The sequence below is a fragment of the Ammospiza nelsoni genome, chromosome 1 (assembly GCF_027579445.1).
Source record: "Ammospiza nelsoni isolate bAmmNel1 chromosome 1, bAmmNel1.pri, whole genome shotgun sequence".
NCBI classification, from domain to species: Eukaryota; Metazoa; Chordata; class Aves; order Passeriformes; family Passerellidae; genus Ammospiza; species Ammospiza nelsoni.
In genome coordinates, this window is record NC_080633.1 from 30,434,044 (window position 1) to 30,578,222 (window position 144,179).

The 144,179-nt window shown below is 37.5% G+C and overlaps 1 protein-coding gene and 1 long non-coding RNA gene across 2 annotated transcripts; one reads left to right on the forward strand and one right to left on the reverse strand.

Moving 5' to 3' along the window:
- Nucleotides 1-10,196: 10,196 nt before the first annotated feature.
- LOC132085119 (uncharacterized) lies at nt 10,197-11,042 on the reverse strand. Its single transcript, XR_009420162.1, has 2 exons — nt 10,862-11,042; nt 10,197-10,695 (listed from the first exon to the last, which is right to left on the reverse strand). It is a non-coding gene; the product is annotated as an uncharacterized LOC132085119 (long non-coding RNA).
- Nucleotides 11,043-11,445: 403 nt separating this feature from the next.
- On the forward strand, nt 11,446-73,118 carry AHR (aryl hydrocarbon receptor). The gene is made up of 11 exons (XM_059494085.1): nt 11,446-11,654; nt 19,263-19,450; nt 49,937-50,052; nt 53,500-53,589; nt 55,401-55,524; nt 59,677-59,807; nt 60,659-60,861; nt 62,278-62,387; nt 64,564-64,705; nt 65,479-66,748; nt 70,000-73,118. The coding sequence occupies exons 1-11, from the start codon at nt 11,599-11,601 to the stop codon at nt 70,153-70,155; spliced, it is 2,586 nt and encodes an 861-aa protein (XP_059350068.1). The 5' UTR covers nt 11,446-11,598; the 3' UTR covers nt 70,156-73,118.
- Nucleotides 73,119-144,179: the final 71,061 nt, after the last annotated feature.

Genomic DNA, 144,179 nt, shown 5'->3' on the forward strand with positions numbered 1-144,179 from the left:
GAGTTGTTTCCATCTGTGTGCGTCCGTACATCTGTTAAGCTAAATAGATTGAAGGGATTGCAAAATACTATCAGACAAACCACTGATTTCTCTGTTTTTTATAGATGGAAATGACCTAGCTACTCAAAGTAATGTTTTATTTCATAAAGAAAACAGAGGTGATATAAAAATATGGAGTACTTTCCAAAGTTTATTCTTATTCTATGTCATCCTTATCAAGTATTTCAGAAAACACATTTTATGTCTGCTGTTTGGATACATGCAAATATATTGTGTGAAAGAACCTCAAATAAATAAATATTTCAAATGTTACCAATACTAGATGTTCTTACACCATGTGAATACCAAAAATTTCCATGAAAGGCCTAGTCTTAACAATATTAACTCAACAGCAAAAAGGATATAATAATATTTCCTTTCTTTCCCCCATGACACATTGTGGTTTAAACCAGAAGTGGTTATTAATATATGTAAAATTCTGCTCTGGGTTTGCAATAGCTTGGTGTAAGAAATTATTATCAGAAGGTGGTTCTAGCCACCACAAGCCTAAACAATCCAGAACATCATCTTCAGGTTTAATGCCATTCTGTGTGAGTTATGTAAGGGAAGCAACTAAGCAACTATTTAGCTGCTTGTGGATAGAATGCACATAGGTGTTAAAGGGACAAACTCAGCCTTGTCAGAGCATCAATTACCACAACAGGAGTAAAATGACACAAATATACCTGAAATTCTTGTTATTTTCATTTTTATAAATGCAGTTCAAGTGACCTGCAGTCATGATTTTAAGGTAACCTTATTTCCAATTATCAGGAACTGTACTGTTCCAGGCTTAAAATCCTAAAATGGCAGTTTTCTTTATTCTTATCTGCCTACAATAGAAAAAATTGAAATGAAGGGAAAAAAACCCCACTGAGCTGTGATTCTTCCATCTGTATAGTTACAGAGAGAAGGAAAACAAGGGGAAAACACACACAGGTATCTACCAGGTTCTGCCCTGATCAAGATATTTGCCTCATTGTGTCTATTCTAAATGTTGTCATGACTTTGCTTCAAATTTTGGCCTGAAAAAATGGAGACCAAGAAATATACATTTGCTACTTATTGAGAATGTTATGGCAATAAAATAAATATTTTATACAAGGGTAGCAATACATCTTTAACAAATACTATCTAGCCATAACATTCTGGCACATGGATTGCTGAAACAATTTTTACTGGGGAGACGTTCTGACAGGAAGACTAATATACCAAAGAAATTTGTTTTCAGGTCTCCTTTTAGAAAGGCTTTCTTTTTTCAGTTTATTGCAGAAGGATCATGTGATGGGGAATGCAGAGGTTTCCCTGTGTGTGCCTTTCCCTGAGGGCTTCACAGAGGAAGAATAATTGCAAATCCACAATATGCTCTATGGAGCCAAAAGGCAAAAGAAGATTCTATGGGGACAAGCTGAAAATTATTCCCATATCATTCCCTTTCTTTGTTCATTTTTTTGGACTGGCTAATTCTAGAACATGAGTGTGAAAGGCAAAATACCTAGGAAATTAAATAGAGTTTAGATGTTGGCAATGACCCAGACACTGCTGCTCAGACATACATAGTCTGTTAAATTTGTAGAATTCCTCGTATGGTTTTCTGCCACTGTAACTACTGGCATAAAAGCTCTAAGAAATTTATTTGTAATGTAACAACACATTGATCAGTTACAGCGACTTTTCTAAATGAGCTATTACAAAATAATAGCTTCCATGCTTCTATGAGGTACTAGTGGAACTCAAAAATATTCTCTTTTGTCTCTTTTTTCAGATTTTTTTAATGTCTTCATTTTGATCTCAAGTGGCTCCCTATACATTTTCAGTTTTCTCTTCAATACCCACCTTTTTAACTACTGGCTTATTGTTATTTCTGGATTTTCCTTATTTGCTGTACTTATTCTCTTTGCTTTTCATCAATTTTACCTTCCTGTTCTATTCTGGTTGGGTTTCTAGAAAAGTACTGTAGGAATCCCACCTTCAGAAAGTGAGACTGAAACATTTCTGTGACTTTGATAAATTGTCCCAAGACTTTTTGTTATTAAACATCTCAAAATTGTATATAGATGCTTAATTACTTCTATCAGATGAGGAATGAATAAATGCACCAAGAACACAGTGTTGTCTTATTATTTAGCATGCAAAACACTATGCCAGATATCCTGATCTGATGGAATTAGGGAACTGAAGGCAACATAGACTCAATTCACTTCATATTATTATAACTATTCATATTTTTAGTAGATATAGTAGGAATATTTACCAGGAAAAAAAGCAAACAAAACAGAAAATAGAAAATTTGACAGTTGCTGCATTTCATTCAATAAGATAACTTCAATAACTGAAGTAACCTTCAGCTGCAACTCCTGATTCTTTTGGCTTGAGGTAGAAACAAATACAAGAATTACTTCTTTCATCTTTGGAAACTCACTTAAAACATATCACACTGGCCTTGAGACATTATGCAGACCACAAGCCACCTTAAGGCCGGCCTGAAGGCCAGCTGAAAGGCTCAGACACACTAACATGCAGCTGCTTGTCTTTCTTAACATTGACGAGATCACCTCACCCTATTTCTGTGCTTACTGTTTGGTTTCTTTTCAAACCCTACTCTACCCAAAATATTGTCATATGTGCCTTGAAAGGATTGTCAACGACTTTTGAAGGATCATCTATCATGCTGCACACTACGAGGGAAACCTCACCCCTAACTTCGTAGGATGAAAGAGCCCAGATTCAAACTTACCAAGTATGGACTCAGGGAATTCCTATGAAAGGAATCCTGGATGAAAAATTAATGTTTGCTGGAGTTTTGCTGCTTCTATGACATCCCTTTTGGTGAGTTTTCCTTATGAAAGAAGCTGTGAACTGGCTCTGGTATACAGCCTCAGTAATAACAAGTATTTTATATCTCTGAAATGAGGAACTTTTAATCTCTGGCAGATAGTTTAGATAACAGATCCATTGACTATTAAGGGAAAACGGTGAACTTCTAAAACTTCATGGTATCTTGATGACACAATGTATTGTAGTGCCAGGATAATAAAAATATTTGTGCAAAACACTGAAGAAACAGTTCTGACACTATTGTGCTGAGATCATCACAATTGCTAAGAAAACTGACATAAACTGGTAAAGAGCAGGTTTCAAAGTTGGTTTAATCTAGCGTTTTTTAGAAGATTAAATACGTAGACTAAAAACAAGCACTTCTCTTTAAAAGACCTTTTATTGAAAAGAATGCCCATGATATCTCTTATCCACTCCAGTATTTTGTCATTTATTTACAATGTTTTATATATATATATATAATCCAAAATACAAATTATAAATGAGGCAGCATTCCTTAGAAGAAACAGAACAGCTTTCTTTTTTCGACTGGACAGATAGTTTTCTAATTCAGTATGTTCATTATTCAGTATCTTTATTTTTGTAAACAGAAAAATACTTAAAGAATGCTCTGAACTGCAAAAGAACACACTAGACATTGGTCTGTGGTGCTTTTGCATGTGTATAACATTAAAAATATTTAAGAGACAGCTTCTGCATAGCTGAGATTGTTAAAATCTTACTTTTCAGACAACACCCGAGGCTCTACTCTGAAGCTGATGCTAGATAGCCAGTTGGGAAAATGAACATGCAGGTCATTTTAACTGAGGAGCTAAACATTTATCTTGCATGCAGGGCACACTGATTTGGAAGGCTTTGAGAAGACTCATTACAAGCAAGTGTTAAATATTAAAGTTAGTCTGTGAGCCAGACAGAATTCAGAGAACCAGAGATAATGAGACTATAAAGATGATATGTAGCTAGCAACAGTTGTGGCTTGCTTAGGGATACATGTAAACACAGTCTGGTTAGGACACTTAACAGGATAAACGTGGAAAAAATAGAAAGGATAAAGCAAATACATCAAATGGTTTGTGGGCAGTTTTCAGTACATGCACGTTCTCCATTAATGCTGAGAAGAAATAACAAGCCATGACTACTATTTGCAGAATAAAAGCATTCAAGTTTCTCCCACTTGAATGTGGAAAGCACAGCAAAGAAAGCTAAGCAAAGATACCTGCTCCTGTTACCCTTTCTCCAGTGTTATTGTTTGTTCTATGTAATGTGGTAGCTCTCAGGATCCATGCTGGCTTTAATTCTTCAAAGGCAGTTGTTTCCCTACTTTCCTGCCCTAACAAGATGCATTGTCTTCTCTCTTCACTTCCTCAGGTGGCTCAGTCAGAGATGAAAGTAAAAAACAAAAATATTGCTGGAATAACAGAAAACTGTAGTCACTCTGGATGGGAAAGTAGTTAGGTGTCTAAATTAGAAAGCCTATAAAAAGGGAATTGCTCAATGAGAAAAAGTCTCTAGGAGTATGCCCTGAGCATGTCAGCTGGGGAGGCTGCAGTGCCCTTGTGACAGAAGGCAGTAAATAAGGGGTAGGGCAGTTAACTGATTGGGATGACACAGATTCAGCTCACTGTGCTTTAGAGAACTATGGACTCAAGAAATGACTGCATTTTGTATCATGTCAATGAAAATAATTTGAATGAAACTAACACAGACCACAGTTTTATTCTCAGGCAGGCTATTTCCTGAGCAGGTATTAAAATCACTGTGTTTGGGCTTTCTTGTTTGTTTGTTCTTGTCTGTTATTAATTATACAGTATGTTTATGGAAATCTCTGTGTAATTATACAGATCTCATATTAGTTTTAGCCTTGGTCTTTGGCATTTAGATATCTGTGTATCTATTTGCTATTTTCGTTATATTCTTTTTTTTGTATACCCACTAGATTCAACAGGAAGTCCCCCAGAATGAGAAATAATACAATTGCCATTGATACAATACCTGTAGCTCATCGTAGTCATGGTTTTATAAGGTTAAATTAAAATGCATGACACCTAAATGTATTTATTAAAGTTAGCTCAAGTTTCTTTTCAGAGAAATAAAACTCTGGCATAGAAACAGCATTGTCATGTCTAATTTAGATAAATTTTTTACTCATTAGTCTTTCCTTTCCTCTTAATGAGAGTAGAAAGAGAATTTGCAGCCTACTGAGTCAGCCATCATAACTGTAAGCTTGTTTTAGGACCTCTCAAACCACAGGTTTTGTTAAAATTATAAGCCAATTTAGCAACAAAGCCCTTTTAATGAACAGAGTGCAGTAGTGTTTGTAAAGTAGAAGTAAATGATCAGCTCTTCTTGTATTTGTGGTGTGTGTAAGAACAGAAGGTCTCGGTGCAACAAGATTGTATTTGTAGTGCAGCTGGATCATATGCTGCCCAGATTTGCTGATTGTCATGGTGATTTATTGTTGTGACCAAAACTTTCCTGCTCCTGGATCCTGGTGGTTTTAGGCTATTTGGAACATTCGTGGCCAAAAGCATCGCAAGTGTTTTCTGAGGCTCAATCTGTACAAGTAAATTTAACAAGTGTTGTGGAACTTCCAGGATGCTAAAACAATCACTGGTAGATTTAAATTGTTAGAATCATCATTTATACAGCTTCAACATGTTCCCACATGATTCCCAGGGGCAGTCCACGGGTTAGCACAGGCAGTTTGCAGTTTGCATGCAATCACCCTAATCTGGAAACTAAGAAAATATAATAGTCTGGATCTGATTCCTTTTGTGCCAGAGAGCCTCAGTGGCAGGGAACGATCTTGGGAACATAATGTATTTGCTGATCATGGTGTTTTGACTGCAGGAAACTTAATATAATATGTGCAAACCCAGTATTTTTCTCTTTCTAGGTTTGTAGTTGCAGACCTAACTCTTTGTATATTCATGCAACAAAAATAAACTTACTCCATCAACGAGGAAGGAGGGGAGGAGGAAGGAGTGGCTGTCAGTCATACTGGTGTCTAACTGCTGGTGCCTTGCTTAAGAGGTTCTCTGGGGTCATCCTGACTTGCCATTGGGAAAGGATGACTTTTTATCACTGATTGCTTTATGTCTTCCTGTACTTGCTTGGGAGTGGATTATGTTGATGAAAATGAGTGGCTATTTACTTTTCTGGACAAAAACAAAGGTCCTTGGCCATAATAATGGAAGAATATTTAGCTATAATATAGAATTTACTTTCAATGCTTGTGGGAAAAAGAGGATTGATGAATGTTTTAGGCAGGCAACTTTCATTTAAGTTGCTTGCTATATATCTATAGCTCTCCAGAACCTCTTGGTTTCAGATTAAAAAAGAGTTATCTTGAGCAAAGAGCCAGTTTCTGTATAAATTTTTTCTCTTCTACTTGTTTCTGCATAGGAGAAAAAACCCTGAGAATATTAAGACTTTTATACTTATTTTATACTAATATTGTTCCTTTATCCCTGTACTAAGAAGTGCAATATGCTTTTTTGGTTTACATACCATAGGGTCTGAGTAGAATCATGATCCTGCCTTAAAGATGATTCTTACTAATTTCCCAAACTTTTTCCAAGTTGAAAAATCTTGAACACAGTCTTTAAATGTGTTTTTCATCTACTCAATAATTTTTGGGGGCTCTGTTGGAACAATTAAGATTACAGATTACATTGGATTAGTGCAAGTCAATGAATTTAAAATAATTAAATATTTTAATTATTTTAATTGTTAACCAAGACCTATCAGCAGGAACCTGTATGTGAGGATTATATTCTCCTTTCCCAAATAATTATATTTCATATTTTTCATCCTTCATATGGCACTTCAACTTCTGGAAATGCTCCCCAAATTAAACATTCAATAGAAACTGGGTGTGATTTTAAACACTAACACGTCAGAAGCACCTGCAAGGGTAGTGGGAGTGGGGAGGCAGGTCTGGATGGGAGCAAAAAAGAAGAATGTGGTATTTCTGTCTTATGTTGACAAAAATATAAATAGCAGGGTGGGGGAGGGAGAAGTTTATTGTCAATCCCATTTTCTCATTAAAACTGTAGACAGTTCAATAAGTACCTGAAAGTGAGGCTTTTGTAGTATTAATCCTGATACTGACTTTGTTCTCTATATAATTACTTCTGTTAAAGTTTTTAAAAGTGGGGTAGAATCTCTGCCAACAATTCTCGTTTCTTGCAGTAATAGGTTTGTATGTCCCTTCCAATCATCAAATAATCATTGCCTATATATATAGGCAATTCACTAACTCTCATTCAACTTCCACAGATGATTACTTCCCTAAAATGAGTAGGACAAGAATTATCTGAGTTGGCATAGATATCCTTCTCAGCAGAACACAGAAAATAACAGCTAAATCAGCAACAGTTCTGTATACCAACAAAACCTGGGATGCATAAATCACAATTTTAAATCCCAGTCTTCTTTCCATGTCTCCAGGGAAGGAGAGAAGAAATCACAGATACCAAGACTAGATTTCTTCTGTGCTATTTACACTGCAAACAGCCAGAACAAGTCAGCACACAGAATTAAGCTGACGGAAGTGAAATTTTGGCCACGAACAGAAAGAGTAGGGTAAAAGCTAGAAATGAGTCAGAGATGACCCTAAGATAACAAGCAGTGTTTATAGTTCTTATAAATTCCTCCCAAATGACAAGATTTTTGTTGGTCTCAGAGGGACCCTGTGAATCTCCAGCTCACTCAGGAATTTCTGTCTGTTTAGTAAAAGTCCTCTCTTCCAAATAGCCCCTACCCTATGAAATGAGTGAGGGGCCAGGAGACAGAGCTTAGGAGGGAACTGTTCAGGCAGGAGATGCAGAAATGGGGCGGAATGTGGAATTGTGTGGAACAAAACTACAGAGCTTATTTTGGAGCTAGGGCAACAGGTGTGACTGCTGACAAGTGAGAGCTCTGGAAGTTCTAGAGGATGATAGCTGCAAAGTTTACTGGATACTGGACCTCACACATGCTGGGGATGGGGAAAGGCGCAGCTCACTACATGCACAAACATATTTCTCTTAAAAATCTCATCACTGATTGGCATGACAAGTCATATCTATAAGGGCAAAAATGCTAGCTTTGAGTAGGAGAAGAAAAGTGATTACTAGTTGTTTGAGAGAATTTATTCCAGGAAAATTTGTTCCTTAGTTTAGAACTAGTGAAACACCTGGGTAGTAGCCTAAAGATAAAACGAGAAGAGATGAGAGTACTATATGCATGAATGTGATCTCCATAGGAACTAAACCTTTTTTAATAGTCCACATGACATTAACCACAGTCATCCTTTGCAAGACCAAACCTGCTGTTAAACATGACAAAATACAAGTTCAAAAAGAAAAATAATAAAAAGTCCAACAAAAATAATACACTATAAAGCAGTGTATCTAAGACTGCTGAATCACAGTTGTATAGTTTTTCTTGTTCTACACTCAATATGAGGCAACATCTCTACTGCACCCAAATTATCAAATAGAAAAGAAAATACTGAGATGGTGCATTAAGGAAAGAGATAATAAGAACATCAGATGATAAATGATTTGCAGAAGTTGTGGGTAATTTTTAAAAGTGTTTAGTTAAGTGCCTAAAAGGCCCCAGTGATGTATGAGGACATTCTCCATGCATTCTGCAATTCTCTGTGTGCTGAACATCTGAAATTTCATATTTGCTGTTAAATAGTTGTCTCCTTTATTGGAGAGGATTTGTAGCAATAGGCAGTGGATTTGACTGCAAATGTACAGAAGATGCAACTTCTGCCTAGCAACATGAATTTCCCTTACTCTCTATTTCCAAATTAGGGAGCTAATAGTACCCACAGTACCCCACTAGTGCTATGGCAATTCCCATGGCCTCAGAAGGGAATTGGGAGATACAGCCCATCATGGGAGGCCACTTCCTTCTTCTTGTAATGCCCAGAGATTTGGAGGTAGCATATGAGACAGCATGAGCATCTCTCTGCTACCTAGGTAGCACAAGAGATCCAGCATTGTGATCTTGAGGCCAGCGGAGAATAAGAAATCTTTGTTCAATCTCAAAATGAATAAATAAAGGACTGAAAGCAATTTATTAAGAATTAGAAGAAGAGGAGCCATGAACAATGACAGTAACTGTTCAACACAAAGATAATGTAAGTGAAGAATGAAAGCAGAGCAGCAATTTATGTTGTATGGAGTCATCACAGCCCACTTGTGTTGACAGAGAAATAAACCAGTGAATAGGAAGATGCTCAGGCTGAAAGGGACTGGGAAGTTTGGGCTGGAAGAAACTGAGTGCTTCCATAGGTGGATATGTTTGGAGTGAAGAATGTGCATGAATTTCAGTTTCAGCTCTAAAATCAAAAGACTAAAGGGGCTGGAAAATAGAAGGTTGTAAGAAACATACAGCATTATCCACTTGTTTTTTTCTAGGATGCTGGTATGATCTTGTGAAGAGAGATGAGAGTGACGAGGAAAGGGACAGAGGAATGAAGCTATCAAAAAGTTGGCGTCCTCTGCAAAAATGTTAGGTCAGAAAGTTGGCCGGACTGCGACTGCAAGGAATTGACCTCATAAGGCGTAAGGTCCTCTTTCTGTATTTTTCCAAAAATGTTGTATTCTGAAGACTTATTTTTTCAAAACATAATTTGACAAATCCCTGGCATCTGACATGCCCACTAGCATCGTTAAGGTTTAGTCAAATTAATTTTATCTGCCTGTTGTGGCTTCAGTGCACTTTGCCCCTGGCACAGGATGGCAGGGAGCTAAACCCGAGCAATTAACTGATAACCAAGTGCGCCTAATGCCCGCCGCCCGCGGAGGGACCCGCGGGGCCCGGCCCGGCCCGGCGGGACCCGCGGGCCCGACAGCACCGCCCCGGGGAGGCCGCTGGGCCGCGGGGCGGGCGCTGCGCTCTGTCCCAGGTTTTTGCCGTACGGTAACACCGGGACCACCGCTATCTCCTCCGTGGGCAGGGCGCAGCAGAAACACCGTGCAAGCGGGGCTCCTCTCCGTATAAGCGGCGGAGGAAGGGGCGAGCCCCGCGCCGGGGAGCGATGCCGGCAGTCCGGCCGGCCCTGAGGACGGGCAGCCAGAGCAGCACCACGGACACTGCCTCGGCCTCCCGCCAGCGGAGCGCCGGCTGCGGGACCGCGCCGCGGGGCCGGGGCCGGGGCCGAACCGGCAGCTGCGGTGCCGCTCCGGCGGCGGGGCAGGGCCGTCCCCACGGGGCGCGGGTGCCTCGGCAAGGGAGAAAAGGGTGCTCTTCCCGACTGTCTTCTCAGCCTGACCGCGAACAACCTGTGTTTACACAGGGCGACTCCTGGGGCTCTCAAGTTTAGCGCTGGGACAAAATTTATTGCAGTTATTATAGGGGAGGGAAGAGCTCCGATGCCTGCGGCAGCGGCGGTGAAAGGGACCGGAGGGAGAGAACGGGCGGGCGAAGCGACGGCGGGTCAGACCGGCACCGGGGTCTCCTCGGACAGTTTTACTCGTCAGCAATTTGGCAGTAACTTTCCCATGCAGCTCGTTTCATTTGAAACTAATGTTTAGCCGAAAATATCAGCGCAATGTCTCAGAGATTCGTCACCTAATGGGACATGAGCCGCGTCCCCGGTCACCGAGACGCGCCGGTCCTCCCGGTGCTTGGCGAGCGACAACCTTGCCCCCAGTGATTCCTGTTCTATCCCCAGGTGTCCTGCTGTCCTTGTCCTCGGTGGAGCCCGGTGCCTTTCCGCTTCTCCCCCAATAACTCCCTATTTTGGGTGGTCGCCTGTTATTCTGGGCTTCTCTGCTGGGGCGACCTGCGGCTGTGACGGTGTCAGTCCGGCGGAGGCTGGAAGAGGGGGAGAACGGGGGACGTGGAGTGACAGACACGGACATCACGGTGGCACTGAGATGGTGTCATTTGTCTTTCAACCTTAACGCTGTGATTCTCCCTCCCTCCCCTTCCCTCCCCCGATTATTTTGTTATCGGGGCTACATGACCGCTCGGAGCTGACCTTTCCTCCCACTGGCCGCGGGAGCCCCCCTCGCATCGCTCCCCGGCTACCAGAGGCTCGGAGTTTTTCCGTCTCCCATCCCCATGCCCAGCCCGGAGCGCTCCCGCCGCCGGGCCGGTCCTGCCTCTCCCGGCGTGACCTTCCCAACATGGCGGCGCGGCCGCCCCTGCTCCTGCGCCCGCCGCCGCCGCGAGGGGCCTCCCCGGCGAGGGGGCGGTGGCGGCTGTCAGCGGGCGGGGCGGGACCCGGCCGGGCGCGGGCGCGGGGCCGGGCCGGGCGCTGCGGGGCGGTCCCGGCGCCGCGCACTCTGACAGGCGCTCGGCCGGCAGACGGCGGCCGCGCCGGGGTGCAGAGCCCGCCGCGCACCCTCCCACCGCCGCAGAGGAGCCGACGGGGAGACGGCGTCGCCTCGGCGGGGAGACGCGGCGCGAGCGGCGCTGGAAAGCCCCGACCGCCCCCATACCTGTGCCCTCCGGGGGCGGCGAGTGGGTGTAGCCGCCGCCGATCACCTGGGAACCCGCCCCGCAGCGCCTCCGCCTCCCGTCCTCGCCCGCCCGGGGAAGGCGCCACCGCCACAGCGAGCGAGCGAGCTCCGGGCGGCCGCGGGCAGCAGGAGCGGGGCCCGCGGGCGGAGCGAGGCGAGGGCTGCGGCGCCGGTGGGGCTCGCCCGCTCCCGGCAGCCGGGGCCAGGCGGGCAGCAGGGGCGGCGGCCCCCGGCCGGCGGCGCCCGCGGCAGGATGAACCCCAATGTCACCTACGCCAGTCGCAAGCGGCGGAAACCTGTGCAGAAAATGTAAGCGGCGCCGGAGGCGGGCGAGGGGCGAGGCGAGGAGGGCAGAGCGAGCGCCGGGCTTCCCGCGGCCGCGCCGTCCTGCCCCGCACCGCGCCGCGGGGCCCGGCGGGGGCGGTGCGGGACAAGGGCGCCGGGAGCGCTGCTGCTGCTGCTTCGGGTGCCGGCAGGACTCTTACTGCTTTTAGGGATTTTTCCCCCCACCCCGATGAAGAAGAAGACGGGAGTGTCGGGGCGCGGAGGGTCGGGGCGGCGGAAGGAGGGAGCGGTGCCGGCAGCGCGGCGCAGCCGGCTGACCTACATTGGGAGGCATCTGAGGTGACGGCTCCGCGCGGGGCCGCCGTGGGCGAGGGCCGCGCTCCCCCCGCACCGCCCCGCACCGCTCAGGTGTCTCTGCGGAGAACGCGGGTCGGAGTCGGGAAAGGCTTGGCCGGTTCCCATCCCCGGTTTAGGGCCTGCCTGGGAGGGCTGAACCCCCGGCTTGAGCCCTCCTCTTGAACCCTCCGGTACCGCGTGAGATGCGCTTATTTGTGCAGAGTCAAAGAAACCCAAGTGCTGTAGACCAGTCGGAAAAGGAAAAAAAATAAAACACCCTGGCTATATAGTGGCTTTTTGTTTATTAATTTATATTTTTGAAACTGTGGGAGCAGTTTAGTGGCCGAGTAATTTTGTTTGCTGCACCTGCTTTAGGTTGGCATGCTAGGTTTTATATGATTCACTGAAACGTTGCTCTCGGGAGAGGGGAATTTTTAGGCTAGAAGAGATGCTTAACTTGCACTTTCAACTGAAAGTCAAGAATCTTTAGGTCATAGAAAGTAGCAAAGGTAAACTACCAAGTTGCAAGAAAAATAAGCAAAGCTCAAAAAATCCAAGTGCATTTTCTGGGCTACTTCTGTAGGTGTAAAATAACTGCAAGGTCTACAAAAGCATAGAAGGAGAGAATGGAAAATATTTGATGAAATTGTGTTGTGAATGATATGTTTTTAGATTCACAGCAGACAACTCAGTCTCGGGGTGAAGGGAATTAGCTTGAGTGCTTGCTTCTTTATGTTTGGAGTTGTTAGAATGAATGCATGTACATAGCTTGGGTTTTTACCCACAAATTAGGAAAAAAAGCCTAAAAATGTGTGGGTGTGTATATATGTGTATATACATGTGTGTGTATATGCATATAATTCCCCTGCTAGAAAATGCATTAATTATGAAAACATCAGTGCCTGCTCTTTTGACTATTCATTTCCAAATAAAAAATGTAGAGGTACCTATTTAAATTGACAATGTAGTTTTTGATTTTTAAGAATGAAATCAGTGTTTGTTCATGAGGAAATGAAATGTACTGGTGGCATTTGTAGCTTACTAATAGCTATAGGCAAGTGGTACTGATTGTGAATGGTGAGGTGTTCTGCCTTGCTGGTAAGATCTCCTTATTATTAAATATTAGTTAGCCTTGAGATAGAGGATGTAAAGCCTTTTTGTTTTACCTTACTGTAGTGTCTACGTAAGTAGTCCTTTTCCCTGTATCTTCTTGTTATGTAAGTTGGCTGAACTGCTGTGATTAGTTGAACTTGTAGCTTTATTACTAATGGGAACTATTTATCTATTGGCCTTAGGATCACAGGGAGAAATTTCTTCTCAAAATAAACGCATTCATATTGAAACAGTTTGTTCACCTGTTATTGAAGTGGAGGCTAATTATTAACCCACCTTGCTTGGGTTACTGGAAATTATTTTTATGTAAGACATTTATCTTGCTTTTAACACATTTATCAGGATCATGTGGTTTTTTTACTCTCAAAATACCTTGTGCTCTTTGGTTGCTGCTTCTGCTGGGCCAGCCTTGGAGAATGTTGCTAGTGAGTCAGAGGGCTTTGATTTATCAAATAACTACATACAGACCACTCCTTTAGGCCAAAAAAAAAAAAAAAAAAAGTGAGACAGGCAATAAACCTTTTTTAACTGATTGCAGGAGAGAGAAAAGATGTACTTGGTGCTGGCTAATAAAGGTTTGACACTACTGTCATTTTAATCTGTTTGAATTCAATTTTTCCTCCCCTTAATAGAATTCAGTTATTCAGAAAAAAAAAAAAAGAAAAAAAGAGAACAGAAAAAGGTAGAGGTGATACATTACTAGGACTAATATCTTTTGTAGAAGAAATTATATCTGTTGATAGTTCTAATGTTTTATTTGTCATATATGTACATCTTAATGGAGCATAATAATTAGTAAGATGTGTAGACAGCTTATAGAAATGGAAGAAGGTCTAACTATGCCACAGTTGCCATGGGAAAAAAATTAAACAGAAGAAATAGTTCTTGTTTCAGGTACAAATAACTCATGAAAGCCATGGTCATAACTCTATAACAATTTAAGAAACTTCCTCCTTACAACTCAGCTCCCAGGTTCTACTATTGCCCTGCAGAGAGCTGAATTTGAGAGGGAATCACAGGCTGTTGTCTGACTGTGCCAAGTGTTGAAATGTCCTTTTTTTGATTCAGTTGGGAATTACAGTACTGCAGCTGAAAAAGAAACACAGTTGTGGGGGAACATAATAGGCAGTTGTTCCTGCAATTCATCTTGTTATCTTGTCATGTAAGGGGAGAGAAGAAAAAGATGCTAAACACGTGCACTGCAATTGCTTGTGATATGCTACAGAAATCACTTTCTCACTACCTTGGAGTCTTTCAATTTCCTCCCTCTTTAAGGTTTAAACCCTGTGAGTCCCCCTGGTGGCAGCAGGGCTGGGGGGTGTTCCACTCCCCACTGAGGCTTGGGGGCAATGCGTGGCCCCTGCTTTCTGTTTTTGTCTTTTTTTCCAAGTCTTCACCTTCTTTTGTCTAGTGATTAAACGTGAACTAATATAGTAGCATTGTAGTTGGAGGGAAAAAATGCAAGTTTTATGGAAGTGGGGTTTACTGAAGATAGATTCTAATGTGAGATGAAAGGTATTATATAAGTACAGCTCCAACTTGCAGTTTTTATATCTTTCTGCCTACTAGCTCTGATTTAGTTTGTTTTTCTTTTTTTTCAGTGTTTAGATAAGAATTGTTTTGTATAACTGGATGAATGTAATAGACAAGGAATGGGGTGGGGAGTTCTAAATGTTTCATGCTATGCAGAGGCAAAAAGCATAATGATTTGTTTATCTAGAAGATCAAATTAAAAAAAATATGATAGGGTTTTCTTCTTTGTTATCTTAAATGTATTTGGGACATTAAGTACTCCAGAGTTGTGACTGATTGATATTTAGTAATGAGTAGTCATAATAGTATTAGAAAGCAGAAAACACATTTTCATTAAAAAAATTGGAACTATTTATGTGTTCATTCAAGGCAAACAAACAAAAAGTGCCGGAATAAGCTTTCAAAAAGGAAATTCATCAGAAAAGAAAAATAATCATTAAAATGTTGCTTTGTGTAAAGAAGTATCTGTCACAAAGCAGTCTGCACCTCTTATTTGAATTGGAGGTAGTAAGACTGTTGTCTTACATAGAATAAACTTCTTATATGTATATATATTTGTCAGTCTTGAGGTAACTCTGTGTTACATGTTAAAAGTCTCTTGTTTTAAGGTTTTTGGGGTTTTTTGATTGGTTGGTTTTGGTTAATGTTTCTTCCAAAAGAATGCTTTTTAGAAAGAGAATCTACATCAAATGGAGGTATACATGTACATGTATAAGTAACGTGGTCAGTAGGCAGGAACATAATTTTTTGTTTGTTTTCCCCAATAAATGCTGGCTTGTTATCTTAGAAAGTTGTGAAATATGTTAAAACTGAGTGTCAGACTTTCATCCTTGATTGGTGTTCTGGATGTTTCTATCACTCTGGTTCAATCCTTAATGCACCAAACCAACCTGAACTATTTGCTACTGGATGAAAAATAGTAGCCCAGCACCAGATGAGTAGCATGTCACTGAGTTTTTTTTAATAAAACAACTTTATATCTTCATCAGTTTGAATCTTGACTGGTTTCAGTCTCTGCTGAAAGAGCCATGGAAAGGGTCTCTGCTCTTTTAAGATTGGTTGACAATAACTTTAACAGGTTGATAATCTGTAATTCTTATCTGTTGTTTCCAAAGGAACCATCACCTGAATTTTCAGCAATTGTGAATTCAGTGTGGGAAATAAAACGAAATCCTTAGAAGTATTTTTTAGTTGCTAAAGTAAATAAAGATATATTTTTTAGGATTCTATTACTTGCTTAGTTTCACAACTGATTTTATATACCTGGCCTCCACTGAGTGAAAACCTGTGCATAGGAAACAGATATGTTATTGCATGTACTATTAAGTATGAGATGAAAAATATTCAAAGCTGAGAAGATGAAATCTATTAGTTAGGTGGCTTGTATGTTTTTCCTTATATCCTTCTTTCCTAAGGAATAAGATAGTTCTAATGAACTAATAATTAGGGGTTTTTAATAAATTAGTCTTTTTAAAATGTGTCTCTCTCTGTAGTGTTCTTCTTGCATATTCATTTGTTCTCTGATTTCATTTCACACTTCAGTCTTGTTATTAAGGTATCATGCTTTTCAATGTTTGGCTTTTCTACTTTTTTCCCCCAGTGTTTTAGGTTGTTAGGAATAAAAACTTGTTCTCTCTTTGCATTTTCTCAGAAACTACTAAAATTTCCCTCTAAAATAATACAAATGAGCATGTAAATACTGAAACTTAATTTTGCCTTTTGATAATAATTAAGACTCACGTAATTGTGCACTTTTTAAACATTTGAGGTTAATGCCTATGAAGGTGCACATGATGAGCATGTGTAGTGAAAACTTCTAATTAATTATGCTGTAGCAGACCTGTGAAAACAGCAGTCAGCTGGTGTTGTGATGGAAATGCTTTAAAATTGTTAAATCAAAAAATTAAGTGTTCTTGCTTGCCTTGCAGCTCCTGGGTGACAAGGGTTGTAGATAAGTCCAGAGGCACGGAGTGTACAGAGACCTCTGGCCTTTGTTAGAGAATACAGATTTTCTATGAGAGGTAGAAGATTAAGAATGGAAAGATAAGCTTAAATACATTCCTTCTTTTAGTCTTTTTTTTCTTCTTTTTTTCTTTTAAATAAAGCACATGCATGGATTTAATCTTGACATAGTACATAATTTGCCCTGAAGACAATTTTCTGCATTGAATCTGGGCTGCCTTTAGCATCAAGGGCTTATATAAATGGATGGAAAATGTTTAAGTTGCTGCTTATGCCCCCAGCATTTCTGCCCTCCTTCCCTTTGTCACTGAAGGATCCATTTTTATATAATGAATTTTAGTTGGGTGACAAAGGGGAAAATTAGGGATAATCGGTGTTTGATTTGGGGGAGAGAATATGGCAAGATTTATGATGCAAATATGGGTAACTTAGTAGTCAGAAATGCTTTCAGCTAGATTAAAGTAAGATAAATCTTTAGAAAGTAAATGAAAAGTAGAAAAACAATCACATCTAACTGACAATCTGATGAGATGACTGCAAGTTGAACATAGTTTTAGCTGCTTTGTCAATTTGCAAGTTTAAAGCAAAGCAGGGGACAGTTCTTAGGATAGAAAAGCCTGTTACTTAGTGCTGATATGTTTTGTAAATTTTGCATGTCTTAAATGGTTTCTATGAGGTCCTCTGCTTTTAATAAGCAGACCACTTTGATTTGGTAGTAGCTAGTTGTTCACTGGTTGTTATACAACTGTTAAATGCTGAATGTTTGAATTTTGTTATTTTGTTTCTACATTTAGAAACAGTCTAATACATAAAAATATTTAAGAAATACCCTTTAATATTGCTGCTAATGTTTAATGATTTTTAACTTTATTTTTTTAGGGTTATATGTAAGTTTTGCTAATTATATGGCTTGTACAAATTAATTTTCTGCCAGCATAAGAGAATATGAAGGAAACCTTGCTAAATTATTTAATGTTCACTTGGGAATATGGTGAACTGCTGGTGTCAAAGTCGTGATGTGTGACCGAAGCATCCATCTAACCAAGTAGTGAATCATCCATTGACAATGATGATGAACCTATGGTTTTTTTTAAGAGAAAGAATTTTCCTAATTCTTGGTTCAACTGTTTTGCCCACTTTTCAAATGTTTTTTAGTCTAAAGCACTACTAATTTACAATATTTATTCTGCAGCAAGTTTAACTTTATCCATCTGGGAAGTAATTTCTGCTGATACTTTATATTTCTCTGTTATCAACATTTTGCATTATAGCATCTTTTCATTTCCAGGCTCCACATAAAGCTCCTTTGATGTGGAAAAGGGCAGTTGTAGTGCTGGGGAGCAGGCAGCCAGGCTGAAGTGCAAGTTTTTGACAAGTGACAATTGAATAAGCCATGGCTGTAAAAAGAAGGGCTTAGATTTAAATTAACAAGAGGTGTAATTGAAACATAAAGTAAAAGCAAGCTAAAAATAAGAGTATCCACTCTATCAGTACTCATTTGACTGAAAATACAAGATGAAATTACTTTTCTGTATGTTTTACTTCAAGCAGTGGCAAAAATAACTTTTGGAGTTTTGCAATTGCTCATCATGTAATTGATATAAGGATGACAGTTGGGAGCAGATTAAATGAAACACTGAAGAAATTAGCTGCTGAATGTCTTTCTGCTCAGTATTTTTGAGTGATGCCTCTTCCAGAACCAAAGTTTCTGTGAGAGCAGCACAAATTGATAACTGCTGTAGATCTCACGTAGAACTGCAGTACTGAAAAAGTGACAATGACTCACTCTCTAATTAGAAGACTGTTTAATAAAGAACATAAAATGTACTATGGCTTAGGCAGATAAATTGCTGTTTTCAGTATTGACTTGTAATGACTAGTAGTAATTTAAATTAGCAGGGGTTTAAAACTTTTCCCAGACTTCTGGTATGTGGGAAGGAGTGAATATCCAAGTATCTGGAATTGGAGCTCAGGGTGGATGTGAGTGGAAAATAGCAAGTTTACAAAAACTTCATTATGTAATTCATAACACAAAGATTTTTAAATTGTTCTTTGTACTGTACAAAGGCATGCTTTTCCCGTGCTGTACTCAAATGAAGTGCCTTCAACTGCAAGATGATTTAAGGGATGAGCTCACAGTGTTTCCTGCAAAAATTTTGCCTGCTGGCTGAGCTATATCTCATGGTTTTTAGTATAATTTTGGAGGCCTAGGAAGTTACTAAAACTTTTGTTATATTCAATTAATACTAGCCTGTTAGAAACTGATAAAAATTAAGGACATCCGTGAGAAATTGTTATTGAAGTGAAAAAGTGTATACTGCCAAATTTATTTGTACACAAATACCAATGAAAGTTATAGGTATATTTGGAATTTGACATTCGGGAGAACTCAAGTGATACATGACTGAAAGCATAGGAAGATTTTTATAAAAATTGTTGAATCTAAAAGGTTTTGAATGTTTATTAAAAAGTTGAAATAGACATTGTAGTCAAACTGCTTCACTGTGTGTTGGAGGGGAGATTGTTTCCCATTGGGAAAAAAAAAATAACCTAAAATGGTTAAAGTCGCTCGGGAAACCATTTTGGTTGTTACAGTTTGAGACAATATGTAACATTAGGCACAGCAAATATTTGCCTTCATTTTGGAGAGGAGCGGGCGTTTACATCGTGTTTGTTTTTCTGCCGCAGTGTGAAGCCATCCCCAGCTGAAGGAGCCAAATCCAATCCCTCCAAGAGACACAGGGACCGCCTGAACGCGGAGCTGGACCGCCTGGCGAGCCTGCTGCCTTTCCCGCAGGATGTCATCGCCAAGCTGGACAAGCTCTCTGTGCTTAGGCTTAGCGTCAGCTACCTGAGAGCAAAAAGCTTTTTTGATGGTAAGCATTGGGAATTTATTTGGGTTTGAACTGCTTGTAAAATTCGGTTTATACTGTATGTTGATTTCAGCTGTTTAAGTGCTTAAAACTGTTAAATTTATCTGCATTTTAATGGAACCTCCAGTTGCATGAATATATACAATGTAACTGTGTAAAGTAAGCTTTCCACTTTCTTGAAACCAAATGTAACTACTTACGTTTCACTTAGGTCACCAGTCATTCAAAGCTTTGCATTTGGAAATAATATTGCCCTTAATGAGTCCTTCAATCCTTTTCATCAGACTGTCAAAGATACCCCAGAGATTTCTCTTTTCCCCCTCTGAAAATTGCCTTAGTAAAACTATTGCTGTTTCAAAATATGTCATAGGATTTCCCATCCAGCTGTATTTTGCTTAATGATTCATCAAAAATGACTTTGCTTTGATACAGAGTAATTGATAGTGCCCCTTCCTACAGTTTATTGCAAAGGTGACTTGTAAAGGATAGAGACAAAATCTTTCCCATGTCCAAGCCCTGATTAATGCAGGACATGAGGCATTAAAGCGACAGCTAAGGTTCTGCAGTTATGTGGGCAGGTGTGCACTGACCCCAGTCCTGGCCAGGGCAATACAGCAGCACTCAGAGTAGTCATGGGGTCAGCAGTGTGTGTCCTTGGTCACCTCTGAGCTGGCCAAGGAGTCCTATCCCTCTCTCTCCTTCACTACCTGAGCTGCTCTGTCTGGTGGGATGCACTGCTTGGCTTCGTGCCTGTATCTTAAAAGGCAGGAGTAGTCTGATCCTATTCATTGCAGGAATAAAGCAAGGAGCTTGTATTTAATTAATTGTCCTTTTCTTTTATCAGTCACTGAGATTTTACAGTTATAATATTGAAGATGAAATCTTATTGATCAGCTGGAGCTAAAGAATCTTGATTGCAATGAAGTTGATAATAAATTTCAAGTTTTCTTAGACAGTAAAATAACCTCTGTCCTCTTCAGTTTAAGATTGTCTCAGCCTCCAAAATATGGATAAAAGGATTCTAGAAACCTGTCTGAAATAGTTCCCCATTTTCTTGCAGGAATACAGAATGTTTGTTTTCATTTATTGTGTCAACTGGCTTCAGTTTATTAGTGCATATGAATTTATATTCTGTTTTATTGTTTGAAGAATATATCCAAGTGTCTTGATTTCTGTGATTGTTCAGGACAATTCTTAGTATGAAGTCTAACCTCTAAAGCTAGAGCTGGCCAAATATTTCTAGCTGTGCTTTTTTCAAATGCAAATATTTTCTCCCATCAAATGAGAGTTCTCTTGGCACCTCAGTTTCATGAAAATCTTTGCAAGAGGTTGTCTCAGGTAGACTGCTGTAAAAGCAATTATTTTACTTGTCTGTGTTCTCTTGGTGAATTGAAGAAGTTCTCATCTCAATGAAATGTGTTTTGTTGTGGTTGCTTTAGTGATGTTTTCTGAAATAATTCCAAAATTGCAAGTTTTTGTCTTACTTGGGAGGGAGTGATAATAGTAAATCTTAATTTCTCATTCCAATTTCCTGTGGAATGGGACTGCTTGATTTTTATTCTTCCTGCTTCTTCCCCCCAGTTTGCACTTGAAAGTCCTGGAAAAAAGCTTAAGGCTATGATTTAGAGCTTAAGGCTATGATTTCTCTACAGGGGAAAAAAAAAATTGATACCTTCAGTAGAAGCTGTCTTAAATGGTTTTATTAGCAGAAAGTCTTTTTGCTACTTCTTTTCAGATCTTTGTGTTGTAGGACTACAAATCAGGTTAGTATCAGTCTCCATCTGAAGGTATTTAAAGACTAACATTGATGACTTTAGTGAAGATAAACAAAAGCAATCAATTTGTGACTGACAGACAGAAGAGTGAAAATTAAGATGTTTATACTCTTTTAGCTGTCTTAAATAAAATGGAATCTATTTCAGTAAAATTCACCTTCCAAAAGAAAAATTACTACTTTGAAGAACAGAATTAGCAAAAAAGCCCTGAAAAGCTGCAGGTTTGATTTTCATGCTCTCTCTGTGCCGTGCTTCTCAGAATGATTTTTTTGAAAGAGCATTTTGTGTGGTTGGATATACGTGGAAAACCCTGTAGAATAAATGTGACAAATGTAGGAGGGAGCACTGATTGTCACCTTGAGTGCCCAGGCTGAGCCAAGGCTCCACTTTATTAACGCAGCATGCTGAAGTGAAGGGAAACGCTAAATGAATAACAGGATGCAAATGGGGGGTGTGTAAATTCCTGCGGAAAGTAAAATATAAACGCGTAATCATATGATCTTGCTTGAAAGGAAACCCAAGGTTTTGCTGTAACAATAGATATTTTTTTCAAAGAAAACACTTGCATTTTTCCAAGTTTAAATAATCTACAGTGAATGTCTGTTTTCTGAAGGCGGAAGTCTGTGGGGAGAAAAAGAACTGTTTTGTGAAAGACATCTCAAAGAGTTACATCAATTTGAATAAATGTGCCTCACTTAAATATCTACAGAGTTTTCTGGTGTTACTTAAAAGCTAAATGTGTTGATATATATATATATATATATATATATAATAAATGAGTAGGGGTTTCATTTCCCCTAGTTATTAAGATGGTAGAGTGGTACAGAATGTTCTCTGGAGCTAGAGACAGGTGAGTTTTTCTATAGTGTCTACTGAAATATGTTAGACCTCTGCATGCTTGCAGTATTTCAGGTTGTAGGAAATAGTTGCATGCATTTTACTCTTCCACAACCGCAAATGATCTTAGTGTTGGTGATTGTATTCTGTTGGAGCAGTGGCTTTTGATTCTTGTTTTTTTGTTAATGAAGTTATTGTGCTGCTAAGTGACTCTTTACATACACTATAGTTTGGTGTGATCGGGGTAGTTTCAAGTCCACATGATGTCAGCAGGCTTTCTGTATGCCCATGTCAGGCACGCTTTTATATGTACAGATTTGACCTTACTCAAGGAGGAAATTGTAATAGTGGATTAAAATAGTGAGTCTCAAGTCTGTTTCTTTATAAAGTCTTGTGTGGCAAGTCAAAGCTAAAAAATGGTTTAAGGTAGTGTCACTTCTCAGCTGTGCACTTCTACCTCCTGTGCTGAAGTGGATTAGCAGTCCTCAAAGTCAAGCAGGTTAGCTTAAATCACTGCTGGAGTGTTTATTTTGTGCATGTAAGATACTTTCTGAAAGTGGCTTAAGGCAAGCTTTTTATATATAAGAGACTGGGATGAATCAGGCAGGTGTCTGCTGACAATCACTAAAGCCTTTGTGTGTTGTCCTGGTATTATTTCAGTTCATTTTGCTGTTAAGTGCCCATGCATGTGTGCATTCAGCAGTGGAAAATATAAAGTAGAATGTGGGACAACAGCTCTTTGTGTGGATGCAGGTTAGTGTGAGCTCAGCATCTGGAGCACAACTGGAAAATCATTTAGGCATAGCCTGTGTTCCCCATGCATACTAGAGGAAAAAGCCCTTTTGCCTCTAGCTTTGGTTGTTGGTTATATGATTAATTGATAATCATTAAAGTACTCTACTGTGGTAAGGAAAAGCATTCTTAATTGTTCTTGGGATTTTGGTTGAACAGATTAAAGGGTTAAAAGTAGAGTTTATATGACTGATCACTTTTTTAATGTTAGGGGCATGATTTTTCTTTTTAAAGGTGTACTGAGAATAAAGGAGAGGCTTGCAGAATCTAAAATGAAGTAGTTGTGCTATGTGTGCATATCAATACCTTAGAAGCAAAATTCAACATGTTGCTTATTAATTGTCCTTTCATCCATTTCACTAAGAATTCCTGTGGTTTAAAGTATTTGGGGTTTTTTCCCTCTCTTGCTTATTGGGCAGTATTTTGCATTTATAGAAGAAAGTTTCCGCTCAAAATTAGTTTAGAATTGGTTTCTTATGTGGGATACTAGGGATTCTGGCAAGAACAGCAATAACAAAATAATTAAGATTTATTTTTTCCACTAAGTTTGCATTGCCTTTTTTCTTTAACTTTGTAATATAATTAACACACATTCCTTGGCATCGTATGGCTTAAATTTGCAGTGCAGCCGTTGTCATCACATAGAATATATTTTTTGATAATGTATTTTTCCTGTCATGCCCACTGTTCTATCATGCTATGTGCTGGAGAGAACAGACTGCATGTGGTTCCTGTTCTGGAGCGTATGGCTGAGATGCAGAAATGGGAAAGACAGGCAGAGTGGGAGACTATGTTTATTCTGTCACACTGAGAAGGGCAGCAACATTTTGCCAGTCTAGCAGATATTAGATAGCCCTTCTACCAAGTGTCAGATAGTGGTCTGGAACAGAAACCTGAAAGCACAAAAATGATTAAAATGCAGCCCAGTCAGACCAGGATAATACAGTAGCTCTGTCCTTTCTTGCTTGTATTTTAGACATTTACCATCTTTGCCTGCTGTGTGTGTCTAATGCAGTTTTCCTCGTGTATTATTTGAAGGTGTGACTTCCCTTTCATGTTATACCTCCTTTCCCTGCTCCTGTTGTTGCATACATAGATAATTGATCTCCACACCAGGAAAAGCTACAGCCCTGTAGAGCAGTGGAGTTAGGCTGCACTTACTGCTTTGGAGTGTTTATGTGGATGTTGTGTAGGAATTTGCTGCTGCCTGCAGCTTCTAGTGGGTCTGGCTGGTATTACTTTATTCATGACTATCTTGAGCTGTTTTTCTACACCCAAGGTAGAAAATACCCCATAGTTTGGTTGTTCTCTAATTACTTTTCTGTATCTGGTATTTTATACCACGCACATTAAGTAATTTTCACAGTTTTGAATGCAATTCTTTGAATCTCCTCTGAGAGTTGGAGGAAAAAAATATTGGGGAGAAAAACCCCCAACCCAAACAAACCAACTCTTGTTTCCTTTTGTACTGTCTTTCCCCTGGCCCAAATACAAAATTAATACAAAATGTGAACCTTGGAATTTTATAGTTATTTCAGAATCAGGCTACCATACCATTCATGTTATTTCCTAATTCATGCTTCTTCTTTCACTGCTTGTCTCTTTATTTTTTTTTTTCCTCCTCCAAACCTTCCCCTTTCCCTCCAATCCCCTGAGATTCACACTGACCATTTGGGACTATCTGCTACAGACTATTTTAGCCTGTATTTTACGTAACAGATGATAAGTAGGGATTTAAGCTTTGAAGTCCTAAATTCTGATCTTCAAAAATGATGATTAGAACTATGTAGCTGTGACATCATTCTAAATCTCAAAATATGTATGTTTCCACAATCTTGGCTTTTATTTTTAGGAGTGCTGTGTCACTGAGCATCTGATGCAGCTGTGCAGCATCAGATACCCCCGTGGATTGATGCAATTTAATATAACCCAAACAGAACATCTAAGATTGAAAATTGTGTTTATATAACAAAGAACTTAAAATGTTAGTGTATTTGTAGTATAAGAGGAGAAACCAGATACAAGTGCTAACAGTTAATAAATTTTTTGGATTTTATTTTCCTATTACATTCTGGTATTTCAGTGATTGATGTTAATCATTGTTAGAACTCCCTTTGCAAGGAAGAGAAATGAAAGGTTATCTCTTCTTCTCTGCCCTATGTGTACTATTTAATCAAAGGCATATGAAAAGTCACTCTAGGAGCCTCTTATGTTCCACAAAGCTGTTGTAAAATTACTTAAAAACCCTGTCCCAGTATGCAGAGCATTTGTTATTTCTCTGTAGGCCTTGTTAATAGGGAGATTAGTTTTAAGCATACTGTTCTGGGTTTTACTCAGGATTCCCAACTCCTGTTTGCAAGGTCAGAGCCTAAAATATAATTTATCCTGTTCTAGCAACATCAGTGTTCTGGAGATTGACACTGTTGTATGACAGTGAAACCTAGAGCAGGTAGCAAGATAAAATATCTAGCCTGAGGAAGTACCACTGCTTCTCTGGCCTTGTGTATTTTAAGTCTTGTAATGTTTGCTAATGTTATTGTTGTACTGTAGCACCTAAAGATAAAGGGATTTGGAGCTTTTTGGTTTTGTAATACAAATCACCACAACTGTTGCTCCCTCCTCCAAGGACAGTTTAAGTGAAGAATTATAACTGGAGCTTGCACTGGGCTCTCAACATCTGTCTTCCATGGGCTTCATGATTCATCCATCTGAATTTGTAGAAGTATGGTTTGCTTGACAATGACCTTAGAAATATGTCCTAGTTATTTAAGGCTTCAGTATGAATACAAATTAAAAACGTGTACAAATAATCTGTTAATACTGGAATGGTTTTTGCTGCTGTCTGTGCTCTTTGTGACTCAGCAGTTTTCCTCCTGCTGTGTGTTTGCCAATGGGAGAAATGCCTAGTTTTGCCATATCAGAATAGAGATACAGTCCAACAGGAAATAAGACATGCATGATTGAGTTCTGTAGATGTTTACAGCTCTAGCTAGTTCTAACGCTGTTTGTTTTTCCTGAGTAAACAAAAGCTTTACCTCTGTTTGAACAGTTTCTGCTGCGTACAAGCTTTCATAAACTACTCCCTTAAAGAATGGTTGCTTTGTGAATGGTCTTGGAGATCCAGCTAGAAGCTAATTCTATTTACCAGACCTTGGTCATTGTAATTGTTTAATTTATTAATTTATTATAAAAAATAATACATTAAATGATTTACCTCTTTTTAAAGAGGTGAAAAATAATGAATTTCAAATGTGCTCTTCAAAGTTTCAGGTAATGTGTTGATAAATGTTTCCTGGGAAAAGTCTCTCAGGAGTTCCTGCTCATCAGTGCTGTGTCCAATCTGTGCATGTTTAAGAAAGTATTATGTTAATGATAAAACTTAACTATAGTTATTCTAGAAACTTAACTGCTCATTCTAGTTCTTACAGTTTAGTTCATTTATCTGAAACTCCTTAAGAAAATGTAGGTTTACTGCCTGCCAGCTGTGAACATTAAAAGGGACCTACAAATAGGAATTAGTTGTCCTTAGTGATGCATGCTAAACTCTGGTTTTAATTGAACAAAGAGATGCTCATTTTTTTCCACTGAATAATTGCCTCTTGAAATTCAACCCATGTGCTTTTTGAATTGCACAGTACTGCACACTTTGTGCATGGCATTGTATAACATCTAATGAGCTGAAATATATACATCCTTGGCCCCCCAAGACAAGTTCTAACTGATTGCATAAAGTAGGGATTACTGGAGTACATCCACTGCCTGACTGGTCAAATAATCTGACTGCCCCATCAAACTCTGTTGTCACATATTCAGCAGTACAATTCCTGTGGGGCCACACAAGACTTTGTGAATGAATTCCCTTTTTCCTCTTGGTGCCTCCATCTGAGCAACAAACTGAAGAATGTCTTTCCTTTATTGATGCTTTTCTTTATGCTGCATTTTTTAGCATGTTGTATTTTACTTATTTAGAGGAAAAAATAAGGATAGCCCCCTGTTTCCTCCTTGCTTATACAATTTTTCTTTGATTTACTTTTACCAGATCAAGGACATGTAGGTAGCTTTTAACAAGATAAGCCCATAGGCTCTGGCAGTGGAATAAGCTGTGAGTGACTCCCATATCCCAAGAAGAGAAAAGACAGTCTTGGTCTGGAAAGGAAGCAATCCTCCAAAAGCCCACTTGATTCCCTTGCTATAATTCAGTCATTTCCGAAAGCCTTCTGCTAAATTGCTGGGAAGTTATGGATTGGTATAAAAATACAACTTCATCTCTTTTTCTGAAATGCATCTCTTCTTCTCTCAAATAAGAGATATTTCTGTTAGAAAGGGCCTATTCACTAATATTTTTATATAGCAAGGTTTGTAATTGAATGGTCTTGTAAAGAAATCTTCCAAACTCACTTCCATATCCTTTTAATGCAGTAGTTGCAAAACTCAACATTGCCTTTTACCAGTAGAATAAACTGTCCTCCCTCATGTATGGAATATAATTGACAGTTTCTGTTTTATCAATTAAAATGGTAGAGAAATTCCCTAGGCAAAAATCCTATGAAGTTGCTGTTGAGCCATCAGTTCAGTGATGGCAAAGTTAAGACACGGTTTCATTAGGGGAAAAAAAAAAATTGAATTAATGTTTGATTACTAGGTCCAAGCAAGTTTGCGTGAAGTGAGTTCCCTAATAAAACTAATGGATGAGAAAATAATGGGAACTGTAAAGGGAATTTAAAAACCACTTTTGATTCCTAGGCTTTATAATAAAAATTAATACTGATGTATAAAATGGAACAGTTATTTCAATATGATTTTTTTCTTAAGAAAGAGTTTAACCATTTCAGAACTAGTGATTTATTAAAAAATAAAAATCTATGATAGTAGATTGTAATTTTCTAGTTGTTATTAACTTGTCTTCTTTTCTACAAACCAAAAGCCTAAAAAATGGCAGTTTAAACAATATGTAATATTTGATTAGCTTTTGCTTTGTTCTGACATATTGAAAAATTGTTATAGGAAGAGAAAACTCTGATTTTAGGAACCAAAGGCTCAGAAGTAGGAAACTATTAATCTAGGTTCAACTTCCCACAGATCCCATTCCACAAGGAATTAAATTACTTCACTTTCATCTTTGATTTTTTGTGCCTCGCCTCAAAAAAATTAGGAAGCCCTTTTTCCATCCCTTTTTGTGGCTAAAGCCACAAAATTCATTTCACATCAATAGGTCTGATGATAAGTTACAATTTACCACCATGCACCTCTTGCTGACCTTTTTTTTCTGAAGAAGCGAAGGAGATGTACCAAGAGAAGCAACTAAATGGGAAATAGCTCAGAAGAAATGTGTGTATGCCAGGATATGGTTTTGGTGATTCAGCTGGTGACTGTCACCTCTGTGATAGTTAGGGAACAAGAGTTCATTGCCTCTAAGTCTTGAAACCACAAGTAGTATACAGCTTGTTATGTGGTTGCTAAGCTTCAAAGCCCAAGTGAGAGATTACAAATTTGAGCAACTGTATGCTTCCTGAGATTTACTTTTCAGTTTTTAAGTACCAGATAAAAGCAAAGCAAAAGTGAAGCTTTATTCCTTGTGTATGTTTAAAAAAAAAAATCTGAACTAAAATTTTATCAGGTGACTAGGTGCAACTGGCTAACCATAAAAGCACTGCACACTTATTTCTGTTCCTGTTGCATTATACATATTCACATGCAGTCATTCTTGAGGCTTGTTTTTTTCTCAACTTTAAGTTGAGAACTACCACTGATGCCTTAAAAGCTTAGAAATTCCCACCCAGTTTTGACCCCCTCTGACAAAGACATAATAGTTTACTCCTGATCCTACACTTACAAGGTCCTGTAACCTGCTCACTTCTTGCTCTCAGAAATGGCAAACTGCCTTTCATCTCCCATAGAAATCCCATTTTGCCCTCCGTTTACCTTCTCTGAATCTGGGAGGCTGACAGGGTATTTTTAGCCAGATGCACACACATGCTTTTAAGGGAATGAGCATTTATTCCATAGTGGTTGCAACTATTTATGACTCCATTTTTATTTTTCTATTCTTTTTTATTTTGTCTTCATTCTCACACCCAGATCAGGAGCAGTGGCTCCTAATGCATAGCACAGTTTGGGAGCATCTCTTACACGAAGTGCAACTGTATGGGCGAAGGCTTGAGTCTTCCAAATGCAGTGACTGAACTCTCATTTTTATAGGCTGGTGCATGTTGACTTAGTGTGGGGTTTCTGGACTGATTAATTATCACACTGTGAAATAAGTTCAGTAGCAGTCACTTAAGGAAAAAAAAATACACACAGCTTAGTTGTTGGTTTTACCTTCTACTTAAGAAAACAGACTTGTGTTAAGTACCACTTTGTAGGACTGAGGATATGTCCTCCCTTTAAGGGAGACTACTGCATAAACACTTAACATTCCACCCTTAATAATGCTGTTAACTCTTTCTTTAAAAAGCAACATTAAAAAGGCTAAAAACATATAAAAACCTGAGTTCAGCTGACCTGTGTAGCAGACTTGGGTTGGTTTTAATCAGTGTTGTGAGCAATTCTGTGCTGTATAATGTTTTTTCAGCTCTTTAAAATCAGATATTTTGTTTATTTTAATCTTTTATTGGTCTTAAGAGAAACACTAATCTAGTTCAACAAGCATTTTAGGGCTTGCTGAGCTATATTTTGGGAATGACTCAAAAGAAAGTATATTTTGAAAGCTGTGGAAAATCATCCCACACACAATCTGGTTAATTCTCAAGTTCTTGGTTTAGTTGAATGTTTTAAAACAGAGTATGGTATATATGTTAGGCCAATCTAGTAAATTCTAATGTCTTCATTTGGTAAAATGTTTCTAAAACCAGTAAGTGCATTGCTTCAATGTTACTACTTCAGCCAAATTTCAGAGTGTCATAGCTACTGTCAATGCTTTTAAAAGAAATATGTTCTGCATGGGTATGATATTGTAGGGAAAAGGGTTCAATTACTGTACGACAAATATTTTGCACAACATTTTGCTCTAAGCATGCAGCAAGCTTTTTTTTCCCCATAATTTTTCTGTAGTTGGCAATGCAAATTTACTGTTAGTAGTAAATTTTATGGGCAATAAGGACTGTGAATTGAGGAGTGAGATTTAGCCAACAATTTGTGCATTTTTTGGAATGGGAGGAAAAATAGGACATTAAGAGATCAGGCATGAAACTACTGCTGTTCATGCCAGCTTTCCATTTTAGTGGGTCTAGCACTAGAATGTGGTCTTTCAGACATGACATTTCTACTACTTGAAAAGTCAAGAGATCTTAATTAAGAAATTTTTTGAGGATAAACTGCTTATGTTATGAGATTTGCATGTTTGAGCTGAATTAGGAGTAGTTCAGCAGAACACTCTTGACAAGATTTACAATTGCATGTAGTCTGATTTGTACATTTTGAAAACATTTTATAACCACTGCTTACATATTTAACTCACGTCAGAATTCAATAGCAAAATAGACATTTGCTTCTCTGAAACCCTACTGGAAGAAAAGGTTGCTAGGCAGTTTCAGCTCAAGATAAGGTTGTGTGTTTCTGTTGCTGTTTTAATGTTTTTGCATTAGTGATATAGAAAGAAATACAGATTGAGAAAATGCTGGGAAAAACAAAGGTGGTTAATTGTCTGGACTTATGAGCATTATGCTGTGCTAGGTGGTTTCCTTCTCAGACACAACTTCTGCTTACTTAATTAAAAGTGCTTGCTGTAATGAGAATAGGCTTAAAAAAGAAAATCTGGTTTTGCTGGACAGATGAAGTACTTAGGCTAACTTTTGAAAGCAATAAAAAAAGCTTGATAGTTTAAAAAAAACCCAAACAAAAAAATTCTGAGTGGGCCTCTGTGTGCAAGCACATCACCCTTCACCAAATGGTTCCGAGTTGCCAACTCATCATAATGTGTGGTTTAGGATAGGTTCGAAATCAAAAGTTGTGGCAAACTTTAAAAAAGTGATGAATGCATGATATGGATCAGTTGTATTTTTGACCTCTTCCTAATTTTTTTTCCCAATAAAATAGAGTTTAAAAAACATGGAATTGCATGCAAGACTGGATGGAAATAGAGAACACTTACAAAATCCTTAGAATCCGCATCAGAGAATTAAATAAGACGCACATCTCATAAAAGAGAGAGAAAGCTATAAAAGCAATGGGCAAAAATGAGAAGCTTAAAAGCAAAGTTAAAATAACAAAGAAGAACATTTTACACTAAGCAATAAGGAAGCCTGGGAAACAGTGAAATATTGTAATAAACATTATAAACTATATAGGAAAAAATAATTCGAGCAAAGGATTGGATTACTAACAATCAAAAGAATGTAATGGACAATGAGAAAAATGTAATGGGTCTTACAGTGCCTCTTGTAACTAGAGAAGAAAGCATTAGAGATACTAATGACAGAATTAGGTTCCACCTGTTGTGTGCAAGAATGCTGGTTCAGTCTTACAAGCTAGTTTCTTGCAGAGTTTGAATCCATCTGAATAAGATCAAAACAGAAGAATACAACAAAAACTTGTGCAAAATCAAGAAACCATGGCTGTGTTTGAGAGGAACCTTAGCAAGTGTTTTCATTCCATGCCTTGCAACTTCAAATTACTTAGCCATCATTTCACGTCACCTGTAACATCCATGCCAGTTTGTGTTTGTATAATGCAAAGGACTTGTGTTTCTTGTGCACATATTTACTTACATTTCCATTCATGGGGTCAAGTAGCAGTGCTGAGGGGCAGCTAATGCTGTGAAATGCATCTTCTCTCTGGAATACTATGGCCTAAGTGAGTCTCTGCTTCTATGTACAATGGCATGTTTTTGGAAGGACTCCCACCCTTGCACTTCAAATAGTGTCTCTGTCCATTAAGACAATGTCTCTCTCCATTAAAAGGCAGAAAACTGTTGAGAGAGTAGCTAGGAATTAGAAAAGTACAAGGCTGTGGTTAATTCTAAGTGTTGCACTTGTAAGGACACTGAGCATAGCTGTGTTGCTATAACAAAGTGCTGTAGTTGAGAGACTAGAGACATAAGAAAAGAGAGATGTAACTCTTAAAGAATAGAGAAGAGCTAATGTTGTAGTGTAACTAATAAATAGTTTGTTACAGAATATTCATGAGCTTATTACTTGCTGTATAAATGTTTAATGCTCTCTTCAATAAACAGAGTTGCTGAACACTCATTAAAAGTCTCAAGCCTTCCCTGCACCAAGACAAATAGCCTACTACAACAGAAAACTATCTGCTGTCCTCTGTGCCTTCCTCTAACTGAGGATACCTGGCTGTTGGTGACTAAGATGGTCAGACTAACCTAAATAGCTGAGACTGTCCTTCAGTTTTAACCCTTTGCCTTATTTTAAGCTCCTAAGTGTCCTAGAAAATAATGTAACCACGTTCATTTTTGCCTCTTCTCTCCCAGGAAATCCATATGTAAATTATTTTATAATCTCTTGGAGAGGATTTGTCTGAGTAAGAAACATAAATGAATGGGGAGGGAAGGCAAGATCAAGTGGAAGGGGACGGATCTTGATGATACACTATTAGGTGGTGTAACTGTTCAGAAAAGACTACTGCTCTAAACCCATCTGGGAGGAAATTACTTGTGTAGATTCTTTCAGTGCTGTCCAAAGCCATGTGCTGCTTTTAAGTCTTGTATGGGTGAAATCATACAGGAAAAGATTTGTCTCTCTTTGGATTTGGTAATGCCCCCCAAGCCTACAGTTGCTCGTGTTCATGAAGTGGGTCATGTGTTCATTCAAGATGAAAATAAAACACAGGAATTTACAGTGTATATAAATATTTTCATACTTGAGGTATCTTTAAAATATTCTGAAGATTCTTTATCTGCATTAGCTAACCACACTCTATGGCTGTATTAAAGTAAATGTCAAAGTAGAGACAAGATAACTTCAATGCAAGGGACGTTTGGAGAAATTGCTTCAATTTCTTTCACTTTTTTAAATGAAGATACTAAAGTGAGAATGCACTTAGATTTTGAATATTTTCAGATATTCTGACTCAAGGTTTCATGAAGGCACTGTCTGCTCAGCTATGTGATTCTTACAGGGATCCTTCGAGGAATCCCTGGTGGGAATCCCTGCCTTTGTAGAGGTGTTTACTGACTTTTATATGTCATGACCAAATTCTCTCCTTTGTTTGCCTTCTCTGATGGAAGAACCCAGTGGGTGCTGTTATGAACCTTCTTTGCACCAAAAATTTGAGCTCTGCATTCAAGGAACTTTTAAAATGTGCAAAATACTATTTAATGTGCACAGATGTACTTCAGGCTTACATGTATTGGAAGGTTCTCTGGAAGACATGTAGTCAAGATTATCACTTTCCAAGATACCACACCGGACAATTTAATCTCCTCTAATTAGAAACTTAATGCTTAATAGGTTGTAGCTCATGTGGCAGCCCCTGAGAGATGTTTAGGGAATCAATTCTGTATTCCATAGCTTCAAGGTTTTCTTTCTGATATTGAACATTGTAATCAATAGGAGCCAAACCACTAACAAGTTTCCCAAAATGCCACTTGCTTTTGTAAAAACAACCTAGGAAGTAGTAGTTTAAAAAAGTCCATCTAATGGGATATCTGCTTCATTTAGATTATATTAAGGCCACCGAAATTTCTTCCTCTTAAGATATTGATAATAGCCTTGAGAAATTCACGCTTAAATGATAATTGTGTAATTTCTAGTAACTCAAAAATTAATCTCAGCCTGGTAAATTGTTAGTTGATACAGTAAGTTCAAATATAACGTTGCTGCAAGGTCACCTTTTCTATGTACAAATAAATGTTGCTGTCTACTTTCAGAATGTGATAATAGACTACAGGTTACTCGAATTTAGAGATTGTCACCCCACTTAAAGGTTCTGTATAAAAAGTTACATGCATAAGATAAATGGAATTAAGAAATCCAGATAATAAATAATTTTATAGAAGCTGGTTATTTTTTGTATTTTTATGCCAAGCAACAGTGAAAGTTACAATCACTTCTGGTTCTTTTGGGTATTTTATGAGCAGGATCAATTGCTTATAGCAGAAGCTTTTGGTGTTTTTCTTGCAGAGTGAGTTGATTCCAGATTGAATGTAAAATATTTGTTACTTGAATTTATTCTGTGAGACTGACAGCTATATATATATGTATGTAAAGTGTAATACTACTAAATGTTTGGAATGAAATAGTAGATTTTTGTTGGCACTAGGATCTAAGGATGGAAATGCCATTTGGTACATAAAAGCAAAAAACTGTAAATTACTACAGTCCTAACTGGACTAAACATCCATAGTTTCTTCCATGAGAGCTACATTACTGAATTACATATAGTTTATTTTTAATTCACCCCTAAATTATTCCAGTTATGCTTGAGGAGAGAGATGAATATCAATAGTTTTCACAGCCTGCATGCAGAGCAGGAAAATAAATCTGATACATTTACTACTACTTTTTTAATAATTTATTTTGTTGCTAGAGCTAGAAATAGAATAGGAAAGCTCATAGAAATATTAACTTTTTATCTTCTCTGCAAAGCCAAGCTGTCCTAAAGAAGGAATGCCTGGCAATTTGGTTTCAGTCTTTTTGTGAGACTGAACAAGATCAGTTAAATCCCAGAAGTGGTGTATATACTTTGTGCAAAACAGACCATGTCTATCCCACCTGTCTTTTTATCTTTGTACAGGTCAGTACATTCCTCTGCTCATACATTAGTATAGTCGTCACCAGTAATATGCCTTTTAAATTTCCTTTTGCACTTGAGTTTTTTCAGTTTAAACATGCCTGAGAAACCAGTTATGCTTTTAGCAGGGTGAATTTTATTTTATTTTGCTGAGTAGCTCATGCATATGTACCACAGAGCTGAAACAGTACAGACTCATTTCACTTTTCCTATAATGGTAAAATAACATAAATCAAACTTTTCCAATAGTCTTGCACAGCCTTGTTGTTTTAGTGGAATATTTGGGTCAGAAAGAGTTAAGAACTGGATATGGAATGTTAAAACTTGCAGGGAAAAGATAGTAGTGATAGTTTTCTACTCTGTTAAATGTAATGTTAGATTCAGTGACGTTTAATAATTGGCCATCACATTTGAAAATATTTGATGTATGCAAAGGAGACTCATAAAATGGTGAGGTTGCAGCTATATGTGTTATCATATATGTTCCACTAAACTTTACTTGGGCTCCAGGTTTGTTTTAGCTGTTGAGCTTGGCAGCCCTGGCTGAAGCTGGTGGTGGTGAATGTTGAGCTGTGGTGATTTACTGCTCACTGTGTGGAAGAGGAGTTACTGGTTTGTTTTACTGTATGCTGTGAGCTGTGGTAACTCATCCAAGCTGTGGAGTGAACCGTGTCCTCTCTTGGGCTGGAAGGTAAGCTGGGGGAAAGTCTTTGAGGGCTGGCTCACCTTTCTAAATCAAAGTCTTCTGTTCTTCAAACCATTACATTTCTTGCCATTTTATTACTTGTGTTTTGCTGCAAGAATGAGGGTCACTCAACTTTGTGTTCATTTGGAATGCAGATATCTGAAGCTGAGCTGCAGAATTAATAAACTATATCCAGGATGTGCTTCTTGGCAAGCTCTTCACCAAACAGAGATGAAAACTGCTTAGAAATTGAAACATCTATGTCCTTTCATAAATTTATGTATTAAATGTAATGGCAAAATGAAATCCTTCAATTATGATTTGCAGTAATGTTACAAAAATGGTGATGTGCAAGGCAGTGAGGGAGTTTGTGTACAGCTTTTGCCAAGAATGCTCGTATTGCTCTTCCTTCTTTTGTGCTGTAAGGTCAGGGAAATTATATGAAGTTGTGCCTGGAATCAGTCTGGACTTATTTCCACAAAACAATTCATAGCAGCAGTATATTTGAAAAAAAAAAAAAAGTTATTATCAGAATATGCCGTAATTTATAAACTCAAATTAAAACACTCTTGGTGAGTTCAGCATCCTGCTGCACAAAGGGCTGGGATGCAGGAAGGAAGTGGGGTTTGTCTCACTAACAGCCACCATCTGAATCCTGCAGAGAGTTCTGTGTCATCTTTTCATCTGTCCTATATGCATGTCCCTCACTAACACATTAAAACTAATAATAGATTCTCATTCTGGTTTATCAAAGCTTTTATTCGATTAATTTTAGAACTGAAGTAAATGTGGAAGCGAAATTTAGTTTCTATTTAAAGATTAAAGAAATATGGTGAATAGTTGCAACTGGATTATTTTATATACAAATATATTTGTCTTTAATGACAGCTGTCAAAGGAACATATTTGTAAGTGGTGTTATGAATAATTCAAATGGCTTAGTAGAGCAGATGGAGTCAATTGAGTGAAATTGTCACTAGAGTGCTTCAAAGTATTTTTGCACTATTTTAGCTTGCATTTTAAATTGTTAAACTAAACGCATATATTTCTGTAACTTTGTGTTGTGTTTTTTCTGATGAACATAGTGAAATAAATTGCTAATGTAAATTTTTTTACCTAAGAATCAACTGCAAAAGGATAACTTGATGTGTATTTTGGGGAGGAACTGCTCAACTATGAGAAGTGATTTTGCTTTTCTTCTTGGCTAAATCCCAAATATTCTAAGCATATGGAACAATTTAGCAGAAAATACGTAATTATCAAGCAGATCTGTCTTTGCCACCTTGAAAATTATTTCTTGTGGCAGGGTAAATGAAACCTCATGTTTAGGTTTTACTTCATTTGATCTTTCGCTGCTTTGGCAGTAGAATACAAAAAAATTTGACAGATGGCACCATTAAAATATGAGTTGATTTGTGCTTACTCTAATATGAATCTGAATATGCTTGATAAAGGCATGGCACAAACTTGAAACTAAAATTTTGAAGTAAAGTACATTTATCTTGGTAAGAACATGAACAATCTATGTAACTGTAAAAACAAATTTAATATCATGCAGGTGTTCACAAGAAAATATGTGCACATTATTCCTTTTATTATAAATAAAACTGCAATCAAATTTTGGCTTTAAGCTTATTTCTGTTTCTCTTTTCTATGGGAAGGCCAATATCAGTGATTGCCAATTCTCCATTGCAATGTCCACTCTGTGGGCAGGTAGCCTTAATGATATTGTAGCCTACCCTATAAAAAACACTTTTTACAACATAAAAAATGTTCTGTCAAGATTAATTCAGTATGCTCTTATTTACTTGGCTTCTGATTTTTCTTTATTACCTTACTGGATCTAAAGTCTTTTGAAAACGGAATTGTGTGGACTAGATTATGCATTTCCCATGAAACACTCATCCCATAACAGAGTGGTCCCTTTCCAATGGGGACTGGGTCAGAGATTAATCTTGCCCTTTTTTGTCAGTTTCCCAGATGGAATATGCTTTCTGATTGGATATTTCAGACTTGAGAAACTGTTTTTCTTTTATGTATGGTAGATATTTTTCAGCAGGAAGAGTAAGTATTACCTGTACCCCCAGCTTTCAGACCTCTTCTGCAGTGGAAGAGGGAGGAGTGGGAACCACCTGTAGCAGAGGAGTGAATTACACCTGGGTTTATATCCTGACATTGAAAAAAAGAGCTATGTAATTTTCTTCAGACCTGTAAAAGAATCAGTGACTGCCAGCTGCCAGAAGAAGCTGGATTTGTGCCATATTGGGGAACAGTCAGGAGAAATCCATTTCTGCACCATGCTTAGGGGTCAGGGTGACATGAGTGCCAAGCCATTCTTACCCATCCAGAGGGAGGTGCAGCAGCTGTGCATGGTGAGGTTACAGTGGAACTTAGGAAACTGAAGTACATATGGTATTTAAATTGGGAGTTTTCTAAATAGTATGTTGGGTATAGAACCCCAGATTTTGTGTATCATGTCCTTTATGTGGATCTGGCCTTCTGGAGTTGTGCAGTACTCTGGCCTATAGCCATATCCATCTCTGCTGCAATTGTCCACGTTAAAATAATGTTTCCTGTTATATGACTGTTTTCAGAAGTCTGGGAGCCAGGCAATAACTGTCCAAACTAAAATGCTGAGAATGTTTTTCACTTCAGTAGCTGCAGTTAATAAATACTGATAAGTATTTTTGTAAACTTGTAGTCGTTCTTAAAGTCCCAGCTTTTCTGGTGGGACTAAAACAAGTGATGTGGAAGACTTTTTATTAAGCTGGACTTAGCTGTCTTTTGTATCTCCCTTCTGAAGATTTTGGTAGATTCTCTTGGAGCAGTCTTGGAGGTAGTATCGAAGGGTACAGTCCTGCAGAACAAGGTTACTTCATTTATCAAAGAATTTAAAACAACTGAGGTTCTCCAGAACATCTGAGATTGTCATTCAGTTTGTCAAATCAAGTTAGGGTCTTACAAATATCACAGGAACAGGAACAAAGAAGCCCTAGAGAGTACGCATTAGAGGAGATGACTGTATTTGTCATGTTTAGCATGGCAGAATGCAGGCTAGGGGTTATGATTGCTGTCTGTGGATGTACCAAGTAGGGTAATAGAAAAAAGGGAGAAGAACTGTTGAAGGTAATGGGCGGTGTTATCACAGGAGGATATAAGCTGGACATGATAAAATGGTCGCTGGTGATTAGAGGATTTCTAGTAAAATAAGCAAAGAAAACCTTACTAGAATGTCAGTGAGGGGAGAAAGAGAAAAAAAAAAGGGGAAGAAGTAAGTATTATTCAGATTTAACTAAATATTTGCTGTGGTGATGCAGTGTAGCAGCAGTTATTGCCTTAAAGTGTTGCTTTGTCCCCTTTAAGACATTGCATCTTCCAACTTACCTTTTAAATGGCATTTTAGGTGCAGTGAAAGTTGAGCATTTCGTGAGGAAATGGTAATTACTTATGTACAGCCTTTCCAATGTTGTATTTTCTTTAGAAATAAGAATTTGTGGAATTCCCAAACAAGAAAGGAATGCATGTGAAATGAAGAGTCAGTCAAAGGAGCTGTTTTTTCTGAGCATCTAGCAAAGTCTCATGTTTACTGTAAAGCTGTGGAACTAAGTTATGTGGAAGCAGATGGAAATCCCTTTTAAATTTGCTGTAGTGTTGTTGAGTACAGAGATACAAGATACTGCAGCATCACACCTTGGGTGTCTCTGAGCTCCGTGGCCAGGTAATGCCACAGCTCCAGAGCGGTCCCTTTTGCTGTCAGATTCTCAGAACAATCTTTGTATTTCTAGACAGTTGCAAAACAAACAAAATTTCTCCACAGCATAAACAGAAAACAAAAACCCCAAAACTCTCAAGACCCCCAACCCCTCTCCTCCCGAACTGAAAAAAATTCTGCCAGTCCACACAAGCCACATAGTTCTTCTAAAGTATGAAACTGAAAAAGAAACTGAACAAGCAACAAGAAACTGAAATCTTGATACGGTATTATCACTCATCTTTCTTTGTGCGTGTGGTTGCCCTCCAGGGCAATCTCATCAAGCAGGAGCTTTCTGTGTTTATAGGTATCTGTGGGTAAAATTAAGTGGTGATGTCTAATGAATAGCATTTAAGTATCTGTCTTGATTTCTGAAGCAGTTTATTAAAAGTAGAATGAAAGCATTAAAATATTAAGAAAATTTTGCCTACCTTTTGGTTTACTAAAAGCTTGTGCTATGGAGGGGACATATCATTTCTGTATTTAGTATTGTTGGGAATAGAACCTTTACTAGAGTGCTTTTTTACAACAATAAGTAAAATTTTCTATATTAATTTTAGAATCTTAAAACCATAAAATATGTTAAAATATTTTATGGTATTGAAGAAAAGGTTCTGTCTATGAAAGCTTGTAGACATACCTAGTAAAATATTAATGAAAATATTGTTTTGCTTTAGATTTACTGTTATACACATCTGACTGAATTGAGCAGTTGTTTCTGAAAGATGAATAAATAAATTGTTCCAGTAGTAAGTTTTTGTTAATGCTTGTTGTATCTAGGGTGTATTTTAATATTTAGAGTTTTAAATATTTAAAGTATTTATTATATAAAATCCTGCCAGACTGGAATTATTGGAATAAGCTTTGCAAACTTACACCATGGTTTTTCTGTGGTTTTATCAGACTGTTTCTATCAAGTTTACTTATGGACAGACTGGAACAGACCCTCTGTGAAATGGATCCCTGTGGGGCAGAGCAGATGACAGAGTCAGAGGTTCCTGTTACCCAAGTCCTCTTCTACCAGAGTTTGTCTGTGTGCTCCAGTTCCCCTTCTTTGCAGCATTCCTTGCCTTTCTATTTGCCTCCTCTTTGGGGCTGTAATGAATAAAATATAGTTTTCCTTTGCGTCACAGCCTAACCCTTAGCAACATAAGTTATATAACGCTCGCTGTTGCTATTTCTGTATTTCTGCTAGATCAGAAACACAGACCTCTGTCCTGTGCGACCTCCTAAGCACAGTCTTCAATAAAAGTGTCTGGGAAAAAATCCAGTCTGACCTTTTTTCCCTTTTTGTTCTTTCTTTATAGGAAGCCATTGAAAAGTTTACCTTGTTAGTTATATGGAGACTATAACCATTCATAGGTCTTTAATTCATAAACTTTGTAGTTTGACATAGCAAACCAAAATTGTCAGGAAAGATGATATTGAAATACTGTGCAATTATAAGCTTTAAGCCTTGTGTCATCTAATGTGATTTTTACATGGAGCACTGAAATCTCTCCCAGTTAGAGAATCTGAACTTCCAAATCTTTACTGCATTTATCCTTGCAGTGCTGGTGGAGCTGAAGTGCTCCTGTTCTGGTTTCATGGTGAAGGAAATAAAGTGTACAGTGCCTGTATGATTTCCACCACGACGCACAGGAAGGTGATGTCAGAACCACAAAACCATTCCTCCTCTCAACTTTTAGGCATATTTTTGATAACTTCCTCATTGTCTTCAGCCTCTCAGTCTTTTTCTTTTTTGCCTGCCTACCACCCAGCCTGCCCCATGTATATGCTGTAGTGTATAATATAATTATGTATTTGCTTGAGAAGTATAATAGTGGCTGGTACTGTTTGAAAAATATACCTAAGCCAGAGATTCTGCACTTTTTATTGCCTTCCTCATTTTTGGATGTAAACTTCTGCTGTCTTAAAGTGCTGCCGTGATTGAAGCCATGGAGAAAGACAGCTGCCGCTTTTGCAGGCTGTTGCATTAAATCATCATTCTTTTAGGATATTAAGATGAGGTTTTGGATATTTTTTCCAAAATAACAGTGGAGACCCAATATCTTGTCCAAATTCTGGCTCAGGAAGTTGCTACACATTTAGCCCATCATAAATAAACTCATTAGGTAAGATCTAATTCCTGTCCTGGTTACCTGCTGTTACCTATTCAGCTTTCCATAGGAGACTGAGGTTAGAGTTAATTTCTTCTAAGAGGCTTTTTGGTGGTATAAAAATAATGCCAGGAAGAGTTAGAAATTTTTCATACAGGCTTTCCCATATTTCAGGTGCTAGAAAGGAAAAGTTTATGGTTTTCTTCCTCCTGTTTAGAATTTACACATGCAGTCATGCATTTAGCAGAACATAACTTTTCAGTACAACCAACTCTTAAAATATATCTCCTTGTTTTATTATAAATGAGTTTTAGGATTTAAATTGTGGTCCACTAAACCCACAACTTGTAAAACAGCAGATAAGTTACCAACTTGCTAGTTCACCATTTGTAACTACAAGATATTTTGAAAAGTAGCTGATATGGCCTTGTATTATTTTTTATATGTATGTAGTTTAATAATTATTAAAATGAAAAATACCTGCAAATTTAAATCAAAATCCTATTCACTAAAATATACATATTTTAATAGTATGTTCAAGTATAAAATATCATCAAGTAAGGGGAATTAAAATACTACAGTACAGTATTTCTAGGATATGGTGGTTTATCAGCAAAAGCTGTAGAATTTTGAAACTTTTTAAAGGTTTTTTCTGCTTTTGTTTGTTGTTAGTGTTGGTAAATTTTACTGAGTAGCAAAATTAGATTCAGAGAAAAGATTGTTTCTTTTTTTCCCCGGTAGAACAAATGAGTGTACTCATTTACTATCTTATAAATAATCTTGTGATTCAGAAATGTAATTTCTGGCAAATTTGTGGCTCCCTTTGAGTCTTGGCCAATGAAATTTGATTGAAGTTTAGGTAGGAAAAAAGGTGACACTCCTGCCAAGTTTTTGTCAGTTTTATGATTTATAACTCTGAACATTGGAAACGTATCCTTGCCATAGACCTGGAAACCAAGTAGAACTGATCTGAACTCCAGACATGTCAATTTTGAAAGGGCAAGCAACAGACTTCCTCATGCCAAAAATAGATTTCACGCTAAATTATTTAAGTGTATTAGTTGATCACAGATAAATGACAAATAGTATTTTTCACTTTGGACCTTTTTTGTATGGTAGGGCAAACACAAGGTCATTTTAAATTTAGATGGGTTTTGTTAGGTCAGTCTGAAATATCACACACTCAAAAATTGTGGCATTTGGTACTGAGAAAAATGTTGCATGCTGCTTTTATTCTTCGTGTATATTTGTTATATATTGATTGCAATGAAGAGACTATTTTAGACTCCTGCAGCAATTCAAGTAATGTGTACCACTTCTGCACTTTTCTCTTGTTGAGTGTAAAATATATATGAAGACATGTCTGAAGTGTAAGTACAGCAGGGCCCTTGGGAAGCCTTCTGGAGCTGTACCTTGAGTAATTTCAGTCCAATGCTGACAAAATATTTACTGGTTTATTTTTGGTTTCTAGGTCTGCTTTTATCCATGTTCTCTGAAATGTTCAAGTAGGATTCTTACTAGAAACTTAATATTGAAATTGCTTTATCTTGATTATGCCAAAAGTATAAATATTTCCCCATAGTCTAGCAAATACATATGGCTATATTGCAGTAGGTGCTTTGGTGACAGCCACTATAGGTTCCCAATAATTTCTATTGAAGAGTTTTGTATTAAGGAACTTTTAACCTTTGGAATCATCTGCTTTGGAGATGAAAATTTCCTTTTCCTGTTCTTAGCCTAAGCATTTTTGGGCAAGCCCTACATTTCTTCCTCCCTTAAATAAAGTTTGTTTTATACTTGAGCATTGTCACAGATGGGTAGACTTGTGCTCTCTGCTGTGTCTGATTGTATGGCTGATGAGTGTGCATTTTGTTTGGTTTGAATTTGGGCTAGAAAGGAAGTACTGGATGATTGGAAATGGAGGGGTGCACATGCACAGAGCTTGTAGTGCATCCAGTGCATCTGTGGCACTGCTGGGCTCTGGTTGCAGTCACAAAATATGCACACCTGGAAATGTTTGATTTCTAGGGATTTGTAACATCATTAAGCAATCTGTATCTGTGCAACAGATAAGTGATTGACTCTCAAAAGCCCAGGAAATGCCCAGAACCTGACCACGTACCCACATACCGTTCTCCTTTTCTAAGTAGTGGAAATAATTTTTCAGTTAAAACTTTTTATTAAAGTTTTACTTCCTCTGAGACTCTTTTTTTCTTCTTTCACCAACCATAACCTACTAACGTTTCTTTAAAGTATTCATGGTGGTATGATTTATCCTCTTGTGATAGCTGCTTCATGGCATTTTCTCTCTCTTGAACCATGAATAATTTCTTTGAGGCCAAACCAAGAATACCTGTCTTCTGTAGCTTATTGGTTCTTTCAGTAGCTTTTCCTAAATATGTAAACATATCTATATGCTTCCACATTAGCTGAAAATATGCTTATGAATCAATGTACCATGGCTTCTGAGGCTGAAGGTTGGTTGTAACTAGTTTTTAAACTATATTGGGCTTTTTTCTAGAAAGTAAAGGCAGCTCCTATGTGTTATTGGTAATTTTTCTGCTTTAAAATATATTATTTGAAAGCAGTTTCAATATTGTCATAATTAGGTTCATTAGTTGATGCTTAGGGGGTAAAAAATGTATCCTTTGTTATTACCACCAAATGTACAATTTCATCCTCATTTTGCTTATATTTACAAAATCTGGTTATTCAACTTCCATAACTACTTTTGTAAGTTGTTTTCTTCTGATATTGCTTTGAAATCTTCTGATGTCGCTCTGCACATCAGAAAAGTTATGTATTTTTACATTTTTATTAATGTATTTATTACATTTTGGTGTATCAGTAGCAATGGAGAACACAAGTTGTTATACATTGCACAGTTTACTGTAATTTAGAAGCTGACCTGTAATTTATAATACATTTACCAGGAAGACTGCTCTTAAATTATTTCATCTTCAGACATGTAAGCAAGAAGACCCACTGTAAATCTATCTTGACAATTATTCAGAATCATAAATGAAAAGGTAAAAAATGGAAAATTTAAGGATGCAAAACACAGTGAAGACTTTTTCTCCCCTATATGTAATGTGTTTTGCTTGTAAATGGAGCTACACAGAAGTCAATCTTGCCTCATGTAATATAACTGACTTTAGAACTAGTTATGATATTTATTTTCTCTTGTATCTCTGAATACAGAGCAATCCTTCACAAATTTTATTACTAAAATTTATAGGTTTTGCTATCTAAAAGTGTAGCTATTTACAAAATATGCAGTCAATGCATCTTTTATCTTCCTAGAAAAATAATTAATTGCATTTTTTCCTTGTGTTACTTAACTTTCATAAACATTTTTGCCTTGACAGTGTCAGAGGTGGCAGGTGCAAAATGTTTTATATATCTTAAGTAATGGAAATAGATAAAGTTGCATGTAGATACATGGGTGTGTATATATAATACTTTCTCCCACTTAAAATGGATCTTTCACCAGTATAAACAGTTTAGCTTATGTTAATGATTTAGGCAAGAGTTTAATATTAAACTACTGTTTTCTCAGTAGTGCCCTCCTTGTCTTGTGTTAGCTGGTGGCCTTCGTGTCGAAGCTCAGCATTTGTTGCTGGAGCAAGACCACCCCCCTCAAGAGAACTGTTGTTTTTGTACAGTAATCTAGAACAGACAAGGAGAATTTATAAATCTGCTGAAAAGGTTATGAAACGGTCTCAGTTGGCTTTGACTGCAAACTTTGACCTGTTTGGCCGGATTTTGGAAGCCGTGCCAAAATTTGATTTAAAGCACTTCTGGGAAGCTCTTTAAGATTAAATTCCAGCACTGCATGACTGATGTGCTAGTGATATACTTTCAATATTAGACAAGTGTTGCTTCAATACATGTTTAGCCTTGTACAGATCATTCACCTAAAAGTAAAAATTATCTCAAGTCTGATTCAAAGAAATTTGTTGACTCTCAGTATGATTTTAAAAGGTCTGTTTAAAATTTGGCATCTTGATATTCTGTTCTTTACACCTCTCAGTAGTGAGCTACCCCTGCTCCTCCAAAACAATTTGCTATGCTTTTACTTTGGGGAAAAAAAGGTAGGAAAATGTTCTAAACACATTGTACTGGGGTATGGTTTCCATAAAGCTTTTCAGCCAGCAGTTGCTGAAATGGTTTTATTCAGCACTCTAATAACACGTGGCTGGATTAGATGAATTTTGAGATGGAAAGCTTAATCATACATTTTTTCACTCCTTTGATAATCAAATAGGAGACATTTGGTGTGCGAATGCTCAGGTTTCAGTGGAGAAAAATCTCTCCAGACTTCACAGCTGAACACCAGCAAATGTGTATTTGTGTCAGAAAAGCTTCTTTATTCACTCAAAACAGAAAAAAAGAACTTCTAGTTATTTTTCTTATTTACTCAGTTCTTATTTACTTAGTACTTGGAAAAAAAAGAGTACCTTTTACCCAATTTAGTAGTTTCTAGATTTGAGGAAAACAGTATAATAAACTTGGTTTGGCCAAGTTGAGTAATGACAGTGTCCTCATACCCACTATGTTGGATGGATACTGCTATGTTGTTTTATGGTCAGGCAACTGATTATTACATAAAATATTAGTTACATTGAGGTGAAAGGTATTTTTATTAGATTTTGTTGTTATTGATATTTCTTTTGAATATTTGTATAAGTGCTGTAGGTTTTCCCTTCTTTTATGAATGGGGGAAGTGGAAGAGTTTTTGAATCCTTTGTCTTTAAGTAATTTAACTATCTAAACTGTATTCTTAAAGTAATAGTAAATTCAACAATTTCAAGTATGTATGTCTTAAATCAACCTTCTGCATAAATGTTTTTCAGAAACTTAATAATTATAAAATTGCTAACACGATGCCTTATACCTTATGATGAATTCTCTGCATCTCCACTTACTTTACTAACTTTGCAACAATTAGCACAAGTAAGGCCCTCTCAACTACATCAATTAGAGTCTATTTGCACTTGCTCTGTGACAATTTTGCAATTCTCTGCTGTTGTTAACTTCTGGTAAGAGAATATGGAATCATCATTTAAGGGATTCCTGTTGAAGGTGCTCTGTAAGCTACAGATGGCTGCCTGGTCACTGAAGTGGGTGCAATAATGGAGCTGGGAGTTCAGGGCAGCAGCCTGTCAAGTGAGGAACTCGTGGCAGGGGCTCTTATTGAGAGCAGGAGGGACAGCCTGGAAGGAAGAGGATGTTGGTTGTGGGTTGGAGCTTGAGGAGAGCATACCTAGCATACCTACCAAATATAAACACTAGAGATCAGGTATTTGAAGGTGAAAAAGACATTTTTCATCTTGGACTACAGGCAGTCTTTAAGAAGAGCATAGAAATTAAATGAGACAGTAGATAGAATTATTTTTAAAATCATTTTCCTCAGATTACTTTCTAAATATCTTAGCCGATAATTAATGAAATTAATCTATCATGAATTATTAGTTGATTCAGCAAACTGCTTATAACTCATGCAGTTTCTCATACTGACTATTGGTCCTTGGAAAGAAGGGAGGCCACCTAATACCTGTTCTCCTTACGTAAATGATTTTTTAATGAGTACTTTTATGGTTTTAAAATGAAAGATGGCTTTTGTCAGCAGTTAGAACTCAATTGCTAGAACTGTTTCAGACCTGAAGAAGTAGATGTATGTCAAATATTTTTTCCCCCCACTCCATACTGTTAGTCTAATAAAGTACACTGCATCTCCATATAAGTCTCTTATCACCTGAATGTAACGGTTAAAGTCAGAGATAAGAAGCTGGCAAATACTGATGTAACCATTGTTATTGAATTTATCTTTGTAGATGTAAGTTAAAAGCAACTGTCTTTTACATTTGCTGGCTTGTGTTCTAAAGCATTTCACAATCATAAAACAAATGTATCAGAATATATATATATTTATGTCTAGAAACATCCATTAAATGTCACTATCTAGTTGTCTTTGAGATTTAACTTGTACTTCAAATCAGGGAAGTCTAGGCAATGGAAATAATACTTATTGCAGGACATAGGATTAAATGACAATCATTAACCTACTTGGAAAGGAGGTGCTTACAATGCAACCCTCCTGCTCAAGCTGTTAACAGATATTTTTTGATTTGGGGTTTTTTGTTTGTTTGGTCATTTGGTTTTGAGTTTTTCTACAAGTATAAGCAAATTTGCTGTATTTTTGATGCTTTGAAATTATTAGTGGGAAATTCTGAGAAGTAATTTGATGGTGAATATAATCTAGAGTATGTGTACAGATTTTTCCTCTTTACTCTGTGGGGTATTCATGTTTTAATTTCCTGTGTAGGAAAATTAAGCAAGGATAGCACACAATGCATTCTATTTAATTCAGATGTTCAAAGACTATAAAGTAATGAACTACTGAGATTATTTTGTCTGATGACATGAGTAAGACAGACTATGAGAACTAGCAGAACACACATGGCTGGTTTTAACTTGTGTGATGTTGACTGTAATATTACTTTTTGATGAGTTATGCTTTGTAAGATTTAGTTCTCCTTTCCATTACCTATTAGTATATCTCTAGCTGGTATTTCTGAGACCACCTGATTGTCTAGATAAGTCTGTTCTGAACTGCTGCTTAGCAAGGTGCTCCTCCCATGATATAAGGCTCCTTGTTTCTGGTGGCCTTCATTTTGACAGTGTAGAAGCACACATTACAAGTGTGCATCCTGGTATCTGGGATTGTTCAGTGTCAGGGACTTGGCACTGACAGGCCTGTGAGTTATCTGGCAGAAAAGGGAAAATTTGGATTTGTTTCATTTTTTTTACATGAATTGCATACCAAACTATGAATATACAGCTCTAATTTCCACTGTATCTTCCATTTTCTCTAATCTCAATTATTGGCGATTTTCCATGTGCCTTAGTTGGGAACAGCTTGATTCCATGCACATTCTGATTTCTGCAAAAGGTGTAGATACCAATTCTGGAAAATGTTTAAAATGACACTTACCTCTTGTGCACCTTGAAAGTTAGGAGGAATATAGCCACCAATGCATTGGCTATGTTTGAGTCAGGAACCCTGACAGATTTTATCTCTCAGACAGTATTTAACCCTATTAGACATTATAAAAGAAAAAACTCACTTGTATTTAATTACATATAGTATTTTGAAGAATGGCAAGGGTGATTAGGCATCTTTACTTGCAGCTTTCACAGCTGAATTTGGACTTGTTCAATAATCATATAAGATACATTTTGAAACGTTTTCTTCTACTGCTTGTTGGCTTCAGGGATGTTTAGTGAATATTCTATATATATACTTTTGCAATAGTGCTAGAAAAAAAATTGGCTTTGTAATGTATTCACATGAATTTGCTGTGACTATACCTCCCTGTGGCCTGTTGCAGGACATTTTGACTACCTTGTAGGAAAAACAGCATTAGGGTTTTCATTTCAAAGCAAACCTTTAGATACCTTCTAATATGATTAATCAGTTAATGTCTCTTTAAAGCACATTTTTCCTCTGTGGTGCCTTTGAGGTATATTTTAATGAAAACTATCTGGCTTGAAAGTTCTTAGCTACCATGATAGCTTCAAAAAACGGGAAAGGCATCATTTATCTTTCAGGCAATATATATAGGGTAAAATATAATTTAATGTAATTTAAAAGTGAGTGAACAGAAGTTCTTCAGGATTCTTGAATAAAGTTCTGAACAATGGAAAAATGAAGGTTTTCGGCAGATTCAAAAATAATTTGAAATTTAGGCTGAATATCCCATCATTGTGAGAAACTTGTATTTTACAGAAGTGTGGTTGTTTCTATAAGTTTTATTCTATTATAAATTTCCCTTTGCTTTGCATCACAGGCATTCTGGGGCTGGGAGGTGGTGGCCTTTGATTTTATGGTAAAGGTTTAAGGTACAATTGCTCAAGTAATTTGAAGCTGTTTAGACACTGCAGACCCACTCAGACTAATTTGAAGACTTCTTTCTTTTCCTCCTCTCTTTTGGAGCATTGAAGAGTAGGGAAATTCTGAGTTATGGATGATCTTTGAATATGTAGCTTTATTTGACAGAATCCTTTTTATTAGAAGGATGCAGAGATGGGAATGTCTTTTGGAAACTTCACAGCAATATGATCTGATTCTTCATTTCTTAGTCATTGGGTATTTTTTTCTTTCAATTAGATATATTTGTGATCTGAATAATGATGATTCATTGTTATAGTATTTTATCTGCAGTTGGAAAGAGTTGTTTAAAAGGTTGAAATTTAACTATGACAGAAAATACCCACATCTTTTTGTTTTAAATACCTTTCTTTGTTTTGTTGGGATTTTTTACTATGTGCCATGAATTTAGGGTTCATGTTTCTTTGGTTCCTTACCCTGAAGAGAGCCTTAGGTCTAGAGCAGGCTTTACCTGTCTGATGAACCATAGTTTGATGTCTGAAATTAGGTGGGATAAGATTTCCCTACCTTAACACAGAGTTGTTACCGTCATGGGAGGATGGTCTATGAAAACAAAAATGTCCTTTATTTATCACAAGAGTGACAAACTAGAAGTGAGTCTTATAGTAAAGAGAAAGACAAGGAGGAGAAAAGGTATAAAATTATGACGCTTGGGTTGATTTGTAAGAATAATGATTTTGTTGTGAAAGTATTATATATAGAAAAGAGAAAGATGACAAAATTGGAGGGCTCACTCTTAAGGTAAGGAAAAAGTTTGATATGGAAACAAAAATCTTTCATTAGATTGTATTTATAATTTATAAAAATGCATATATTTAAATCCATTTTTTTCTTACACAAAATAGCAGATCATTACCTAAATTTCTATAGAGCCTTTCAAAGATCACTCAATTTTTTTAATTTTCTTTGTTCTAGTTGCATTGAAATCATCTAGCTCTACCAGACCAGAAAGAAATGGCATTCAGGAAACCTCTAGAACAGGAAAGTGTGGAGAAGGGATGCAGATCCTGGAAGGAGAACTCCTCTTGCAGGTATGTTTTGCAATAGACATATTTTTCAAAGATTTAAATTTTATAAAACCAAACACCTGTATTTAGCATACTAGATACTCAGTGATAAGATAGAAGAAGTTTTCTTATTGTGAAATTCTTTCCTCATTTTCTTTAGGGTAATATTATCTTGCTTTTTTTTTTGGTAGCAGAGACTTTTAGAGTGTGTGTTAGAATATGGGCTCCTCTTCAGTGTTTCTAAGTAGTTTATTGGGGGGTTTCCCATCTCTTTGCATCTGTTGTTAATAAAGATATTAATATAAAGGAACAGTTTTTATAAGGGACAGATAAGTTACTGATTTACTGTAAATTTGGTGACTAATTGTCTGAAAGAAACAATTTTTAACTTCAAAGACCTTGGGCTTGCCAAAAGTTCTTGCTTTCTCAGTGGTTTGAAAGAACTCAGCATACAGAGTGTAGATTCAGGACAAATTTTAAAATGCTTTGAATAGCTTTTATATGAACTAATTGAAAATATTTATTTAAAAACTGTAGTTTTTTCTTTTAATTGTCTAGCCTGTTTTAATATCCTGGAGTGTCAAAGCTTATGGATAATTCTATACTACCAAGTCCAGATTAAACTCAAAAAATTACAAATATAGGTATTACTATGTTCTAACTAGTTTCACAGAATGGATTTTATGGAGACCTGCAGCTCCATTTGAAATGTGTTGTTAGTCTGTCTTCTACACAGGTTCCTCACTGATGTATCTACCAGAAGTGAAAAATTGTTCAGTCATAGCCAATTGTTTCCTTCAAACAAAATGAATTTCAGTGTACAAAGACCAAAAATGAAAACAGGTTCTTAGAATCCCACAAAACAATTATTTTAAGTTGCTGCTAATTGAATTTTTTTCCTAACCAACTTAAAAAACTAGGACATTTATTTCTAGCCTTAATAGAGTATGACAAAGAACTGTTGTGGAGTTACTGCCAGTGACCAGTTTCTTTTTAAACATAAAAAACCTAAAAAGCTGAAATATATGGTTTATATTGGAGACATCTATTTAATCTAAATAGTGGGGGGGGGGGGGGATTATGACTTCTGACTGGAAGTGATATGAGGAAACTCTTTTCCAGTATGAAAATTAAGTGGGTGATATGGTTATTACTGAAAATTCTGCCCCTCTTGGGAAGTAAATGAACCGAATTTCTTAAATGAATTTGTTTTGTGAATATTTTATATATGTGAAAAAATTTATGAGAATGAATATGTAGATAGAGTTTTATTAGGTTATGTAACAAGTCATGAGTGTGATGAAATTGGGAATTTTCCAGAAGATAGTGGAAGCAGTAAGTTGTAAATATTGGCAAAGTCCTTCCCTTCCACTTATGCTCAGAAGTGTTTTGCGTTACACAGGTGAATAAATGATAACTGATGATGAATGTTTTCCTTTTATTATCTCCCTACTTTTTTGGTTTTTTCAAGGTGATATGAATAAACACCCTATCGTTTGTATTTGCTTTTGTTTGTTCATCAGTTGTTCTTGCTTGCTTCTTAACAAACAGAAAATTGTCTTTAATTTCCAACATAGAAACTGTCTTACCAATTCAATATATTGTGGAAACAAAGATCAAATACATAAATCTGTCTTTCTTAAAAGCAAGCTAAATTTCCTTTAAAATTATTTAAATTATTTCAAATTCTTATTTTAAATACAAAATCCATTACAGCCCAAACAAGTTTATTTAAAAAAAGTGAAAGAAAAATTATGACCTTTAAGAAATTTTAAAAACTTAATTCTCAAAAGTAATGAACAATTTTGTAATTACCTCTTTATTAGGAGCATTGAGAGTATTTTTAGAGGCACAAATATCCTCTTCAGTTCTCCAGAATAATGAACTCACTGCGAAATTTCATTATGTCTTTTCAGATAATTATTTTTGGATTGCATATTGCAAAAATCTCCATCAGAACTCTTCTCCCACTTATTGGTCTATCCAGATATATGCATTTTACAGAATTTTTGGCTTAAATAATGCTTATTGCTATCTTAGTAACAATCCTGGTTCGAGATGACCTGTGTACCAGGGCCAGTGCAAAATATGATTGAATTCCAGGCACAGAAAGTGTAGGTAGCTCTGTATGAAACGGACCAGAATAACCGTTTTAACATTTGAGACAAAGTTAGATGCTGTGCAGCTTGCAGATGTTTTGTGTCAAGCAGCTGAGGTGAAATGCCCTGCAGAACAGGTCAGCAGAGGACACCTGCCACTGCGGCATCCTGCAACCATGGAATTACTGTGAGCTTCATCAAAACCAAGGATTCTGTGTAGCCACTCAACATTTCTTGGATTGGCCATGCTGTTTCATTCCAGATTATTTTTGATTTTTTATCTCATTCTTTATTCGTGTAAAATTTACTAAACTTATAAGGAGTTTTTGTTGAGCTAACAATTGTTTATGAGAGCAGAATAAATAATATCTACACATAAAATTGGAGTGGTTCACAGCATTTAAAGACCAGTCATTTAACAAGATATTTCATTTATATATTATTACTTTGTTGCAGTAGGATATATGATATCCTTCACCTACTTTGCATTTTCTAAGTACAAAAATTCTGCATAAATAAAGAGGTTTTTTAAAAAAAATAGTGTTGAGTATGCTGGCCAAATTTGCCTTTGAATGCAGCTGAGGAAATTAAGTGGCACAATATACTGAAACCAGCCCCTAGAGACTGCCTTTTGTTAAATCTTGACTGAGATCCATAGAAGTGAATCGGCACCCTTCAGATGAGCTGCCAAGTCACAAATGTACTGTTTGCTATCACAACAATTGCCATGGACCCTATTGATTGGAGTGCAGATAAATGCCCTTTGCGTGACTTTGAGTGTGGAGCCGCCTGGTCTGCTGCTCCACCGAGGGGGAAATCTCTTCAAAAACATTGTTTACTTGCAACAGTCTGCTTTTGCAGAGGTTTTCTATTTTAAGTAAACTATAAAATGTTTTCTTGGACTATATAGGGGATCTTGATAGCTTGATTTCCTGTCCTCAGTGGCCTGTCTGCACTATGAATAGAATGGATTTTGGGACTGGGTTTGTGACATGGCTCTCGTTTGTGCTGTGGGCACTGGGGGTATCCAAGCCTTGAGGCACACAAACATTGTGAAATGTGGTTGATGTTAGATAAACTTATAGTTCTTCATATATGTCCCTTGTTTTCTTCAATCAAGGGTATTGAAAAGTCATCAACACGGATTATCTTCTCCACTGAATTTTAAATAAAGTTTGGGGTTTTTTTGTTAGATCCAGTTTTCTTCATTTTAACACTTACGCTATAGAGAGATGCAATGAGGAATCCTGTTTGTGCTGTCAGATAATGATGTGCTTTTGCATGCTTCACATTTTATTGGTAGACCTAGAGACACAATAATTGTCTGGAATTTTATCTCTGAAGCTGACAGATTGCTGTGTTTCTTCCCCAGGCATTAAATGGATTTGTGTTAGTCGTTACAGCAGATGCTCTGGTGTTTTACGTCTCTTCCACTATCCAAGACTACTTGGGATTCCAACAAGTAAGTTTATGTTTTTCTTCTATTTTTTTCAAAAGTTTTGCCTAATTTCAGGGAACATCAGTGTTCATATTTAGGGCCTTAAAATTTTTTTGTAATAAAACTCTCAGTTAGGTACTTTAGGTTGAATTACTTTTAAACCATATTTTCTGAAACCACATTTTCTATCCGCTTCCATAGCCAGGATGTCAGGCCAAGCACAACAGGAATATAATTTCCAAAGTTGAGTTAGGCAAGATAGGAAATTTTCACACTTAATTATTCTTTACTGGAACAACTGTTTGAAATTTATACTGTGGTGTTACCCAGTTTATGATGCTGAGTGAGACATAATTCAATGGGAAGGTAATTATTTTAATAGAATCCTTTCATGAAAAATTATTTCCATATGCCTTGAGATTTATAAATATCAAGTGACAGATTTTGGTATTTTTGGAATTTGTTCTCTTGCTCATGTTTATTTATTCAATTATTAATTTCAAGATAAGCATTTGTTTTTTACTATTTATGGTGCAGATTACATATGGCCAACTTCACTGGGCTTGAAAACCAGGTGCCAAAGTACTAAAGACAGGCATAGCAGGCAAATTCTGCCTTTGTTAGAAAACTCCTGGGATTACTTTATGTGAAGATGATAGAATGAAGATGGTAGTTATAGTTCTCCAAGTATATCCATGAATACTGCATATTGATAGATTCAGCTGCTGTCTAAACCTAGCAAGAAACCTTGCTTGGTCCTCAATTTCACGTAACTGATAAGAGATTGGGGAAAGTTTGTGTAAAAGAAAATATTTCAAAAAACCCCATTTTTATTCCTGGGTTTACATATTACTTCAGTGCTGGGGAATAAAAAAAAGAAAAAAGCTTGGAAAACAAATTGGTCGTAACATTCATGAGGTAATGCTAGTAAATCAAGTGCATGATATAGAAGTAAAGTCTTAAAGTTACAAAAATTAGCATTTCTGGCAATTTATTCTGGAAAATACTGATTGTTTTATGAAATTTGTCATAGCAAAATTTGACCTAGGCTTCTGCTTCTGCCAGTTCATCTCAATTACATTAGATCTATGTTTTATTTAAGTATTTTCTGCTTATATAATGGTTGAGTTTTTGAAACTTGCCAAGAAACCGGATCTTAACTCTTGTCAGTCAACTGAGTCTTTTCTTGACTATTTTGGATGGGTTTTTTTCTCCTTAAATTCCTTTAAGCACTAATCCTTGCTCTTGAGCCTTTGCCATTTAGATCATATTCCTAACCACACAATTGGTATTGGAATAAGGGCTTTATAATTACATGTTTGAACGCATCCTTAAGAAGGGACAAAGCTTTCAGGCAAATTCACTGTTTATAATCTGCTTGGCTTAGTTTTGGGAGTTTGGTTCAGGGCCTTTAGCTCCTTTTGTATTCCTGTAGCACCTATAGTGGGTCAAGTCAAATACTACGTGGTAAATATTTTATTTACCAGTATATGAAGTTAAATAACTTAAGCACAACCTAAGCATAGGATTTCCAGGCCTTCTTAGGTAGAAGCAGGTAAAGAAATAGTTGACATAATGGAACTTCTTTTTCTAAGGCAATATTTTTTATTATTGTTTCCCATGCTTATAGTCATGTGTGTAATTGAGCTGTTCTCTGTGCTGCTATAAATTGTTTCATGAAGCTTTGCCACCTTCATGTGGTTGTATGTATTTATCCCTGAGAAAAATGGATTTTGCTGTATCCATAACAGTGTTGTCAATGAGACAACTTGTACCATATTGTGATATAATTTTCTTATTGTTGTTCTCTCTCACCTTTGTCCTTTTGTTCACAGTCAGATATTATACACCAGAGTGTATTTGAATTGATTCACACAGAAGACCGACCTGAGTTTCAACGACAGCTACATTGGGCATTAAATCCTGCCCAGTCAGGAGATTCTGGACCAAGTGTACAAGGTGAGAACAGATTTTATTGTTTGCCTGTCAGATTAGTTGTTTGCTTTTGAGCTTTTTAAATTTGTTATTAAAAAAAAAGATAATTTTCGATTAATAACGGAAGAAATAGCATCTTTCAAATTTATTTTAATTTTATGGGCGCATTTAGTCAACAGTGAAAATTACTATTTTTTGCACTTTAAATATGCACTGTTATTCATAGCATTAAAGTACTAATTATAGTTTAAATTGGAAGACTTTAATTTGGAGTATAAGTGACAATGTTTCTTAGATTGATCAGTCCAAGGATATTCTAATTACAGTGTTACTATAGGGAATAGTGCATTCATTGCCACATAGAGCAGCACTTCTCTTGGAGATAAAAGGGGAAGAGAAATAAAAAAATGAAATAGATGAGCCTTTAAGATCAAGAAGTGTGCATGTTAGAGCAGAGTTGTCACATGTTACTGGCTGATGCTTAAGGGAGCTGCTATATTGAGAAACAGCTAAGGTGAAACATATTGCATGTGTGTCAGAGCAAAGATGTGTAGGTGCAGGTAATGTGTAATCCAGGAAGCATGTGCCTGCATCACAGTGACAACAAAGCCATTGAGACAACTGCTCCATTTTAATGCTCCCTTTGCACAACAGTTGTTTAAACACATAGGTAAAATCTTCTGTTACTGTGACATGATTATAGGGCATTTATTAATCCATAAAAAGTCCGTTTTTTAAAATAAATCTTTAAATAATTGAAAAAAAGAGTATGGAAATGCCATGATTTAGTACAGAAAGATTACTGTGTTTGTAACACACCTCAGTATATTTCAGTTTTTCATTTAGCAGTCAACGTTGTTCCATCATCTCTAGATCAATCTCCACAGGTCTGCTGCACAGCTAGGTAATAGCAGAGTTCAGTACAGCAAAGAGTGCAGTTCTCAGAAACCAAATTTTCATCCTGCTTACTTCAGAATGAAATTATGTTCTATGGACCTTAAGCAAGTGCCTATGAATTTAGAAAAAGTTATTTGAAAAGAATGACACCAGGTTGAATTGGCCTCAGATTTGACTGAACATTAGGATGTGCTGAGCAGGATTACAAACAATTTTTTGTTTTGTATGTAGTGTTTCTAGGTTGCTAAAAGCTGCTAACTGTGCCCCATTCCTGGAAGCATCCAAGGACTGGGTGGATGGGTCTTTGAGCAACCTGGTCTAGCTAAAAGTGTCCCTGTCCATGGCAGGGGGGTTGGAATTAGGTGATCTCCAAGGTCTCTTCTATCCCAAACCATTCTATGATTCAATGATGACTTTTGAGCCTCAAGTGGCATAAAATGTTTGGATGTTGAGGATTTTAAACTGAATTCAGAATTATAGCAAAGGATAATGCTATGACCATAAGGATCCCCTCCATTTTTGCTAATTCAATCAATTTCTTTTTTAATACATTCAACTGGCATTATATAGATATTTATAGATATCTCAGACTCAGGCACAGATTCCATCCTGAGTCTGGGAACTGATTCTGCTTCAGTTAGCCCGGGCTAGTTATTTCTCACTCAGTACTCTGGTATGCTCCTAGACCACTGGTTTACCCAGACATGCCTCCTGGTCCTTGACTTGTTCCCAGAGAAGTTTGCAAAATTCTGATTTTTTCAGTCCCAAATATCTGCTTTGGGGCATTAAGTCTGGATTATCTTTTGAACTTGGTGTGTTTTGCAACCACATGGTCTTGAGTTTAAAGGCAAGCACTTAATGCACTGCATGTTCTGCACATTGCTCCATGGAACTGATGAGATCTAGTGGGAGCTTTGTGAGGGATATGGCTTCTGTAGTGTTAACTGGTAGTTATGCTCTAGGGATTGTAGGTGCTCTGTAAGATTCTTTGGCTTCTTACAGTGAGTCACTTCAAGATCCTGGCAGTAAAACCTTCCTGCCTTCTGTCTGCCTGGAAAAGTGCAGCAGGGTTGCTTTCACAAGTGTAGGAGGCTCAGTTTTGAAGCCCACTGCCTCCTGTTTTGAGTTCTGTTCCCCTTCCTGTTGGGAGCCACTTCTTTCACAACAGCTTTGCTCACTCCTGAGAACTGTGCATTTTACTGTGGAACTAGACAAACCCCACAGCATCCAGCTGGATTTGCTGAACCTTCAAATTTCAGCTCTATACTTACCCAAAGAATAACACTGAGATTCTCCTGTGGCAGAAAGGCTGAAGGACACACCTAACAGTGCTGAGGATGCCAGCAGAAACCCTGGCACTGCTTATTGGATACTACATCTACACCCAGTCAGGGTTGGCATCTTTGAAATATTATGTAGGATTTGCATACTGTTTCCTTGATGCTCTTTCTTCCTAATCAGTGCTTCTTCAGAGAGCTTCCTAGAGAAGGACCATCTCAGAAGTGTTGAAAATTCTCACTGTCAGTTAAGCAATTTATAATAATAAAAAAACTGCAGCTGTAGCAAGTAAGGAAGTTTGCTTTGTCTGTTGAGAACTGTCCATATGACAGGTGTGGGAATTTCTTATTTTTTAATTTCAAAGTTATATGGTTACTGTCTTGGACTACAAGTACCTGAGTTTATCTGCCTGTGGGATCTGCTCATAATGGTGACTGGCCAATACAGTTCTTTACATGGCTGTAATTTCAGATTATCCCTTTTCATCACACTACCATCTAGGACAGAAAAAGGTTTCTTTTTCTCCATACCTTGAAGTTTATTCCGCAAAAATTGACCTTGCATAGCAGTTCTTTTAAGAAAAAAAAAAAAAGATATCTCCTCATTTTATCTGAAAAGCTAGATAACTCAGCATACTTGTAGGATTTAGATGGCCTTAGGTTGGAAGGCCTATTGGTAAGATATCAGCAATTTCATTTGGCTCCAATTCAGTCCCTTGAATTCATAGGAGATTAAATAGAACTGGCTTTTGGTAATGATTTGTTTACCTTTGGGTTTGTTTTGCTAGTGTACTAACCTCTGAGCCTATCTGTAAGTTTTTCCAGCTGTTCATGAGACAGAATTATATTCCAGAAAATATAATGTGGTGTGTTATTAAGTGACATGCTCTCCCTGTCCTCATCTCCATGTCTGGAAAGTCAATATGGGTTGTTAAAATCTGTAGTATTATTTTTGTCCATACTTGATAATCCGGTCTCTAAGAGTACATGGAGTATTTTTTTTTTAATTAAAGATTATTTTATTATAAAATGTCTTTTTAAGCTGGATTTTTCTCAATTTTCTGCATGTATGAATTCCTAGGGTATGACTGTTTTTTTATATGTATTGCAAACAAGATTGCTTTGCTAAATTTGCTGTGAGTAGTCATGCTCTGGTATCTCTGTATATGTAGTCTCATGTAGTACATATGTATTTTATCAGAGGTTTATTGATTTACCTTCTGTTTTTACTTTATATTCCAAATGTTTAAGTCTGTTTTGTAAATACCACTTAGCAGCAAATGCTTGTCCTGACAAGGTGGAAGGATACCATGTTGGTATCCTAGTTTACAATCATGGTTTTGAGTATTTTGTAAAACAAACAACTGCAAAACACAAGTATTCCAGGTGTACCTGGAGAGGTACACCTGGAATACTTGTGTTTTGCAGTTGAAACTATGGTGTTTTGATCAACAGAACGCAGAAATATTTTCACTATTTAGTAGGCTCATTTTCCTAAAGTTGCTGATTTTTATTTATTACTTCTGCTTTCACCTCGCTGTCTGGAAAGTAAGTTTCACAGTTTGATACTGAGTTTTTGAATACTCAGTTCCTGCAGTTGCTGTGCCTTTTTGGAGATCCTACCATTGTAGAAACACTGGTGTGTTCTCTGCTGAGAACTCTGCTCTTTGCGACTGATCCAGAATCTAGGCTGTGGATAAAATAATGAATGAATTAAAAACCCAAACAAACAAAAGCCCCAATGTAAAAAAAAACCCCAAAACCTGAAATTACATTCAGTTTTCAAATCCCATAGCCTGTAAAACATAATCCCATCCGAAGAATTGGTGTTTAACCTCAGTGTTACAATAATAATAGGTTCTGAGGATGTTTCCAGTTTACATTGTTCTTGCTCAGGTCACGACCTAACGCATTGTTTATGAGAAGGAAGATCGTTTGTTATGGATAGCCTTCTCTAGGTGTTCTTCTAAAAATAATCCTTATAAATAATCCTTTCCTGCAGGAGATAATGGCTTTTCACAGCCAGCAACCTATTATAACCCAGACCAACTTCCTCCAGAGAATTCTTCCTTTATGGAAAGGAATTTCATCTGCAGGTTACGATGCCTCCTGGATAATTCATCTGGATTCCTGGTGAGTATGGAGTTCCATAAAAACCTCCACATATGCTTAAAAGTTGGAAATCTGCACCTCTTAACAAGAGGTGCAGCAACTTAGTTTATTTGTAAGTCTCCAAAGCTATCTGGGCTGCTTGAACCACAGTGTTTCAGTTAGTGAAGTGAATGTCTCCCCTTTCAAGACTGTTGTCACAACCAGGTGCAAGTTCTCTCTCATGGCCAAGTTTCCCCAATTAAATGCAAATAAGCAACTGCTTTTGTAAAATGCTGTGTGATTAAAATGCATCACAGGAGTATTTTCTTGTAGCAAGTTGAGTATCTTGAGTTGCAATAAATTATGATAATTAAGAGGACCATAGTTTTTCCTTATTTGGAAAAGTTTGTGCTTGCTCTTTTTAATGCATTTTTTTGTTAGTAAATTATTTATATTTTAAAACAAGTAAGGGTTTATCACCCCCTATGTCGTATCTTATAAAATAGAATTCTTTAGAATTGCAAAATTGAACATACAAATTTGCAAGAGAAATAATGATATAATTATATGCATGTATGTTCATTAGAATATTAGAAGCCCCTGTTGATATGTGATACTATATGTTTATTTTTTTTCGGTTTTTTTACAGAATAGTCTTCCCATTAATTAACTTTTCAGTATCTTTATTAGTAGATATTGAAGTGACATGGTCAGGGGTCTAACAACAGTGTTCTGTACTTGTTAGCTGACTTTTATGTATGCCATCCTATAAAATGGATGAATGAATCTGATGGATCTTAAAAAAATGAAAAATACATATTTACATCATAACAAAAATATCTTGCTTTTAAATACCTCCAGCATGTAATAATTACTTTTTTCCTGATCCTAAGGCTATGAATTTTCAAGGACGATTGAAGTTTCTCCATGGGCAAAACAAGAAAGGGAAGGATGGTGCTGCTTTGTCTCCTCAGCTTGCACTGTTTGCAGTAGCTACTCCCCTGCAGCCACCATCCATCCTTGAGATACGAACCAAAAACTTCATCTTCAGAACTAAACACAAACTGGATTTCACACCCACTGGCTGTGATGCAAAGTAGGTGTAAATTGTTCTCTGTAATTGTCTAATAATTTGCTGATGAAATAGGTTTCAGGTAGGTATTTGAAATATAAGGCAGGCTACTCTTTTGTTATATAAACTGTTTCAGTGATGGCAGTTTAGAAGCTGTTGAAGTTTTTCTCTCCAGCCCTGCTATCAGGTAAAGAGAAATGGGTTTGCCATAGTCTATTTCCTTGGAATGGCATGCTGCTCTCTGACTCTCAGTTGTTAGAAAAACAAAGCAAATACCTGCAAAACCAATGCAAAATAAAAAACTGAAAGACGGCATACTAATGAATTAGGGAAGAAGAAAAGTTTCATATTAAATCTGGTTTGAAATTTGGTCTTAGAACTGATAGAGCAAGTGTTTAATTTCATTCCACATTTCTCCTTCAGTTCAAATACCTGTAAAATACAATGGAAATGTATTTTCCTTCAACAGAATTTAAATACTTTTTTATAGTATGATTTTACCCACTTCCAAACCATTCTTTTCCCTATGTAAAATTTGGAAACACTACTGCAGTACTAGATCAAAATATTGTTTCAACACAGCAAGAAGCCCATTAGGATGCTTTTTTTATCAAAATAAGAGCCTCTGGCCTCCTTCCTTCTCCTCTCCCTCCTGCTTTTCTCTGATGTTTTTATTCTCTTGAAAAAAATACTTTTATGTATATTGTTTCCCATCTCTACTTTCCCCCTTTTTTTACCTTTTGTCTTTGCATCTCCATGTCTTTGTTTCAAATCCTGTTTAAGTCTCTCTTTGACCATGTCTTTTTATCAGATATCGCACAGCGATCACATGAATTCTGTTAAGTGTCTCATCTCCCCGGCCTCTAGTAAAGTACTCTGATTTTAGCTGCAGGGTCAATCATGACCTCTGAGTCATATCTTGTTTAATGCAAACACAGGGGTCTCATACCACTCAATAGCAAAGGGGATGTAGCTCTGAGATACATTAAGCTACTAAAAATTCCAATTTAGACAAGAAATTTTAGATGACTGAAATTAAACCCCTATTTAATTCTGCACACAAGCACCTATAGGTAAATGATAAGAAGCAGGGCTAAGAAAACAGTGTCTTTCTTTGGAAGTAACGGGAGCTGCCTGCTAGGAGTGAATATGTTCAGTAGTATGGAACTGAGAGTCTGGCTGTAGGCATCCACTCTTTTTTATGATCTAATGGTTTTGTGAACCCACTCCTAGTCACTGAAGGCAACCTGGCAGACTAGTTAAAGTTTTATGATTTGTTGACTCTGTGTTTTATTGGAGCTGTTCTGCTTCCGTGTACAATTGATATAGCCACAAACTGTAGTTTGCATCTGAAATACTCTAGCCATAATTAACTTGCTGATGTTCATTCTGTGAGTTGCTTCATCAGCTGTGTTGCAATTTTTTGGTTTTATCTTCCAGAGGAAAAATTGTCCTGGGATACACTGAAGCAGAGCTGTGTATGAGAGGAACAGGATACCAGTTTATTCATGCAGCTGACATGCTCTATTGTGCTGAAAATCACATCCGAAGTAAGTTTCATTCCCTAAAAAAGGCTGTAAAATCAAAGCATGGAGGATTTTTTTGGTATGAATGCAATATTACAGAAAAAAAAAAGAGGTTTTTAACAAAAAGAACACTGTTCATTTCATATGTTCTACTTGTCCTTCTAAAAACTTACACTGAGTAAAGAAATGTTTAATATTCCTTTTTAGACTCTTTTGGGATAAATATTCTAGTCTCTGTCACATCTTACTCTTCTTTCTTGCTTCTCTGCTCAACTCAACTTCTGCTATTTCAAAAACTTTCTTTGGGTAAGGGGAGTACCAAGGATAGCTTTCCTGTTAACAAGATAAATAAAGCATTTTCTTTTGATACTAGTGTAAGATTTTTACCACAAATTGATCTCTGATTTAACATCCTAGCTTCCAAACATTTCCGGGTTTGATTCTTGGCAGCTTGATCTGGTTTAAGTAACAATTATGGAGAGAAGTATAGTGTTGAGGAAATAACAGCTATCTGATGTATAACTATTTAGGGGACTCTGTTTTTTACTTTTGCTGTTAGTTATAACAGAGTTATCTTTGGAACTTACAGAATCATCTTCAGAATATTATGGTACTTCTTTCCACTTACTTCTCTTAAAAAGTTCAAATTTTTTTCTCTTATCTCCTCATAGACAATTGGATAATGCCTCTCAGCAGGTTGTTCTCAGCCTATTTAAACATGTTTTCTGCTTCAGGTGTAGCTCAGTCACTGTTGCTTATCAGTGGTTCTGTTTCTTTCATAAAGAAAAAGAGATGGTTCCAGATTAGAAGGGGATGAAACTTGAATGGTTTGAAACTTTCTCTTAAAACTGGTTTTGCTACATTTTTTATGCTAAGATTAAAATAAAGAAAATAGGTTTTGTAGGAAGGATTTTTGGTTATATTCTTAGACTTTCCTAATACATTTTATTTAGTTTTTCTGTCTAGAAGTGCAGGGTTTTTGAGCAATTGTATTACTTCCACCCCTTGCCTCTGTGAATCACATATTTAAGAATTACCTTTAAAATTCACATTCATCACACAACCTTCACTTAAAACAAAAAAAACAACCAAAATAAACTAAAGCTCCCCACACAAAAACCAAGATAACTTCATCACAACACAGAACAATATTTGAAAATTTGCACAAAATCTGCCCCTGTCCCTTCACCACAATTGCAACAAAACTTCCCCATGATAATTTTACTCTCTCAGATTGTTCAGTACTTGTTTTGCCTTTTACCTCTCCTGGTTACCCTCCATATCTCAGCATCCTCATGATCCTGGGTTTTGGCACCAAAATTACTTTAGTGGGTTGACCCTGGCTGCATGCCAGGCACCCACCAAAGCCTCTCCATCTCAGCCCATCACAACTGGACAAGGGAGAGAAAATATAATGAAGGGTTCATGGATTGAGATAAGGAACAGGAGAGATCACTCACCAAATACTGTTACAGGCAGAACAGACTTCATCTGGGCATATTAATTTAATTGATTACTAACAAAAGAGCAGGATAATGGGGCATTATCACAATTTCTAATTGTCCCAGACTTGCCCAGCAGCCTGTCCACCTTGGATCCGCTAGGGATTTGCTCTGCTGGAAATGGAGGAAGCTTCTAGCAGCTTTTTACAGAGGCCATCCCTGTAGCCCTCCCTGTCACTACCAAAACCTGGCCACACAAACCCAATACAGAAATGTACTGTGAAAATTGAGTGTGTTTATGAAGCATTGCTAGTGGTAGTGGGAATGAAATAAAAGGTTTTTAAGTACCTCTGCATAAACCAGTTAAAATGTGAAAAGATTGCATTCAGAAGTAATGTGTTTTCTAAATGTTAAAGTAATAGCTGCTTTATGAAGGTGAAGAGACTTGGGCTTTTGTCATTTATATGTTCTAGTATTTATTAATTTCTGTTATTGAAGAAATAATGGGCAAAGCCCCATATAGAATGCTGCCAATCTGCAGCAGATATCTTGCAATTTTGACTTCTATTTTATGAGTACATTAGACATCTTGAAGTGATCAGTCATCCTGATTCACTGGGGATGCATTAGTGCCACACCAGGTTGGGCGATTGAGGACATGAGATTTGTAAAATTTTTCTATAAATGAGATTTCTTTCATGACATGCATGTTTTCATGATTTATTTGCTGGACAGTAAACAGTATGCTTACTCTTTAGTGATGAAGACAGGTGAGAGTGGAATGACTGTATTTAGGCTTCTAACCAAAGAAAATCGATGGGCCTGGGTGCAGGCAAATGCACGGCTTGTCTACAAAAATGGAAGACCAGATTACATCATTGCCACGCAAAGACCTCTTACGTAAGTCACCAGCTCATAAAGTAGTACACTTCCAAAATGAAAAGTGGTTTGAGGCTGTTTATATTTACAAAGGAACTTCTGGTTTTAAATTGTTACCCTTTATATTCCAAATTCCCCAAATTCTTTCTTGCTAACAAACATGTAGGAAATTCTGGTATTTCAGAACTTGTGGCATAGTTCTTTTGCATAAAACTTCAGACAAATATATTTCTTAGAAAGAAAAAGGTCTAAGCATGAAGTTATTCTATGCACTATATTCAATCCCAATGAGCAAAACCTGAGAAATCCAACTGCGGTTGTGTAGAAGGAGTAACAAATAACAAATTTAGTCCTGAATTTTAGTACTGAACAAAGCTCTGCATAATATGGAATTCAGCCTTGTTAAATAGATTAAATAATTTTTGCTAAGGAGTCTGTAAAGTGGAGAAAAACTGATACTTCAAGTATTGATTTACTTTCTATACCAAGAAAAGCTTAATGCATGGAACAAAGCCCACTTGTTTTCATTTCAGCCCATAATGCACAGAAAATGGTATATACTGTCTAGATTTAATTACAAATGTAATATGTAAATGTGGTATTACAGTCATAAGCTCCTTATTTCATAATCTGCCTCTTGGTTTAACTCAACCAAGTTGAGCTGGAATAGGTAGGAATTCGAAAAATGCCTACAAATAGAATAGTTCATTTTTTATGTTAATTCCATGGGACAAAAAGATTAGAATAACTGTTTATTACTGCAGTACCACGCTACATATCTGATTTATTTTCAGAGATGAAGAAGGGGCAGAACATCTACGGAAGCGTAACATGAAGTTGCCCTTCATGTTTGCCACGGGCGAGGCTGTGTTGTATGAGGTATCTTTCCCTATGTCAAGCCTTATGGACCCCTCTCAACCGAAGAGTAAAAGCACAGTGGGAAAAGGAGCCAAAGCAACGCTACACGATGACTCTGTGGATCCAAACTCCCTCCTAGGTGTCATGTTAAGGCAAGACGAGTCTGTTTATCTCTGCCCTCCAGCCTCACATAAACTTTCTTTTGAGCGGAACTTCTTTGCAGACAGTAGGGATGAGCTGGGTGGTGTTGTTAGCGGTGGCTGGACAGACAATCTCCTACCTGCTGGAAATCACAACATTCTCAAACGGGAGCTGATGGAGTGTTCCCAGGACAGTACTGTTCCACTTCCTGAAGACAGTGCAGCACTCTTTCAGGATAACAAAACCAGTGATTTGTACAGTATCATGAAAAATCTGGGTATTGACTTTGAAGATCTAAAGTGTATTCAGCAGGATGAGGAGTTTTTTAAAACTGAATTATCTGATGTGGATGATATTGGGGACATCAACATAACTGATGAAATCCTGACTTATGTTCAGGATTCCTTAAATAAATCTGACTTCTTATATTCAGACTGTAACCAGCAGCAGCCCTTGGTCCAGAATGAAGGTTGCATGGTACAGCAAGACTTAGGTCCACATCAACTTCATCACCACCAGAAGCAGCTTGTGGAACAGCAACAACAGCAGCAGCAGCAGCAGCTGTGTCAAAAGATGAAACATATGCAAGTCAATGGGATGTTCACAAATTGGAGCTCTGGCATGCCTCTTAGCTGCTCACAGCAGCAGCCCCAGCAATACATGTTCCCTGGCATGCATGCCAGTACATCTGAGTTCTCTTACAAGTCAGAAGTTAACACTTCCCCTTATGAGTGTAGGCAAGACTTTGTTCCTTACAAGCAACCCACAGCGATGATGCCACAGCTCTCTAATTTTTCTCAAATGGATTTTCCTGCAGCAGGTTTTGATGGATCGACCTATTCTGCTTCTTCCAACTTTGAGGATTTTCTCAGTCGTTTGCAGCAAGTCCCTGAAAGCCTTGAGTGTGGGGTAAACTCTGAGTCGGTTATGCTGACTCCTCAAACCTGCTATGCAGGCGCCGTTTCCATGTACCCGTGCACGCAGGAGACACAGCCCGGCTGCGTGGATCAAATGCAGTATGATCCTGTGATGACAAATCAACAGCAACAAGCCTTGGGGAACAAGGTATGGTAAACAGCACTGCTGCACTGCTTGCACTTTGAATCGAGTTTATATTGTTTTGGGTGACTGCTGGGGGGCAGAGTTGGTTTGACTGAATTGCTGAGTTTGACATGGATGGCTTAGCAGTGTGTGGATGTCTTTGCTTTATTTGTTCATTAGAGTGAAGAGAAGTGCATTTGGTCAAGTTTATATATATGTATACCTGCAGTCTGATAACTCTGTTTAGCAGTATTAATCAAGAATGAATTAACTAGTCTGTGGTACTATACCAGTAATTTTCCTGATAGGAGCCAATATATTAGCAAATTCCAAGTCTTGGAATTTGCTAATAAACCCTTTATAGAGGAATTGAGTTTGCTTATTTCATTTCATTTTCATTAAATATGTTGTAAGGATCAAAAAAAAAAAAAAGGTTTTGAAATGTGAATATTGTCTAGCTACTCAGATTCCTCAATGATTTTAGGATTAGTGAAAGCATTAGATTATAATATCATAAAAATGGCCTGAAATATGAACTGTTTCACTCCTATACACAATGTTACTGCAAAATCAAGTTTTTATATATTGCTATGAGTGAAAGCCAGCTTGTTCCTGAAGCTGCTGTCTAAATTAACTGCAGAAGAAATAAGAAAAAGTTACAGCTGCAGTAAAATAATCTGGTCCTTTTTCACCAAGGAGAATGCACAATAAAAGTCATAGAAGAGAGGATCCTGGCTGTAGTGCAGACTACAGTTGTAATCACTGTTCTTCATTGGTAAAATGAACTTAGAAACAAAATTCAATTGCTAGTTCCTGATTCTGAATAATCTTTGTTGCAGTACTTTTTGTTGTACCCTTTATTTCTGTTAAGCTTCTACAGTACAGATGCACAATTCTTATTTTTTGTTGTTGTATCTCAATGAGTTAATGTTCTGAAGTACTGATCATGCAAATGCTTATGCACATGCATAAGCATTTACAGAATTAAAGTATTAAAGTGGCATTTAACTTATGCAAGACAAAGGTGAGGAATGCAATTAGAGCATATCCATTTTTACATGCTTTATACAAGTATGAAACATTCCCTTTTTAAAACTGCTTCACTGCTGAAAAGAATGCAATTGCAGAAATTTACCTAAATTATAGCACAGTTCAGCATGATGAATGGATTCTTCCTGAGGCTGAAATTGCATGAAGTGACTTTGAGAAACTGCAATGTGCAAACTAGAGCACGACTTGGCTGTGCCTTGCCTGGCTGTGCTCAATGTTTAGTCTTTCACAGTGCTTCTTAATAGGGCTGCAGAGCAGCTCCAGGGCCATCCAAGTTTGTCTTTACAATAACAAAGCATTACTCTTTACACAAAAGCTGTGCTAATGCGATGCATCAGTTTTGAACAGCCATTACATTTGCAATTCCATTTTTTTTATTTTTAATGGCTGGTTTCAAATGCATTTATTTTGCAGATTATTTTGTTGTTACACTTCCTTAATAATTTTTTTTTATATTCTTCCCTGCATTTACTTCACATCTATCTATACAAAGTTTAATGACTAAGACAGCACCTCTGAAAAAATGATGTCTATTACTTCCTATTTACTAGAATGCTGTGCTGCAATAATAATAGGACTTTTAGTTTGTTGTAAAGAAAAATTATCAAAGGCAACTTTGTGGAAATATTGTGCTTACTTAAGCTGTTCAGAGGCAAATTCAGCCCCTCTTGTTAGGTTCCTGTGCTCCATGGGGCTGAGTACCACTGCATGAGCAGAAGCCTCATGTGACTAAGCAGATAGGATACTGCTGTCTGAGCCCACATTCACACAGACAAACCAAAGCAGGGCAGCCTTGGTGGCTGGGTTTAGCACACTCACATCCCTGTCAGTGGCTGGAGTCCAGAGAGAAGACAGATGTGACTATGCAAGCCTTGACTGTTATCTTTTCAGACTTCTAACTCCCATTGATTTCTCTATGAAAAGACTATAGAATTAGAAAGTCAGAGGGTTCTGTTGTGTTCATGTGCCTTGACTTTCTGCCTATCATGTAATTGTGGTAGGAGCATAGCCAGTGCAGTCTGAAATCACTTTCAGTGATGGAGAACAACAGAAAGGCCTGTGATCATTTGGCTGCTTGTTTAGAATCAGTATTCCTTTATTAAGCAGAAGAAACCTTCCTAAGTAATCACTATGGTCATCTTATTATTCTAATTCCATAGTGTTTTCATGGAGAAATCAATGGGAGTTAGATTCTATTGTTGTATAGTTAGATCTATGTTCTAGATTCTATATTTTTAATTCTTAAAAATATTTATGAGTATGATCATCTTATTAATGAAAAATATTGAAATAACCTGCTTCTGTCAGAAACAATCCTTGTGTGTACTCTTAAAAGTATGTCAGCTTTGATTAAAAACATAATTCACATGGCTATAGCCTTGTTGTTAAAAAGTTAGAAGAATCGTGCACAGTTAGTCAAATTTCAATGCTTGCATAGAAGGAAAAAAGAGCTAATACCCAGCATAATTTGATAGATGAATGGATGAATGAATGTATAAGAGATGTTCTTAAAGACAAACCTTGAAGGAATGAGTACTTATGATATAAGCTACTCCCAAAGAGATGATGGAAATGTTTAAAATTCTTTGTTGTATTTTCTTTGCATGACCGAATGGAGTATTTTGTAGATGAAGTCCACAGCATGACAGGAAGCATTACATTAGGTGATTAAAATAATCCTATGAACAATTATGTTAAGACCGATGAAAGCCATTCATTGCTCTTACTTGGCACTGTCAATATGAAGACTGTCATAAAGCCCACCCTGCAACATTTCAGCCAGTGGATTGCACACAGTGTGCTTCAGCTTATGGATGGGACTGCATGTGCATTCCTGGAGGAGCTGTTATGTCTGGATCCCACTGCAGGCACAGAAAGATGTAAATAGGTTGCTTTTAAAGTGTAACAGCTGGATGTGACAATGAGGAGTTCTCAAACTGTAGTTTCTAGAAATAGAAACTCTATTGCACTTTAGATAATAGAATTATTTCTTTGCTTAGCCAGAAGTAGGGCTCCCATTGACTTCAACATGCATAAAGTTCACTGATGATTCAGTCCCTATTTTAATGCAAATGATATTATCACTAATCATCATTAAAAAAACAAAGCGAATCAATATATTTAAAGATTATTTCATCCAGTGTGTCTTTAGGAGGATTTTTAAATACTTATTAATAAATTAGTTTCCTATACTAACCATTTATATTCTCTTTTTTTCCTGCCAGTTCCAAAATGGTTTCAATGGAGGAAATGTAAATGAATCATATCCCTCTCAGTTAGATGTGATCAGTAATGCACAGACTGCCACACATCTTCAGCCTCTTCATCATCCAAAAGAACCCAGATCCTTCTCAGATTTGGCATCTAGTGGATTTATGTGATTCAGACCTAGAGCTCCATCTGTGATTTTGTCTGGGCATCAGGTTGCTCTGAGGAAAAGCTTGATATGTCTCTCTTTGAGTGTCAGACTTGAACAGCTAAATTACATTTTAAGAATATGAGGTTGGTTGCACTATATACGGGTGGATATGTAATTCAAGACCTGGCTTCTTAGAATGACAGGTGGAATTAAATCTTCTGATTTAAAGTATGCATGTGCTGTTTTCCATCAGGCTGACTGTGTCCTTGCAGTATGGATTACATACATACTACAGACTATGTCATGCTATACAACATAAGATAAGGCAAATGGTTTTGTTGTTTAGAAAATAATTGGGCACTTTACAAATAGCATTGATGGCACAAGGAAGGTGATTCACATGTGGATTATTTCCAGACTTTATTTTTTAAAAACTATTAAAAAGCTCTAAATTCATGAGAATCAAAAGCACTTAATTTTAATGCATACTAAGCTCTGTAATCACTTATTTTATATTTGAATCCTTTTGTTTTAAGTCTCCATTTCTAGCACTTTAATAGAAGGCTTAATACAAGGATATGATATGCAACTTCAGGTTTCCTATGAAACAGACCCCTTGCATTCCTCCTTTTCATGTCAACCTTAAGTGCCTCACAATTTAGCTACCTTGTTTCTGATGGGAGCTTATTTTAGCAAAACTCACTATAAATTTCATCTCTAGTATGTGAACTTTTAGCTAACATCAACAGTGCAACTGGCTGCATCTTTTTTTCTTTCCCTCTAAAAATTATTTGTTTAGAAAGTGACTTAATTCATCTGTGGATTTCTTACACTATTATCAGGAGTTGTTAATGTTCTGAATTTAGTTCAGCTAAAGAATTTGAGTTTATTCTATACTGCTTTTCTGCTTTCTTCAGGTAATACAGGGTATATTAAAAAAGCAGATTTTGCTGAGGGGGAGGAGCAGATCCTCAGGATTAGTTTTAGATTATTAATGCTGAAAAACATGTGCCTTATCTTGTGTTAAAACGCTCATAATGTTCTTTAGAAATAATACAAGACTGCTCTATGCAAATATTTTCATTAAAATGGATATTGAAAAGGATTGCATTTTCAATAAAAGGGGTAAGGGAGTCTCAATAGTGATTGGCATTGACATATATTTTGACTGCAATTTTCAATGTTGATAGTGGGGAAAGGGTCAGTTTGGTTTCAGTTTTATCCCTGGCAAATTGCACTGCAAAGAACAGAGAGGTTATTCTTCTTGTGTATGTTGATCCATTTGGAAAGCTTTGTGTAAACTATGAAATTGGGGAAAGAAAAAAATCGTTAGAGAAATTCTCCTTGCAATAGGTTTTATTTTCAGGAGAAAAACCCAAACTAAACATATCCACTAAACATTCTGGGGTTTTGTTTTGCTTTTAACTGAGGACTGTAAAATTGCAGACACCAATGTTTGGTGCAAAATAATAATCTATGTGAAAAATACAGAAATGTGTATATGTTCAAAATATGTCATACTTTTGTGTGTTGTATAGTTCATATATAATAAAATGTTTTTGTAAAATATTTTAAACAGCTAATTTTAAAGTATTACATCGTTATATGTTAAGAACAATTTTATTACTTTTGTTATATATAATGTAAAATGGCAATTTAGCCAGTTTGTTTGAAACAGGTAAAAGTAAATTGACTCCCTCCAGATAGTTGTTAATATTGTTTAATAAAGGACAATCACTTAAAATTGGAATCCTTTCCTAGCTGAAACATGCTTTCTTTGAAGAAGAGCATATTTTCTTCCATTCTGTGTGATGTGATACATGATGCCAAACTTCTATCTCAGTTACAGCTTTTCAGATTAATAAATTCAGCAGTTCTTTTAAGAGAAATTAGCATATATGAAAGGGACATTAAGGAAGAAGTTACTATTCAGGAGAAGCCCATAAAGACATTGCGGGTTTTATTATAAGGTCACTTTTTTCCCCCCATGTTTCCAATTTTGTCTTCTGCACAAGACAATAGTAAAAAATTCACTTTCTATAATTTGAATTAATCCTTGATTTTGTATTTTTTTAATTGAAGGTGATGTTTTAAGCCAACATCTGAAATGTCTTCCATATCTAGCTAGTGTGTCATGTTTGCATTTGAACTGGAAAATTAGAAAAATGCTGTAAAACCAGAAGGTTGAAAGGGATAATATATGTGTTCCATCTTACAAACCATTATATATCCTGTTTATGAATTTAGTTAAACCAAATACATGTTGTCCTATCACTAAGTGCCAAGGATGAAGTACTACAACAGTGCTGCCCTACTTAATATAAACAAGTTAGTTGTTTATATGCATATCAGCGTATTTTGTGCATTATCTTATGCGTACAACGTTGACTGTATTAGTGCACTCTTGATCTGCACCAAACTGTACCTACAGTGCACAGGTGTTTCTGAATTGGATCTCTATTAGCCCTTCAGGTCTGTTATAAGTAAGATTATAACCCAGTGTTAGTCAGTATTACTGTCCATTTTTGTACAAGTTTTCTTACCTTGTTTTCCTTTCCAGTTCTCCTCTCTCCTTGGCTATGCCTGCACATACCATGCAATACACCTCTTGCATTAAGGTATGATTCTGTAGCGCTCTTGCTCATCTCCACTGAAGTTTGTAAGACATAATACATGGTAATAAAATATTCACTTGAATGTAGCTGAAATGTATGTTCTTTTACTACAAAAATGTTTGATTTCAGCAGTATACAAAAATACCTTATCGTATGGTTACTAATATCTTTTGAGAGCTTGTCATCTAAAATAGTTTACAAAACTTGTTCTTTACGTCACTGTGGACTTTGCACTTCTCTGAATATTAGATGCAAATACAATGTATATAATTTAGAGTGGTGAACAAATGTGTATTTGTCCATGGAACTAGTATTTTATACTTGCATGAAAATGAGTTTATAAATAAAGTTTGTAAATAGCAAGCCACAATTAGTAGTTGGAAGGTTCTTATATTCATTGCTTACTCACAGTAAATTCACAGTTGAACAGTACTGAGGCAGGAACAGATTTCTGCATTGATGCTTCTGTAAAGAAGCGTGTTCTTTTTTGTGATTCTGGAGATGGCCATTGGTACTTACATTACACTGGTATTTACTGATTATTGCTAGTTCAAAATGACATTAAGTTAAGAAAACAATTTGTTTATTTCTAATAATATTTGCTAATATTACTGTTTCCTGTGTGCTCTTTTGGCTTTGCATGATAATCTTTTAAATTGTTTGTAATGCTAAAGCAAATGTTTCACTGTAATTCCCTATGCAGTTTACCAAATTTACGATAGTTTTTCAGTTTAGTGACATGATGGGCAATAATTTAATTGGCTGGAACTACACCATTGTCTTGTAAAGTGTATTAAGACAAATGTCTTATCCGGAATCAATACGAGGCTATGAACTCTGTATGTCAGTACTATTGTTGACTTTTCTTGCACTGCACAAAGAGACATGCTAAGGTACAAGTATAATTCAACAAGACTGCAAATCTATAAGGTAACATCTGGAAATAATCAAGCAATAATATAAGGAACACTGATTATACTTTTCTTTGTAGTCTGTTGCATTTGTTAAAAGTACATCTTCAATCCACATATCAACCTGGTCCCAGCAGCATAGGACCTTACTGTCCTTTTGTTTGAAGGAAGGAGAGATACTTTCTTCTGGAGAAAGCCATTTTCTTAAAGATTTATGAAGTTTTTTCTTTGCTGTAATCAGCACGAAAGTTAACAACCATGGTATACCAAACCAGCAGTAGGGCACTGCATTGAAAGCTCAGGCAATTTGTTGATAGAAGTCATAATCTTACTCAAGGCTCTGTCAGAGGAGAGCTTTTCCAAATAGCTATTTTGGAGATCTTCCTGGTGAGGAACCATGTTTCCCACTCACTCACTTAATCTGAGTGCTGTTTTATTCTCGGGTGGTTTTGTTTATCTGAGAACTGGCCTTTTAAGTAGAGTTAATTCTACTAGCTAGAGTAAGAGCCCGATTCTACCTCTAAAATTTTTATTCTGTCATTGATTAATTTAGCAAATTATCTTCCTGCCTTCTTTCATCTCTGCCCAGGCATTCTTCCCTACTAGCTGACACTTGTAGTTCTAACTAAGTAATACAAGACCAAAACATCTTTAGACATCCAAAATGTATGTTGACATCTAAAACTAAAAATTAAATTCCCCCCATTGTATACTTTTAACAATCTCAACATGTAATTTCCAGTGTGGGGCTCTGTTCAGTTTCACCCATTTCATTCCTGCTCCGTTCAGGAAGCAATGCTCGCTTTGATTGCTTGTCAATGAATCTGAGCCAAGCCTGCAGACAGACATCCATTCTTTCAGTCTAGTAAGTTCTGGTGCATTGATTTTTCTGGTAAACCCACATTCTATAAATCCTCTTATCTCTTGAAGTTTGTCTTCCTGACAAGTGAAGAAGAACTACAGTAGTAAGGCATCAGTATCTAAGTGGAAAAATTTTGAAGATCCAACCAAATATGTGAAATCAAAGATGTGCTGGGTCTTGTGAGATAATGAGTTTTCTTCTTAATAATCTGACTTTTCTGTTTGATGTCCAACACACAATGTTATTAGTATTAAGTAAAGATGTATACACTTAGTTTCCAAAGTAGGCAGTCTTTGAGAAAAGGAGAGCTCCCTCAAACTTAAACTTTTTTATGATTTATGCTGAAGGTAACAGACTGTTATCTTCATTTGAATCTGGCCTGGATGAAAATAAAAGTATAAGCAATGTTGCTTATAGCTTTTATTAATTACTAAATTAACTTAAAAATTAATAACTTCAACATATATTTTAACACATTTGAAGGCTGTATATGATCATAATCATCTGGATGTCTGAAATCTATAAAAAGTAAGTTTGAGAAGTTTCAGTATTGAAAAAAAAATCATAAAAACAGTAGAGGATGCCTGAGGGATGTTTGGACTAATGGGAATCCTTCATGCTGCATAACAGAAGTAATAAATGTAAAAGTTCCTCCCATTTTTACAGAATGAAAATTTTTGATCAAACTTTCTCATTTTTCCTGGTTATGGACATTCAGACAACACACAATACTGGGCATCTGTTGGTACCTGGTATGAACAACTTGAAGAACTCAGCTCCTTGTTTGTAAAAGTCAGAGCTAAATTAGAAGAAACTATGAAATTAATTAATGATACTTGTCATTAAAGTTTTGAGGGGGAGGTTTAGGAGGAGAAAGGATGGTGTCATTCTCAGTGGACTTAAAAGATGTTTGAAGGTATTTGTATTCTTTTCTACTTTCTAAATGATAATCCATGCTTTATTAAACAGCAAAATCTAAATCTTCAGCGTCCTTACTTGGCTGCCTTGATTATTCCATAACTGCTCAAATACTCGCAATACCAAGATACTTGGCTACCAAGCCCTCAAAGTTGCACATCAGGTGTTTCCTGCATCTCTGTGGGGCCCAAACCAGTACGTGTTTTCAGAACATACTGAGAAAAATGGTCCAACAGAAAGCAGCCAGAAAATCTGTCAAAAGGAGCTAATGTGCAACCAAACATGAATGTTAGCTTCGTCATCTACCTTGTTTGGAGTTTGGATGTGGAACAAATGGTCGCCACAGTGGTTTGTAGGATATTCTGAAATGAAAAAGTCTCTCCTTTAAAGTCTTCCACTTGGAACAAGTAGTTCATGAATAATGGAGAGAGTGAGAGAGCAAGGGATGTATCCTTTGGTCTAGCATCTAGGACATGCACTTAAGACAATTGGATTCCTCAGGAGGAGATGCTAGATTCCCAGGATAGTCTGTGGCCCAGCAATTAGGACATTCATTCAGCTCTTCATCAACATCTTTTTCATTCTCTTGAGGGGAGAAATGTAATCAATTTTGGATGGAGGTTTAGACATAAAAGCCTGCAAACAAAAAATCCCATCTTCATACTTGGTTTTACATCTGCAGTAGATGAAGGATCTCTGCAACTGAAATATGTTACAAATGGCCTCATTGGAGAGTTTATTCTCTTTGATTTTAGCTGTCCATCCTGACATACATGTTTTTTAAAGCACAAATATTGAAAGTTCTCTTCAGCATTATGATCATAACTGTCTCCCAGAAGATTTTTTTAAAGAACGTGCAAGTTGCTCTTCCAAGTTATAAATGGAACTGTAGAGTAAGTGCAGAATGATTTTCTGCCAGTGGAGCTCCAAATACGGTGCCAAGAGCTGGTCAGGACTTCACAGCACTGCCAATCGCTATAAAAAATAGAGCAGTCCTTTGCTGGCAGAAGTGCCCAAAATTGCGGAACAGAACGGTGCAGCATTTGTGAGTCCCTGGTGGGTGGTGGCAGCAGCGCTGTGTAACGTGCACATGCATGCACGCAGAGCAGCCTGTGATCGTGAAGGCACATGATCATGTGCCAAGGAATGTTTTAATTATACTGGCATCTAATCAGAACTTGAAAGGCTAATAAGAGCCTGTGACACCTCGTTCAGTATAAAGAAGGATCTGCGTTAAACTTCAGACCTAGACTTATAATCAGTACATAAGCTTTTATGTACTTAGCTTTGTAGCTCAAGTCTACTTTCAGTCCCTCAATAGTTCTTAATAAAATAAATAAAAGGAAGTTCTTAGGCAAAGAAAAGTTTTGCTAACTTTGTATTTCAATTTTAATATTGCAAAGTAAAATAACAATCGTAGACCTTCAGACCAAGAATATTATTATTAAGCAGCAAAAATGTGGAAATGATCAGTTTAAAGAATGTAGATAAACCTCATCAAATGCTTCTAAGCTCTGGCTTTTTCCCTCAAATATAACTCTGAAGTGACTTTGTCAAGTTTGTTCCAGTCCTTCCTTTTTTTGCAGATATCTAAAACCAGCATTTAAAATGTTTTTTGCTACAGATGAGAAATACACAGATTTTCTGACTCAGCTGTGACTTCAAAACTTGTGGAAGTTCAAAGTGCTTTGAAGTCAGCATGCCCATTGCTAGAATCTGGACAAAAGTAAAATATGTGGCAAAAGATTCAGATCTGAGTAGATTTACCACTGGAACATTTTCATTGCTTTTATTTATTTTTAGAACTAGAGTATTTTTGTATTAATGGACACACCTACCCACTCTCAGGGGTCATATAAATCTTACAGAACCTGCTCCAACAGATACCAGTAGAATGAGACTGATTTGATTTTATTGTTTAGATATTATTTAGATATAGATAGTAGTTTTTAGTTGCTGCTGGTTCTGAAGAAAGACAACTGTGTAGCTTTTGCAGTAAGGGCTGAAATATACTCTTGAAATCACTTTGACAGATGGCAGAGGCAGGTGAAGAACATAGCCTGTGGGAGTCTGTAGAGCAAGAACAGTTGCTTCATGGCTGGAGCAGTTGCCTGTTTCGTCAGAGAACAAGGTATCCAGACTCCTGCAGCAGCACTGCACAGTAGCTGAAGTTACTAATAGGATATACAAAGGACAAATACGGCTCAGAATTGCTGCCAAGACTCTTAACTCCTGTACAGGCACTGCAGGGAGATCTGCAGTGCTAAGTGCTCTTCACACTACAGGGCCCAGAGCCAACTGTAAGCTCCTAGACCAGACTTGTCTGACTGGTGACTCCTTCTTATGCAACAGCCTTGTCGTTCTGGGATGAGCCTTCTGCCAGGGCCCAACTGGCAGCAGGAAGGACTGCATGCAAATGTGGATCCTCACAACTAATACACCAGCTGAGCTTCCACCCAGGAACTTGGAATAACTCATGGGAATTATTCGCTGCTCCAAATGAGCTGACTCCCATGCTGGCAGACTCAGATCACCAAGCCGTTGTTATTTAAGGGGGAAGGGGGAGGGGAGGTGAGAAAGAAAATTCCAACAGGTTGGTTAAACAGGATGATTTATAACACCTAATGCCTAAAGCAAATACCACACTATTTTAGAATCTGTTTTCCTCTGATGTGGCAACTGCTAGGTCAGCTCTCGTCCACTTTGAGGTACAACTTAAGCAGCGGCCCTCAATTGATAAAATCTGTTGGGTAACATGACCCAATTTGAACAGCTGTTAAGTTGCTTATCTGCTTTTTGTAGTTTCTCCAAACCTCTTTGCTACCATTCTTTGCAACTTCTCATTGCTCTCTGTTCCTTGCTCTGGCTGCTGTCTTTACCCATGGCACATTAGTGAGTGGTTCCTGCTACAACAGCTCAGAGCCCTGAAAATAACACACATAACTAACATACATGTTTTTGTGTGTTAGCTTAAACAGCTTTTCCTGCTTTGCAGCAGGAAGGGAAATGTTTCATGTCAGTCCTCTATTCTGCTTTAGTGGAGAGATTGATTTTTATTTTTTTAGGCCTTGACCATCTGTCTTACAGCAGACTTGGCAAGTAGGATACCTGTCTTGGGATTGTCCCTTGTCATCACTCTTCCTCCTCTGCCCCCTGCATGCTAAGAACATGGCAGTAGTTCTGCTCTCTCTTTTCCAGTTTCTTCTGAGTCACATCTTCCCTCAAAGCAATCTTTTTCAACATTTTGGGCTGTCAATCTTCATGCAGCCCTGAGTCATTTCTCCTGCCCAGGGAAATCAAGCCACTGCCAGCAGTGAGAGGTAGGTAGCAGTTCCCTGGCTAAGATAAACATACCCAGCCAGGTATTACAGCCCACTCATGTTCCCTTGTCACTCCCCACATTAGAGGAATAGAACTTGTACATACTTCTTCCTCCCATTATGTCTTTGGAGCCTTTTATAACTTCCTAGTTGTAACCTAAAACTTGAGAAACACTTCTTTAAAAATTGCATGCAATAAATGATGAAGGAGCCTTCTTCCATCCTTCAAGAGCTAGTATTTGACTTTTCATTTACCATACTATATTTTTAGTGGTATAATTTCAGATACAATTACCTACACTCAGCTTCTTAAATCATGCATGAAATGCTTTTTCAGTGCCACATTAACAACTAGCTGCTCAGCTTGCTGGAATTAGAAACCAGATATGTTGTTCTATTTACAATAAAAAATCTGACTGTGGTTTTCTTGTAGATTGCTATAATAAAGAAAAAAAAGTCCCTTTGGTGTTCTTTAATTTATGACACACTGTAAAATGTCCAGGCACATTTTGCCTGGTAGCAGAAGGAGAAAAAATAGTAACTCTTGGCTGGAGATTAAAAAAGTCTCACACACCATTAATGTATTTTGAGATCCTGCACATTTGGGAGCAAATCAGCTACTTATCTGCTTCTGGGATCATATTCATTTGTAACCACAGTGAAGGCTCTGTGGCTTTCAAGATTTTTTTTGTTAGTCTGCCTAAATAAAATCATTCACATCAGATGAATGTCAGTACAGTGCCATTAAGATCACATTAAAGAGATCTTTAGGCTAACATTTTTGGCCTTGCAGGATAAATTGCATCCTGTTCTGATTTTTTGATTCTTAATGTCTCAAAGCCTGCTTTTTAAGCACTAGAAACTAAAAATAGTCTAGTGCTGTGAATTACAGCTATATTATGCTCTTTCCCCTGCTCATGAAAAGTCATGTCATCATTCTGCTGAGTGTTTCCTGGGGAGCTGCATAAACAGCTATGAACCTAGAGTTTTCCATAGCTTGTGACCAAACTGTTCAATCTCTGCTTATCAGTCAGGAACCTTCAAAATGGCTACTTCACTGCAGAGCTTGTAGTAGAAGTACATCATCTGACTAACTTCAATCAGCTGCATCAGTAAACAGAAACATTACCAATGGATCACAGAATGATGCAAAGATCTCTTACGTCATCTCTCTCCTCACACTGACAGAACAGGGTTCCTCATTGTTGTAGAAGAGCTTCATCTGTCTGATTAGGGTGATTGTGGTACATCCTGTTCATGCAAGATCTCAGTAGGCCTGTAAAAGCTCTCCCTGTGAGAAGGATTTCCCTTCATTTATCCTCAATTTTTCTCCTCTTTATTTCTTCCTTCTAGTCTTTATACAGTTATCTCAAGAAGGTGCCTTCCAGAGAGGCTCACAACGAAATAGTTCTTGATGATCACCCTTAGTCAACTGGAACAGTTTGTATTCAGGGACTGGTATTTCCATATACCATGCTATAAAATAATTTGTATGAAGAGAAAATTAAAAAAGAAATAGAATGATCCAGCAGAAGTGGTGGGTCACTGGCTATTATTTTTTTCTTGGCAAGGTAATTCTTCAATAAAAACCTCCCTTTGTAACACAAACCCGTTGTTTTTATTGTGTTTTGAAGTCCTTTTCTTTCAACAAGCTGGGTTTTCAGGGGGGTTGGGGGTTTTGTTTTTATTTTTTTCTCAAAGTGAATGTAGTCCATTATGTCAGCGCTGGACAAAGAGACAATAGTTGAATTTATTGTTTATTATATTAGAGGCATACATATATGGGAAAATCTCTTGCCTCCTTTTTGTATGAGATAATTCCTTCTGCATGCTATATTTACATTGGTTTGATTTTGCTAAACATTATGTTGAAAACTCATGTCAAATGCCTATCCAATGTCTCTTTTTCCATCACTAAGAATTCCTTGTTTTATTCATACTTTGAAAGACTTGCCAGTCTGCATTTCCCAAAAAATGAGATTAAAAGGGAGATCTTTTCTAACTGAAGAGGATGCAACAGGGAGCTGCTAGATAACACTGTGGAAGAAAGACCAAAATATTAAGGAAGCTTTGGGAGTAATAGGACATCCAGCCCTTGGGGGTTAGTTCGACGTGCCATTGTGTCAGACACTCAGATCTAGACTGAGCTAGCTTGTACTCTGCAAACAATTTATATAACTTACTGGATTTCTCCCATCTTTTATTCATGACTCTGCTTGGTCCATGACTGGGGCCTTTCATTCTGTGGGAGAAACATGTGTGCACAGCTCAAGAGTGGATGCTCGCTCGTGTGCTTTTAAAGGGCCCATAGCTGCCTGCCAAACTGAGTTTTCATTTTGGTTGCATGTGTTTTTGAAATTCTTACAGAACCTTTGGAAATGACTCACACAAATATTTCAAAATCCATCCAGAAGAATTGGAAAAGGAAAGTGTTTACTCCCTAGCTGACAGCCTTTGTGTGTCATATCTCAGCCTGCAGCAGGTGTTCTCAGCTATCATCAAGATGCTTTCACAGCAGCTGAACACACATATTTCTTTGCTCATGATATTCGTTTACCTTATGGAACTTGTCAAATTGCAGCATAAGTTATCTGGGCTTGTTTGCAAAAACTGCGGGGAAATCCTGTATCTGCCACTTCTAAATATTTCTGACAATATTTTGTGGAATCCTTTTGGCCTATGGGAGAAACAAACAAAAAGATAAGTATATATTTACCCTCTCACTTTCTGTCTTCCCCTCTGTCTCTGTAGTGTCTATACCCTGACTATTCTTCCCCACCTGGAGGCCCAGTCACAGTGGATTTAGTTCAGTCTGCAAAGTAAGAAAATTACCTTGTTTAAAGTTGTCAGGTGAGTTTAGAAGTGGCCTACCATACTTAGGAACTCTGTGCCTCAGGATAGAGATCACTTCTGCCTGTTCATGTAGAAAAATACAGAACATATTTGCAAAAATAACTGTACAGTCCATATACACCTAAAACAATTCTGGCAGTCTCTGGCTATGAATGTCACCTCTGGGTCTCCTCCTGCATACTGAGGAATGGCAGTAACCATTCCTCCCATCCCAGCAGGAATGGTTACTGCCTCTGAAGCTGGAGATGATTGTCATTCATGCAAAACAGGGAAAAGCTCTTATGCCTATTTTAAAAATCAATATTTATAGCTTTGAAAGCATTGACTGTGGTTTTTTTTTTAATCTTAGTTTTCTGACCTGTGCTGCAACTATTCTGGCATCAAAGAAGGGAAGGTAGAAAATAATGAAAATAGCACAAAACCAGAGATCTTTCCACATTTCATTCCTGCTACTAATTGGCAGATGTTTTTCATAAATTATTATATACTATTTTAAGAGGTTGAGGCAATAGAACAAAAATGTAGTTTATTTTCTAAACACCTTTGGAAGATGATCTTTTCTACAGGTGGGAAATCAGCTTTTGTGTTGTTCTTCCTTTCTATTTTATTTTTTCTCAACTATTCAGCCTCTCCTTGGCATCTGTGTAGTTTCAAACAATGTAATCCCTTCCCTTCACTGAGAAACTGAAACCTTTGCAATCTACTGATACAGCAATTAGCAATCTACTGACACAGTCTTACTGGTATGCATCTTTTCCTCCTCGCTCAGCGATAATGTCATCATCCATTTTACTCTTAACTCAGAGTAATGGAAAGTGACTATTTGAAATACTTCACTGTTGGAAATGGAACAGATCTGTTACCAGATGTAATGCTAGATGTATTTTACAGAATAGCAAGAGCATGACTACGGTGTAAGATCAAGATCAGCTATTTAATTACTCAGAGTATACATAGCTAGTGGTTACACAAATCTTAAAATTCGGAACTCTTAAATTCAATCTCCTATGCATGTCAATGAATGACTCACTGGAAGATATTCAAGGACTAAAACACAGATATCTAGTGCCATTTTAGCTATGGGCTATCCAAAATATCTACATAAGCAATTCCATGACTTTTACAGAAGCAGCTGGTAGGCCAGGGGAGATTGGTGCCTATTCCAGGTATAAGAATCACCACCACATTGAGGCATCTGCATGTTGTTGAGAAGCACTTAGGAGAAAAAAAGCTGATAAATAGTTACATTCCTTTTTCATTCTGACATGATCAATATGTGGATTTTTTAAACACGTTAATAGGCAATCAGTTTGATTTACAAACCATCTCATAGACATGGAAATCAGGAGGGCAAAACTGAATTTAATTTCTTATTAGTTCTAATCCACCCCCAGGTCACCATCCTTTTTTACTTGTAGCTGGTCAATATTGTTGTGATAAAACTTTTTAAAATTGGAAAGACTTAATTGTATCACCACAGCATCTGGAATGCAGAAGCAATATGTATTTTTATGTACAAGAAAGTGCCAATCTCTTCTTACTACAGAAAATGTAGAATTCATGTCCAAATATGACTCCACAACAGCGTGTTTGTTCTGGCCTCTGGAGCTCAGCCTTCGATATAAGCTCACTCTATCAATTACCCAAAACATTCAGCTAGGTTGCATCCTGCTTCTAAGTATTCTGTGAGCAGAAGTCCTTGGGAATCACCCATTTGTTGCTGCCAGTGGCATCTTGCCTGTTCCCTGTGACAGGGGATATGAAAGCTGAAAGCTTTCACAGTGACAGGGATGAGGCTGTCTGCCAGTACCAGTGGGTGTTACAGCAATCAGCACAGGCTGCCTTAGGCAGGCATGAAAGCCAGATACAGTGATCCCAGCACTTCAGCTCTGCTGGAACTGCTGGCACTCTGCTCACTTTTCTGTGCTTACTGTTTTTTCTTCAGATCTCTGGCCTGGTGAGGAGGAAGAACATTTTTTAAGAGGTATTTTTCAAGCTAAGTCTTTTAAAGCTGATTGCAAGCCCTTAAGAATATGTCTTGCATGTTTCTGGGCAGCATCAGCCAGCTGGGACAGTGCTGGATATTTTTCACAGATGATGCATCCACTTCTCCAATAGAAGCTGTGCCATAACTGTTCCCCTCTTATCTCCTATTTCTCATTCTAAAGAGACTTTCTGTTTGCAGATGAGGTAATTGGCTAAAGACAAGCTTGCTGACCAGGCCAAAATTTCTGTGGACAGTTCTTCACAGTTTTACAAACTAACTGATCTATGACTCAAAAAATTCTGAGAACTATGTGAAAAGACTCACCTGGGACATGTGCAGAATGTAAACTCTTATATTAGCTGTTGTAAGTGATTAAATAATTCAGACTATCTATCCAAAAGAAAACTTTAAATAAAACTAAAAATATGAGCAGAGAGGTTTCAAAGAGTGTACTGAGAATCTCCACTATGAAGTGAATAGGGCCAAGAATTATCTTTTATCTAGGTCTGGGCTAATAGGGGAATTAGGCAGTTTTAAATAAATCGATAGATAGATACATACATACATAAGAACCAAATTATCACTGAAATAATCTTGTTAGAATAGTTGCAGTAAGAATCAACAAAAACAAATAATTGTATGCTATAGAGTTCTAATCTTTAGAAAATCCTCCTATCGCTTCTTCCAATAAATCTGCTCATTTTATAGATTTCCTCCTGGCCAAATGTCTGTATTGTCAATAAAAGAGGAATTTTATTTTCAAAACACATGCAATTTACTTGATACTTTAAATTGCCTATGAAAAAGTTTGGCTTCAAAGAAGCGCAGAGCAATTATCCCACACCCATGAAGAGAATAATAACTTCACTTTCTCTGAAAAGCAATGGTGCAGCATTTTTCTTTGGCTTTTTGCCAAATGCAGAGGCATTCTATAAAGTTTTACTGCCTTTTTCTTTATAAACACTGTCTGATTTACCTGAAATACCAACATGATCTTTTCCAGAAAGGTCATTTACTTAAGGGCTTTTTCCTGTACAACATACTTTGCTTGGGGATGACTGTCATTTGAAGTCATAGAGCCACTGACCACTTGTGCCAGACTCTAAACATTGCAGAACGTTACAGATATGTTCTGACAGCTGAGTCCCAACAGATGCCAGGTATGGTCAGGTCTTCTGACATCTTCTTTATATTTAGTCTAATTTTAGCATAATATTTTGCTTTATTCCCTTGACCCATTTAGTAGTCTTTCTCTATTGCTTTGATTAGTTTTGGGGGAGCCCCCTTTTCTACTTGAATCTATGTTTATCATGATTTATTACGTTTAATTGGATTCTGCTGTATGTTAAGAGCCACTGAATTACATTGAGGAAGAATATACACAATGTCACATCAGACAAAGTGCTAGCATGATTTCATTTAGTTTCATAGTCTTCTTTTAGGTACCAAAAAGGGAACTAGAATGTATGGTCACTTCCTCTGCTTACTGCAGTGGAAGAAGTGTACGTTGTCCACAAACAGGAAAAATGAAGGCTTAGGGTATAACATAATCCTTATGGGTCCCTTCCAACCTGAGATATGATATGTTTCTATGATCTCCTGCATCCAAATAATTTTCAGTCCCAGACCAAAATAAAATGTAAAAAACAAATGTAAATGTAAATTACTTTGGAGTCCCATTTCCTGTATTTCATTTTTTGCTATGTATTTCCTGTTTTTTCTGTCTTGGCAAATATGTCAAAATAGATTCAAAGAAATGTAACTTCTTTGATGCACTCACAGAAGAGCTCCAGTCCAGTCTCCCCTGACACAGTCAGATGCAGTCATAGAAGCAGCTATAGATGGATCTTTCTGATCTGAGCATGGACAATGAATGGGCTCCCATGGAAAAGGTTACTTGTTTTCTTGCCTTGCCTTTGCAATGGCAGATTTTGTTCCAAAGTGATCCATTCCCCTTCTCCCATAAGTGTGACTAGATCTCAATGGAAATGGAGACCTGCATTCTTGCTTGCTCACTTGTGAAAAACTGAGTCATGTAATGGGGCTGGCCCAAAGCAGGGGAGATTATCCCAGTGATAAAATGCAATTCCTTTCTAGAGTCCCTGCTTAAATATGCGTCCCTTCCATTTAATTAAAGCTGAGTTAAAAAAAAATGTTTTCATATTCTATGTATGCAGACCTCAGCATATGAGTGAGACTATTTTATTGAGCATTTAAAACTTCTTTTGATTTACAGATTCATGGGTGAATCAGAATGATCTGTGCCAGCTAGTCTGCATGGCCATTATTTAGCTCTATCTTGACTCACATGTTGAAAAAGTGCAACAGCAGACTGAAAGGGTGTGGAGTCAGCATTAGCCTAATTTTAGAATCTACTTGTGAGCTCAATGTCAGTGCTTCAATTATTATTATTAGCAAAGAACTCAACCTACAGTCAAGTGAAGTCTGGAGAGTGATTCAGACACTGGAGTCTGGTCTGGTGTAATCAGAAAACTCTCTGATATCAATTGAGAAGGACTTTCAGGTCACCAGCACTAGATCTTTGGTGGTAAAGGAATATGGTCATGTCATCCCACACACAAAGTTATCAAGCACCACTGCATTTTTCTGGTAGTTAGGACAAATTTTCTAATTACTGGCCTAATTGTGATTGGGCAATGATCACTTATCCTCCAGAGCAGGGGAATCTAGATCGCACACTGATGGAACAACAGGACCTAAGGGCCTGCTCCTCTCAGCATGCAGTCCCATAGTCCCAGATCAGTTCTATTTTGGCTGCTACTGATCTTTCAGGCTCTTACCTGACACCAGCTCTGGATGAGTTCCTGCTGTAGTACTGTTGCCTTGCACTGCATGGAGCAAGTCTACATTCTTCACCAAAACAGCACAAAACTGCACTGCTGGCTTGTATTTACTTTCACCTCATTGCTTCATCCTTTGAACTTTCTTTGTGCTGGCTGGTGACCATAATAACCATGTATGTCACTTTATGCTGTAGATAATGTTTGCACAGCTATATTGCTTGTGTAGCCTTATAATCATCATCACATCCATGCTGCTTTTCTGACAGTTCCTGATAGATTTACTTATGTGTAAAAACAGATTACTAACTTTTTTTAGAAAACACTTGTGAGCACCATGCTTTCTGTTTGTTTTGGATTGTTTTATTTTGTTATGAAAGTCCCGTTCCAGAAATCAGCCTGACAATTTTTACTAAACCCAGCTATTTGTAAAGACTAGAAAAGTTTTCTGTCTTAATCTATTCTTGAAAATCTGAAGTTCTGTACATTTTTTCCTTAGTGTTTTAACTAACAATTTTCTTGGGAAAAAAAAGCACAGAACATTTCCAGCACTTTTCATGTTTCAGAAGATAAATATATCTTCCAAATATAAGAGCTCTTTTACTATTTTATTATCCCTAAAGCAAGAATAAAGTGAAAGTTTTGAATCTATCTTTTCAGTGACAGCTGAAGATGACCAACTGTCAAAATGGACAATAAAATAAAGGGAACATGAACAAGACCATTCTGAAACATTCTTTCAAAGTGAATTTTTGCAATTATTCTGTTTCATTCTCTTTGCGTTTTCATACCTTGAAATATTATACTGGTTGTTATATTCTTAAAGAAGATATTTGAAGAATGGTTCACAGTCCATTTATTGTTATTCTGTACAGAGATGTGATGAAATCAATGTACTCTGCGCCACAGGCATAATGTAAAGCAGATGGTTTTTCCTCAAGCAATGAGTACATTAAAATCAAAAGTATAACACAGTGTATATAGTGCTTCTAGATTAAAGCTCTTGCATGCCAGATTTGTAGCTTTGATTCTTTCTGATTTTAATGCTTAGTAGGATTTAGCCCAGTGATTCTGCCCTTGGGCCAAAGTGAATCAGCTTTTATCTAGGATGATCATATATTTGCTAAGCCTTGTAGCTTTTGTTTTAATAAACGCATGACTTTAACCTACCATTACATGCACATAAAACACTACAATTCAAGCTTGCTCACAACACTATGGACAAACCAGAATCCATTAGAGTTTCAAAATGTGGTTCATTTGCAGCAAGAACAGTTCTAATTTGTGTCCTTTTAATTGTTCTGATTGCCTTTTAGTCAGCTTTCTTATAATCAAATTCATGCTTGCCAAGGTTAAGCTTCTTGTGTCCACAATAAAAAGGCATCTTCAGACTCCTGCCTTGAGACTGAAAAGTCTTCATCAATTGCAGTTTCTTGCTAGAAAGTGACATAGTCTTGTGTGCAAAGTGACTTTCTGATTTTCTTATCTTTTTTGGTAGCACGAGAAGCAACTTTCCAAAAATGTTTCTGTATCAGTTTGGCTTATTCTTTTAAACATCTTTGTTTCTCAAGACTTTCAGGGCTTTGCTTATATTCCAAAAGATTAAATTTCTTGAACCTGGAGTTATTATTATTCATTTCCCAACTCTCCAAAAATACATTTTGAACTTTGAAAGTAGTCAAGTAGATCATCTTTTCCAAACTGTTCTTTTATTACTGTTCAAGGGCAGAAGTGAAAATCTGTCTCTAAGGCTCCTAAGTTTGATGTTTGCAAGATATATATTATTTACAGAATTAACTTTGTAGCTGCCCCACTTTGGTCATCAGGGCACATGGTGTGGTGTGACACAGACAAAAGCAAAAGGGCAAGTTGCAGTCTGCTCTAGAACATTGTGATTTTCTCAGCACATGGGAGAATCTTGCAGGGTTAAATTCAAATTGAAGTTGGAGGGCAGAGGGTCATAAGAGTTCTTTCCACAAGTGATGTTTTACAGTAATTTTTTGAAAGCATCCTTAGATCTGTGGGAATACAAGCTTGTTTTGTTTGGGAAGATATTTACAGAAACTGAAGCTAGAATAAAGTGAGTATCAGGCATGCAGCCCAAAAATTTAACTGATTGGTTGCAGAACAATCAGAAAATAATTCCCTCTCACACCAAACTGGTTTTATATATGTCTTTGTCCAGACTACTCAACGAAGCAGGCTGAGTCTGACCTGCACTCTCTCTGTTGCATTGACTATATGCTTCAGTTTCCCAGATTTAACTCATTAACTCAGCCATTGCCTGAGCAGTCCCACAGAGAAGATCTCAGTAGGAGCAATAACATCTACATAGCCCTGGGCAATTCAAGATCAGGTGAAAAAATTGTTTCAGTGAGTCCACCATGTGGAAGACTATATTTTACTGAGGCAGGAGTCCTGTACCTGTTTGCACAGGGATCTGCATTACTGCCATCCTTCTTTTTGCCACCAGCTCTGTAGATCTTTGTAGATCTGCCTAGATTCACTACAGTGTCATTTCAAAACTGGATCATCAGCTCCCTAACGAGACTATCTCGAGCGCTATGCAAAAGAGATATACTATCATTCATACAAACAAATTAGAGGGGTTTTCCCTCTTGCTTTTTTCTCCTGCATGTAAAGCAGAGGCCTATTTATCATTTCCTGTAAGTCTGGCAGCTCCTGACTCAGAGAAAAATCATTTACATTAATAAAGAAAGAAAGAGAGGCTTTCCCTCTAAATATAGCACAGACTTTTTCCTGACTGGTTCAAATTCAGACACAAGCAGTATACGGTTGTCACTGAGTGTTAATATAACTCTTACAAAAGACCAACCAATGAAAAGAGTGCAGAAGATGCAGAGAAAGCAGAGTCCTCCTACGCTTTGCAGTTTGATGTTAAGATGATGCAGCATGTGCCTTAGAGTAAGCATATTTCCTGCAGCCTCTAAAGATGCTCAGCGAATCTGCAGCAGCTCTGTAGCAGGTGTCAACACGTCAAATTTAAAAAGTACAAGTATTTGAAACAATTTGTGTATTTCACATGTTAATTTACCCTGGGTGACTTTAATAGTGTCTGTTCCTTCACACATTCCCACAGCAAGCTCTCCCAACCTGTCCTTCAGTTGAATATTCCTAGGGGGTGAGGTCTAAATTCAGCATTCTGCATGCTGAATTCCTGCTAGTGTGTTGGGACAGCCACAAAGCCCCTGATGACAGTGGGAGCTGCACTGGTACATGGAACTGAAACTGCTGCTTCATTTTGCTGAGAAAACAGACCGGCAGATCTTTATTCAGGACAATAAAACCTTTGGGTTACTCCAGCCAGCTACAAAAAGATGAAAGATGCAGTACATATCTACTGAAACCTTCCAGCTCTGGATTGAAATATGATCAGTTTTAATTACCATATTGTTAGAACTTGTTCACCCTGCCACAATTAATGCAAGGAGAATGCATCTGCACAGCAAATTGTTTGATCATTATTTCATTTTAAATGGGGGATATAAAATTACTGCAGTGCAGATACTCCCTTTTTTTATTGAAGAACTCATTGTTCTCCATGAGATTAACTATGACACTCCTATATTTTGTTAACATTTTCTTCTCCAGTTGCAAAGTGGTGGTTTCTGTGACCGCTAAGAAGTCTATTAATCTACATTGAGCATTTAGTTTCAAAGGAGTAATAACAGCTAGGGTAAGTGACTGATATCTGCCTGCACTAATAAATCCCATGTCAAGTGTTATTTTAACCGAAAAGCATTCTCTTTCTAAAGTATGGAGTTCACTTCACACAGAGATTTCCCCTAAATTTAAAATTTAAGGTAAAATGTGGGATTATCTATTTTGATCTTGTTTGAAGTGGATATTTTTGTGCTACACACAGTTTCCAAACAATACATAATGAATATTCTTCTACTTTTGAAATTTTCAACAGCTGTTGAAATTAGGTCAATCAATCTTCACACATAAGAATAATTTTTGAAACAAAAAAAAAATCCAGAGATAAATACAAAGTAAAGCTGTCAATATACAAAGAAAAAATTAATGGAAAACATGCTTATTACAGAGGTTGCATTTAAGATTATGATGGTCTGACTGTCTGTAAGTGGTAGGTATGCCTTTTCTCATTCTGATTGATATAAATAAAAGGTGATCACTGTGTAAACAAGGATATTCTAGAGAGGGATAAAGTTCAAGTGATATTAGCCAATTTTATGTTACACCTATATATTGATATATATGTCTATAAATATATTTATATTGTGGTTGTCATTTTGCTAAAAAACATTCATGGAGGTTATTTTCATTTTTATCCCACCACACAGGCAATGTAATGATTCTGTGGGGTTTCATCTGGAAATATGCTGTGGTTTAGTACTGAGTTCACTTCCTTTTTGTTTAAATTCCCTTCTCATTTTTTCACTACATAGTTATACATATATTTGAATTACAGAACAGTTTCGTTATGGTGGCTTCTATACTCAGGGAAAACAAGGATAAATAAAGCTCTAAATAAAATAAAACCATATGCCAAGCATGAATGCTTTGAACCTTTGCAATAACAGAGGAAGTGAAATGTGAATTCTTTCCTGTGAAAACATTTGGGGGAAGTATGAAATCTGGGAACTGCCTGGGTTCTACACCCTGTTTGTTTACCAGATCAAACACATTATTGCACCAGGTTATGCAATGCACCGTTGTGTGTTACCTGTGGGCACCTTCACAGAGAAGACTTTCAGGAAGGAAGTAATAAGGAAAAAAATACTTTAAAAAAATCTACACTTCATGCATAAAATCATCCTCTTCTTATGGAAACTAAAGTTTGCCCCACTGTTTTGGTGAAGAGCAGCTGTTGTCACTGGGACTGGTAGATCATGGAAGGACCCTGACTACAGCCTCAGAGAAACTTGGAGATATTTGTGGAATAGTCTGAGGCAGAGCAGCCACAGGTGTGGTGCCTGGCCAGAGCCAAGAAAGGCCCTGGAGATGGTGACTGAGTGAAAAACCTGGGTTTGGACAAGGTGCTGGCAGGCTGGACTGGGACCTGTCAGGATGGGACCAGACCTGCAGGTCAAAAGAGGAGGGCCAGTTTAGGGGCTGGGTGAAGGGTTGGAGTCAACAAGAGGTGAGACAAACGAAGATAAACAGAGAAGAAAAGACCCATTTTAGAAAACCCCATTTTAGAAAGAGCAGATTACTCTGTGTACCACTTAATGCACCCCAAGTGGAGCTGATCCAGACCCTGGATCCACCCTGGGGCTCTCAAGCAGGATTTGAGTGGCGAATGCGGCACTGAGGCACCAAATAAGAGCACACAGCTGCTGCAGAAGCTGCAGACACATAAACACCAGAGCTGCTTTCCTCTTTTGCCACAGTTCCCTGGGGCCAGGGCTCACATCTCAGCACGTGGCCAGAACGGGCCCATTTCTGACAGAGCTGAGCAGCTGGGAGCTGAGGATGGAGGCATTCCTCCCCCTAAATCCCATGGCTGGAGAGGCATTTGCAGAGCAGGATGAAGGCCCTGGTGACTGACAATTCCCCTCAAACCTTGCCACAGCAGAGGGGCCCTTGGCAGTGCGCTCGTGCTCGCTGAGGGGATAAAGAGCTCACCCCAGCTGCAGGGCAGCACCTCTGCTTCCCCAGCAGTCATCTGCAGGATCTGGGAACCCAGACTAGACCTACACTTATCTTTCCTGTCAAGCCAGCAGGAAAACTATATTTCCTGGAAAAGGTGCTGGAAATAAGTTTGCACCCAGTTGTAGGAGTATGTGTGCCCTACCGATTGTAGGAGTAGGTGGGCTTCACCTGGAGCAGTGTGTGGTACAGGCCTGGAGAATGTGGACATTTACACCATGGTGGAGACAGGGAGGAGGAGGCTCTTGAGAAATGGAGGGCGAACCAGGCTGGCAGCATGGCCTGCAAGCACTGCTGTGAGACCATCTTCTCTGCAGTCTGACAGGGTTCTGCTGGCCCCCACGCACAGCCAGGGACACTCTCCCTGGTGCAGGTGTCAGGGTGATGGAAGATGCATTAATATAAAAAAGGAGACCTTTAGTAAGTCAGAGCACAGCTGTGTTGGCAGGGGTAGACCTTGGCAGCAAAAGCAAAGATGTGGGTGTGTGCCCTACCTGCTATTCTGTCCCATGCAAGCCAATTCCTATTGCTATGTATTTTTACAGTAAAAGCATGAAATCAGTCTGACCAGTACTTTGCACAATGTTGATTTATAGCCTCAGCCTTTAATTTGCTTTTTTATCTCTTTCTATATTGATTTTACTCCCTTCAGTGGCATGCCATAAATGAGAGCATCCTAATATTTATTACACCAACATATCTTTGTTATAAGTCAATGCATAGTTACAAGTAACAGAAGGCAATAAAAAATGAATAGTGTGAGAACCACTGTGGGTACAATCACTGCAATAGCTCCTTGATTATGTTATAAAGTACGTGCTTTACTTCACCAAATATAAATGCAATCTGTATTTCACCATGTGTTGTGGTCTTTAAAAAACTGTGTCATCAGGTTGGTTCCTCTAGCTCTGAATTGCTGTGCATGTCTTGCATCAGGATTTTCTTCATGGCCAGACTCCTCTCCATGTGCCATGTGCCTGCAGATGTGGCTCCAGGCATACCTGGAGCCCAAAATCTGGGGTGCCTGCCCCAGCATGCTTGGGTTGAACAGTACCAGGCATAGCCAGGCAAGCTGCCTGTGAGACATGGCTGTGGTGGGAGGATGATGGAACCTGGGCACCACTCAGCCTCTGCCCACTGTCATGACTACTTGGAGACAGTATTTTTCCACTAGTAAAATATTTCCCTACTTCCTCTCAGCTCAGAAATTGGACCATGCAAAATGGAACCTCTTCTCTTTGACAAGCTCTTTAATAAGTTAGTTATTTATTTCCTTGTACTTCTATCAGCTTTTCTGTCCTGAGATAAAAGTGAACAAAGAAAGAAATTTTTTATCCCTTTTAGAGGCTGTTAATTATGCTTAAGCTACTCTTCCTCTCATAGTGATATACAAGTGGAAGGTAAAAAGGATGAAAAAGTCACTGAGATGGACTTAAATGATAGTTCACCATTGTATTTGTAAAAGTGAGGAAACACAGAAATCTCAGTGAAACTTTCCTCAAATTTAATTTATGTATGCCAAGTTAGGAATTACCACTGGGAGAATACTGGGAAATTAAGAGATCTGGCCCATGGACCCCTGAGAGAGTTTGTATCTCTGCTGTAACGTTTAGACAGAAGAACTTTGGTTTTACCTTAATAATCCTTGCAATCTCATCACACTTGGTTTCATTTTCAGCAAAATAGAGAAGGAGTTTCTGCTTCTCCACCCAGCACAGTGGATGCACGAACATCCTGATTTAAAGATGAGAGGTATTTACAACACAAGTGTAAGAGCTGAAAGTACTGGTGAGAACAGTGTATACAATCCATCAACACTGCAGTAGTAGCCTCAGGCCACCTTTCAGGTCTCCAGGTAAAACAGGACTCTGGTGCAACTCTGATGGCCCCAGTGTCTCTGTGTGAAAAGCTACGCAACAAACTTCTCGATTCGATTCCAATTAAATGTTAAGCACCACCTCTATCCTGATACTATCCCTCATATCTCTCTGTACATTCAGTGTCCACAAAAAATGACCTAAGCCATAAACACTGTGATCCATCTCAATATAAAACCTAGTTCTGCTGTTGCTGTTGCAATCCCACAGAATCAGCAGCCATCACACACCCCTGACATAATTTCCCCTCTAATTCCTTTTCTTTATTCACCTACATATCTATTTACTACTTCTGTGTGTGTCTTGGCATCAGATAGTACACACAAAAGGAAAAAAAAAAAGACTGTGGAATTCCATTCTCTTTTATTTATTCAATAAGTTTCAGAAAGGGAAATATTTTTATAGGTAGGAAACCATCCTTAAGGAAAGGCAAAGTGAATAAAAATTAAGTTAGCAAGTAAGAAATCAAAAGCTGGTACAATAGTCCATAAAAACCAACAACTTCTGGGGTGGTGTAATGCATTTTTATTGTATTTACTATAACACATAACTCTCTTAATACCATAGGAGTGATTCAAATTAAACTGAGTGGAAAGTCCACCTATGCTTTTTAAGGGTCTTTGAAAAGGTACATAAAAGCCTAACTGTATGAGATGTCTGTAATCCATTGACAAAACAAAAATACAGTGAAAGTGTGTGCCTGGGAGAAGCACTGTATATGCTCTGCAAGCAGCTTCCAAACCACAATATCTTAGCAGCTTTCCGTTTCCAAAACAAAAAGCAATAAACTATATAATGCACTGTAACACTGCCAAAATAGTTTTAACCATAGTTTATGGTTAGATAAGCACAAATACAGCCAAAATGAATAAGGTTTGGGACTTTATCTGTGTGTATATGCTACAGAACAACCATATACATTTTTGTCTTATCCAAGAAAGTTATTGGCGTAGTGCACCACAAGTAGGGTTTACAGCCAAAAACTTAGTTCATTGTATTGCAACTAAACTAGTTCTGTTTTGGTTATTAGGTTTTGTTTTGTGGGGATTTTTTCATCTCAAGAAAAATAATAAGGCTAGCCAGTTTCTCATTTGAGATGTCAAAGATTTAGTAAGATTTACTTGTTTTGAAAGTAAATGGAAAGAGAGAGGTGTCAGTTCCATTTGAAACATAATCTGAAGTGAGAGTGTGTATGTTAACCATTTTGGGGGTTTCCAAGCATGATCTAAATATGTGTCTAAAACACTGGTTGTGCCTATTCATTCTTTCAATCAGTGACACAGACCAGGCCAAATCATAAGGTGCTACTGCTAGCAGATCCTTGTCATCTGGAGCTCCAAGTTAATGCTCTATAATTATTAGTTACACCTAAAAAAGTCCCTTTTTATGGGAGAGTGTAGGCTGAGTAATACCATAAGTTTACATATGACACCCTAGCAAACCTAAGCACTAAATTTAATGCAGTAAGCAATACATTGCACAGCTTGCCCTCCTCAAAAAGTTTTGGCAGTGGGAAGACTCATCTCACACTCCTGCCTGCAATCACCAAATTTATTCTCCCATGGAAGTAATTTGCCCTCTCTACTTCAGATCCCCACATTTTGAAATGTTTCCTGACCTTGAACTTCCCTAAGCTGTGTCTCTTCTTGGCTATCCAAGAGTCAGAGGAGCAGCTGGAAGAACACCTTTATTCTTTTAGTCTTGTCCATCCACATGCATTGCTAGCCATTATCAGGTTCCAGACCCTGCATCTCCCACTGCCCTGGCCAGCACAGTTTAGGAGAATGGTGTTTTAGAGCTTTGAAAGGCACCACAAACTCGTATGCAGAAGGCTGTTGCAGTAATGTTCTAGACAGAAATGCCACAGATTGCTTTACTAAAACTGGCTAAAATTGATATTAAAAAACACCTTCTTTTTTTTTAAAATACCCAAGTCACAGGATTGCACAGTGCAATGTTTTCAGCTAAAAGAAACACTTAAGGATTCACAAGGCCATGTCAAATGAAAAAGGAAAATTGAAGGCCTTTTTGTTATACAGTCTCTCATGTTTAATTGTTTAAACTAGTAATTTTCTCATTTCTATCTCATCCCAAGGTTTTTTTGAGGCAGTTCTTGGTGGATGGGAGAAATATCAGTACAAGTTCTAAGAACTGATACTATTAACACCATTACTGAGGTGGCAGAAACAGACATGTTCAGCCACTGACCATTACCATGAGTTTTCATCTTCTTTGATATCCTTATTCTGCTCATATCTGTGATTTATTAAGACAGCATGATTTGAAAAAAAGGAGATTTTCCCTGAAACAGGATATTTCTTCACATTGCCTTGCCTGGAAATTTTTTATTAATGGGTGGTGGCTGGAGGTCCAGAAGGGCGGTGCTACATGCAAGCCATGCACTTCTCATGTTCTTGCCTACAACAGAGGTCTCAGGTCAAAACTAAACCAAGAGTTAGCACTACAATCTGTAAGGGGGTAACTCTGTAACAAAACATCTTTTAGTCATAATATAAATAAGCTTTATGAGCTTTAGGTGTCTACATTCAACTGTAAACTGGGTCTTTAATTCCCCTAAGTTCTTCAAAAATCCTAGGCTTTGTTCATGCAATGATCAACATCATCACTGTCCTTCAAAAATTTGCAACTAACTAAACCCCTTAATTCTAAAATTAACTTTCAATAATGTAAAGGAAGACAGTAGAGAGCCTGATCAAATTTAAATCTGGGCCATGCGATAAATTCACAAATGATCTTCAATTGTTTATCAGAAGGCTGTTCCTGGATTTCTTAGAAATGGTGTCTAGTTATTAGCAGTGAGCATTAATTTCCCACAAAAAAAGCCAAAATATCGTTTTTTAAGAACAAGCAGAACGTGGTTCCAATAAATTTTATGTTATTTAAAATTGCTTAATCTCAGACTTGGTATGTCAAGTCCCAGAAATAACTACATGTTTGAAGCTCTTTCTTCAACTATTAAAGCATGGGGAAATTCAAACATATTTATACATTTGTATTTATCTAATCCTTCTGTTTTCTTAAAATAAATGGCATTTATGGACCCAAAGAAATCAGTACATATTGGGTACCTACATTAAAGTTCTCTATATGAAAATGTTATTAATTGCTAATGCAGAGAAAAAGGTGTAAATACTGACATTTACCAGCTGGACAAGCTGAGACCTAGCCTTCCTTTATCTTACAGTAGAACCTGTAAGCATAGACTCACAATGTGGACTCCAGTGCAGGGTTACAGAAAGTAATAATTTATGTAGTCTAGCAATTCAGTTCACTTCTTCCAGGCAAATCCATAAGTTCCTTTGGAAAACACATGGCAGATTGTCCAAAACTAGTTACTAATTGCATTTGGAATGGAGTTCTGAATTCTGTAGAATGGAAATATTTGTAGCCTTTTGCTCAGTCACAGGGTTTTTGTGTGTGAAACTTTACACTGTCTACCTACCATGTATCCAGTGCTTGATTGATATGAAAAACCAAAATTTCTCATATCAATAGGCAGACTTTGTTGTTCTGGAACTGCTGATGTAAGAGAAATAAATACAAAGGATGGAGAATAGTTGTCATAAAGGAATGGGAAAATTTAGAAATAAAATCTACTCTTTATAGAGACTTCCATATGATGACAATTCAAAGAAAAAGGACAAACCTTTTCTTGTTAGAAAAGTTAGTGATCATGACAGGTTTAATTATGCTTTTTATGGCCTGGAAGAGGGTGATGCTGATCTGCTGAAGTGGTCTGACTCTCTAAACATGGAAGACAGTTCCAAATTTCTGAATGACTTTCCACAGATAGCTATGACTCCACAGAGAATCCGTTGTCTCTATTTGGTAGTGAGCACCATACTGTATACAAATAAAAACCAAATAGACATAAAGATCTTGAAAATTTTGCAAACAAATATAGACAGAAAATTCTTGTTCCAAAGTTTACCCTAGGGCTCCGGATGACAAAAACATTGAAACATTTGTTTCAAAAGGATTAAAATTATCATGAATTCTGCTCAAGCATCAACCTGCACCATGTTTCTATTGGAAGCAGAGCAAAGTCAGGGAGAGGTCACAGTCACTGCTTATTTATCTGTTTGTATATTGTTAGAGGTAAGGAGGAGGATGGGAAAGGGATTGTGAAAAAAAAGGCAAAGAATGATGCACACAAAAGGAGCAAAGGGCTAGCTAACTGGCCATTGAAAGAATAGGTGGACGAGTTTAGAGAAAAACTGTAAAGACATCCCGGGAAGAGGAATTCTCGGGTTCCCAAAATTTGTAGAATTTCTTGTTTGAGTTCTGCCTCTTCCCACAGGTTGTTAGCAGTTTTCTACAATTAGCTGCAATTTGTTCCTCTTCACATTTGGTAAGGTTTCTAACTCCTGACTCAAAAGTGTCAATGTTTTAGCCTTCCTGGTAGATCAGGACTGAATTTCTTCTGTATCCCACCTAAATGAGTTAGACTTCAGAAAGCCCACAGACTTTCATGGAGCGCAACTAGGGTGAGGAGATGAACAGATGGGCAGCAGACAACAAGAGTTTGTTGCATAGATCAAAGTGCTCAGAGTGGGAGCACTAACTCCAAGTTATTATGACCCTTTGGTATGAAAAAGGGAGGTTTTAGCAAGTGTTTGAGGCATCATTTGAAAAGAGTTTAAGTGTGTGTTTAACTTACAATGCTGAAGTCACTCTTGAATCAACAAGATTTGAGTGTATCTCTTTGCATTTGCAATATGTGTTGTGAATATTTTGAAAACACTGATGTTCTTGTCCCTATATAAAAACTAGCATAGGAAAAAGTATATCCCAACTATACTGAGTAGGGTTATCCTTGAAAATTTATTTTTTGAGATTTGCTTTCATGGGAGGAGACATCAAATAAGTAAACAAACATAGCTATAGAGAACACATGATAAAACATTGTGCAAATGGAAATGAAACATGATTTCTCATAAATATCTATTCTTTTGAAAAAAGTTTCTATACTGCATGAAAAGCACCACATGTCAGTTTTATACTCCAGCACAATTTCATTTCCTAGAGGCAGTCATTGACTGAACATATATAGAGAAGAATTTTTTCCCCATGTTTCAGAGAGATGAAATATTTTCTCAGTGGAAACTTCTGGGCACCATAATGTCTTCAGAAAAGTCTTAAACATTAGTTTCTGCTTGGTGGCAAATATATCACGAAGGCTCTGTGACCAGCTAACAAGTGATCCTGCTGCTGCTGGAGAGGAACAGGTGGACAACACACAGCTGATGTGATGAGTTTAAATCAGCACTTTGCAGACAGGCCTTCCTCTGCAGAAGCAGCACAGGCCAGCAATACCAGACAGGCCTGAGGTGATGTGGGCATTCTTCAAGCCAAACTTAAGAAGTCCCTACTTCACATCTGCACTACTGATGTGTCTCCCACGTCCCCAGTTGCTGCCCACTCCCCATCCCAAGTCCTCCTTCCTCAAACCATTTCAGTCATGCAGCATCTCTAAACTGGTTGTTCTTTATACACCTGTGACATACTCTTAATTATTTCTGTCCAATCACAATGTTCAATCTCCCTTGAGATGCAAAATAGTGCAAATACAGACTCAAAAGCTGTTTCTGTGGGCAGGATGTGACAGAAGAACTTACTGGGGAAGGGACTGAATGAGACAGACTAAATAATCCTGGAGCCCTCAAATACATGAGACCTATGCAGCCATTTAAACTGATTGAGCTTTAGCTCTGCTTTTTGTCAGCATTTCATTTTTCTCACAGAACAGATGCTTGTTTTATGTTGCATCTTCCGTATTCTCTCAGTTTTGAGCATTTCACAATTAACTCCATCCATGACAAATAAACCCTGACAGAATTCAGTGCGTGGGAGACAGATGTAAATGAGCAGCATTGCTTTGACCAGCTGTATCTGGCTGAACCTCAGCAGCAAGCTGCCTGTCAAACTCTGCCATTAAAAGACAAACCCCTCACATCTTGTGAGCTGGTGTGTGTGTTTGTGTGTGCTGCAGAGGCCTGAGCTGGAATAGAGATCATGCTAAATGGGGAAGAAGAGAATCTGTGGTGGAGCAGCTGCTGCAACTCAGCACAGCTTCATTTAGATTTCCCCCCCTCCCACAGCAAATGCTAAATCTATCCTGCTAAAGAGGAGTTCAGACCATGAAGATATTCTGCACAGAAGAGGATTATAAAACCCTGTGATGAGCCTGAAATGAAATTAAATATAGCCTGTGAAATGAATGCACTTTTCTTACTCTGCTCCGGGAGGTTTCATGAAGGAGATTTTGCCTCTCAAAGCAGTAAGTGTAATCTCTCATGGACAGATCCCAAAATGTCCACCAAATGTGTGACAAATTTAGATGACTGTTAAAAAGGAATGCACTTGCCTTGTCTGGGGTCTTTTTTTGTGTTTTTGGAGCAAGGGGAACGTGTGTGTGCATGTGAGTATGTGTGTAGGAAAAGGAGGGCTCAGCCAGTCGATCAGATTTCATTAGGTTTCTAACTGCCAGCTTTAGGCTAGTGGTTTTGGAATATTACTTGGGATCATTTCAAGTATTTTCAGCTTTGAAAAGCTAGTTGTTGTAGTTTCTAATTAAAACAGAGTTAAAAAAGGCCCCTTTGTCAGTTAATAAATAATGGTCATTGACACTTCAGTTCAAACAACCAGGAAACTCTGGAGCTTTCCTTTCTCCCATCTCAGCTAAGGGCTCTTGGCAAGAGACAGTGTCCCCAGCAGAGGACCACCTGCAGCTTGGGAGCGGCCAAGTTCTCAAGCTGAGATGAGGAATTTTTTACAGGACCATGATGTCCACTTCCACTCCAGCCCATCTTGAGACCAGATGCATCCAGATCCAGAAGTGGAGGGTGCCAGATTTACAGTATAAAACACCTTCTTTTAGCATTACTCAGTCTATGGGATCCCTGGCTGCTTATTTTATCCCTCACAATATTAGAAAAGAATATGGATCCTGCCAAGTTTAGTAGTTTCATGTAAAGCAATGACAAGAAAACGTAAATGGTGAATTCTCAAAGAGTTCTCTTATGTCTGAAAAGTACCATGAACACTCCTGCTGAAATATAGACATATTTATTTATGTATATAACATCATCTCAAGGATAGGGAAAAGGTATACTCAGCATTTCTACTTGCCTCATTCATGTCATTTATTTCACCTTGTTGTGACAATTCTTATCCTTGCCTAATAACATCAAAATTATGTTATGCAGCTGTTTTAATATCTTCAGAAACGTTTGAAAATATTTTAATATCTTCTCCAGGTACAGGAGGTGAGTTGACACCCACTTAGTGCTCAACTGAAGCTACAGATGAGACTCATGCTGGGATAAGTCAAGGGAATAGGAAGTTGATGGGACTTAGGTCTCTGTTATGTTTGTGCTGCACATTGTCCTAGAAATCATTATATGTAGATGACTGGAAGTTTTATGTGTAGAGATCTTCAGACACTACAGGTGAAATTAAAGCCTAGCTCTAAAATTAATCATGGCTACAGAACACCACACTCACTGGTATTTCTGTGGCTCATGTGAGTGTAAGGATGGCCAAGAGCAGCTAAGCTGAGCCTTGTACCTCAATACGAGGAAGGTGGGTTGGTAAAAATTCCTCTGGCCTCTCAGAAACTTTTGTTCTTGATTCTGTTTCTGTGATAATGATCCAAAAAATTTTGGAAGGGTCCCTTCATAGAAGTTTTACATGACATCAGCTTTCCCTGTGACCAGCTCAAAAAACAGCTATAAGAGGTATATATGGAAACAATAAAGACCTACTGTTTTTATGGAAGTGTAATGCCATCCAAATAAAATCCACCATCTATGGAAACTTTCATTAAAAACATAACTCTGAAAGACTCACTACTAGTAATTCAACAAAAAGAACCCTTGTTTTCTAATGTAAAGTGGGAGTCCTGTAATGTCAGGTTTATCAGAGAAAAAAAGAGCTATTCACAAACACATCAGAGGGAAGTCTGTATGTGAAGATAATGAAGGACAGATGTTATCTCATCTGAGGTAAAGATGAGATGCTGATCTTAGAATTTTATGCAATGGAGTCTCAAGAATAGGTGTTTTATGCATCATATGCCATTGAAAATTATGCATTTTTTTATTATATTTGGTATTATGCCTGCACCTTACAGGGGACACAGAATTCCTTGGGCAAGATCAAGCTTTCCATCAGCTGCTGACAATGTGGTAAACTGTCTTCACTCTATTCTTCTCTGAACATCTTTCAGTTCCTTGTGCCCAATCCTCTGCCAGTCCCAGAGCACAAACACCTGTGTGAAGAAATACTGATTATTCAGTCCCAGCTCTAAAGGGTTACAAATGCTGTAGAAAAGGCTCTGACAATTCCTAGGACAGCAGAAAAGTGATTTTACATGAGTCTGATCTCTTGTGCATGCCCCATGTCTGTCCACTGTGTTTAAACTATTTGTATCTCAAACACATGGAAAATTAAACTCAATTTATCAGACAAAAATATGATTGCTGAATGATTGCTTTTTCTCAGGTGGCTGAGAAAAATCATGGAATAGCCTATAAATAATCAAATACCCTTTGAGAAATATTTTCAAGATAATGAGTTAGTATTAATTCAACAAAGGGTCAGCAGCATAAATGGTAAACTTCTATCATGAATAAAGATTTGGTTATAAAGCAAGAATAAATACTCAGCTTTCAACATGTAAAGTGATTATTAATGACTATTTTTAATTAATTGAAAAAAACAGTAGAGTGTATAAAAAATAAGTGTCCCAGTATAATTTAGATCAGAATTAAACTGTCCAACTGAGAATCAAAGATGGCTTGCATTCATTTTAGATTGCTAACTTGCCTTTTTAAAAATGTCTTAAATTATTTTATTGATGCAAATGTTTTTGTTTTAGTTTGATTGAGTGAATAGAATGGACACTGTGCTTTTAATTGAAGAGTTGTTTTAGGTCTCTCTCAGAAACCATTATCTTTCATGCTTTTCAGTGCCCGGTCCTGCTAAAACTGTGGCTGTGACATATCATCTGCTGAAGTTATTTTTCACTTTTTTTATATTGGTGGGGAACCCTGTGAAAGGGTCTTTAAAACATTTAACAGGGCTTTAGATAAGTAAGTTAGAGAATATGGCGATCATGTAAGCCTTCAGTGCTTACATGATAGGTACAGGGTGTTTGAAAGGTAACACTTTGTACCTACCGTAATTGCTTGTTCTTGCAGATTGCAGAATAATCCAAAAAGAATTCTATAGTCACTCTACATTAACATAGAACAGGACAGGTTGTAATGTGTACATTCCTTCTCCAATTATGCAGGCATAACAAAAGAATTAAGTAGGTGTGCCACAGACCTGTTTGTTTCCCACAACACAGGCTGCTTCTTTCAGAGCAGAGAGATCAGACATAGTAGTGTGGAAAGCAGCCCTGGAGTAGCAAGTACAGCAAGTTCAGACAGGTACAGATAATAGCAAAATATTTTTTCTGCATTTCAGGTGCAACAGCTGAAAGTTGAATGTTGACACTACCCAGTTCTTTTAAAGTCTGCTACAGAATAGGACTGAAATATATTTTGGCCTGAACAAGTTATTATCAATTTTAATAGTATGTAATTTATCTGCATTTTCTTTAACATATGTTAATTTATGAGTTCATTTGTTTAATCTGTGTGTGGTATTTTATCAAAAACTAATCTTTTTTCATAAATAATTTCTCTTAGTTCTTATTATATAAGCAAAGTTCTTACATTTGCCTATGGAAGAGAAACAGGATTTATTTGAAGAGAATGAATCATTGTTAGCTTTGCTCACTGATGTTGTACATTTAGCAACTTTAAAAGTTCCAAGTCAAATTCTCAGAAAAATTAGGTATAACCTGCTATTGATTAGAAATTCTTAGTTTGATGTATCCTTTGGCAACAGTCTTCCTTGTGATATATTTACGGAACATAAAGCAAAGATAAACCAGGAAGCAAAATAATGAAAGCCTGTGCAATATAAGCATGGATGAAATCCCAACAGTAACTCAGCTGAAAAAAAAATAAAATCAGTTAATTGCATGCTTACAATTTAGTCCATCCCAAAACATTTTTATGCTTTGAAGGATGACTAACAATCATATTCAAAGAAGGACACTTCCTCACCCATATTTGCAATAAGCACACAGAACAAACATTCATGGACACAGGAGATGGCTGTGCTTGCCCATGTGCCATGAACAGCACACTGCATTTGCCATCCCTTATTTTGCCAGGGATCACCATAAAAGGTGCAAGACACACTGCCATAAATGATGGATCAGCAAATTGTTTTGAGAAGAACTTGATTCAGGTTCAGGTGTACTGCTGCCTTTCTGCTGTACTGTGGTGGGGAGCTTCCCTGGGGCAAGACACATGGGACACATTCCTCTCACTCTTTAAATAAAGGGAATGAGAAATAACAAGTGAAACAGGGACTTAATATCCTGACAGAGTTTACCTGTGCTGAGTAGAAGATTTCATATGGAAAATTATTTAGGAGACCACAGTTTGTTATGGGAATGTGAAGGATGGGAACGGGAGAGGAAACTGTTAATACCTCAGTTCTGAGGAATCCAAATTATTTTCACTAGATTTATCAAGTGCAAGAAATTCTGGAAGTCTCACTCCATTTCTTAAAACTCAGCCTTCTAAAATGAGAATATTGCAAGTGTACCAATCTGATACTGGTTAACCATATCATTGCTAACAACTACCTCATACCTCAAATCTTTGCCAAGGGTTTCTATTTGCACAGAAAAAGGCTGGCAGTACCCACAGCCTTTGCTTCAGGCAAAGCCTCTCAGGTTGTTTTCCATGGTTTTCCTCTTTCTAAATGCAGCCTTTTTATAAGGTTCCCTGGTTTCATTCTTTCCATATGTTTTCTTCTGGGCTTTTGCCAATTGCCTGAAGGTTGAGGGCTGGCTTCTGCCCCCGGTGGTGTCACAGAGAGAGGTTGGCTGTGCCCATCCCCTGGCCTGGGACCCAGTGGAACTTTCCCAGAGTCTCCGGTCTCTCCACCCCACCAGGGAGGCAGTTTCCCCCTTGCTGTCCCCACAACCTTCAAAGAGTCCCTGGAGCCATCACCCTTCCTCCCGTTTGGCCTGAGCACCCAGGGAAATGGATCCCAGTTGCACAAACGGGCAATTCTCAACAGCTAAATTAGTGCCAGGCGATTGATAGAGTGCATTTAAATATCTGAAGCCAGGAGGCTCAGAAAAAACACCCAGATGTATGTGAGGTAACTTAAGCTGGCCAGCAGGGATTCCCAGGCAAGAGCAGGATTTAGTTCACTTTTAAATGGTAGTTCTTCTGCAGGTTTTTTAATAGAGGGGCAGAGAACTCTGTTAACATACACTTCACAGCTACAAATCAATTCCAGAAGTAGGGTAGATGCAAAAGCAATGTTAAAAAAAGCCAAAAAAGGAAGTCTGTTATCCCAGCTGAATTCAAAGCAGTGACTCCTAAAATTCAAGTCCCCATAAATTTGATTTAGAGCAGCACCTTGAAATAAAATTGCTTTTCTCCCAAGAGAGCTGCCTTACACTTAGAATAGGCTGAGCAAAGTCTGTGTTTGTTGAAGGTGATCCACTTGACACAAACATTAGTAGATGTATGAGCAGAGATTGTGATCTAAATATAGTAATTTTTACACTCTCTCTAAGCTCAATGAATAATTAAGTGGTTTTGCACAGTAGGACAAGAGAGACTGAGAGGATATCAGAACTGAACACATCTAGCTTTGCTTTGCAGTGGTTAGATGACCTAGGTTTAAATCCCATACACACAGATCAGACAGAGGAAAGATCTCTAGCTGGATATTCCACCCTGCCTAAGCCCTCCCAACATTGATTTCTCAGAGGTGAATGACAGGGGAAGGCATGGACTTGAATCAGAGTGCTTTGTTTGAAAAGAATCACCCACGGTCCTAAAAGCGGAGAGAGAAGGCAAACCAAGATATTTCTGTAACATGCTAGAGCCTCGTCGTGAATTACAGACTCATTTTATGATGTCAACATCTAGGCAGAAATATGCAAGAACTTTTGCCCTGGAAATTGTGAGTATCAAAGGCAAGTCAGGGAGGAGTATGAGGTGAATGAACAGAAAGGTAAGTTTTATCAATCTCTCCAAACTTTCCCAGATTGAAGATGCAGCAGAAAAAGATGTCTTGATTTAGTCATGTTCTCTAGAGAGAAACTGACACTGAAACAAACAAACAAACAATTATGGCAAAGACTCTTGTGCATTTCAATTAAGAGAAAAATTCTCCATAGGTTTATAGAAAGGCTAGATCTGCTCATTTGCATTCTTTGGCAGCTCTGTAGTAAAACTATAAATACACAGCCTATCTTAAAAAACCAAAATATCTAAAGCTAGATAATTCAGAAGTTAGGGAATAGACTTAAGAGCTATCTTTGTGACAACAATCTAGCTTTTTTGTGCCTATGCATCAAGATATGACCCTGGACCACCCTTTCCCTGTCCTGTGCTCAGGATGAATGGTAAGTAGGTTTATAAAAATCAGTTTCTTCTGTGTATTGTCCCCAGTGTTTTTACTTTAAACTGTTTAAATTCTAGTCAAGACAGAATTGGTTTTTTCTCCCTTGTTTTTTCCTGTACTCCCTAGGACCACAGTGGCTATGTAGGATCCCTCAGCATATTTCCCAGCTCAGTGGAAGCAGGAGCACACAGGCAGCTCTGTGCCTCTAAGTCTCAACTGACAAGATATTGGAGGATCTGAACTTCAGCAGAGCTGTTTCATTGCTATCCTGTACACTTGTCAAGTCATCAGTTCTTGGAAGCAATTAAGCTAGTTAGTTAAAATCCCTATTACCCTACTCAGTGATGATGTGTGTGTTTTGCATTATGTTCTTTTGCATGATTCATTTGGCGTCCTTAATAACATCACAGCTCAGTAATTTTCTAGCTTGCTTGTTTTTCAGGACAAAACTTTGAGACACAGTAACCCCATGCAGCACTACAGGCTGGGGCAGAGCGGTTGGAAAGTGGCTCAGTGGAGAAGGACCTGGGGATGCTGGTAGAGAGAAGCTGAGCATGAGCCAGCGTGTGCCCAGGTGGCCAAGATGGCCAATCTCATCCTGGCTTGTACCAGGAACAGTGTGGCCAGCAGGACTGGGAAAGCGATGCTACCCCTGTACTTGGCACTGGTAAGGTCACACCTCGAGCGCTGAGTCTGATTATGGCCCCTCAGTTCAGGAAGGGCTTTGAGGTGCTGCAGCATGTCCAGACAAGGGCAATGAAGCTGGGGAAGGTCTGAAGCAAGGCTGGGTGACAAGCAGTGAGGGAGCTGAGGGAGCACTGACAATTTAGCCTGGAGAAAAGGAGGCTCAGGAGTGACCTTATCACTCTCTACAACTGCCTGAAAAAGGGGTGTAGCCAGGTGGGGTGATCTATTCTCCCAGGTAACCAGCAACAGGACAAGAGGACATTAGGCTGCACCAGAGGATGTTTTGGCTGGATAATTGGAAGAATTTCTTCACAGAAAGAGTGATTGGACATTGGAATGGGCTGCCTAGGGAGATGGTGGAGTCACCATCCCTAGAGGTTTAAGGAAAGCCTGATGTGACATTCTGCCATGATCTAGTTGGCACGGTGGTGTTCAGTCATAGGTTGGGCTTGATGATCTTAGAGGTCTTTTTTGACCTAATTTATTCAGTGATTCTTTGATTATGTGATATAACAGATTCAGGATGATAGTTTGGTTTAGTTATTTGAGGGTCATTTTTGGACAATTGTCAACACCAAGGTCCCTCCAAAGGAGGGTCTCCACATATTACCTTGGATAATAATGCTTTTACAATTGGCTGTTCCGTGGTGCTGACTACTGCAATGGGGACAGACTCACAGAATCATAGAATGGTTTCATTTGGAAGGGGACCATGAAAATCAAGTTCAACTCCTCTGCTGTGAGCAGAGACACCTTCAACCAGGCTAGGTTGCTCAAAGACCATCCAACCTGGACTTGAACTCTTCCAGGGATGGGGCATCCACAACTTTTCTGGGCAGCCTGTTCATGTGCCTCATCACACACACAGTGAAGAATTTTTTCTTAATAATTTATCTAAACTTATTCCCTGTACATGAGAAACCCAGATTTTTTTCTATCTTTATGAAGATATTTGGGTTTTTGTAAAGCTTAAAAAAAAGAGATGAATTGTGTGGTGCCTCTCATTTAAAAACAAGTTTGTTCATTCTTCTTTGGGATTCTCCCAGAAAAAGCACAAAAAGTCTTGTTTCCTCAGAGCAGAACATCTCAGAGTACAGCTGGAGTGGCATTATGGGTTTTTATATCTCCTTTGCTCCTGTTTTTAATACATGATCAAACTTAAGACAAAAGCACAGTGAATATTTCCTTGGAAATTACTTTAGCTTATGGAGTAATAGTGTGGTCTGAAGAAGGGATGACAGTGTGGCCTAACCAGAGATGGTTTCTCATTGTATTTCTGTCTGTCTCCTGGCCTGAACTAAGGTATCACAGAGTGTGTAGGAGTGTGTAGGATGGGTTTGGAAAATTTCAGTGTTATTTTCTTCAGTTCAAGGAATTTGCCTATTAACTCAGCTTTTCCGGTGGAAAATCTTGTGCCAGTGATTTACAGAATAGACAGTGAATGAAGGGACAGATTAAAATAAATGTGTTAACTGTTCATTATCTACCTGTGCTATCCTTTTCCACTATAATTACTGCTTTTGTAATGGAAATGTGGCCAGACTCACATAGCAGAAGATCAGTGCCCTGCTTTCATGTGAGGAGAAAATCAGGTACACTTAGAGGGTTCAAAAACTGTCTGTTGCCTGCCACAAATCTCAGCTCTGCACTGGTAGATTTGTTGGTGCCCAATAAATTTCCATTCATTATGAATTCTGTCTTCTGTGTCCTACAGTGGATCAGATGGATCAGCCTAATGCACTGACAATTGCAACAAGTTGATTTCTGCATCTGACTGAAGTCACTCTGAGGGATGAGTTCCTTCCTTCCTTCACCAAAGTCCTGAACACTTGGAGGAAGTTAATCACACTTACAGACGCTTTCCTGAGAGCTGCCATGACAGGAAAGAACATCTTCTGAGGGTCTGGGACTAGAAAGCTTGTTGATTATCTGTGTTCAGTATAAATCACTGCTTAGTGCTGCGAATTACTGACAACTAAATCTAGAGTCCTGTATATTTTACTTCTTGCTATTTATATCTAATGAAAATCAAGTCATGTTTCCTTGTAAATGGACAGAGAATGCAAAACCAAGCCAGAGTGTGAGACTACAACAATTGTGTGTTACAACAGTTTTGGGAAGCTGGTTTTAATCTGTAATTTTCCCCACAGTAATTCAAATTATTTTTCTAAGTGATTGCAGTGACCTTTTTGTGGCAACGCTCACGTTGCTATGGCAAGGCTTATATTAATATTAAAAGGTGCTCTCAGACCACATGCCTCCTCTGAGACATAAAAATTCTTGAACGTGGGAAATCTGCCAAGATATTCTTTCTACACAGTTAGGAAAAGGAATGTATAGTTAATCATTGTTTTACTCAGAAGCAAGGAAGGAGAGATACATTTGTACCTTATGTATGCACCATTCCTCAACATCAGAAGTAAAGAAGGCCCAAAACTTCACAGAGTTGTTTGCAACTATTACAAAAACATTTGAATATAGAAATAGTTTGACAAGAATTTTTTTATAATCATGGTTGTCTATGTTTATTCTCAAAAGAGAAATCATGACCAAGCTCAAAAAGATTTCATTTCAAAAGCAGTTAACTAACTGAGAAACTTCACTGACTTCACCAGGCTTGCAGAACTTTTGGAAGTGTGTCAAAAAGCCTATGAAATCAGAAGATTAAATGAAAACCTCACACCATTTTTGTAATAGATTATAGGAGGCTCTTTGCAATATTTCAGGATCAAATTCTGCTTTTTTAACTCTGTCTTCCCACATGTAGGAAAAACCATTTTTCAGCACTACAGCTCTTAATCTGAACATTTTCTGCACTCCAATTTCTTTAGTTTACATGAATATCAGTCAGTACATGGGATTTTGTTCAAGTATGGACACATTTCATATAAGATCCATAAGCAATAAACTGTTAAAATATACCTATTTCAGTTAACTATTTTTGAGAGCCACAAAACCTGATTTTGAGTTTGGCCTATAGACATTTCTTTGGGTACTGCCCAGACCAGTGGTGTGATGGATGGCAAACACTTCTGTATTTACTGTGGCACAGTGCCCAGCCTTTATACTGTCTGCTTCCTCCTCTTTGCAGCCCATGAGGTCTCCAGTTATTTTTCAAAATTGCTGTCCTCAAATGATACCAGAATTCCAGACTATAGCTGAGACATACAAGCCTCCAGCATACCCTCTTATTGTATGAGAAATGTCAGTCTCTACCTAATGAGGCCAAATAAGCTATAATTACCAGAAAGCCTCTTTATACCCCTAATAACAGAATGGACAATTGTAAATCAGTGGATGAGGTCATTATTTTCAATCAGAGTCTTCTGTCAAGCACCAAAATTTCGTAGCTAAGAAAGCAGAGACTTTTTACAAACCACTAATCCTCATTCACTTCATAAGTAGCTTAGCAGAGTTCACATGAACATATGAATCACTCTGTTTATCTTTTTAAATTATTTTATAACTGTTCCAAAGAAAACTCTTTTATAACAGCAATTTATGGTGTAATAAAATTCCCAGCATATATTCATGCTGTTATTGTTGCAAAATTAAGATTTCTTTCTTTATTATTCTTCTCATTGTTTTTGAGGAAGTGAATATTTGGATTGTGAATATTTCAGTCCCATTAGCAATAAAGTTCAGAATCACTTTGACTAATTCAATGAACAATGCAGCAACTTTATGAACCAGAAATTTCTGCAGACATATGTTTGGGTGGAGACAGAGATGCAGATAAAGGGAACAAACCTATTTGGTGTTTTGGTAACAAATTTTAACAGCTTCTAACATGGAGAGAGGATTTTTTCTTACTCTTACACTGTTGGGTGAGAATGAGTTTCCTAAAAAGTTCACTCAAAATGTCTGTCACCTATAGCACACTGAGGATTGAAACTCTTTTCGAAAGCCAGAGCAGATGCAACAGAGCCACTGATTAGTGTGATCCAGCTGTGGTTTATGGAGACCAAATAGGTCTGTCATAGTACTGCTGTTCCCACCTTGAGAACTTACCCCATCCCACTTACTCCACCCTCGAGATTTCAAACAGAAAGGCCTACTGGCATCATCTGCTGCATGATTTCTGTTATACCTTCGTACAAATTGAAGCAAAATCACAAAAAAAGGGCTTAAAAGTTATTGAGAGACAATATAAATGAAAGAGAATGGAGGGTGAAATCTACTGAGGGTTTTATACATACAGAGTGTATGTCTGCACACAAAATACCCCTGAACAGTATTAACATCAGAGTTTAAGCAGCTTTTGAAATTTGTAAATAAACAATTGCTTTTGGTTACCTACAGATTGTGAGCAGTACAAATGCTTTTAATAACTTACAAGGAGATTCATTGTGAGATAGTTACTTCTAATATGTGTGTGGGGTACAGTTTTGCAGCAGGACTTTGCATTGCTAATTAATAATAGTGTTATTTAAAAAAATTAATTTAAATTACTTTTGCTGGCTGGTAAACTCTATTGTACTTAAATTAATTTCATTGTACTTTTCTATTGCTGTAATGATGGAGGAAGCAAACTTACAAATTATTTGTTTTAAATAAGAGCAACAATAAAACTGATATGCAGCAGCTCTTTAAACTTTCACTTAAGCACTATTTTTAAATTATATACAAAACATCTGTTACAGATACTAAAATATCTGGGACTGTCTTCCAGATGTGAAATAATGTTTATCAAAGGATGGAACAAAAAGCAGCTATCACTGAAGTAGGTCAAGAGGGAGGTCTCTGGATTACACAGCTCTACCAGTGCTACACAATAGGCAATGGGTTATGAAACAAACACGTGGTCATAGTCAATATAACTTTATTTGCCTTATGAATAGGGTACTTAGCAGGACACATCACTAACTGAGACAAGCTGGGATTCAGAGGAGTACACTGTAAATAACAAGCAGCCTTATCCATACAATTTGTGTTGCATGTCTAACTTAAAGACTATCTGTCATGTTCAGACAGAGATTAATTGTTGCGCTTAGGCACAACTCCATCTTGAGTTATACCTTCCCTGAAGGAGTTTGGCAAGATTAAAATGCTTCCCAATACTCCAGAGCTTGTGGTGTGAACTTGGAGTGTGCACCAGCTGCAAGCCTGTTCTTTGTCCCTCTTAGTGGGGTGGTCCCTTCTCAGTGACACCATCAACACCTTCTGTGAGCAGAAGCCAGTAGACCCCAAGACTGAACACAGCTCCTACTTTCTTTATAGCTATGCTAACTAATGTCACCCTTTCTACAAAGGCTTTCTCTTATAATTTGGGCTTCCAGCCATGTCTTTCAACTGCCTTTGTATCCCATCCTCTAGAATTGACTGTTGCCCTTTATTTCCTGATTTACTGATGCATCTGTTTCTTCTGTGCTGCTTTTGTGAACTTTCAAGTTATACAGTATATGTAGTTTTTTCATAGTATGTGTGCGGACATTTATTTTACTACCATTCTTAGGGAGTTTATTTCTCCCAATAAATGGATGTCAGAATTTTAAGAGGCCCATGGCATCAGAGATATTTTGGTATCCTGAGATCATCCTCATTTGATCTATTCCTGTTCAAAAGTTAGTACAGACTTGGGCCATCAACTGACCCATTAAGCTCACAAACCTTTCATAATGTATTTGTAGTCCTAAAAGACATGTGCAGCTGTAAAAATGTCACGGTTTCAATGTAACCTTTGCTGATCTTGAAATTAAATGTGAAAGCTAAATAAAAATATCAGGAGTGGTGAGGAAAAGGCTCCCTTCACCAAAGTTAAAGAAAGAACTTTTAGCATCCTGAGAGGGAAACTTCTGACCATGCACTGCCTTGCAGTGTGTCTAAATAATGAAGAATGGTAGAGTGTTGCATTCCAGTCAAAACCACTTTGATCTTTGCTTGCAAGCAGAGATATTGTGTTTCCAGATACATAAAACTGAGGTTGTACTAGAATTCCTGTTATACTCCTCCAAAATTTCTCAGTCTGCATTGCAAACAACTAAATGCAAGACTCAGCCTCCTGGGATTGCTCGCTTTTTGACAGCTTCGTATAAATTGAATATTCAAATGCCTCTGCTTTGCAGTAAGGTACTTTATAATGAAATGCCTAAGTGATATAAATCAAAAAGATGAGAGAAAAACAGTTATAAACTGTCCTTCTGATGGATTAATAGATAATGTACTCATTTTTCCAGTTTGAGGTTTCAAGCTTTACTGCTTCCACCTGTGTTGCCAGGGCTTTTGATTTGAATGACTATCATTACAACATGGTATCTTTAGTCCTACTTCCCATGGTACTTTAGTAAATCCACTCCATGATTTGGCAGAGCAGAATGATTATTAGGTATTGTTGGTATATTGAAGCAGCAAGTAGAGCTGGTTTTGATGTCTGAACAAATCTGCTTTGGCAGAAGGCCAGAAAAAAAGGGAAGGAAACAAGCTCATGACCTTCAGGCAATTGCTGGCAGCTCTTTGGGGAGGCTGCTGGATCATGATAGCAAAAAAGTCATCACTGTAGATTGTGGCATCTTGACTCTGAGAAAAAATTGTATTTTCAATTTTTTAAATTGTTTTATATGTAACAATAATTCAGCTTCTAAATAGACTTATAAAATAAGTCTTGATACATAAAGCAGATATCATCTATATGCTAATACTTCCCATGCAGTGATCCTGTGACCCAGTGATCTGAATAGAAGTACAGGATATTGCTTCAAAGTAAAATGTGTGCTGCTTTTCCTTATACAACTGCTGACCTTTTAAAGATGACTGCTGGACTGTGAAAATACATTCTTGCAAAACAGAATCTGTGTACCTTTGCATATAATTAGATAAGCCAAACTCTTATTTGCCCAAGGAGGAAAAAAAAAAACAATTCCCAAAAATGCCTCCCTCCCTGGTTCAAATGAGTCATATGATTTCTAGCAACATCCTGGTGTTATTCAATATTCCATCTGTGTTGACTGAGGCACCAAGAGGTCAAGTGACTTCAAGGGTGGCTTTCCCATAAAGGCAGATCCAGCAGCTGTCTAATGGAGAAAATATAAAAGCAGTATAATATTGCTTGACACTGGAACATTTAAACAACTGCAGGCTGGGAGGGGATGGCATTTTCCCATTTCCCTGGAGCAGTTAAGACTTTACTGAGCAGCTAAGAAGATGCTAGTGAGATGGCTACAAGCAGTGGGCTTTTTACTGAGCTGCCAGCAGGGGTTTTGCATTCCCTGGCACTGATTTCTGATCTCCAGGCAATGCAGCTCTGTCCATAAACATGCACCTGGCCTTGACCTACTCTCCTGATGACAAAATTACTTGAAAATCAGTCTAAAGAAGATGATAAGCTCATTACTCCTTATAAAGTTTATAATTCACACATAAAATGTGAAAAATCATGACTGTGTTACAAACTTTTATTTAGACTTATTTTCTCTTTGATTCTTAAGAGTAAGGCTAGGCACAAAAATCAGTTATTTGCCAACACCTACTCTGTGGCAGAGTGTGGGATAAAACATAATCACTTTAGTCTGAATAGAGGCTTAACCTCTGTGTGAGTGGTAACCTACAGAAGGTGTTGAACCAGTCTTTGGAGGGCCCAGGCTCCTGGCAAAAACAGAGAGACACTGGCAGTGCTGCTCACACAGAAACTGCCCTTCTGCCTTGCCAAATGGCTTGCTATGGAAACAACTTCCAAAATAGTGCAGTGCTTTCATCAAATCCACTGAGCTAGTCACCACCTGAGGTCTGGGAAGAACACTCTTGCTCATGTATCTTGGCCTGATTATGTTTTTTTATAATATCTACCAGCTGTGGGATATATTCTGCTGTGCAGCCAAGATGCAGCTGGGCAGCCCAGCAAATACTGGGCATGGGGACATGCCCTTGGTGCAAAGGCATCCCAAGTGTCCCCTGCAATAAACCTGGCCTTGTCAGCCAAAATGTCTGATGCTGTCCTGAGTTACTCAACCAGTTTGAACAAATCAGGGAAGGATGAAATCAGCTGTTAGCATCTCTCACAAAGTGGACTGGTACTGTCATGCAAGCTCTCCCCTTCCTCCCCTTGCAGACAAGAAATCACACCAGAGTCCAGCACAGCTCCCTTTGCTCCCTGGCTGAACCAGCCACACTTCTGCCAACTCTGCAAAAACAAAACTTCATAATCTGTTTCAATTTCAATGCATTTCTAGAGGGACCAGGGTGGGTTTTTTGCTTCTTTTGTTTTTCTTTTTATTTTGGCCTTCGGTGCACTCCATGCCCAGGCCTTTGTCCAGTACCAATATCCGAGGCAGCATGAGGTAAGCAAGAACTCAGATACTGATGAGAGAAATTTCCCCCTGTAAAACAAAGACAATGATGTCAATTTATTCAATGGCAACAATACTTAGAAATTCCCATTAATTCCTGCAGTTACTGGCAATATACATAGGCATCACTCCAAGAGTAATACTTTTGTTCTGGACACTTTCACTTTTAAGGGTCAAGAAGGAAAAAAGTATTAAGCAGGACAAAGTGGATCTTTGAAGCGATGCATGAGAAAGAAACTACATTATATTCCTTGGCTTTTCTAGCACTTGTTCTCTGGCTGTCCTATTCTGAATCCATTTATATAATTAAGATAAAGAACAACTTTCTGACAAAAAAAATGCAACTCCTTTGTTAGCTGGAAATATGTATTTATACAGCTATTGCCTTAGGAAGAAAGTTTTCTTGGGTAAATGGACTCCTCTAACAATATGGAGTGAATAAAGACAGGGAAGAGGGAGCCCAAAAATATCTTAGGGGGCTTGTATAGTTGAAGAGGGATGTGTATAAGGAAAAGAAAAGGAATTAAATTTTTAAAGGAGATATAGACAGAGTTTCAGGATCTGTACCCAAGATTGCACAAGCCTAGAAGCTTGTGATAAACTTGTTCTACATCCACAACTGCTTTGCTCTTTAACATTCTTCAGGTACTCGAAACCCAACCTTGCTCTGCTTTGAAGAGTGTTTTGTCTAATTTCTCCCCAAATTAATTAGGGAGATCTTTTAATTTAATTTTCCTGAGAGTAACAATTTTCCACACCTCCTCTGGCAAAACCGGATTTCACTTCAGAAATAGTGGTGATGTTGCCTAATACTAGTTTAGAATGTTTCCCTGAAAAATGGAAAGAAAGGTTAACATTTTTCCTCAGCTTGAGGCGAGTGAAATCTGTATCTTCTACCTCATATAAAAAGGCTGCATAGCAACTGCTGAGGTTTTTAGGCAAATACATTAAGGAAAAGTGAAGCCTTTGTTTGTTTATACTCATGCTATACTGAAAAGTAACATTTTTAGTGCGTATGGTCAAATTCTAGTGAAGTGCATTGGGTGGAAATATTAATTTTTGACTCCTGTGTTTATAACATTGGGTTCAAAGATACTCATTCCTGAAACATAATCTTGGAAACAAAGGTGGTTTATGCATATTGAATTTTTCACTTTAGAAAATGCAGACATAAGGGATCCAAAGTTAAGATTCAGTACTTTAATGCTTTTGTTCATCTTCTCTGCACATGAAACTGCAATCCTTTCCTGACTTTATCAGAACATAAAACAGGAAGTTCCCTCACCCAGAATATCCCATATCTGGTTGCAAAATTGCTCGATTGAAATGTGGTTTTGAAATCTTTCATCCAGATGAAAGATCTGATTTACTTCAGCTCTTAGTTTCTGTTTGTATGCTTTAGATATGGGGTCATTAAACAGGTCATACATACCCATTTGTCTTTCAAAGAGTACTTTCACTGCTGCATTTTTTGGTGTCTGCATCTCTTATTAGACTTAACACAGAATTTTAACATGTAAGTCAACTACTGTTGATGCAACTTTCTGTTTGCCATTTCCCTTACCCCCTCCAAGAGAGTTTTCTTGCTCTGTCTGTTAGTTAGTTCTGCTTAAAATAGATCCATTAGCCTGTGCCAGGCAGATGTTTACAATGTGAGGCATTCTGAGCAAGAACTACATGAAAGCTCTGATTTTCACTAAATTGTTCCCATTTAATTCATTTTATATCTGCTAAATTATTAAAGAAATCTGGTAAGCAATACTGGAATATTTAACTAAGCATATAAAATAGTCTAGGATAAACACAAGTTAAACACTCAAAATGCTTATGAACACATTTTATGATATCACACATTTACAGGAAGTATGGGCATTGAGAATAAGCTTTACTAATTCCCTCCTGTTTGCTGTTTGTATCTGCAGAGGAAGCTTCCCCTCATTTACAGTTTAATATATATGAGACTGACATACAGTAACAAGTATTATATAAATACATATATTTGGGGAGCTGGGGTAGGTTTGTCAATTCAAAATTTACTTGAAGATCTTTGTGATTTTTTTTCTTTTGGTTTGATTTGAGGTTTAGACTGAAATCACTGAATAAAGGATATTCGGTGAGTAAAATTTCATCATTCCACGACCGTTATTCCTTATTCTGAATGCATCTGTTTGTCAGAAGTTATAAAGTTTCTTTAATTTTTGGTGATTTGTGAAACGGCCTAATTCAAAATACAGGCGAACAGATGTGGTGTTAACAGTTGTGATTGTTACAAGACATGCAGTGTGGTCAGTCATCAGGGAAAGGGTTAAATGACATTCAAAATCGAAGTTTTATTGGTTTCTGCTCTGGTTAAATCACCGTAAATGCCTACATTTAACAGCACCACAAGACAATGAGGTCTGAGTATCAGCTGGTGTCTGAGTTTCACCTTCCATATGATGGAAACACACCCCAGAAAACATTTTAGACCATACTGAATATGGAGAGCCAGAAGTGACATGGGGTTCCAATTATAGTAAAATGAACCATATGTCTAATTAAATATATATGTTTTCTATTGATCTCCACACTAATTGCTGAAAACAGATGCACATGTTTCATCTAAACAGCACTTAGCTATGGGTAGCTATAATATGTGATTCTCCCTCATACATCTTTTTCTCACCTGCTGCTCATCTTACCCACTGTGGAAATATATTTTTTAGGCTATAGATTTCTTTTAACTTGGAATATGCATGAGTTCTCATGCTTGTTCATATGTCACATATAATTATCTTTCCCTGAAAGAAATAAGCAAATATTTTAGGAAGTAATGATATGATATTTCTCCAGTTTTATGTGGGAGATCTTAAAAGATTTCCTGAGGGTGGTGCTAAGCACATTATGAAAATCACCCCTGCAAGAACTGCCAAATTAGGAATACGCAGAAATGCTGCAGATGTTTCAATGGAATTAATTTTTTTTGTTATTTCTTGATGAGAAAGATTTCTATAAAATTATTTCCCTTAAACTGCACAGAAGTAGGTGCAATAAAAGTTCTCAATGTGTTTCCAGTTTTAACAAAACATACATAAAATTATTATCTGAATGAATTGCCCTTTTTTAAGAAATGTAAAAGCAGAGCAGCAATTCTTTTCGTTCTACTAATCTAAAAAAATATATCTCACTCTTAGACACAAAGTCAATGAAAAAACTTTTTCAAAAAGAAATTCTCAAAGTAAGGATGCAATTTTTATGCAAATTTTTATGAAGTTTAAATGAAGACTGAAATTATCCTGCCCAGCTGGAGCCTTAAATGCATTCAGTTGTGCAAGGAGTACTTTAACAACAAAGTAAATTGCATTATGAACAGCATAACATCTGTAGATGCAGAACTCCAGCTTGAAGCAAAGATAAGGTATCAGAGTTTTCCTGCTTTTAAACATGACAGCACATTAATGATTTGTCACATAAAGTTTTTCCCAGGAATTTTAAAATCATTCTTGTAGGCATTGTGCTGTTGAACATGCTCATTCTCCGAAAACGTTTGAAAAGACATAAATAAGTAAATCCTTTTGAAAGTTTTCCATTAAATTTTCAGTGAGGTCTTTTTATGAGGAAAAAAAAGCTGCTTGGAAAAATTGTCACTATGAAAGAATTCTCTTTTAGGGGACCAGAGAGAGAGAGAGAGAGAGTTGAGATATGAGAGAGATTTGTCAGTTCTTAATGGTGTATTTTTCAAAAGCAATTGCTATGCTTTTTTCTGTACTGGTTGTTTACAAAAAGGAGAATATTTTCATAGCAAATGATCATTATCTCATTTTAAGTGTGCAGCTTAGGTGTGTTTCAGAAAACAGAAGATTTTCTTCTCCTCATAGTGAAAGGGAAAAGTGTGAAAGCTTTCAAAGGGCAGGGAGAGGAAAAGGGGCAGGATGAGCAGTGGTACCTGTTAGGTGTTTGAAATGGTTTAACCACTGACAGTGTTCAACACAGCCAAATGCAAATATCCCAAGAAAGCAATACTAAAGATGAAACACAGATTGAAAGCAAATTTAAGCTTATTATGAACATATTATGCTCCAAAAAAAGCAGTTTATGCAAACCTGTAAACTTGCAGGTGGCTTGCACATTTGTTGAGAAGGTTTCTGACATATCAGAGGAGATCAGAATGTCTGGGAATGATTCACAAACAGAGTACTGACTTCACTTGGTCATTATATAAAAGGGTGTTGGCTGGTTGTCAGTTTTCCTTGTCTCTCTTTCAAAGTCCACAAGCTGTTGTGCCAGTCTAGGCAGAGGTGAGCCACACTGGTTTAGCACTGCTTTGAACACAATCCTTCATGCAGTTCAGCTCCCATTGTGTTTCTGGACTTTGAGTTAGTCTGTTTTTTGGGAATCAACATATTCATAAAACCTCTGTCAATATTGCTGAAAAAAACCAAAAGCCTCCAAAAGATTATTTACTCCACCTCACATGGCCATTCCCCATTTATAATCAGAGTTATTTTGGGAATTTTCGAAGGAATGAAGTCTACACACATCACTATAAGGAAAAGCAGTCACATGCATTTCATCTGGTGTATTCATACAGAAAGGCATTTGTGAAATGAGTGGTAAATGAGTCATTAATTTGCTAAAGTGGATTCTTTAAAATTACCTTTTTAATGGAATAAATTGTTTAAGTTGGTAATACATATTAGTTTCACGAAGAAACTTTTATTACAGACCTGAGAGATAGAATTTGAGAAGGTTTGTTACATTTACTCTTATAGGAAAGACTTGACTTAAATCCTGCAATTCCAATTCACATACTTTCCTGAAAAATTAGTTTCCTGCTTTACATAACATAATAAATTTCAGAACCATTTAATTCTCTTTTGCTTAACTTTTGAAGTGGAACTTCCAAAATGAAAATATATCAGGTCACTTTGTTATTTTACTCTGATGAAGACTTCCTTTTCTGAAGCAATCAACCTTCTTTTGTTCTGTTTACATTCATGGGTTGTGTTGAGTAATGCCATCTGCTGACAGAAATATGGATGAGTGAGTCACACAGCACAAAAGCTAGGGCAGGAGATAAGAAATACTTATGCTAAAGAAAGACTAGTGGTCAAAGAACCTGCCTCTGTCAAGGTCTGAAGCTGATATTTATGAAAAGGATGCATGAAAACTGTAAGAATATATGTCTAATGTATCTGTAAAATGTCTGTCTTTGAGACACTTAATATGTTTCATAATCCTTGATAGATTTTTCTTTCAAAATACTCATGTAAAATAAATCTTTATGATTTAGCTAAGTCTGGTAGCAATTTAGGATTCAGCACTGAGTGCATCTTGTCTTACAGAGTACCACACTGTAATCATATGTGTGAAAAATAATGTCTTTAGCTAGTTTTACATCTATTATCTTTGAGTATCCCCACCCCATCCTTTCTTATGAAAAACTGTTAATAATTTGTTGCTCAATCATTCATGAATTTTCAGAACATATGTAAAACTTTTCACCAAGTAGAATTTATATTCATACTTAGGAAAATCTCCCAGGTCCTTCCAAAGAATAGTAACTATCAGAACTACAAATTCCCTACTGATCAAAACTGCCCTTTTCCCTTATGCTAAGTGAAAATCCTACTCACTTCTCTGCTATTGGTGGTGTGTTCAAAATGCAACACCAGTAGTGTGAGAAGGTGAGGTAAAAAGCAAGTTCAGTAAAATTTAAGATGTTTTTTCCCAGGTCTTTATGAAAATTCTTCATCACATATGCAGAGTTTTTTAGCAGCGGTTGCCTTATCTCTAACTAAATGTGCAGTCTTGCATAAGTAAAACAGCAGGGTTTTGGTTGATAACATCTGACCTTAAAAGAGTAGCTGGGGTTTCCATTGATTTTTCTGCCAAGACTGCATTTACAGTTGGGATGATTGATTAATGAATTTCTAGTTTCAGAGAGATTATTGCTACTTAAACTGATTAGCTAGCACAGACGTATTTTATGGCTTTCCAGCAATTAATCTTTATAGCTAAACTGACGTGGGAGTATCCTTTTCACTGTAGCATTTCTACTTTGTGCAGAAAACAGTACAGAAACAGTGGCTGACTGTTAATCATATCAAGAAAACAAAAACACAGTTGAAACAAAAATGCAGTGTGAGAATGTCAGGGGACAAGTATAGGATTTAGTAACAGGAGGACATATTAAAGGCACTGTGAGTTAAATATGGAGCTCTTTGTCATATCCTGTACAGATACAACTTTGTGCACAGTGTAGGGAGGATGGTCACTTGCTGCCACAAGGTGCTCATTTAGACAGTGATAAAGCACTTAGCTGAGCTCAAATACAGTCTCTTCAGGGCTGAGAGAAATTCCATGGATTGCTGGTAGCAATAGAGAAAAAGAATATTTTCAAGAAAAATAAGTTCTTTGGCTCCCGAAAAATAAGAGAAAAAAAGAAAATGGGAAAGAGAAATTGGAGTTGAAATGTCGCCAGGTTCTATTTGAGTAATCGTGACTTGCTGCAGTGCTGTGTTATATATACAAATTAAATGTACATTACACAACATTGTTTGTAGGAACCATGCTATATTGGATAACATCTCTGCATTTAAGAAAGAACAAAAAATTCTAAAAGGCTCTGCCCTTGGGAAACCGCCTCGCACTGACCTAATTACTTTATTAAGCTTGGATTGAATGGTTGATCCCAAAGTAGATAAAGCTGGAAGCAGGAAAACAGAAAATTCTCCCTCTCTCCCTCTGTCTCTCTCTCCCTCTGGGAAGAAATGTCATTAGGATGATGCTCTGTATCATAAAAAAAATCCTGCTGTATGTCTCTGTTCAGGAAATTGTCCTCGGTAGCAAATGCATTACGCTGTGCAGAGCTGCAGCAATTCATGAAAAAATTAATGAAAAAAAGAAATTGGCATAATCTTCACTTTGGAGAAGGTGCTGCAAACAGGAAGAAGGCTTGTGTTTTGTGGGGTGTTTTGTTCTTCAAGTACAAAGGAAAACATACAGAAAAGGGGAGAGCTGAAACAGGAGAAAGGGAAGGTGGGAGCAAGTGTTTGGGCTGTAAAAAATGTGTAGTGTGAAGGAATGTGTGAGGGAGCTTTCAAGAGAAAAAACTGAAATTTTAATCTCATCATAAATGACATAGAAAGCAGTGAACAAATCTGGTGAGAAAAAAAATTCCCTTCCTTAGGAGCAAAAGTTGAAGAAAAAAGCAAGGGGAGAGCATGATATTTCTGCTGTCACTGACTAACTATAGTGCAAACCAGTCCCCTGTGAAAACAAATTGCTTCTGTGATCACTCCAGTATCCCCGGAGTGATCTGAAATACCCTGACAATTTTGGATTAGCAGAACAGCAAAGGCTGTCCTCAGCTTTTCTCAGTGTGCCTGCAAAGTACCCAGGGTTCTTTGGGTACAGTTTGAGGATGCACCAAGAAGGTGCAGAATGTCTTTCAGGACAAGTTCCAAATTCATTTTTAAATATTTCTGGGACTGCACCAAAACAAAATTGTGCCAGTCTAATAATCAGTCTTAACTACAAGTTTCTTCACCTTATCTTTGAATTGTTTGTGCTTCTCCTTGCAGTCATGTGACCTTGATAAGCTTTCATCAGCTGTACTGGAGATCCCCTTCATGTAAAAAACCTGATTTTCACAGATTCATGTGACTAATTTATCTGTTAACCTCTGCTCTGAACTAAATTGATAGATTGCTATGATTATGGTCCTCACAAGAAGAACTTTTCTGAACTCTGTCTCCCAATATAAACTCAAAGGTTATAGCACTGTAGTCCTAATCTTACTAACACCATAGCAACTTGGGATTCTTTTGTCCACACATCTTTGTCTTCTCTCTTACATACAATGTTGGAGTGAAAGTTGACATGCAGCTGTCTTTTTTCACATTTCCTAGTACATAATGCCAAAGTTTGGAATTTTTATGTAATGAGAAAATTTGAAGTTTCCATAATTTTTGTTCGAAAATTGAAATTTCATGAGAAAATTTAAAAAAATGTTTTCACAAATAATATTTTAGAATAAAAATTCTTTTCAGAATCTCCAAACTTCATCTCAAATACTATTTTTGTTTCTGTATTGAGAGAAATATTTTAACTTCACCTCACACCATACTATGTATCTTACAGTCACAGCTCACCACCTCCATACTGAGATGTTAAAGATGACACTATGTAATAGCTGAAATAGTCTATTCTATCTTTAAAACCATTAAAGACAGCTGTTATTTAGTGCTGATTGAAACATTTTATCTCCTTTTATAGATCAAAGCATATACTGTGACACAGTATATGACATAGTGTGGCATTTGGACATTTTAAATAGATGGTCTTCAGATGATCTCTATGGATCTCAGATTTAAATTCCACTTGGAAGAAAATCAGAAAATTTTGAGGCTTTTGAGTTTGAAAATAATTGTAGCACTCATTTCTGATGATAGGACCTTCCAGGGAAATGTGAAACATTTTAATGTAAGGGCTTCCTAGCACAGAAACTGGAATTTTAATGGTAGCTGAAAAGCCCAGTGAAACAAGAGCTTGAACACAGTCCTGGAGAAAACTCTCAAATGTGGAATAAAAATGGACAGTAGAATCAAAACAGACTGTATCAGTGGCTGAATTTGCACGTGGAGGGCTTTCAAATATAATCCTCAGGCTGGACAAAGCTGCCTTGACTGAATTCCCCCCATAAGAGTAGTACTTTCTAAAGATCCAGGAAAGTTAAAAATAATTAAGTTCTACATGTGGAGAATAAGCTTCAGTTTTGCTTCCAAGTAAAATTAACATTTGAAACACAGGCTGTATTTAGAAAAGTCCATGGGGTTAAAAATTGAAGGAATATCAAAATACCTTCAAATCATTGCTGTGCTAGGCAACTTTTTAGTATACTTAATATACCTATTAAGGACACAGATAACTCAAGGTTAAATGGAATTTAAGTTACATTACTTACATCTGAGATAGAAGTGAAAAGGAATAATACTGTATTTTAATCTTTTTATTCAGGACTTTGCTCAGGGATCTGGTTAGGAATAACCAGTCACCAGACTCCAGCCTGGCTGGGCATAATATTATTGCAAAGGGCTGATGGCTGCAAATGCTCCGGAAGCATGTGAGTAAACAACCATATTAATTCAACTTGTATAACTGTATATTCAGGATCCAGATGCTTGAGAGTGAACTATTAATGGCCAACTTGGCTTGTATATTTAATTGTATGTTGCATGTTTCATTCTCTGTACTCTGCTATCCGTTTGGACTTGAGGCACAAACAAAAATGGGACAGTTATTTTAATGTAATAAGTGAATAACAAACATACTACAGTCTCCTGCTTCCCCACTGTTTTCCAAGAACAGAAGCCCCTGAGAGTAGGACACTTTTCCCTAATCTTCTAATCAGCCACATTTGTGGTTAGTTGAACTGTTTCCATGTGCTACCATTTATTTTTATTATTCTTGTCCCCTCACACAAGAGAGAAATTCTGGGGACTGGAGGGTGGGGAGAGAAGGAGAGGGTGTTATGGGGGAGAGACAGACAAAAAAGACAATATCATATTGCAGAAATCCTGGCACCTTGATGTCACAGCTTAAGCTCCAAACTAGTGCCATATCCTGAAAACAGATCTTTTTTTACTGTGTGAGCAAAGTAACGAATTTAGCTCAGTCAACAAACAAAAAGCTTTCCACTGTGGCAAAGATTAAAACATCTTTGAAATATGCCCACTGTGTTCAGTGTTACTTCTGAGATAAAGACAGTGACATTGAAACAAGACTTTGTGGTTTAAAAGTCAAAGAACCACTCTGAAGTCTGTTTTTAAAATTTGGTTTGCAAGATTTGGCCACAATAAGAACATTTAATTGCATTACTTCAATACAAGAGACATTAACCAATGCACTCTCCTGTGCTGTGTGTAGACATGGACATTTGCAACTCCACAACATCCCATTTACTCTTGTAGACTTGAGTAAGTTTTGGATGATCCTTGTATAACTATTTTAGTATTCTGTAGGTAATAAACATCATAAATATCTGTGGAAGGAAAGTTGGTTAGATACAGGCTGCAATGGAGTCCGTTGCACTGAAAGTCACTTTATATTCATTTCCTCTAAAACTTTATGTTCATTTTTTCTGCAAAGTTATTTTGGAGATGAGAAGCTGTCATGATTACGTGCTTACAGAAATTCTCATGCCAGAGGTATGCAGTAGTTATTAGAAACACTTCTGTGGGTTTGGGAGGCATCCAGCAGGGCCAATAGGTAACTCAAAAAAGAGAAAATAGATACATTTGCTGAGTCAATTGCGTAGTAAGAATAGTTCTCCCTGCTCTAGGAGTTTATCCCTTGCTTTGCACGTATTGCTGGCTGGGCTTGGATAACGCATAAACACAAATTTCATGGTTGTGTATATTATGATAGCATCTGAGAAGATACTATCATAATAAATTTCTAGTTAAGGATCAGCTTCCAAATTGCCTGGTAATCACTGACAAAAGTATAGGTACATAGATAAGTAGATTGTTGGTGGTTTGAGTGATTAGACACAGCTCTGTCGGAGTACCCAGAAAAAATTCACACAAACACTCACTCAGTATACATAGAATTCCCCCACAAGTCTGAACATGAATTCTTTGAGGCAGCAAACCTATTTAAGGTGGCAAAAAAGAGGGATGTATAACCTGGAGTAGTTTGGGAGGCCAAGAGTAATGAAAAATTTATCATTTGTCCTCAGAGAACATCAGAGACAATTGATACACCTCAAATAGTGCAATCTCTCTCTGTAAGAAGAACAATACTCATCTTTATACACAAAGAGTGCAATTCTGCCATGTTAAAAAACATTGAAGAGTATAAATGCAGATCTAAAGAATATTTAATACAGTTTTTACATCTAAGGAGCATTGAACTGAGGCAGATATTTATGGGGCATAGGGTTGTGGTGTCTGAGAGACAAATGCTAGACCATGTTCAGCTGGTTACTGTTATTACATCATTATTGTTCATTCCAGCTGCTACTATGCAGACAGTTACACTGAGTTAATTAAACAGTTTTCCAAGTCAATCCAAAGGTATTAGAATAAATGCTTTCATTTACATTCTGTTAGCTTTAATATGGTTCAAAGCAAAACTTTGTGATCTGAAGAAAACCAACAGTTCTCAAAGAGTTCTCAGAAATTCAATTGTGGACATCTTGAATGAGTGGTGGTACTCAATAATGATTTATCTTTTTTTTTTCAGAAGGCAGTGTTGGCTTTGTAAAAGCTCTATCCCTGAAATAAAACTAAGACAGATAGTATTTCATGCCATCTTGCTTTTTTAAAAACATACTACTGTCAAAATACTTTGATAGTCCCACAATCCCTCCATGCATAGCAAAGATTGCAGTGTATCAGAATACTATCAGGATTCCAGCTGGCACTCGAAGAGATCTTCTGTGTAACCCTGTGCACATCTCTTCAGCTCACTGATTTCTTTCTTCAAGACTGAATTTATACTGAAGGCTCTGAGAGAGGAATTATTTAATCATGAAGTCCTGATTTCTACTGGAACTCCAGGAATTACAGTACCCTATATAGTCTCTGCACAAAGCACAACTTAGCTGATAAAAAGCACCTTTTTCTGTAAAGAAAGGCAAATTAGATTTTAATATATTTAGCTTTTCATAACATGTAGTTGAGGAAATACATTACATGTAGTGTTCATGTCAGCTATTGCTCTGCCATTTTCTAAAGACAGGATAAGGATGTTGGTATTTTTTGTAAGCATGGCCTTTTCTTTACAGATGTTAGCCTTGTAATTTCAGACAAGTTCTGAGATAGTGTGAAGTTTTAAGCCTTACACACTTGTTGGAAAATGAGAAAACATTTGCATAGGTACTAAGATCCCAAGGAAACATTTGTGTAAACTAAAATGTATGATAATACCAGTCCCCAATTTTTATTTAATAATTGTTCCAAATATTGTATTTCTGTATCTCTATTGTCTGTGACAAACTGTTTTTGATAAAATATTAAGTTTATTGTTTGAAGTATGCAAAATTATTTAACAGACATGCAGTTTTGTCTTGGAAAAAGAGAAGTGTGGCTATTTTATCATATTTTAGGGTAATTTAATCCAGAAATGTTATGACAGTCACAGGGGAATGGAGAGGGTCTCTTTTAAATTCAGGTTGGTATTCGGCGTGTTTCCATTTCTATTGATGGTGCAACAGCTTTCCTAAGGTACTTAAGTGACAATGGAAATATCTGAACTAAATTTTATTGTTAAATACATGTGTAATCCCTTCTAGTGTTCTATAGCCTATCTATCTAATGTACAGTTTTTATCAGGTACTGTTACTCAGTATTTATTTATCTGTGCTTCTTTTATGTGAAATTCTTCAGCAAAACTCCAAATTCTGTGTCCTAAATGCACTCTTATATCTGACTAAAATACAAGCCACTCTTTCTGTAAAAGTTACGAATTTGAGGTTTTTTACGTGAGTTCAAGAAACATCAGAGTCTTGTAAGGGACTGATTGACTCATCAGGCATTAGGAAAGAGCACAGACTGGTAGGAGTGGGTCTGTGGGTCTGCTGAGTAGCTGATCCCCTCATCTGGTGACGAGGACCTGATGTCCATGTTAAATGTTTTGACACCTTTTATTTCAGCCTATCTCTAGTTTGTTTCAGTGGATTGAATCCCCAGTGATGGCTGGATCTCATCAGCTCTGCTCCTGGGGCATATCATTGTTTAGTTTCATCCAAAAAGTGTCCAGTTTCAGAAGTCCTAGAATTATTGTTCATCAAAGTACAGCAAGAGGGAGCAATCTGGAGATTGGCTTCAATATTCTTAACGTGAGTAAAAAATTACTGTGTAAATATCACAGTTTGCACATACTGAGAAAAAAACAAACCCAAACCAAGCCACCCTACCTTATGAAATCTCTGCTGGTAAGAGCAATGCTGAGAGAATTGCAATAAATCTCCATACGGAAGAAACAAAATAACTTTTTCCAACATCAGAAAAGGCAAACAGCTTTCTGTGTCACTTACTTGTTAGCTTTGAAGAAGATATAAACAAAGCATTAAACCAGACTACCAGCTTCCCCAAAAGGTCATACCTGCCAGCAACATATCTCAGGGGGGAGAATTTCACAGCGCATCATAAGCAAACCTGTGCTGCAAACATCAAAGTCCCTCCAGATCTTAAAACCAAAAATTGTTGTGGATTTTGTGGAATTACGTACACCTAACAAGAAACTGGATTTCATGCCTGGCAGGTTAACAGTGCATCATGTCAGTAAGTCCCAGTAGTGCTGTTCTTGCTGTGCTCTCTCTGGTGTACCCCTAAAATTCCAGAGATTTTAGGCTAAGCCCACTCACCCTGGTCTGCAGCCTGTTTATGCAGGTTGTGAGAATACCCATACCACCTCTGCCTGTGATGCTCTGCATCAAGGAGCAGCATCTGGCAGGGCCATGCTTTCAAGAAAAATGTAGGAGTGAATAGATGGATTTGGGCTGGAGGCCTTAGACAGCAGGTAGGAAAGCTGCATTCATCCTCTTCTTCTGCCATATGAAGGTCCTGGATACAAAACATGAAAGAAAAGATTCCTTTCATCTTGACGTTAGACCTTTTATCTCTTCTTGAAGAAAAGACCTCACTCACATTATTATTCCCTGGTGAAAAGACTTCACTCACATTATCATTCCCTGGTAAAAATATGCAAAAATAAAAGCTGTGCAAAATTAATTTTTGAGGACTATTGAGTGTCACTCCTCCCAAGGAGTTCCTTCGTATCTCTCCAGATTGTCTTATATAGTTACTATCTTTTTTCAGAGAAGATTTTAAGCTGTCACTCTGATAAATCTTGATTTTAGAAATTTTATGCAATTCTTCTACAGAATAAGTGGTGTAATTTGTTCATTTGGCTTATTTACAGCTCACAGTACTGTGAATCATCACAAGACACTCCAGGCTCCTTGAAATCTTTGAGGAAATTCTCTTTGCAGAGACCATATTGAGAACAGGGAGCAGGACTAGAAAAGACATCTGAGTTTTCAAAGAGTTTAGTGAGACAGACAATATAAACGCATGAAAGGAAAAGATTTATCAGTTGTCAAAACTCTATTATCTACCTCTTTCTAAGCTAAGGCTAAAGACTACATCTTGACCAGCAGCTAAATAGTTACTTTTTATAACTTCTGGTTTGGCTCAGAAAACTAGAACTTAGTTTATTTTTCCATCCAAATTTCTCATAATAAGAAGTTAATGTAATTTACCTTCTCCAGTCATACAGAAGAAAACACTCAAAGACACTCAGATAATTCCCATTTTTCTCAGTGTTTCAAGGATATGTGCAGTTTCCTAGGCCCATGGTGAAAGAGGTTATGCAGAAATCTTATTATAAAGCTAGAAGCAGTAGCTTTTCTAGTCAGTGTTTAACCAATAGCTGGTATTCCTGGGATATTTCAATTAAGAGAAAAAAATAATAGACTTGAAGCAGTGCTAGTATCTTTGAAGGAGTTCTAGTTAGAATAGAAACAATACTGCTGAATTCCAGCAATGAAAAGCACAAATGTAATGGAAGTGTTTCACCTCTAATGTGGTTGGAACAGCAAAAGAAGTCCTTGCCTCCTACCAAGTTCTGAGCTGACACATATGCCAAAAAAATATAGAAAATCCTTCTCTCTTGGATATACAATGAAACAAACACTTAGTCTGAAGCCAGCACCTCCACCCCAAAACCCACCATCTCCAGACCTTTGTAGTTTTCCGAAGGTCCTTTCTTTATCTACTTCTTTATTCTCCAGCTGAGAAGCTTCTTTTCTGCTTAGCACACAGTTTAGCAAAACAATTCTAAGCCACATCTTGCCACATAATCTGAATTTTATTTGGGTTTTTATTTATGGAAGCACAGCCGTAGCTCTCTCAGCTACCTCAAAAACAGGCAGAGTTCCTTAGTTCTGGTGAGAGATAAATCCAGCACAGTCACATACTTTTGTTCCAGTAGTCCTAAATGGGACTCACCTAGATCATCTATCCAGACAAAAAGAGAGAGAAATAATTTGACAGACTATCAATGCTGGAAAAGAACCCTCCTAATATATATATATATATATATATATATATATATATATATATATATGCAGTCTTTTTTGGAAGTGTTTCACTTTGTCAAAATTCAATTCCTGTCCAAATCACTTTCTCGAATGCATTCCAAGCCCCATGGTAGTTTTGTTTGAGGTGTCCAGGGCAGGCCACACTCACATAGCCCTGATGAAACACTGGAGTTTCTGTAAAAATTGCAGACTGGAAGGTATTTTTTCCCTATCATTCACTGTTTTATTACACTTTTTATCTTTACTAGAAAATCCTGCATGAATATTTCCAACTTTCCATGGAGAAGAAGTAAAAAAAGGGACGTCAAGACATCACATCCTACAAGATTCTAAAATTTGGGATTTTTTTTCTTTAGAGATTTTCCAAAAGGAAAAATGAGATGGATATTTTTAGGATATGCCCAGATGTAAGTACTGGACTACATTTCATATAATAAATGCCTGCTTTCTGTAGATTATCTAGGAAAAAAACAGCATAACACTTAATAGACAGTAAAAACTATGATGATGGCTAATATTTCCACTATTCAAGCAAAGCCTTGAAAATCCAGGATCCATAAAATCTCACAGTTTTCAGATCTGTGCTTAAATTTAATAGACATGACAATCTCTGCAGATTTCACTCACTAGTGCCAATTCCAATTCCATAGCCTTTTGGTATCTGAATGGATAAGTAGCAGCCAATATTTGCATGCAGCTGCAGTCCAGCATGCCCCTTCTCAAAAATACCTTTGCACTTTGACAGCCACATGTTGCAATAAAACTTAAAATGGCACTTTATATGGGCTCTCCTCCCCTAAACCACTCTGTCCTTGGCAACACAGGTACAACAACCCTTCCTGCACCTAAAGCTCTAGCTGGACCTGTAGGCTTCAGACACTATAGATATCACAGAATATCCTGAGTTGGTGGGGACCCACATGATCACTGAGTCCAGCTCTCAGATGAATGGCCCATTCAAGGATTGAACCCACAACCTTGGTGTTATCAGCACTGTGCTCTAACTAACTGAGCTAATCCCAACCTGTATTTTTCCTTTTTGAGGACAAGGTTTTATTTATCTAGAAATATTGAAATATTTTAGAGTCATTCTATCAAGGTTATCTATTTTCAGTTTGTCACATAAAACAGCCAGCTGATCTGTATGTTAGCTATTTTTGCTTTATTCCTTATAAACTTACTTTAACACACACATTTCCCCCAGAAACCCTGACATCCTGATGGGATGCTGAACTTCATGACAATTGCCTGAACCAAGAAATCTCCTAGGCTCACAGTCTAATTAATTATATCAGTTTCTTTAAATTTATATAGGAAAAAAATCCACTTCCTATAAGTGCTCTGTCAGATAGCCTTAGATGCAATTTTGATTACAGAGGTAATGGGACCAGTGATAGATTACAGCCAAAGACAATCATCATGCTACAACTTGGCACTACTTAATTGAACACTGGCTTTATCACTCTTTGAAAGAAGCATGAAATACTAATCAAATCAGGTGTATCTAGGAGTAGCCCTAGATCAGAGTTTGAATTTTCAAGGACATCTAAAGAAAACAGCTGCAAAAGCAAGGACATCTGTGAAGTAGATTAGCTGGCTTATCATGGGGTGCCTAAACACAAACCTTTCTAACATCCGTACCAGCCATCTGTTCCTCAGCCATTCCAGCCTGCTCCTGACTGTCACACACAAAGCTGGAGGGTGGCCAGCTCTACTTAATCATGCCTTATATCATAAACCTTCTGATCCAACCTTTTCCCATCTCTGCTAGTGCTTCATAACACACCACCACTGCAGGTGTGCTGTGAGCATTTAAGAGCCAGCTCTGCAGAGAAGGTCCCAGAGCACCATTTAGTGGCTCCATTTAGGTATGGATCCATCCAGCTCACCCAGAGTGTCCCAGGACATATCTGTGGAATCTCACTGCTAACAGGAATGGTCTTCATTAGTAGTAATTGACTTGTCAGTTTGCTCAGTAGCAAATATAAACCTTCTGATTTTAACCTGCCACACATCACCCTGGCAAATAAGTCATGCCAAGAGTGTTGTAGAGCCTACATTAATTCTTTTGTGGTCCTCCCTCAAGGCTGGTGACAATGACTACAACAAACTAAAAATCTGTCTCAACAAGACATATATTAAGCCAAAAAGAACATAAAAGTTGCTTGAAATCACACCGAACCAGCTTAAGTAACTCATGGAAGATGCAAAATTTAATTCATACAGATGCAGCAATCAGTTTACATTTTCTTTATTAAAGACTGTTTTTGCTTCCAATGCACTGCTACAGGAACACAGGTTCTGGACAATGGTCTGAACCATCTTTGCAAGCTGTTTGATTGATCTTATCTCAGTTATAGCAGTGCCATTACACTAATGGGGACTGGTAACAGGGAAGTATTAAAGCAGATAAAATGTTTATTTGAATGCAATAAAGAGAAGTTCAATTGCAGTGAATGTAAATGTAACTCACTAACTCGTCTGATTATCATATACTGGATACAATCTTTACTTGATTTTAAATTCCTCTAAATTCCTCTCATCTCCTAGGGATCTCAAAAACTAGTTGTAATACAATTGTGCTTTCATGTGCATTATTTAATGAGGATTTAGGAGGAGTGTCACACAAAGCCATTAGCAGTTAGTGAAGTATTAACAAGATAGTACATGACAAATGTATTTAGATCTTGTATATGTGAAAACAGAGAAAAAGTGGTTTTTATCTCCTACATGCCTGTTTCTGAGTACAACCTGAGGTGCCACAAGCCTGTCCCTGATTTCAGGGTAAGCCAAGGAACTGAACTGCCTGTATAGGGTTGACATGAAGATGTAATGTCCTTCCCAAATCCATGGGTTATGATTCTAGACTTGATGTAAAGATGCATCTGCCCCCAGAGAAAGAGGGAAATAAAATCCAGAAAGATTTTACAAACTTACAAATTTATGGGAAATAAAACTCGGTCCTCAAGGTAAGAGCCTGAATTGATCCTTACAGTTATAATTTGGAGTTATCATTTGACTTTATAGAGGGGCAGCCAAGTTAAGTCTGTAAACAAAATTAATATGCAGTGTCAAATGAGCCTTCTCCAGTACAGAAATGTCAAAAAAGCATCCCAGTATCATAATCTGTTACAATAATATCAAGTCTTTTGGAAAATAGCCTGGAGAGGAGAGAGGTTTCAGAAGGAGAGATGCTTCAGAAGGCTACAGATAGAATGCTATTTTCTGCCAATCACCTTTGCAGATCTGTTCAGCCCTGCTCCACAAATCTTTTCCAAGCTGCATGGCAGCAGACACAATTTCCTGCCTTTGACAACTCCCCCTCCTCACACACTGCCCTTCCCTGACCCAGAGACAGCAGAGATCCCAGCTGTAGAGAGCTGGTGCTCTCCAGCACTTGGATGGGCAGGGAAAGGAGGGAGGCAGTGGGGAGTGAGGTCTGCCTCGAAGTGGTGAGCAATGTGTGTCCTGTTATTACTCTGTGCTGGAGCATGCAGGCTGCTGGGACTCAAGTCAGGGATTTTCTGAATCACCTGGAGAGCTGGTACCAGTGAGTTCCATGGTGGGACAATTGTGGTAGAACTGGCACCTTAAATTTTTCCCTTTTCAATATTCCAAATGCTGGCATTTCACTAAACATACTGCATTCTCATTTTGTTTTGCCCCCTTCAATTCATTATACACACACAAGCAGAATACATATTTGTGGATTTTATTGCAAAGAACTGCAACACCAGCTGAGCATTACAGGAGCCTTTGCACTTCATGTTGTCCTCAGAAACAGAAAAAGATCTCTGATGGGTGGGTAACACCACTTTAGGAAGTGTCTTTATAAGTCTGCCTTAAAGACACAGAGATGCAGTCAGACTGCTGATTAGACCTTTGACAGACACTGAAAGAACATTTACTGCATATGAAGATTAGATAAGATGTTCTTTGTCAAGTTTTTTCTTTTCTGTTTAAGTGGATAGGATGAATGACAGGAAGTTTCTCTAGTCTTATATTTTCATACAGTAGATTAGAGAGGAGTTAGTTCCGAATTTCCACTTAAAATGTCTCTTGGAATGCATAGCTAATTTCCTGCAGACATGATTCTTGGGCTTTTATGTAGACTTCCAATAAATCTCTCAAAAATCTGTCCAAATAACTTTCAGGCACAGGATTATTTTTCCTTCCTTTTCTTTTTTTATGTTCTCTTTTTGAATATAGGCATCAAGGTATATTCACAATGAGGGACTTGCTGTGTTGTTCTAGATAATCACTTTTTACAGAGATTTTCTTACTAATGTTACACAAGTTAAAATGCAGTCAATAGAATGTAGAAGACCTCCATAACAGCAGTCATTAATACTGAATTTATGAGAAAAGTAGATGAGCTTACATACTAAACAACTGCATTAGAAGGTTGGGAAGGCTGTGGTTCTAGACATGTTAATTTTGTTCTGGAAAACCATAATGGAATAGAGCTACAAAATGGAAGTGTCATGAACCATCTACGCAGCTTCATTGTATGAATCCCATGATAATGTTTTTCTTTCCACACATACATCTACTTTTTATCCTTTCTATTTCAAATTTTTGACCAGTAAGTATGAAGCAGACTAGCAAAGCTCCTGTAAAAGCCACTTGTCACAGAATTTCAAGTTACATGTTCACAGGTCAGAGACTCTTAGTGCCTGAGCCTAATGAATAAGGTTGGTGGTGTATATTCCATGTACCTTTAAAGGTTTGTGCATGCTATATGGTTATAACCATTACTATTCAGAATTTGGATTTTTAATGGCTTCTTAATATGACCCTTAAATTGCAAAGTTATTAAAGCTGTACATGTGCAAATTGCTGAAATACAACATGTTCAGTGAATCTGTTGGTGTCTTGTGGTTGGAATGTTGAAAACATCCAAAAAGTAAACAGCTGTTGAACCTTTGTTGTGTGCTCATTAATTACTTGCTTCATTAATGGACAAACGTATTATATTTTTGTATAAGCATTTGCTAATCTGGGCCTCACTGGGTGTGAGCTATCTCCAAAAAGGAAAACTACCAAATGACTGTTATCAATCAGCCTTTCTTGATAGACTAGATGGTCAAAAGAATAATTTTCCATGGATCAAGGAACCGGCAGAGGTGTTAGTGGTTGTTTTATGACTTAATTTATCATTTGTTATTTTAAAATTCTAATTGTGTCATTTGCCTGCAATTATGGTGATACGAGAGTGGCAGTGACAAAATTTATTCCAGTTGTGTTTGACTTCAAAGGAAAATTTGGAAATCTCCTATTTACCTTCCCAGGTCTCCGAGAGGTCAACTAATTTTTTCTCAGATAGCAAAGTATTTTCTCACCTCAACAGTCTCTAGGTCCTAATAAAAAGTAACTTTGAGTCACAAGCAGCTGCTTTAATTGGTCAGGAAGCAGTGATTCCATGCAGAGAAGAACTGGAGTGAAGTGTACAGACATGGAGGGTTTCTGCCCTTGATAAACCTCCAGAATGATCCCAGTTCATTTCAAGCCATAGATTATTGCCTTGTCCTAAATTTTTGGAATATCTATTGGAACCATTTCATGTTTTGCCTTTTTCCTGGGATACTCCCAAACTGATTGCCATTCTTGCATACCCAGATATGGCTGCATACTGCACTGCAATGTTTTAAGAACTCTGTCTTCTCTCTCTATCCAGGCTGGATTCCTATTCCAAATCAACAAAATTTAGAGAAAAGGTTTACTTGAAAAGTAAATGTGGTTCTCATATGGCCTCACAGGAATTCAGTAATATTCCCTTCTATAAGCTTGTTCCTGAAAGGATAATTAATTCAACTTAGCCATAGAGATGCTTCATGCACAGATGGAACATACCAGTGCTGAACCAAAAAAATATGCATTCAGTGATATGTCCTTTTTGGGAAACTGACAACAATTATATGATACACTGATAACATGGTCTCTCTATGAAACACGTGGCAAACCTGACAGCCATTTACCTGGCCATGGTAAGGCATTATGCCATTATGTTGGCATACAGAAACTTGAAATATCCTCCATTAAGTAAAAATAAAGGAAAAAATACTCTTAAAAGCAAAAAGCCAGGAACTTTACCCTTTACTGGTGACCTTTAAAGACAGAACAGATAAGCAGTTCTGAAAGAGCAGCACTCAGGTAACCCCAGTGATCCTCTCTTTTAAATGTCATTTGAGGAAAAAAAAATCACAGTATATTTCCAGGTTTATAGAATAAAGCTACTTCTAGTTCTATGTTCAGGTTAATTTTCTGTTACAGAAATATGACCATATTGCTGTTGCAAATACATGTCTGATTCCAGAGGCCCTCTATATTTTCTAATTTAGAGGCATCCTTTTCTGTATATGCTCACACAGAGCAAATGGTTTTATCTTGGAGAGTTTAAACGTTACTGAATTTCTTCTTTGTATAAAAATGCTGATTTTTTTCTCAGATAGCCAGCTTTTAGCTTTTAGCAGCTGTTTGTAGATTTGATATTTGAGATATATTATTTTTGTGTAACAGTCTAAATATTCACCTGTACCACCCAGGGGAATCAGAAAGTGAAATTTGGATTTTTATGATGTGCTGGCTGCTCAGATAGTGACAATGATTTCTCATGTACGTTAACACCCACACTGTGTGATTTATTTCAATCTGGGCTTAAACTATGACATGAAGTCAGGAGTATCCTTAAATCCTTCAGAAGCAGACCTAGATTTGTATTGATTTGCTTTCCCATTTAGGACCTTCTCTGCATTTCAGTCAACGAATTGTCAATAAACTCTTTAGAATTCATTATCTGAAGGTTGGAATTGTGACTAAAGCTACAACTAGTGATGATCTAGTTCAGTTTAGATTACAAATGCACTTATAAAATTACTTGTACAGTTTTGCATTTTTTTGTGCTTTCATTCACAGGCCAAATTAGGCTCATCAACTTCTAATTTAGCTTCATTAATAAGCGCCCCAACTCAGGTATTGGGATGCTTATTAATGAAGCTAAATTAGAAGCTAATCAGGTGCACAGAAAATACAGGCTGGCTGTAGCATGACAAGTGGACAGAGAAGCACATTTTATTTTTCCTTTGCATGTTTCCCAGGAAGTACAGAGATGTGCCATATTCTGGGCACTTTGGCCTTCTCTTGGATCCTCCAAGTAATATGTAAATGTCACCATGAAATATGTCCAATAGAAGCCAGTGATGGAGGTGTAGGGTAGATAAAAGGATTTTTTCAACATCTGAGTAGCTGGGGAAGAAAACAAAGCAGCATGTCTACCCATCTTATGTTCTACAAGTACCAAGCCCACAAATCCTTTAGGCTTGGAGCTGTAACCATCAAAGAAATTTCAGACACATTGGTAAAGAGTGAAAAAATGTTTTTGTTTGGCAGGAACATTGGTAAGGTCCCTGCTTTAGCTGAAGAGAAAATCTTGTATCGTTTGTAAAAATTTTTGGCCTGGATTGCTTTTGTTTTAAGGGAATAAGTAGCCCCTAGAGTAAAAGATGTGATAAGAGACTAAATTTGGATCCCCAATTGCAGACAGCTGGTAAATAAGTCACAAGTGAAATGACTTTGGCATTTCTAACTCTTGAAAACAGATACAAGCTGAATGTTCAACATGCCTGACTTCAGCACCTAATTTTTCACTCCATCTCTGTTTTCTGTGAGTCCTTAAACAGAACAACTTCAATTTTAAATCTGTAGTCTATTGCCAAGAATTGATTGAAAAAATATGGTTTAAAAATAATGCTCTCTAGGTATATTTTTAACAGTAGAAAATATCTTAAAAGTAAAGCAACTATTATAACATGAAGTACATTTTAATAGAATTCCTCTGAATATTTTTGAAAACTAATATCTTTGTAATCTGTATAAATTTTCTCCTAAATCACTTTTTATGTATGTCCCCTACTTTTGATGCTTCCTGAGCTGCAAAAATTCCAATTTTAGAACCATAAAAGATAAAATATAAGTGTTTACAAATAAAATTATATTTGCATGTACGTAATTTTTTAATTTAGGTACCTTGAATTGCTACTAGATCCCAGGTTGGGAGCTGAGCACCACCACCACCATTGGCTTATGACTTTTTTTTTGGGTTTTCATCTTTCCTTTGTCTCTCTCTTTGGTCTTGCTGGCCTTGAATACTTCAGATATATGTGAGGCTGAGTAGCTCCATTCCTTTTCAAGTCCATCTTGACCAAATTCTTAAGCACCAATCTGACAGAAGGCAGTTGAGTGTGCAGGGAATTTACTTAGGATCTGGGAGATCTCTGTTCTACTCATTACTCTACCCCAGGTGGCCACTGGAAAAATTGCTTGTTCTCAGTATGAGAAACAAGGACAATAACCTTTCTTACACACCAGTGGACATGCAGGCAGGGAAGATATTCAAAGGCAGTTGCCTTCCCAAACCCAGCTTAGAGTCCTTTACCCAACATAGTCACAGCCAGCTGTGGTCACGAATGGGAACGGATAACGAATGCTGCGCAGGACAAGACCTGGGAATCAAGGTCTTTGCAAGTTCAAAATACGTTTCAAAGCCATGAAAAGTATAGTTTTGGTATTTCAGAAGACATAGGTTTTAGGACAGTGGCAGAAATTCAACCAGTGCACTGGCAGTGCTATCCTCTGAGGAAGTGCCTTTCAGAGCAAGTAACACCTCTGGCAGTGGTTTGACACAAGAACACAGAGGTGGCCAGATGCATTTTCTGAGTGAAACCCACTGAGGAGCCAGGAGCCTTGTCTGCTTCAGTTGTGCCCACTTGACTCCTTCTTGTCAATTAATCCCTTTCCCTTATCAAACTTGCCTTGTCTTTCAGGGGATTAGACCTTTCTGAATTATACACAGAGCTCTTGTGTAACAGCCCTTATATCAGTGTGTTTACCATCTGTTCTCCTTTTCTGAATGCAGACATGTGTTACTGTTTATCCACTATGTGTCACCAGTTTACTACAACAAATTCATTCAAGTGGAAATCAGGTCAAGGTGAAATTTATTTCAGGCACTTTTGTTCCACTTCATTTTACAGTTCACCACATGCTAATCATATGAATTCTGAACAAGGATCAAAAAACCCTAATAAAATTACGTTTCTGGCTTCTGACTGACATTTTCAATGGATTGTTTCATTCACCTTTTGGAAAACCTCATCCAGTACTTGGCTTCACTGAAAAACATAGCTGCTGGAAATTTTAGCAGATTGTTGGACAATATGGAAGGTGAAAGCTGAACACTAAATGCAAAACTAAAACACAAATATATATTTGTCTTTTAACACTGTATAGTGGGGAGAGAAGTTGTAAAATTCACATCCTTTCCTCAGGTGTACTGAATGAGAGGAACATAATGCAAAATCCTGAAAAAAAAGTCCATACCCACTGTCTAAGAATTTGCCACCACCCTAAAGATTATGCAGATTTTAATCTGATTCACTGGAAATTGGTCTGCATGTAGGCTTTGTGTTATTGAACGATACAATATTGTTACATAGAATAATTATTACTAATTATATTTATGTGAGAATGGAGCATGAGTATGGGTTCAGAAGTGAGATGACGTCGGAGGATGTGTAAGAGCAGACACTGATTACCCCGGGCCTCCACGACTGCTTGCTGGTGGGATGAGGTATGTTGGGTGTACTCAGCCCTTTAGACCTCAGAGAATAACCCAAGACATTTACTTGGATTGTGCAAATTGGCCTTAGCTATGGAAATTTCATAAACTGCTTTCCCCAGAAAAAGCAATTTTGCAGACCTCAAAGTGCATACCAGAGCTATTACCACTGTGCTTGTACAAAGAATCCCTTCCTCTTTGCATAAACATAAATTACTTGTTTCTGTGGACCCCTGAGAAAGTTTAAATCTAGTCAAGATTCAAGACATGGAAATTTAGTGAGTGAATAAGCTTTTGCCTTAAAACATGCATTTCTTTCACATGATTATATTTCTCAGTATTAACTTTTCTAAAGCAGTCCATTCTTATCAAGGAAATAAAAGGATTCTCGCAAAATGTTTGCAATTTCTGCTCACTCATTTTATTACCATTTCAGATGTGTTTCATGACCTTTTATTAACACAGTCATGTTCTAGTCTGCTGGTCAAAGAGCTTTTAGCAAATAAAAGTACATGGTGCCAGCCCAAATTGCAGCAAATGGAGTCCTCAGCCACAAAGACAGATGCACTTTTCTCTCTCCTTTTCTTCCTCTCTTCTCCGTAAGCAGGCTGATCTATGGTAAGATTGGGCAAGGATTCATTTCTCTAAGTAAATCTATTGCTACAGATTAGTTCAGCGTAGAAAGCTAACTATGGTTATAGAAGGTGTTGATAAACTTACTGGGTCAAAATGTAAATTAATTTGCCATACGGGTTAATAATATTCATTCATATAGCACAAAGACTCTCAGTTTTGCTGATTTGCACAAGTGTTGAATACTTTCACAGAGCTGTGTCCTGTTGTTTATAGATATGACCCATGATACTGATTCCATGTTACCATTTTTCAAGAAACTGATAAAAAACCACATGCAATTGAACATCATAACACACTAGAGATATTTTACTTGTGGCTAAATATTTATGTTCCATTAATCTGGACAAGAATCAGCTAGCATGGAGACCCACTGAGCTAGGTTATGTAAAATGTGCAAAGGAATAGTTAGTTCTGGCCCATATGAACACACAACCTATCTTTATATGATGGGACCATTATAATTCCATTGAGGGAGTGGAGGGTGACTGCAGCATTTGGGGTTGTCATGGTAATTCCATTTCAAAAAATTTTAAAAAGTCTTGAAGCCAGCTGCTAACCTCGAGGGATTGGCTGTGACAGTGGAGATGATGTCCCCTACAGGATGAAGCAAAACAAGAGCCCACATATCCCCTCTTGATTTCAAGGTGACACCATCCAGATTTCCAGGTATAAATCTTCCATGGGAACAGCAAGCTATTGCTGAGCAGCTTAAAAAAGAAAGGTAGGTGCTTCTGCAGCCAACAGGGTTTTACTACAATTCCAAGGACAAAACTTCTGTGCAGGTTTTTTTCTTTTCCTTCCTGTGTTCATATATTCTACCATGACCTTCAGAGATGCATTGCCTGTTGTAGTAGTCTGCTTACTAGCTGGAAGTTGAGGATTTAAATATTTGTTTCCTTTCTCTAGTCTGGATGCAACTTACTAGGTGACTTTTCTCTGAGCTGGGGAGAAATGGACAGAAACTCATAAGAGCATGTGTTGGGTTGCCCTTGACTGGACCAGTTGCCCACCAAGCTGCTGTGTCACTCTTCTCATTAGGGCAGGGAGAAAATAAGATGGAAGAAAATATATGGGGCAAGATAAAAGGCAGTTTACTAAAGCAAAAGAAAACACTACAGAAGCAAAGAAATCCAAAAGATTTATAGTCTCCTTCCACTCAGCAGAAAATATCCATCCAATCCCTGGGAAGCAGGGCCTCAGTACATGTAGCAATTGCTCCAGAAGACAAATGTCATGATAAAAAATGCCCCCCTCCTCTTTCTCTTAGTTTCTATTCTTGAGCAGACATCACATGGTGTGGAATACCCCTGTGGGCTGTTTGGGTCAGCTGTCCTGAACATGTTGCCTCCAAAAATCATGTCTACTACCTGTGGACTGCTAAGGGGAAAATGTTGAAGAGGCTATGTTGAGGCTGAGTGAGAACTTCTAAACAATAGCCAAAACACTGATGTATTATCGACACCTTTCTAGATACAAATACAAACCACAGCACTGTGAGGGCTGCTGTGGGAAAATTAACTCTACCTCAGCCAAACCCATTACAGTTAATTATGACATTAGTTGAATAATGTTTGATGGACAGCTGTGTTTTTATAACCAGATATTATCTGAGTGTGAGGAGGAGTCCCTACAGAGAACCTAAATTCCTGTAGATGTAAGCAATTTTTCTAATCAGAACAGAAAAAATGGCTCTGTGCCCAACACCAGGGAGTCCAGAGCAACTGCAATAGCTGGAATTGGTTCTTCCCTTACTCCCCTGAATGCAGTGCACTGCAGTATAGATGTTTAAGTCACAATTTTATGTTAGGTTGTTCAGTCAGGAACGTGGCTGAACTCCTTGAGGCTGTAGTAACACAGTCAAAAAACATAAAACATCCAAAATCAAAGAACAGAAAAATATGTGTTTCTGCCTTTTCCTTATCAAAGCTGGATTCCTAGGCTGCCTTCACACATGGAATAGAGCTGTAAGATAAAAGTGTGTTATTAAACATTTGACCTTTGTAACCTGGCACCAGTCTCTCAGCTCAGTACAAAGGTTCATCTTCCCCTCCCTCACCCTGCTCTGCATGACTGAGATCAGCATCCCTCAGCTCTCATCATGACTGCCATAAACTCAGCCCTGTCCTCTTCTAGCCAGTCCCTCAGTTTATCACCTACCAGGCACCTGGCAGAAGTGTTCTTGCAGTGGTGCCTTCCTTTGTGATAGTCAAGCCTTAGATTTGTGGTACTATGAGTCATGCTAAGTTCCCTCATTAAATCCATTAAGGATTTACAAAATTAGTAAGTATTTTTCTTGTATTTGTTAAAAATAACAGAAAACATAAGCAACTCTCTTAAAATTTAGACACAGTTGTAAAATTTTCTGCAGCTTTATTAAATATCTAATTGAGTTTTGTAAAATTGTGACAACTACAACTAAATAAAAACTCTTATAGCTCCAGTCTGGAAAGCTACGAATGCCAAGAAAAGGTGTAACTTTGCACCATAAGCATGATAATTAATTTTAAAATGACCCAATAGACAGCATAAAATTACATGGTCTTTTCCACAACAGGAGTTTTTAGACTGGGCTTATTCAAAACGCTCCACTATATGAAAAATATTTGATTATTCTAATGATTAGGAAGTTTAGCATTATCTATTTCATAGATAATTGTGGAAAATGCCTGTCATGTCCATGGCAATGTGAATAAAGCTAAAAACTATTATGGCTCAAAAAAAAAAATTTCTTATCATAAGAAATAGAATGAATTATGTGCATTATTTTAAAAATTTGATATAGAATTACCTTATAAAAAACTTGCCATTCATAAGATCACATAACTTTTCATATTTAACTTGTTATATTTATAAGGCAGTAGTTTAGTTTCATATTTAACTTGTTATATTTATAAGACAGTAGTTTAGAGGCTTTCAGTAATTTTTTAGCATTAGTTATTTCACTGCATACAATCCAATTTGTTAATTTTTTTTTTCACTTACTGTTTTTACAAAAGATACTTCTCTGTAGTATAAAACAAATCAGATTCTATGAAGCATGAGGAAAATGCCTAATGGAGGAATTTATTCTGTTTCTGAAAAATAATAATATTCTGAAAAATGTTCCATCACTCTCTAATCTGTTTCCCACTATTCATTGCTGGAATTTTAAACTGATCATTTCTCACCTTTTCCTTCTTTTACCTTCAATGACACCTCATATCACAATTATGTATGACAGAAAATAACTGCAATTACTAATGAACAAACATCTATTGAAAAAACATCATTTTACTTGTGAATTAATTGATCATCACTATGAAGAGACATTAATTATAATGAATTTATTTAAGAAAATGCATGGCTACATGGGGAAGAATTTGGTAAAATATGTTGGCACAATGATTTGGACATTTCACATTTAATATTGCTTCATTACTCTTATCATGTATGTGCAT

Coding starts and splice junctions, on each gene's coding strand:
- AHR (XM_059494085.1), top strand. CDS start 11,599: ATGAACCCCAATGTCACCTACGCCAGTCGCAAGCGGCGGAAACCTGTG. Junction 11,655..19,262: donor CGGAAACCTGTGCAGAAAAT/GTAAGCGGCGCC, acceptor TTTCTGCCGCAG/TGTGAAGCCATCCCCAGCTG. Junction 19,451..49,936: donor AGCAAAAAGCTTTTTTGATG/GTAAGCATTGGG, acceptor TCTTTGTTCTAG/TTGCATTGAAATCATCTAGC.